This window comes from Ciconia boyciana, chromosome 6 (assembly GCF_034638445.1).
Source record: "Ciconia boyciana chromosome 6, ASM3463844v1, whole genome shotgun sequence".
In the NCBI taxonomy this organism is placed as follows: domain Eukaryota; kingdom Metazoa; phylum Chordata; class Aves; order Ciconiiformes; family Ciconiidae; genus Ciconia; species Ciconia boyciana.
Window position 1 is genome coordinate 40,277,937 of NC_132939.1, and position 144,179 is coordinate 40,422,115.

The 144,179-nt window shown below is 40.1% G+C and overlaps 1 protein-coding gene across 1 annotated transcript; it reads left to right on the forward strand.

The window, feature by feature from the left end:
* The first annotated feature begins 26,031 nt into the window (after positions 1 to 26,031).
* FOXG1 (forkhead box G1) lies at positions 26,032 to 27,414 on the forward strand. The gene has a single exon (XM_072865620.1). It carries the CDS (start codon positions 26,032 to 26,034, stop codon positions 27,412 to 27,414), a length of 1,383 nt encoding a protein of 460 aa, XP_072721721.1.
* The last annotated feature ends 116,765 nt before the right edge of the window (positions 27,415 to 144,179 follow it).

Below are 144,179 nucleotides of genomic sequence, written 5' to 3' on the forward strand. Positions count from 1 at the left end.
TTTCTGGTTTCTTTTTTTTTTTAATTAAAATATTACAGCTTGAATCCTATTTAGAACAACAAAGAGTCCAAGAAAAGCATACTTGAACATTAAGAAATTGTAGGATTTGAGCATCTTTCTTTGTAAGTATTGCTATAGTTCAGTAATATATTTTAATCTAAATCACTTGAAAAACTGCACACAGTACAGTTAATGGATTTAATTACAAATAATACTGTTCTGACCTTTCTCCATCTAGATGTAGACATTTCACCCTCTAGCAACTGTGTTTTTAAAATTCACTGATGACATATTGTTTTTAATCGACAAAAGGCCATTGATGATATCCACAGATCTAAAGCTTTTTATTTAATCATCATGTTCCCTTGATTAAAGAAACCGCTATGCTTTGGTCAGTTATTCCTACTGTTATCTTGGGTTGATTTTCGTGAGCCATTGTAAAAATGTTAGAGAGACTAATTCTAATAAAACTGGTACATTTGTGTGTTATTTGAAAATGTTGATTGACCCTTATTTATGCTGGAAAAACAAACCATTCAATAAGAAACAACCCTCTGAATTGAATAGAGAGGCTTGGGAATCTCTGTTTTGCCATAGATCAGTTTGGCAGAACAGATCTATACAATCCTGTGTTTCAGCAGAGGTTAATGGTACCTCGGGGCTGCTGTAAATGATGCCAGGTAAATACATTTCTGAAAGAACTATACGTTAGCTGAACGTTGTTGTGCACTATTTATACTAACAGCATGACGTCTGTGCTATGACTGATTGGCATGGGTCTGTCAGAAAACAGCTTGAGTTTTGTCTCAGGAAAAGGTCTTTCCACTTGGACTAGGCACTATGCAGGAAGCCCTGGATGTGCCTGTACCTCCCAAAGCTCTTAATGCAGCAGCCTAGTGCACCTGAAAGGAAAAGGTTTTACCCTCTCTGTGTAGCAGCTCAGCTGGGTCCTTCAGGACCAAGAGGCCCTATTTGAGGACGTTTTTAATCCTGTTCTGGCCTGTTAGGGTCACCTGTGCAACATGGAAGGAGGTCTGTGCTTGATCAAGCCTACCAGCTCTCTTTACTGCCTTAAATACCAGAAGCCAAAACACAATGAAAAAAATCTTGTCTGTGGATTTCAGAAAATTTCTAAAAACCACCCATGGACTTTATTCCCTCTAAGACAGTGACAGAAATCCAAATGACATCAATTAAGCCAGTAGCTTTTCTGTAGCTAGTTATGTGACACTATGCCAAGCAACCTACGGGTTGTAATCCCAGCTGAAAGTTATATTTGCATCCTACCTGTTTACATGAGCCTATTTTCGAGTGAAATCTCTGACTGTGCAAATACATTATTTTTGCTTTGAAAAGCTCAGTAAGACTTTACAAGCTTACTCACTTACTCTTACTGAGTTAAACTACATCTGATTCAAAAGTCTTGTTCTTCCTGTTATGAACTGACACTCCATTTCACGTATCTTGAAAACACCTCTGAATCAAGAGAGTTTAGTCACGTGGATTTATTTAATATATTGCATGTTTAGAATCCCACAGCTTTATTTTTGCTGTGTTTGCTCCTACATCCTGAAACTGACCCTATATCCTTCCAAAGAGAAATTATTTACTTTCAGTTGCACTAAAATATGATCTATAATTATAATTCTACCGTAAAGGAGTTATTTATACGTATACAAGGTGTATACAAGGTGGGGGTGGGGGTGGGTGTGTGTGTATGGACTTTGTCCTTGACAAAAGATTCCTGAAGTAGTTGTGTTCTTGCAGATTTCCCTTGGAGATAATCGCACCACTTCAGGACATAATAGTCACCAGCTGGAATACAACCTACTTTAAATAGAGAATTTGAAAGAAATATACAGACTGTTGTCCTAATAGCGAAATACTCAGTGGCCATGAAATGCAAACACTAACCTGACTGCTTATTTGCCATAATATACAACATTATTTTATCTGCTAGCTAGCTCCAGAAGAGGAAAGTGACCTCATCATGAGATTCATGGAATCATAGAAATTAAAACTATGAATGAATAATGAGACCATCTAAGCTCTCTCACTCCAAAGCTAGATTACTTCTCAGTACATATCTTTGGTAATGCAGCCAAACTTGTTCATATTTCCCAGATAATGGAACGTTTACCGATGTTTTTCAAGTGGCTTTGCTGTCTAATAGACAGCCTTTAGAAGGTTGTTTTCTAGGTTGTTTTCTAGCCTTTAGAAGGGTTTTAAACACTCAGTTTAAATTTTTCTGTAATTTATTTCTTCTTTCTTATGAATATGTACCCTAAAAGTGCTGCCTTAAAAGGATTTCCCTTCTACATATGTGAAAACTGTTACCATGTCGCTCTTACTCACTGTTTAATCAAACTAGATGTATTCAGCTTCAAAATTAGTCCCAGATGATTTTTCCCATTGATCAAAGTGGATTATCTCTTCTAGAGCTGGCTTAAAAACTTGAAAGTTTTACACAAATTTTTCTTCAGTAAATTTGCCACTTGTTTCCCTATGAAAAACACTTATCCAGGTTAGTAGTGACTGAAATTCATTATCATATAATGGCAGCTGGTATTATTACAGATTTCTTTCCCCTGTGGCATATGTTTTCAATACTGCTATTTATGATACAGCTTGAATGCGCTAACAGATAGTCAAAAGCACGCAGCAAGCGTGCAAGGTTCTGAGCCAGACGCAAATTTAAAATAAAGAAAGCATTTCAGTGTCAGTGCCATGATTCAAATGTTCTTTTCTCAGCCAAGACGGACTCATAACTAGCATATTTTGTTATCATGCCTTTAAAAGATGTGTTTTTCTCTCACTCCAACTCTATCAAAAATCATTCTTAGTGGAATTTTCAAAGTCCTTATATGAATTAGGAAGACAAGTTCCATTAATTTTCCATTAAAATCTATTTTGTTTCTGAGAGACAATTTATTTTGGATTTTTTTTTTTTTTAATTAGCCCTTATATGTATTGCATTATTGATCCATCTGACTCATTGTTTGTCAGTCCCCCCACTCCTCATAACTTCCAAAACTGTTGGCCAATTTCAGCCAAATATAAGAATTAGGTCAAAGCCTTAAAAAGAAGTCTCACATGTTTCATTGAATTTGGTGGCTGGATAGAGGACACAGAGCCAGATTGATGTCCCACTAAGAATAAAGCATCAGTCACAGCTCAGCAGTTAAATTTTTTTATTGACATCTTGCTGTCCAGTCAACGGGTATTCTGCCAGCATGTCAGTGCAAAAGTAGCTCTGAACTACTGAGAGTGTGTAATGTCTTCTGCACAGCTGATGTCTGCAGACATGAAAGACAGCTGAGGGGACTGGAAAGGGAAGTCTAACGGAGTTGGGCGTAAAGCTCAGCTTAAATGGACAAAGCTGCTGCAATAGGGCAAAGGAAGGGATGTAAGAATATCAAATACAAATCCTCAAAAGATCACTTCATTAGCCCTGCTGTTTTCAGAACAATTTGTTTTATTATTTCTATTAAGACAACAGAAACCAAAACACAACCAAGGAACCATGACAATAAAATGACTCCTTATTACAATGAATTGTGAACACCAACAGAAACAGAAAATAAGCTCAGTATCTAAAAGAAAAAGCACTCTCTTTTTAGATTGTATAGATTGAACACAGCCAGCTAAGTGATCACACTATAAAATTTTGCAGAGGAGCTTGAAGGAGATACACAGCTACATGATATCGCAGTTAGTGTGATAGCATCTGAGGAGTCCCTCAGCAGCCTGCTGCACTCAGCACAATGCATGCACATGGAGAAAACAAATATTTTCTACTTCCCATGTGATTTTGTTTTCACCCATCTTCTTTATGTCTCCTCCATCTGTACATAAGGATAACTCCACGGGCTGAAGAGGAAAACCTCATTGACAGCAAACATCAAAAAAACCCACTACTCTTAAGTCAGTTCCCTGTAACAGCTATTCTGGTGACAAATTTGTTAGTTTTTTAGTGGCATAGGGATAAGATGACTGTGTGATGGACCCCAGAGTAGTCCCAGTAGTATTCTGTCAACTTGCTGTCAATTTTCACTCCTTCTCATGCCACCGGTGTCAAGCTTGTAAAACCGGATGCTATGTTACTGATGCAGTGAGATCAAGTTGCATTGATATTGCAGAGGTAAGTTTGTGAGTAATTAGAGAACATTGGACTGCTGGGCTCCTGACTGGTACTATCTTGGGCAGTAAATTTATCTCAGAGCAAAACTAAAAAAAAATTGGTTTGGCTAGTTGTTTGGTTGGCTGATTTGAAAGAAAAAGAAAATGGGTAAAGGAAAAAGGGGAAAAAAAGGAAAAAAGGAAAAAGGAAAAAAGGAAAAAAGGAAAAAAGAAAATAAGAGGGAAAAAAGGAAAAGGAAGGGAGAGGGAGAGGGAGAGGGAGAGGGGGAGAGAGAGGAAGAGGGAGAGGGAGAGGGAGAGGGAGAGGGAGAGGGAGAGGGAGAGGGAGAGGGAGAGGGAGAGGGAGAGGGAAAGAAGTTTGTTTCAGTCCAGAGAATAAAAAAGGAAAACTTAAAAGTTTTAGAAATAAGACCCCTTAAAAGCCCCCAGGAGTTCATACTGTACACTGTTGGCTTTTTTTAATATAGTAAGACATAATACAATCACTCAGTCAAGAAAATATTTTGAGAGATCCTTTTCAAAACTTTTTTTTTTATTATTTTGGATAAGTATGGAGAAATTTATCCAAAAACCAAAAAATGATAAATCAAGCATCATCCCTCTCCCCCCTAAATGTCATGAGATTGCTTAGAAACAAGTGATTTTCAGAAAACAGCATAATTTGAATCTTCATTTATGTTTTCTGGGAGTTTGGGAAACCTTTTTACTAGTAAACTAGAAACTCCCTTATTTTTTAACATTAGAGTCCCACTTTGTAAAGAGCAGGGAGCTGGTCTTTATGACATTAGGGACCAGAATTGCAGCCAGCACCAAGTATCCCTCAGGCTTGTGGTGAGGCTGTGAGAAATCCATTCTTGGGAATCTTTCACTGCTGCATTGGTTCACAAATATCTCATTAGCTTCCCTTCGTCCTCTGTGTTTCGAGGGTATCAATAATTCAGTAGGAGCCTATACCAGCAAGACGTTATTCCTAATCCAAAAGGTTATAAAAGTCAACTGTAGGGGACCAAGCTCCTCCTAACCTCCTCCAACCGCTGTTACAACGTACACTCTGAGCACTAAACAGTGCCTTTTCCCCAAAACTGGGGGTCTAGGCAGACCCTCCTCCCCTTCAGCCATGGGATAGCAGCATGGGCGGCACAGGTACGGGCTGGTACACAGCCTTGTCCTTACCTGATAAAGAGGAAACATTTTCTCCATTTTGTGTTGCTTCACTGCTATACAGAAATGGAAGAAATGGCAGACTAGTTTCAGAAAGTATTGAAAAATCAGCACTGTACGACCTTATTCAAAGTACCTCCCTTAAAAACTTCCCAGGAATAAGAATGCTCCATACTCAATAGAAAATAGCTACAGCTTGGTCATAACTGAGGAAACGCAGCAGAGAACTGTTTGTGATAAAGCAAAAGATCTCTTTTTTTTGCCTTTCGTGACTCCTTCCTTTTGTGCTCTGGAGGTTCTTAATGAAAAATGTGCACTCAAAAGATACGTATGAGCTTTTTACAGTCTAGCATGAGCAAAGAAGAAGCTATTCATAGAGGCAAATGCCCAGCAGCTTATTGGAAATACTGTTCCTGCTGATAGCAGAGTGGCATTTGGAACAGGGAGTTTGTGTTTCGGACAAAGCATTTTTTACAGTTACTATGTGATATGACAAGAAGAGAATACAAAGAAAAGCAATGAGAGGAAGCAAGGACAGAGCTGATGTGGTTTCATCAGAATTACTGTAATTACAAAAGTTTTCAGCAGTACCGTGTATGTGGGTGCACAGTTCTTTACTGAATACTTGAAATATATCAGCTGCACCCCTGAGAATGCTGACAGCGAATTCAGTATGGGCAGGAAGGTGCGGGGACCTGATGCCACAGCTAGTCAGGCTGTGATGCTCCCTGATCATCACGGTTTCTTCCTCTGCTATAGTGCATCATGTTCCAACTCCCTAAATGGAGTCAAACCACCCAAAGTCACTTTCAAAAATGGGTCCACAGCAAAGCAATTAGATCCCAGCAACAGTTTTGTTGGCTCCAGTAGACTTAAAGCTGGGTAGGTGTTTTACTGCTCTCTGGATCCAGACCCAGTTCTCATATTCAGGCTTAAAGATGCCACAAAACATTTCCAGAGAACACTTCTCTATTTTTTAAAAATGTGTTTAGCCAAAGAAACATAATTAAGAAAGTATGTTTGGACTTCACTTAGTTCTTTACTAGATTTCAAGGAAAAGCAAGCAAAAGAATTTTTCCGAGTCATCCAGAGCAATAGAACCAGGGGAGACCACATTAAGACATTCTCATATTTTGATACTGCCCATAAAACTCCCCAAAAGGGGCAACTCCATTCACTAAAATGTTGTTCTTTCTTGCTTAAAGAAGCATTTGTTTAAGGGTAATGGAAAGCAAGCAATTCACTGGGTGGCTTTATTTGCTTTCTGTTTTTTTTAAATAAGGGACATAGCTTTCGTGTCACAGGTGTGTTGAATTGTCACAGCAGCTAACAGAGGAGTCATCCTTGTCGTCAACTCACTTGATTCTGTCTTTGGTAAGTCCTACAATAAGCTAGTAACATGCCAACTGACTAATGCACCATGGAATAATTTTTTTTAAATAATTATAAATTCTTTTTTTTTTTCTCTGTCCAAGCACTAAGGGTCTTGTATGCTGTTTCCATTAATGTAACTACTTATGCCATGAAATACCACTGAAATCAATGGGACTATTTATGGAGTCATTTGCTATTCAAAGGGCTTGATTCTCTGATTATTTATTCTGGGTTTTCACTAGTGTTACTCTGCTTACTTGAACAGAGTTACTTCTATTTTAGCTGATGCAAAAGAGACTACAGTCAAAGGTGACAGAGTCTGGCACTAAATTGCTTTGTAAATAGTTTCTTCAAAATAAAGAAAAACAATATCTTGGGATAAGTGCACATCATGGTTTAACAAAAAGCCCAGTCTGGATTTTGCATGTTCAGTGGGATATTCCAAACAAAAATGAATGCTCAGAAAAAATAAAAAAAATGTGTAGCTTTTTTTTTGAAGCTCAAACACTCACTATGTGCTTGACAAATAGCATCTGTCTAGAATTAAATGTTGCCTCACTGATGTCATTAGGAGATCTTAAACAGAGATCAGATTTCATCCTAGGGAAACAGGCTTGCAAAGGCTTTTGTTAACAAAGTTCTTCATTTCATAATGCAGAGGTGCCCAACTCATGGACCATTCCAGCATATTTCAATTATTTCACTGAGCCCACAATCTACTTCCAGCTACCTCCTTTCCCAAGCGCCTCAAAGAAGTGGATGGAGACCAAGCCACAGGTGAGATGGATAATCCTGATAGTTGCAACCTCCTATTTCACAGCCATCCTGACAATTTGGTCCTCTGCCCAAAACACAGGCATCCTGATTGCCTGACAGGTACAAAGCTCATCCCCTTGCAGGGTGGGGTTCGCAATATCCCCTTTTTGACATTTCCAAGGCAGGCAGGGAGCAAGAAATTATCTACAACTGCCTGTGTATGAGCTATTGCAGGAAACAAAAAGGCTTCTAAGAAACACCAGACTGATTGCGCCTGCTTTGTACAGGCTCTGTGTAAATGTGTGCATACTTTCAGATTTTATACACATGTGAAGATCAGCTGTCCCGGGCATGCATGGTGGGTGGCATGCTGTGGCAGGAAGAATGGGCTCCACAGTCATAATTGGTAAGCTTCTGATGAGCTGACAGAGCACAGTACACATCATGTAGCACTTTTCACATTGCCAAGTTAACAGCTATCACCAGAGGTAGAATTTAAACTGCTGGAATAAACAAAGTCAAGGGGAAGTATCTTGCTGAAATGTCGCCTCCCACAGAGCTTGTGGAAAGCCATTACTATTGTAAAGATGCATATATGGGATTTCAAAATGCATATTGTGCCTTAAAAGATATACTTCAAGAATGCAAAACATACAGCAAGGGCAAACAATTATCTTTCCCATACTTTAAATAAGATTGCCATTTTTTATCTGTTGGAAACTTCCCGGTAGCTTTCAGATGGTTTATTATTATACAAAGTAATCTGTCTAACTCAACTAAAATAGTTCACTTGAGAAAAAAAAAAAGAAGTAATTTGTGGTTATAAACTTTATAGAGGTTTAGCTTGTCTGCCTTACTTTGTCTGAAAGATAGGACTATAATCCCAGACAGCTACCAGGAGAATTAACTGGCTCACAAATTGGAAGCACTTTATCTAAGTGCCAAGTACACTATTGTCAGAGGTAGAGCTGCTCTAGCAATAACCCTGCACCGAAGTATCCCCAGAACTGTGGGTCTCAAGAACAAGTATCTTCCTCCTTTATTCTGTCCCTTCTTTCAGGACTGTAAACATAAAGATACCTCCAGCTACCACGTTTCTCTTACGGCCTGTCTTTCCTGAGAGAACAGAGGACCCCTCCAGCCAGCCCAGCTGGCTGTGCTGGGCTTTGGAAAGGTGGACTGAAGGGCAGAGCCAGAAAACAAGCAACCCATGCAACATCAGCCATGTAGGTTCCCTGGGGGGTGCCTGATGCTCAAGTCCTGAGCAGGCTGTGCTGCAAAGGGAGGGCTGTGCTGCATGGAAGGATCTGCAGGGCTGGGATGGTGGGCCAGCTGAGTTTCATCTTTGGCCCTTTTCCCTGACCTTCAGGGCCAGGGCACAAGCACACTAACAGCAGGTACCTCTTGGTGCTGGTGGGACCTTGTCGGGGGGGCAGCCCCGACCACAGAACAGGGAGGAAGATGTTGAAGGCTCTGAATCCAGCTAATACTGTCTGATTTATTGTTTATGGGCACTGAACAAAGACTAGGTAGCTAGGCAAAAGGGCAGCACGTTGCTACCCCTGAAAGAAAAAAGAGACTGGAGACTGCATGTTTCACAGAGGATTTATAGGCTGATACAAAAACTGCATTTCCAAAAATAACAGCTGTAGGGATTGACAAGGTGCCCTGTCCTCTCCAGGATTTTTTCACTCTCGCCCTGGCAAATCCAGCAGCGAGGTGCCTTGGTCCATAAGAAGTGTCAGCCTTACCTGTGGAGCAGCTAGAGGGGGTGGGAATGAGTGAAGAAAGGGATGGTTGCAGAAGCGCGGGTTGCTGGTCAGAGGGCTTCCAGCCCCGCTCTCAGCCCGGAGCAGGCCCCCGGCCCCGGCCGCGGCCCGGGGCAGCTCCGGCGCGGCGTCCCCGTGGCGGGGAAGCGCCGGCTGCTCCGTGTGAGCTGGACAAACCGGCCCGTCACGCAACTCGCTGCAGAGCGTTTGCTGGCGACCTCGGCCGTGCCAGAAGCCATTTATTTTCTTGCCCGTTGCTAGCACGGGTCGCCCAACCTGTGGCACTGTTGCACGCAGTCGCTGGCGATAAAATAAATAGCTGGAATATGGGAAATGAAGCAATTCAAAGGAGACCAAGAGCCGGCAATAGGGAAGTGTTAGCTTGGTATCAAGCACTATTCTATTCGAAATCCTTGACACACACGGAAGAATTGTGTCTTTTTTAAATTCTCCTCTCCCCCGCCCTTCCCTGTCCTCCTCGCTGAGGTGACCCTGATGTATGCGATATGTACATGTGAAAGCGCATGTGAAATCCCAGAGCGGCATCTAATTCCCTGGCCCTGGCATCATTCCCCCTTGCACTGGGGGCTGGGGGAGGCAGCCACAGTGCTGCTAACAAATTAGAGAAGCTAACAAGCCTCAAAAGGGACAAAGGCAGGGCAGGAGGGGTTAAAGCAGCCCGCAGCCCTGCGCCGAGGAGAGGAGGCGATACCCAGCAACCCCGGCTGGGAGGGAGGAAAGGGGACCCCGCAGGACCGGGGGGAGAGCAGGGCTACCGGGGCCCTACCCTCGAGACACCCGCCCGGGTTCCTGTCCTCCTGGTTGCTTTGCTTTTTGCTTGCTCTTTATCCCCGATTTGAAGAGGAAAAAAAAGTATTTTTTTATGAAGGGGGCAGACAAGTAAATGATTATTTTGCTTTTTGCTTGACTTGAAGGCTAGCGGCTAATCTATTTTAGCCCTTTCGTTCGTTTGAATTAATGCCAGGAGGAAGAAACGCACCCGGGAAAATTAGACGGGAGAAGGATCGCCTTTTGCTAAAAACGTATTTTCGTTACTTTAATTTATTTGTGCTTATTTTTCCCACGTCAGTTCTCCGATTGTAAGGAAATATACCAAGTGTGAAATAAACGCTTCGACAAAGCAAATAACTGTTATTACTTCTACCCGTCCATGAATATAGTATAAAAATAATAATTGATCACATCGTTACTTTTCATTTCCCTGCTTCCACTTGCTGAAGGACACCGTGCAACGAAAACCGCCAAGGGCGTTGAAGAACCTAGGCGTGCTTTGGGGCGAGGGTGGCCCTGCTCCGAGGCGGTGGTCCCGCTGGGTAGAGGTGATGCAAGACCTCTTCCCCGCAGAAGAGCGCGGGAGAGCTCTCTGAGAAGTGTGCCAACGAAGAAACTGATTAAGAAAAGGAGGGCTGGGGACATGCTCCCTAGGCTGATGGCGAGGTTTGAGCTTCCGCCCAGGGGCGCGGGGCCGTCCGCCGGCCTCCGGGACCCCACTTTTTCCCCAGGGTTCAGGGGCCGCTTGGCAAGGCAGCGGCACACGGGGCGGCGGCGGCTCTTGGAGGAGGTGCCAAGGGGCGCGGGAGGAGGAGGCGACCTGAGGGCCGTGCCGGGGCGGCCGCCCAAGGGCCGGGGTCTCCCTCCCGGCCTGGGCCGGCCGGCGGCGGCCGCTGCCGCCACGTGGAGGGGCGCTGCCCGCAGCGGCGGCGGGGGCGGAGGCGGCTCGCCGAGGCCACCGGGCCGCTGCCGGGCAGGCGGGCTCCCCCGGCGGCTCCGCGGCGCTCCCCGGCTCGGCCCGGCCTGCCAGGGCGGCGGGGCCGGGGGAGGGGGCCGGCAGGGTTTGCCCGTCCTCGCCAGAAGCCGGGCAGCCAAGGCGAGGTACATGGGAATGCGCCAACGTGTTCCCTTAGGGACACCTCCTGTGGTGGCCCCGGTGTGTTTTAGCCTCCTCCTCTCCAAAGGAGTCGAGGGCAAGGATCTGCTTCGTAACAGCCCTGGCAAAATCAAACAATCCTAACAACCCTCCAGAGAGGGAAGCTGACGTGACGGCTTGGATGTGACATCCGGCGGACACCTTTCCCCTTGCAAGAGACGGATGCTCTCGTTTTCCTCCCCGCCGCGGCTGCAGCGCTCGGTTCCCGAAGCGGGTTATCATCTGGGGATCAGGCAGTCAAACCTATCCAGTTCTGCGGGAATCAGGGAAACACAAGGAACGCCAAAAAAAAAAAAAAGAGAGAAAGAAAAGAAAAAAGAGGGAAATTACAGGTCTCAAGTCTCCCTTAGTTTATCTGCAAAGGCTTCCAAGCAGGAGGGAAAAGGAGCCTTTGGCTTTTTGCTAAAGGAATCTCTGTGCGTTCCCGACCGGAACGAGGTCTCTACGCCGCCAAGCACCTCTCTTTCGAGTATGTTCAGGTTAGGTATGATGATCGTAATAGTAACAGCAACCCCGAGAATTATGAGACAAGAGCACGTTTGACAGTGTTTGAGAAATTCAAATACAGCTGCATCGGCTTTGTCTCTGGTTCAGTCACATTTATTTCCCCAAGCTAGGCAGACAGCCTGAGTGAAGCATGACAATGAGTTTTGTAAATAGCAAATGGAAGGGTTTGCTAGGTTGTTGGGTTTGTGGGCTTTTTTTTTCTTCCTCCCCTCCCTGTTTGATTTTACTCGCAATCCAAATAACCTTCCTCAGTGAATGTTTCAAACAAGAGAATGCGAGCGGGAGGGGACGAGGGGTGCTCATAATTGCAGGTTCCCTTTGGAGCTGGAATTAAAACGCTGACGGCGTGTGTTGCAGAGGAAAGGTGCAGAGGCAGCCTCCGCTCTGACTGCAGGACGGCTGTGTTGTTACTGCCATAGCGTTTATTTACAGCCAAGCACTTAAGAGCAAACGCCGCTTCAAAAGCGGGAAAGTTGTGGGCCCTACCCTCTATGCCCGAGGCGCCAGGGACCCCCGGCGGGAGAGGGACCCCCGGCGGGAGAGACAGCCGGGACCGGGGCCCTGCTCCCTCCGCTGGGACGAAACAGCCGGACTCCGCAGCCGCGCAGGGAGCGCCCGGGGCGCGGTGCTGCCCCTGGGCAATTTCACGTTCGCACCTTCCCTATCGAGATCTGCGCGTCCCGAAGCGGGGGCGGGGGGAATGGTCAGCTGGAGATGGCTTAAAAAGATCTTAGTCAGTAGAGGTGAACAGCTCGTTTCCATCGGTTACTCTTGTCAGGTTCAAGTGTCCTGCGCTTGGAACTGCGCACAGACGCGTACCCCAGCGCAGGCCCTGAGGATGGGGTGAAATGAATCATTTATTTTTCGTGCACCAGAATCCTCGCCCTTATTCAGGTCAGGTCGCCACTCCTACGGACCTCTCGTGCTTTCGCTGGGTGAGAAATTATTCCTTTTATCAAGCTCTTACTCTCACCCTCCCCCTTCCATTGTCTCAGGGAAAAGAAGAAAAAAAAAAAAAAAAAAAAGCTTGTTCTGCACAGACGAGTTAAAATACATTTGCAAAAGCGTCTGCAGCTCTTCAAAACTTTCCCTGTTTCCTTATCAAAGCCACCTTCCCGGTGGGAGAGTCGGGGGAGCTTGTTTGTTTGTTTTGGGTTGGCTCGAAACTCTCAGGCTGTCGCTTGTTATTGCCCAGCGTGCTCGTCTCCTCACGGCCGGCGTCCCTGGGCGATGCTGTGGTCCTGTCAGCTGGATCCGAGCCGCTGAGCCCTTCACCTGATGCACAAATAACCCCCGAAGTTTCCCGCTGAGACTATTGTGCTTCGCTAAGTTTGGCTGAACATACCAGTAACTATTTTTCTTGGACTCTTTTTAGCCTCCGCGGCTTGAGTGAAAGCCTTTTCTTGTGGCTGCCATTGCAGCCCCTATTCATGAGGGAGGGCAGGAGACGGACGCCGGAATCCTTAACTTTTCCTGGGAGGGCAGGAGGGAGGAAGGAAGGGAAAGCGTTGTCTCTTCGGGAAGCCCCTCACCGTGCTGGCAAAGCCTGTCCCTGCTCTCCGCAAGGCAAGGAACGAGACTGTAATAATAGAATACAAACATGTGTTTTGTTTTCCATTAAGTCGATAGACCAGACAAGGTCTGCCCGGGGGAAAAGATGTCTTGAGCTGTTAATGAGAGCTGACACTAAGATTTCCATAGGAAGGGCTCGTTTCGCCAGCGGTGTCTCAACAATATGGCTTTTTTCTTCTTCTTCTTCACAGCTCCGGGAAGTGCCCACGCCAGGCTCGGGCACTGCGCGCAGGGAGAGTGTGCCGGCCCACGGGGACACCTCGGAGGGGAAGATGGAAGGGGAGGCCACTCCTGCGTTTCTGCTTTGTTTCCACGGAGGCCTTTTTGGGGGGCCAGACGAAAGCGTTTAGATTTTTTTTTTTTTTTCTCAGTGCCTCGTGTGCGTAAACACGCAAAAACGCCACCTCGAAGAGCACGCGTTTCCTACTGATACCATCGCAGCACCGAAAATTTTGGGGCGGTTGGGCGGGGGGGATGCAACTGTACCTGATCCTCAGAAAATCAACGGGAACCTCGTTCCGGGGGCGGGGGGAGATGTGTGAGGTGCGTTCCCCCGCACTCGCAGACCAGGTAGCGCCGCTCCCGCCCCGCGCCGCCCGTCTCCCGCCGTACCGCGGGGCAGCGGCGCGGCCGGCGCTGGCGGCCCTCGGCCGCTAGATGTCGCCAGCGCCGTTCGCATCGGGCTCCCTCCCCGCGGGAAGGCGCCGAGCGCCGCCGCCGCCGCTCCCCTCCGCGCCCGGCCCGGGGACGGCCGCCGGGCCCGGCTCGGCTCGGGTCTGCTCGGCTCGGCTCGGCTCGGCTCGGCTCGGCCCTGCCCATGCGGGGCCGCGGGGGCCCCTCGCCCCTCCGCTGGGCACCGCGGGCACGGAGTCCCAGGAGGGAGCCTCGGGGGTCCCAGGGGCGGCAAGGCTTTCTGCGGCCGCTGCCGGGGCTCCCTCGGTTGGCGCCACCCGGGCGGGGCGGGGGGCTGGTAGGTGAGGGAGTTTTTGGTGTGAGTTGCACCGAAAAACTGGTCTCTGCGGAAGACACACGGGAGGTGTCGAGCTGGGAACCTCGGTAGCGTGTCCCCGCGGGGGAGTTTGTGCTTCGGCCGGTTTGCGGGGGGGGCGGGGGACCCCGGGGCACTGCGGGGTGCTCGGCTCCGAGGGGACCAGGGTCCCATCGGCAGCGGCTGCTGGGCACCCCGGGCTCCCCCGCCCGGGGCCCCGGGGCCGCCTGCGACAGAGGCGACGCACGGAATCGGCGGCTGGCCCTGGGAAAGGCTCCAGAGATGAGCATTTCTGTTGTGTGAAGTGCCCGCATTAGCAGCCCGAACACGTAGGAAAAGGCTGACATCTGCGGTTTGGTACGAGGTACCCGAGAAATGACAGACCCCCTGGTTCAGGGGGCGCCCCCGCCTCGGCTCCCGGCGGGGAGGGACCCGCCGGTCCCGGCTGCGCCTGCGGGAGCGGCTGGCCCGAGGGAAGGAAACCTCCTCTCCTGAGATTTCCTCAAGTTTAAAAGCAGGGATGCGACACAGTCTCTCGATTTGGGACACTCACCGTCAATGCCCAGAAGCGAGAAGACAGAGGGAGACCTTCGGTATAAACTTTGAGCCTGATTCCAGTGGGAGCACAAATAACAATGGTTCCCAGGCTTTCGTCCCCGGTTTTCAAAATAACACATTAAATCGAGGATGCACCCCGGGTCATTTTTCTCAGCCTTTGTGTCAACGCACCTCTGCTTTTGACTCCTCACTGAATAGTTTAATCCACTCCTGAATTTTTCCAAGCCTGTCCAGATCTCTGGCCTGAGTTAGGAAGAAGCCAGAGCTACTTTATTTGTAAGGAGCCGCACAGGCTGGCGAAACCCGCCTGGGCAGGGGAGACGTTCGGGAGCCGGCTGCGAAGGCGCAGTCGGACTGCGCTGCGCTCCCCCCGCACGGGAGCCAGGATCCGCACGGGTCAGTGTAGGGTCCACCCCCTTCCGAACGCACCCACACACAACAGGGGCAGAAATTTGGAGACTTGTCGAGGGGGGAAGATAAATAAAAAATAAAAATAGTAAAAGAAAAATTCGTTCGGGATTAAAACCGAAAAAAAAAAAGAAGCAGCCCCTCAGAAAGAGGAGTCCTGAAAGTTTCCTCCAGCTCTCGTCCTATTTTCTGTAGTTTGAACTGGGGTGTTGGAGTCGCACCACGGAGGGCATATGCCACCTCCGCGGGTCTGTATTTGTATGATCAAAATATTAAGAGGCAGTCTTGCCACTTCGATGGCTTTCCCAGCAAGGGCTCAGAAAGGAGTAACACGGCTCAATGGCACCTTTAAGTACCAAGCTATGGGGCAAAGGATGTATTGTAAGAAAAGATGAGAGTATGCTTGGCATAGCTGATATTTATTGGCATTATCCAAGAGGAAGTAAGTTAAAGATAAAGAAATGTGAGTTATTCCATGACACAATTGTTGCACAAACTGCCTTCAATCAAGTTGTTTTGTTTTCGGGGCTCTTTTGCAAGCATCTTCCACACGCTTGGTTTGAAGGGAGAGATCTCAGGGGCTGTTCTGCATTTTCAGGGACGATCAAGTCAATCCTGAGAGAAAAGAGTCGCTTTAGAAGGAGAAAAAGTGTTTCGTCGTGGAGTTCAATTTATTTTTTTAAAACGCCGTATCTCAGAGAAAAGGCCTCTGGTAACAGATTCCTAGATCGTGTCAAATTATAACAAACTGAATCGCAAGAAGCAATTACAAAGCAAATATTGTGATCGGTGTTGTGGGTAAAATCGGAGCCGGGTTTATAGAGGAATATTAACTCTGATTTTTTTTTTTTTTTTTTTTTTTTTTTTGAATCAACAGTGATTAGGTTTGTGTTAAGCCTAAAGACCTTTTCCTGTAGATGGCGTCCTTTGGGTACTGAGTAATCAATAATAATACAGACGTACTCAGGAGACTTTATTAAGCCTTAGATAATAAAATAATTAATAATCTTTTTTTTCGGTTATATATTTATTGAAAGTGAGAAAACCTTGATTTATCGTAAGCAAAAGTGTGTTTCTCCTTCACGTGGATGCAAATAAAAACTGTTTGAATAAATAAGTTGTTTCTGAACATTTTGTTGTCAAAGTGTTAAATGTCCCCGTCATTTTTATTCAAACACTAACATGATTACAGCCAATTATATATTCACCAGTGTTCTTTATTTTAGAGTAATTGTACTTGTCACTAATAAAACAGAGACATAATGGATCGCTACTGTTCTGAATTTTAAAGCAATTTTCTGTAATTTGATTGAATTATACATCGTCTCCGCTACTTTTTTATTTCTATATTTTGAAATCCTGTTTTCTTGAAAATTGCAGCTCTATTCCTGTTTTGTTGTTCCTGAAGTAACGAAACCTTCTGTAACATTTATAAATAGAGCCTCGTCCCTTTTGAAATGTGGAAAATCATCATTTCAGCCCCAACATACTGAAAGCCTTAGACTTAAAATCCGAAAGTCCGGAGGAGCGCCGAAACCAGAACCCTTGGCTCAACGCGGTGTCCTGCTTTGAGATGAGAAGCAGAACATAAGCAGAGAACACAAAACTGCGCCGTGCTAGGGAGGTTTGATCACTTTATTGCAATGATTTGGTGCGCTTCTTGCGGCTCAAACATAGAAACACGGCAAGACAAGCAATGTTTACCACGGGAGAATAGGTACAGACACGGAAAAAATATAACGCCAATTACATTCCTCCAGGCAATTAGAGCGATTACCCCTATACTGTCCGTATGTTCTTTTAGGTGGCGATTACAGGTGACAAGCCCAGGAGTGATTTGGCTATCTTTAGGCACAGACAATAGAGACGCAGAATGAGCCAGGAGTGTACGGAGATCGCGTACACGCATGGAAAAAACACTGCGCTGCGTTATTATGCCGCTCCTCGGGTTGTTTTGCTGAGGATGAGCTCTCAGAGGGTTGGTTTTTTGTTGTTGTTTTTCAAAGCCGAAAACATGCCTTTAATTTAGCGATTGTATCAACCATCAGCGCGATGAGATATGATCCGCGTTGTCGCCAAACACAAATCAAAAAATGATACAAAGGCTTTCACAAGTTAATTTCATATGACAAAACACGTGCCCACCACAACAGATAAAGTTAAACTATCATTTGCAAACCGTGCGATTGCGTGAAAAGGTATCTCTTAGGTACATTTAGCACAGCCAAACACGAATGTTTTTTTCCGCAATTCTTTAAGGTAAAAATAAAGACAGGCACGGGAAGGCAGGTGGCTCACTGTGAGAGCCTTCAGTGCAGCCTTCGTGGGACATAGTCGCGACCCTCGGTGAGAACACCCTCCTTGCTTTTGCGGATTCATTATTTAATATAACCACAGAAATTAGCTTGTAGTCGCCTTGGAATAAGAGAAAAAAAGGTGATCTACTCCTAAAAGGATATGGTTTTATTAATTCCAGCGGGGACGAGGACTTGTGAGGCTTTTCTTTACCCTCTTTCATTGATGTTTTGAAATGAGTGTGAAAATAAAGTGCAATGTCATCCTCTGCTAGCATTCTGCTAGTAGGCAAATGGAAATTATGTGTTTGTTGGAGTTTCCGGAGCTACGGCATGATTTCATTATTTAGGTGGAGTTTATAGCTCGATTATAATAAACATAGTTTTCGAAAAACTCCCTAGGAAACATAACCTCTGTGTGTGTGTGTGTGTGTGTGTGTGTGTGTGTGCAAGCCTATGCCAGCGCCCCATCTAAAAGACAGAGAGGAGAAAACACACAAAGGAGATGCATCCCGGGAGAACTGTTTCTTTCAACGTTTTTCCTCTCCGCATTGTCACTGCACGGAAAGTCTGTCTGCAGCCGCTTCTCTTTCTTGGTCAAATTATTGTCGAGGCAAAACTACAAACCCCAGGCTTTAGCGAAGCACCGTCCGTGCTCGGTGGGAGGGACACAAATGGGATTTAACTTGTTGCCAGTCATTTTTGTGTGTTTGTTTGTTTGTGCTGGTGCTTTAAAAGCGAAACAAATTCCAGAAACAAAGCGGGGGGGTGGGGGGGTGGGCTGGGGAGGGAGGGAGGAGGAAAACAAGCTCTGTATAAAAGACATATCATATTAAAATAATACATGAACACACCCACTGATATCAAGGGTACGATATCAGCCCTTCCCCAAGAAACTTATTTATAAGTGGTAGCGGTTATAATCATCCAACAAGCCCCTTACCATCACTCCCCCCTCCCTCCGCTAAAGAAAGAAGGAAGGAAAACATGAGACCACCCTGCCCGATATAAAAAGTGTTCAGAACAACCTACATAAAGAGCCAACTCCTGAGAGCCCTACTCATGCGAGGAGACCGAGGAGCGAGCAAGGTCTGCTTCCCGGGCAGCTCCTTGGAGCTAGAGCGAACCCCGTCATCCCGACACCCGCAAAGTGCGGGACCCACCGCTACCGTGCGGGTCCCACCGCTACTGTGCGGCGGCCGGAACGAGCACCGGCACCTCGCTCCGGCACCTCGTCCTCCCGCCTGAGCCTCAGGCACGGAGAAAGCTAAAATCGGCTTTGCTCCGAGGCTCGCCGAACGCCTCCTCCCAGAGGGGTGTACAGCTGTTTATGGCTTTTGTGCTACCCCGGGCCTTTTGCTATGGTTACAAGGGGGCCCCGGGGCGGGGGGGGGCTGGGGGGGGGCGGATAGGGGAGGTTGTTGCGCTTTTGTAGGCCCTAAAAATTGGATCCGCAGCTGGTCTCGCCGAGCCCGAGATTCCGCTAGCCGAGGGGTGCGGTGGAGGTGCGGTGCGGGGAGAGGGCTGCGGCGGGGCGGAGCGGCGGCGAGCGGGCAGCGGCGGGCGCAGCGCGGCCAGGTAGGATGGACGGGCACCCCCGGCGCCCCCCGCGCCCGGCTGCCTTCTGCGGAGCGCTGGGGGGAAACGGCACCGGGGGAGAGCCCGTGTCTGTCTATCCCGGTGCTGGGGGAGGGGGAGAAGGCCGGGGGGCGCGTCTTTTCTCTCGAGTTGCCGAAAAACTGCAAAACCAGGCGCATGTGTCATTTGCCAAAGGTTACGTTTGTAAGAGGCTAAAGAGCTTTAGAACAACACCGTGAAAATATTCCAGCAACAGTTTCTTAGGAGTCAAAGAGCAGCTAGAAGTCTCTTCAAGCACTATTTGGTGGGGGGTTTTTTTCCCTCCAGGTCTTTCTCTTTCCCTGTATTTTACTTCCCAAGTCTTTAATTCAACCTGATAACTCCGGTAAAAGCACTGTGTTGGCCAAGAATGTTTTAACAGCAAACACAGAAGAAACTAAAACTATGTATTTAAACCTCGAGAACAGTACAAGGTTTTTAACTTGTCCATTTCCCCCCTGCATTTTATTATCGTCGTCTGTATAACTCTGCGGATAACTCTGAAGGGATACTTTAATTTTCGGTTTGATTACTGAAATAGGGAGAGCTTTTGTTACGCAGGGACACGTATTACCTAGGCAGGTGTGACGGATCTCTTATGCACGCTGGCATATAAAATAACAGCGACATTTAGGATCTGAAAAAACGCCCGTCTTAACGTTAAAGTTGGCAGCGAGTGTAAAAATATTCTGTTCTGAAAAATTCTGGCAGTGGCAGCTGAACACACAAAACCCAGTGGATGCTCTCCACTCTCTAAGTAGGCTTTCTGTGGACGGTATTCTACAGCTACAGGAATAAATAAATAAAATCTTCAGCTTTTAATTAAGGCGATTTAATTCAGACCTCTCCACCCAGCGTGGCCGCCGTGGGAAATGTATACTCCAATGTTTACTCGGGTCTCTTTCTGTCCCTGGTCTATCTTGTCTTGCGCTTCCGACATCAGCAAAGCTTTCTGGCCCCTACAGCCCTTGCTTCCCCCTTCCACGCTCTCCGTCCAACCTCTGCCCGTCCAAGAAACTTCCCGGAGTTCAACAGGAGGGGAACTCTGTGCACCTAGTTGCCCAATGTCATTGTTTTAACGCTACCTCTCCCCTAGCTGCGCAGGCTTCTCAAAGGCGTACAGTGCCCCGCTGGCTGTTCTTTATGGTACAGTGCAGCTTCTCAAAAGCTCATCGGATGGGGAAATTTAGCTCTTCTTGAAACATTTAAGCAACTGAGCAATTAGTTCTGAATGGGGGTGGGGGGAGGGAAGACCAGAGAGCTTAAAGGAGGGGGGAGAGGAGATACACGACAACTAGCCCGAAAACAACAGGGGTGGGGATGCATGGGAGGGGGACTTAAAATGTTTGTATTTAAAGGGTGCTTGCAAGGTCTTCGGCACAATATGTGCTGCTCTCCTTAAAGGGGCACTGGGTGCCAATAACCATTAGTCATCCAGCAGGGACTTTTCATTACAGATCTATCTTTAGGGGGAGTTCCCCGAAGTCTCCGAAGGGAGCATAGCTGCGGCTTTCAAACCCGGTCCAGTTCCAGTCACACAGTGCCTGCTGCAATAGAAGGGAGAGATACTTACCAGAGTTTCGGGAGTGCGCGGATAGCCCAAAGGTCTCTGCAGCGCTCCTTTCCTCTGCGGAATACTGTCTTGCATCCGAGGCAGTTCCCAGCCTATATTTGATGTTAACATTTACGCTACCTCAAACACGAGGCTCTCCCATAGACATTTTTTCCAGGGTTTTCAAGCAAATTTCTCGGTGCCACAATGTTATGATGGAAGGATGCTGAAATGACAGGCCTCGTAGACGCTTGTCTTAATCATCGGCTTCTTAATTTAGTTTTAGTGCTGTGGTTTTGTGTGTGTGCGTGTGTGTGTCTGCGCGTGTGTGCGCGCAAGAGAAGCCTCTGACAACCTGCAGCTTCCTAATGACTGACGAGGCAGGGCTGCTGCAGCAAAGTAACACTTCCCTGGTGTGAAGACCTCTTACTGGGAAGTTTAGTTCACTACTGTTCTCGCAATCCTAATCGTATAACCTGTAACCAAAACCCATGGAAGAAGGATACAGCATGCTAAATAGACTAACTTCTAATCACCAAACGTTAGCACCACTACCAGCTGCTGAGGATTAACTGGAAGTTGGCTAGAGACGGACACCTAAACTTAAATCTACAAATGCGGATAGAAGGGTGGACCGTTGAATACTTCCTCCTCTCCCTCTTTGCCTCCATTCATCCATCCACCTTCAGTCCCGCTCACCCCTCTTCAAAATGTTCGACTACCTCTTTCTCTTTGTTAGCGCACCGCTCCGTCCCCATTCGCCATGCCTTAGCAGCAGGGTATCAGTGTCTGCTGAGCAGCCCTTACCTTAATTGCCCAGGTAACCTGGAATAAATAAGGCAAGCTTAGAGTCAAGGGGGAATAGAATTATGTATGCGTACATCCAGGCGTTTACTGTACTGAAGGTGATATTACTGACTGTTAAACCAAAGTGTCCCGACTCGTTTCATGGAAGCATGATGCCATCGAAGCGTGGTTATTAAATACCCTTTCTTCATGGCTGAAAAAACCCTCATTCATTTCTTAAGCTGTCAGTACATTTTAGCAGCTTAACCCCTTGAAAGAGCCTGAGAGTACAGAGCCGCTATACCCGTGTGAAGGGGGATTGAAGGCTGGAGCTGGGGGGTACGCAATATCCATTGAGCTTAGAGTGGAGAGGGTCTGTTTTTCCTTTGGCCTTTAATTTAACATGAATAAATACATAAAATAAAAGACGAGGGAGAAAAGTGTGCCGTTGAAACACTATCCCTGCGAGTTATACCCAAGAACGGCACGGAGATCGCCGTGGAATGGCACTTCGGCCAGGACGTTCCAGCTCAGCTGTTCACCCCCACCCTGACCCCGGAGCTGGACACTCTCAGCCCATCCCCGCCGCTCAGCGAGGCGGGTCCACACCTCAGGCGAGCGCGCAGGTGAGGGAGCATCCGCGCTCTGCAGAGAGCCGGGTCCCCTCTGCACGCCCACCCGGGTTTCGCAGGGTTGGGGCCGTGCGCTTCCCTTCCACGCACAAGCTCCTTCTCCAGACACCCCATAGAAACTTCCTTGTTAGAAAACGCTGCCATGAGGGACCTTCTTACAAGGCTTCCAGCTGAGGCAGAGCTGAGGGGTCAGATCGGCCGCCCATGCGGTGCTACGACGCACAAAGCTACCACTGGAGTGAGTGGGAGCCGTGGCCAGGGCAGAGCTCGGGGAAGAGCTGGCGTTAGAGCAAGACTCCCGCATTTCCCACGTAAATATCTCCAGTACTATAAACGGAGAATTTTCTGCGGAAGAAAAAAAAAAAATAGAGGGACTCGAAAGTTAAAGTCCAGCAGAAATAATAATTGACGTGGCTTCTCTTACACATCCTTTTCTGTCCTGTAAACAGTGAATTAATCTTCATGGGCTTAGAAAGATATGTACTACATATTGGACGCAACATTTCCTTTTTTGGTAGAACTGTATATCCACGGCATTAAAAAAAAAATATAATAGAAATCCTAAGTTTGTGCACAGAGCTTTATTCTGCACCCGTGACAAATGACTGAATGTTAAATCTAGATCACCAAACGTTTCAAAAGCGTGCTTCTTTCGGTGTTAGCCCTTTGCTCAGAAATGCAGAAAGATAAAATGTTTATTTTCTTCCCTGCTACATTTTCATCCCTGATCACAACGCAAAGTAAACTCAGCTTTGACCTAAGAAACACCTCAACGCATTAAAATTTCAACAGGCAATGTCAGTGTTACATTAAACGAGAACTCCTCCAGTTCGCTGCAGAGCTAGGATTTGAATAAAGCGTTCAATGTTAACAAACAATACACACGTTTGGCACTTTGTGTATTAAATGGATCAAAGGGATTTGATAAGGCACAATACACCATTTGTACAGACCTGATTGAGTTAATATAATATCAGCAAATTTTACAGCGAAATGAATCTGTTTCTTTTCTTTGTGTTTAAAACCAGCACAGATTACAAATTTTAATGATCTGAAAATGTTTGGTATACAAAATCATGCTTATTTCAGTATTAGCAAAAACACAAGAAATTTTTCAACACAAACACCCAGCTGTGTCTATTTTAAAAGCAGTTCAATGACAGCTTGCACTTATGAGCATGCAATCAGCTAATTTCGCTTTTTTTTCTTCTGTGTTAATCAACACTTTCCTTCCTGCATATCAGAGTACAAATAGTATAGTTACTCCACATCAGTAAATGTTTACGTAACCTGTCCTTTCTCAAGAATCCGGTTACACCGAATCATTACATGCTAGACCGAGTAGGAAAATGCACTGGGCCCAGCCACCCTAATGGGATCCTAGTGCACCATAATGACACATATTAGTTAATGATCATCATAATCATAATAATATGCAGGAATCTTACCTTTCCTCTTACCCCTTGCCATGGTAGAGTCAAGTCATATCCTCCACATCGCACTCTTCCTCGAGAATTCCCATACATTGACTTCAGTGTTGAGCAATGAAATAATTACAAATTGACATGATTTTTTTTTTAAAACCCCATTTCTAAAAAAAAAAAAAAAAGGTAGTAAAAAATAAGCTTGGTTGATCATTGACTTTTATCTCTTTTTTTGTCAGTAGCAACCTGTTATGAAATTGGATAAATAAATACAATTGTGGTAAGGTCATTCGAGGTTAATCCAATGCACAGAGTTCATGCCATTCCCAATTGCAATTGTTTATTACCGGTCCATTGTAATTGTTCTCGTTATTTACTCGCTTTCTCACACTCGCTCTCCCTCCCTCACACACACACACAAACACATATGTAAAACGCACATCTACACACAACCACGTCTGCTGCACCGAGCTCTAATCTGAATTTCCCCGGGATAAATTGTTTCAGCTGGGATTGAGCTGCACATATTAATTTCTACGGAAAATTTTTTCCTACAGCACAAACGCAAACTTTAGGTAGCTTAACGCGGCGCTATACGTTCCCCTTGCCTACAGCTTCGGTTTGAACGTGATCAGCACGCTCTCTACCCACTACATTTCCCGAGGAAGGAAGCTGCGCGATTTATTTCGCTTTGTTTCAGGGTTGATTTTTTTTTTTTTTTTCCCCCATGCTGACGGTACGAAACGATGCGATGTGGACGATTAACACCCAGGTCCTTGGTCCCTGGAACGGTAGCCGTAAGCCCGAGCCCCAGCCACCGCACGTATCCGAAGGGCGTCAGGCAGCAAGCGGCGGTGCCAGACCGCTTCCCCTGCCCCGGGAGCACCCCAGCCGCTCCCCCCCGCCCTCTCCCCTCCCCCAGCAAGACTAAACCCCGCGGAACCGAAACCCCGGGGCCAGACACGGCGGGCCGGGCCGGGTGGCGGCAAGAAATCGCAATATGTATTTCATGGGTTGTCAATATTATTATTTATTTTTTACACCTGACACGCGGCCTGCGCTTTGCTGGCTAAAATCACCCGGCAGCGCAAAGGAGGACGCAGACGGACCCCGACGCCCCTCGCGTTGCTCCGGCGGCCCCGCGGGGGAAGCGGCGGCGAGCGGGAGCTGCGCGGGGCCGGGGAGGGAGCGGCGGGCAGGGAAGCGCGAAGCCCGGCTCCGCCGCCGGCCTGGCGCCGCGCCCGGCCGCCGGAGACACGGAGAGAGAGCGGAGAGGAGGAGGGAGGAGAGGTTGTGCTCCTTTCCGTGCCTTGCCAACTCACATTCCGCAGCGTGGCAGACACGGACCGAGCGGGCCGGAGGAGACCGTCTTCCCCGGCAGGCCGCGGGCAGCGGCCTCCGTTCCGTCCCGCCCGGCCCCGGGCCGCTGCCGGACCCCGGGCCCGTGGCGGCCGGAGGCCCGCCCCGCCGTCTGCGTCCCCTCCAGCAGTTTCTTTTTTTTTTTTTTTTCCCTCTCTCTTGGTAAAATAATAAATAGAAATGACCGACAGCGGGGCCTAGAAAAAATAAACTCGCCGAGCGACTTCGGCGGGATCTGCAAAGTAGTACCTCCGCCGCCGGTGCGCCACGGCCTCCTCACCCACCCGGCCTCCCACCCCGCCTCCTTCGCCGCCAGAGGAGGGGGCAGAGAGGGACGGGGCAACTTTAGTCCGCCGGAGAAACTACGAAGTAGGAAAACGGGCCGGGCCGGCAGCCGTGGGACGGGCGCCGTTTGTTCGCCGTGAGGGGATTTGTGCTTGGAGCGACGGGCGGGGGGGCGAGGGGGGGGGGCGCAAGCCGCCGCGGTGATGCGCCCCTGCGCCGGTATCCCTGCGCCGCGGGAGCCGCGGCGGCGGCGGGGGGCGGGGCGGCGGGGGGCGGGCGCGGGGAGAGGCGGAGCGGCGAGCCGCCATTGGCCGGCGGGCGGGCAGACGCGCCGGCACGCCGCCGTCCCTGATTGGGCGGCCGGTGGGAAAGGTTAAACCAAAAAATTTTTTACAGCCCCGGTGCGTGTCTGCAGCTCTGAAATTAATTGCGCCAGGGCGGTCTGTATAGCCCGTCTCCGCTCGCTCCTCGCCGACCCGCGGCTGCGGCTGCTCCTTCCTCCCCCCTGCTCTGCCTTGCCGGGGGAACCAGGCACCATGAAGTAGCTTTTTTTTTTTTCCGTGTGTGTTTGTGTGTTGGTTTTTTTTGTTGTTGTTGGGTTTTCGGAGGGTTTTTTTTCCCCTTTTTTCTCCTTTTTTTTTTCCTCCGCTCTGACTCGGTTTGATTTTGTCTGATTGGTGATTATTATTACTATTATTTTTTTCCCTCCCCGGCGGTTCCTGTCCTTGCTACATGACTTGCCAGCGCTTGAGACTGCGGTCCAACTGCGCTGCCGCCGCCGCCGCCGCCGGTGGTGCCGCCGCCGCCGCCTCGGCCACCGCCGCCGCCGCCTCGGCCGCCGCCGCCGCCCCGCGCGCTGCTCCCTCGGCCGCTGCAACTTTCCCCCTCAGACTAGTGTGTGATGTTGGACATGGGAGATAGGAAGGAAGTGAAAATGCTGCCGAAATCCTCCTTTAGCATAAACAGCCTGGTGCCCGAAGCCGTCCAGAGCGACAACAACCACAGCAGCCACAGCCACCACAACAGCCACCACCCCCACCACCACCACCACCACCACCACCACCACCACCACCCGCCGCCGCAGCAGCAGCCCCAGCGAGCCGCCGCGGCCGAGGAGGAGGACGAGGAGAAGGGCCAGCTCCTCCTGCCGCCCCCCGCCGCCGCCGCCTCCGGCGCCCTGGAGGTGGCCAAGGCGGACATGCTGGCGGGCAAAGGCGACGCGGGCGCGGCGGCAGCGGCGGCGGCGGAGCTGGAGGAGAAGGAGAAGGCGGCGGAGGAGAAGAAGGGGGCGGCGGAGGGGGCCAAGGACGGGGAGAGCGGGAAGGAGGGGGAGAAGAAGAACGGCAAGTACGAGAAGCCGCCGTTCAGCTACAACGCGCTCATCATGATGGCCATCCGGCAGAGCCCCGAGAAGCGCCTCACGCTCAACGGCATCTACGAGTTCATCATGAAGAACTTCCCCTACTACCGGGAGAACAAGCAGGGCTGGCAGAACTCCATCCGCCACAACCTCTCCCTCAATAAGTGCTTCGTCAAGGTGCCCCGCCACTACGACGACCCGGGCAAAGGGAACTACTGGATGCTGGACCCCTCCAGCGACGACGTCTTCATCGGGGGCACCACCGGCAAGCTCCGCCGGCGCTCCACCACCTCGCGGGCCAAGCTGGCCTTCAAGCGGGGCGCCCGGCTCACCTCCACCGGACTGACATTCATGGATAGGGCAGGATCCTTGTACTGGCCTATGTCCCCCTTCCTCTCCCTGCACCACCCCCGGGCCAGCAGCACTTTGAGTTACAATGGGACCACGTCCGCCTACCCCAGCCACCCCATGCCCTACAGCTCAGTGTTGACTCAAAACTCCTTGGGAAACAACCACTCCTTTTCCACGTCTAATGGGTTAAGTGTTGATAGACTAGTCAATGGAGAGATACCTTATGCCACTCATCACCTCACAGCAGCAGCTCTGGCCGCCTCAGTGCCGTGTGGCTTGTCAGTTCCCTGCTCCGGCACCTATTCCCTAAACCCCTGCTCTGTAAACCTCCTAGCAGGACAGACGAGTTACTTTTTCCCCCATGTTCCTCACCCTTCAATGACTTCTCAAAGCAGCACTTCAATGACGGCCAGGGCAGCCTCCTCCTCCACGTCGCCACAGGCGCCCTCCACTCTCCCCTGTGAGTCCTTAAGACCTTCTTTGCCAAGTTTTACAACGGGACTTTCCGGAGGACTGTCTGATTATTTCACACATCAAAATCAGGGGTCTTCTTCAAACCCTTTAATACATTAACATCCATGGGATCAGACTGTAAGTGAACATTTTACACACATTTGCATTGTAAATGATAATTAAAAGAAAAAAAAAAGCAAAACAAAAAAGTCCAGGTATTTTTTATTAAGTTCCCCCATTTTCTGTACGTTTGTTCAGTCTTTAGGGTTGTTTATTATTCCACCAAGGTGAGGAGTGTCAGCAAGGTGCAATGTGGGGAGATTACGTTGTAGACTATGAAGTTGGGAAGACAAAATTATAGTAGAATGTGTATCTAAATAGTGACTGCTTTTGCAATTTTTTACTCAAATACGATAAGTCTATCACGAAAAGCCGCCAGATTCTCCATGTTTGCAGTATTATAAGTTATCATGGATATGTCGGTGGGTGCAGACCTTGAAAGAAAAAAAAAAACCCCACCACTAAATTTATGAAAACTATAAAAAACTTAAAACGTAATTTGTATTTAAGCAGAATTAATACTGAAAGATGCCCAAGAACTACATTTTGGCCATTTATTATTTTATCCTTTTCTTTACGGAATTGCTTTTTTTTGGGGTTCCTTTTTTTTTTGTTTGTTTGTTTGTTTGTTTACTTTTAGACCAAAGATTGGGTTTTAGAAAATGCACTCAGTGTACGGAGTAATTTAAAAAACAGCAACATTATTTCAGTTTGCAGCACTGCCCGTTCAAATGAATCAGAAGGGGACAAAATTAATGATTGCCTTCAGTTTGTGTTGTGTATATTTTGATGTATGTGGTCACTAACAGGTCACCTTTATTTTTTTTCTAAATGTAGTGAAATGTTAATACCTATTGTACTTATAGGTAAACCTTGCAAATATGTAACCTGTGTTGCGCAAATGACGCATAAATTTGAGTGATTGTTAATGTCGTCTTAAAATTTCTTGATTGTGATACTGTGGTCATATGCCCGTGTTTGTCACTTACAAAAATGTTTACTATGAACACACAGAAATAAAAAAATAGGCTAAATTCATATATACTTGATAGTTTTTTTGTCTCTTTTATTAACTAAAATTAGTATGCCAGAGGCTTTAAAGTTACAGGGAGGTCAGAGTGCTGCTTATTACAGCAGTCCACCATTTTTCACATGCTCCTTTCTCTCTCTCTCCCCCCCCCCCCCGCCTCCCCTCCGGTCATATTGTCTTTAACAGCAGTATTTTCAAATGTAAAGGATCAGGATATTTAATTAAACACCACAGCCACTATTGTGATGTCCGTTTTGGGACAGAACTCTTATCAAGTCTTCTTAAAAATTGTTAGTAGGAGGTAGGGTGTCTTACTAAAAACTGTCTTCCGTTGGAGATGCTTAAAATTGCGTACGGATGTATATACATATATATACACATATAAATTTAAGTATATATGCACATGTTAGGAAAAAACAAGGTGCATTATTACATAGATGCGTGTTGTTCTTGCAATCTCTGAAATGCATTCAAAGAATTATTCTTCTGCAAGATATTAATTTCGACTCTATGATAACGGGAGATCTATTAAGTACGGATGTGTATGTGTGTGTATATACATATACATATTAGCTTTCATATAATCATTTGATCAACTTTAGCAAGCTATGATACGTATGGGTATAAAAGGCAATACTTATCTTAAAGGAACACTGTTCCGGAAGTACCTATACTATATGTATTTATATACTTCTAATGCTGCAAACACTTGGGCTTCGAATGTTGGAAAAATAGCGATAGTTTTTCAGCTAGAACCTCTCTCCTCTGCCCCTGTCGCCCTCCGGCCGGGGAAGGAGCCGGGCAGGGCTGAGGCGAAGTTGCAGCACATTGCAGCGAGGCAGAGGGCTGGAGGGGTCACGTGACGCCCTGGCTTGCATACCGATGTGGAAACGTTTTAGGGGAAAAAGAAACCCCAAACCTGTGCGGATGCACTTAAATTTGAAGTTTTGAAAGGGACTTCTTCTTCGCTATCTGTCTGCTGATGGTAATGTTCGCTGAAGCGTCCGTGAGCGTGCTCCGTTGCCCGGAGAATCAACGCAGTAGTTTTAAGGGAACAACGCTACGACTAGTTTTAAGAAGCATTTAATCCTAAAAAGAATTGGTTTCTTGATGAGTTTAGGGCAGCCTATAAAAGCCGCAACTCTTGAAAATAATTAGAAAACTTGTGCAAAAGGTTTAGGAACTAATTGGATCCCGCGGTGAGTCCGCAGAGGACAAGTTGTTCATTTGTCACGTTTGTGTAGCCTAAACCGGGCTCCGCAGCAGTGCAATAAGCCGGCGACTGCTCACAATAGGCCCGATGAAAAATAATCTCCAGCTCGGAGATGTTATCGCAAACACTTTAAAGAGCTGATCTCAGAAAGACAGAAAAGAGGAAGAAAAAGACAAAGAGGAAAAAAAAATGCCGGAGGGTGAATAAAGAAGCAATAGCAAATCTGAATTCTTACAAACAGAATATTTGTCATGCTGAAAGAATAAGGAGAGGGAGGGAGGGGAAATCTGCCGAAAATAAGGAATAAATAAACGGATGCAAGCAGATCTGCAGGAAAGGGAGAGGAGTGAAAGGTTGCGGATGAGACATGGGACACCCAGCTCTGCACTATGTGGGGGAGAAGGAGAGAAAGCTCTGATATTCTTGGCTTTCACTCTCACTTCTGCAATTCAAAATTAAACATCACTGTGAGAAAAAGGTTGCTTTGTTTGGGGATGAAGAGATGATACCACCACTGGGAAGCGCCTACCCTCCCCCATATTCTTCACCCTATTGTCATTAAAAGAAGTGATCGCAAAAAAATAAAAACAAAACTCCTTTGCAACAAACCTTTCGGAAATAATCGAATGAAATAGGTGTGATTTAAACTCCTGAAGCCTCGAGACCCCATTCTGTGTACTTGTGCCTAAGCACATTAAAAGAATGGCATCTGCTGCAGTTGACAAAGGAAATGATTTATTATTTACCACTTGCAATTGGTTGTATACTGTAGGAAATCCAATAGCACATACTTAAAGTATTATTTAGTTCGCAATGTAAAAAAATCCGCTGTCAGTGTACTAAAAGGAGGAAAAAGACAAGTCAGGTTGGAGGAAAGCACAATCTCACCATGCCAGAGTTTGGGGTTGGCTAATAAGCATTAATTAGATAAGCATGATGCATAATAATTCCTGAAAAGGGCAGCCCTGATGTATGTCTCTCCGGACTTCGTTTAAGCAACCACTCGCTCTCAACGCTCTCCTCTAGTTTTAGTGTAGCAAAGTGCTGCCTAAGCAGTTCAGGTGCCACAGACTTTTCCCTCTGTCTCTTACACTGGGGGAAGGGGTGCTTGTTGAGGTGGTAATTTATTCACGTTTCCATACACATATTACCAGCAATGAGGCTGTCTTTGTAAAGGGAAAAATAAAATGCTAAAGTTGTCATGGATTGCAGCAGGACGGCCAAGGCCCCAAATATGTCTTTATCTTTGCCTGCTCCCCAGCCAGAGAAACCCTTTTGTTCGCTGAGGATGTCTTTGGGGCTAATCTTTGCGCAGGGTCGTTCGGTATCGAATGTGAGGGGGTGGGTTTGGTTGGGGTTTTTTCGTTCTCCTTTTTTTTTTTTTTAAATCAGGCAATAATTCTGTTATCTGATATTTGTTTCCCTGGTGTTTTATATGTCAAATCCTCAAGCTAAGCTTTTAGGATTTTTTTTTTTAAACATGCACATTTCCAGAATGTTGCGGTGTCTTAGCGTCGTCTCTTCAGCGTTTCCTAATTTAGAGTGTTTATGGGGAACGGGTGGTCTTTATGGAATTAAGGAGCTATTGTTATTTTCCTAGTTGATGTTTGAGGTGATTAACTTTGCTCGCATAGATCGTAGGAGAAGAAATCTGCTCATCAAGAAACCTCCAATTACGATTTTAAGATTGCCTTCGCAAACATGTTTGAGGGATAATAATCTGTAACTTGAATCCACAATGCGATATTTAGCCCACCCATTTTTGACATATTTTAAAATTTTTTCTTTTGTTTCAGTAAAATAGGATCCGTTATGTGGAATGTAATTCTTACAAAAGGGTTTAAAAGAAAGGGAACAATCATATATTTTGCCTTAAAGGGCACAAAACTACTCTTCGGAGGAGTGATCATTTTTTTAATCCCGTGCTTGAAAAAATAGTTTCACCGGGACGTCATTTTGCTCTTTATAACTTCTTCTGATGATTATTAAGATTTATGTCATAAATTATGATTCAGGTACACACCCCCTCAGCACTTGTGTTAATAAGAGGTCTCAGTCACCACGTATTCACTATTCACTCAAGCAAAACTCCCACTGAACTCCGGTGACGTTTTGACTGAACCACATCGGAATTTTGCTTAAGAACGAACATCGAGCAAGACTCACTGTTTTATTAGTGACTATATTCTTTAATTGTGCGTATTTTCCCTTAGGACGGAAAAAAAACCCGCCGAGGCTGCCTGTGGATAGTGACTGCTATGTACTTAATTGTATAATCGCGAATAATACACCCGCCCAAGAAAGAAAGTATATGCACATACGTATTACACAACTACAAATTCAACGAATGGCAATAAATATGTACAGATACATACAGATACACACAACCCTACAGAGAGGTCTGTCCATGAACTAGTGTCCGTAGTAGCTTCTCGGCAGTTTTGTGCATTGAAATATTCTTGTTTTGAATACCCCCCCCCTCCCGCCCCGTGGTGAAGGTGCCTGGGTAAATGGGTCAAAAAGTGGTGGAGAACTGGGTTAGAAAGAGGTGAAGGTGAAGATCATTAGAGGTTTTAGGGCTGGCTGTGGCTGTTTTGCTGGGTTTGTGTGACTGTGCCCAGAGGGCGGAGTTCCTGCACATTCCTACCTCACCGGAGAACCTGCCCTCAACTCCACTGCAGCTACTCCAGAGAGATGGGACCCTCCAGAAGAAACCTGCCCAGCAATCCCAGCAAGCCTTCCCGCCAGAAGGGTAGGTGCACTTCAAGAAAACCTTCCTTACTTCTTCTCCCAACAGGCAGATCCATGTGATACGAATGAATAGAGATGAGAGACTTCTGTCTAAACGTCCTGTTTCCCCCTGCCCCCCGGTAAGCAGACCGCCCGTGCAACCGAAGCACAGTTTCAAAGCACCAGTTACACCAAAACTGCGGGTGCCTAATGTTAGGATTTTTTTTTTTCTCTTTTTTTTTTGCTGTCTTCCTCAAAGTGTTTCCTCCCCCGGCCTCCCTCCTCCCCCTCGGGCTCTTTCGTTTCAATCGGTAAGTTGGAAGTTTCTTCGCCGGTTTAGCAGTTCTCATGGTTTATCTGTCGGGTTTGTTAGCTTGTTTTGTTAACGTGCTCTTTGCTTGTTTGCTACTAACGCCAGAGAAAGTCACCGGGGTGCAATGTTGTGTTTGCCTTTTTTTAAGATGCCAGGAGAAACCGCCTCTACCTGCAAGAAAGGCGCCCGATGGCACTTGGGGATGGGAGTCCTCCGCCGGCACCGGGTGAGTGCAGATTTTACTCCTCTTTTACACTCAGGAGTCAGGTAGCTACACTCGTGATTTGTGTCCGCTGCTATCAGGATGGGAGGGCGCGCGGTTCCCGCAGATCCCTGAGCGTGCCCTGCCTTTTCGCTCACGGTTGAGCGCAGAAATATTGTGGGGGCTAGGCAAAATTCCCCGCCACCACTCATTCCGGGATGAAATTTGCTCCTTGTTCCATCGCTGCTGTAGGACAGACGATTTTAGTATGGCGAGTATAGGCGGATTCCGTAATGAATTATTTCTAAAAAATCTGAGCCTGTCATTTGAGAAAAAGCTACGGGCTTCTGGCACCTTTCGGGAGTTGTGTAAAGAGTGCTGACATTCCTAAATCCTCAGGAAAGCGACTAAAAGCCGAACATTCTGGGAGAGCAAGGAGAGAGACCTTGTAAAAAGGCGTGCATGTAAAACTGAGCTGGGTTTCGCTCTGAGTGCTCCAGCGGAGCAAACGGGCGCTCCAGCGCCCTTACAACCGCCGACCCGATCACGGGCAACGTTCGCGTTCATCGGAGAGCTCCAGGCACTCCCTTTGTCTTCCCACTCCCCAAATTCCGTGACTGCGTTCTGGATATATGGAGATTTACGTGCCGCAAACCGAAATCTCGGGATAGGGGCGGAAGTTTAAACCAGTGCTTTAAACTGGTTTAAACCACTGCTTAGCTTGCTCATGCTTGCGGGCGGGGGCAGGCGTGCGGGTGCGTGGGCAGGACCCCGGGGACGGGGCCCTCTGTGGACCGACTTGTTCTTGTTTTGTTGTCCCGCCGTGGCGGAGGGAAAGAGCAACGGCTCGTGTCCCACCCGGTGGATGACTTTCACCCCCTTGCTCCTGCCATTTCTAATCCCATGAAAATAATTACATTTTTAATATACAGCAAATTAAGTTTTCCACCGTGCTGTGAGCTGAGGCAGCGCAGCGTAGGGGGAAGCGGTACCGAGCGGCTCTCTCCTTCGCAGCGTAGGAAACGGCACCGGTGCACGGTGAGGCGTGCACTCACACACGCAGAGCATACGCCGGCCCTAACTTCTGACAGAACCGCCGGCGTGCTGTCTGCCCGGCTCAAACCTGCCCAGGGATGCCCCGTGGGTCCCGCGGCGCACGGGTGGAGCTCCACACGCCCTGCGCTGCGGAGAGCGGCACCCACCCCCGCGTGTCTCCGGGACAGCGGGGACCCGCGGCTGCCCGACACCCGCGGCCTCCCGCCCCGCGCAAAGCCGCCGTGCCCGGACACGCGTGTCCGCGGGGCGAGGCGGGGGCCGGGCAGGCGGCGCTGCGCGGCGGCGGCGGCGCTGCGCGTCCCGCGGGCTGGGGGCGCTCTTGCCCCGCGGGAGAGCCGCCCGCCCGGCTCCGCGGGGCGCCGGCCGCGCACAGCCCCGCCGCCGCTTTGCAGGCCGGTGCTCACGCGGGGCCTCTTTCACGTCCGGCGCTCACCTGCCAGCTGGTGAAACCGCGATTTGCAGGCGACGGGCGTTTGCATCTGGAGGGCTTGAGTCCGTGGCCTCCCCCCCACCCCCCTCGCTTTCAGAAAGGAGAAAATGTTGAGGTGTCCTTCTTCGTACGGACTTAGGTTTGCGTCTTGGGAGCCACCAAGAGACACATTCTGCCGTGGAGAAATGCGTTTAGAGTTAGAGTCCTCTTCCTGCGACCTGGTCCAGGATGCTCCCATCCGAGACTGGGATCGCAAAACCCACCTCCCACTCCACCGGAGCAAAATAAACCAGAGAAAACTCGAAAAACAAAACCAAAGGAAATAAATCGCCAAAATAAACAAACAACCAAAGCAACTAACAGCAACTTCCCCCCCCCCCAACCCCCCTTCTCAAGACCGTGTAACAGAATACAATATCAGGCTAGCGAATTAGACTTAAAGCGAGCGGATTTACTACTCTCAATGGGGGAAACGAATGCGGACCGTCTGCAAAGTCCGTTTCAAAGCATTATCTCTAGGGAGTCCTCCAAGTGTATTTGGGGTTATCCGTGATTGGAGAGGAAAGACTAAACGAGAGGGAGTCTGAGAAAAGCCTGCCATTGTCACCCTACCCTAAGGTGAGTAAAGCATCCCTGTAAAGTTAGCCGCAAAGAACTGCTTAACCTAAGACCGAGAGGTGAAAGCTCTCCTCGCCCGGGGCCGCCTGCCCAGGGAGCCTGAATTCCGAGCTACAAAGGCGGCACGGAGCCCGCGCTCTCTTGGGTTTATTTATTTTCCGCGGTGGGGAATTCAGAGCGGTTTACAATGGATTTCGCAGGGGCATCTTTTACAGGGAGGTAGGAACACGTGAGGGGAGCCCTTCCCCTCCGGGGCGCTCCCGGTCTGCGGCGGCGGGAGTTGGCGGCGCTCACGGCAGCTCTTCCGGGACGGTGGCCGAGGGATGGGGTCTGCAGCGGCCGGTCTGCGGGGATGACCTCGCCGAGTTCCCCACTGACTCGGAGGTCTTCCAAGTGAAGTCTTCGCCCTGCACCGTTCATTAGTGGAAGGCAAAGAACTCGCAGCCCGCCCCCCCGCCCCCCCTTGCCTGGTTTCCACCCAGAAATGATCTGATCGCTAGTATTTCAGATTAGAGAGTCTGTTAAATTAATCATACCCAAGAGGAGACAGGTATCTGGCTGAAGTCTGGCCGTAGAGTAAAAAAGAGGAATTCTCTCTCAGCCTTGGAAGACAGTTTAAAAAAAGAGAAAGAAAAAAAAATTGCATTCTCACAAAAATAAGCAAAACCTCCTTGGGAAGTACTGCATGTCCCAAAGGGCCGCGGTACTTTTGAGAATTAAGTACGGGTAATATTCACCGGGTACCAGACTGTTCTTTTGAAGCAAAAATCTCGGTGATGCTATACTAGAACTTGCGTTTCACCCTTTTTATGCGCCATGCACACACAAACACACTCGCACCCCCACACCAGTACATCCCCCCAAATGGGGATGGCGGCTCCGACAAGACTTTCCGCTAGACCCCGAACGAAACAAAGCTGGGACAGCTTATTAGAGCGGTCTGTGGAGGGATACGGTTAAGCGCATCACATAGTCACTTATGTATTTATCATGCCATGGCGCACAGGTAACTTTAAAACACGCTAGTGATAAGTAAATCCCCTTTCAGGTTTCTGAACTGCACTTCTGATGGGAGTGCATCCGGAGGAGAGAATCACAGTGGTACAGAACGGCAAGGGTATTTTTATTAGCTACAGTATACACACACTCCTATGGGTCTATGAGAAAACAGATGAGAATCGTGCGAATAAAAATCGCATTGTTGTTTTATCAGTGAACTTTCCCCACTATATCTGTATCTCTGTAGCTATATATATACACACGTATATATACATATGTGTATATATACATGTATATATTTGCCTGATCTTTTCTGAATGTGAAAGTGTCCTCTAGCATTCATCAGAAAAGGCAGCACTGCATGTTCCTTGTCTTGCTTGCTTGTTTATTCTGTTGGAGTAAAGTTGTTTGTTTTTCTGGGAAGCGTAAGTTGCTTTTAGTTATGTCATCACTATCATTTGCATTTAGGCGGAAGGGTAGGATTTATTAGCTCTATTTTTGTTACTAAATCAGCGAAGGTAGAAGTACTAAAAATTAAATACAGATCTCTGATTGCAGGTTGGAACAGCAAAATCGATTGTCTCTTCATCAATAAGACAAGTGTTGAGTAGCTTGCTATTGATTAGTATGTTTATTTATGCAGAACTTTAGGTATTTGCTTACATATTTCGGGTTCTTTGTCTGCTAATTATTATACCAGATTGGTTTGAAAGAAAGAGCTTAGACTGGGAAACACACTTGACAGATCCATTCTTAGCTAACCTGATAGTGGATTATTGCAATCCAATAAGTTTAACAAATTACTTATACGTGCTTGCCTTTTAGGCAATTAGGAAACCGTTCCAGATTAAAATCCCTTGTTGCGTTCGGGGTCGGTTCATTTAAATAAAGGGGCATTCTGTTTAGATATTTTCCAAATGAAAAATAATTTTCTGGATCCGCAGAGGCTGAACAGGAGTCGGTGTGTGCTTCGCCTGCCGGGCCCTTGGCTTCCTTTGTAAGTGCAAAACACCTTCCCAACGACAGAGTGGCCCCTGGGGTTTCCTTATAGATGGAATGTAAGAAATGGAGGTAATCTGAATATAGAAATCAGGAATCGATACGTTAAAAGAAAAAAAAAATAGAAGGACCGGTTTTTAAACTCCGACAGAGTGCTCCAAAGCAGGCGATGCTTTAAGTTGCTTTTTGGCTTAGTGATTTAATCGGTTCGAAAGGAATCGCCCCAGCCTGTCTGCTAAAAGCTCTGGTTTCCGGCCATGCCCTCCCAGGACCGCAGAAGGCTGATATTTTGGTATATTTTTTAACACACGTTTCCCCCCCCGACACCGGCATTCTCTTTTGCGGCCCTTTCGGGGAGGGCTCCGCTTATCCACGTTTTCCCTTCTCCGCTTCGGCCGCGCTGCACAGGCACCTCGGCGGCGGAGGGCGAGCTCGGGACGGGGCGGATGGCGGGGGGCGGTGTGACAGCCAGGTGCGGGGAGGGAAGGCCGCCTCCCCACGGCCCACGCCGGCCCACGCCGACCCACGCCGGCCGCGCTGCCCGCGCCCCGCCGGGGGGCAGCTCCCGCCGCGCTGCCCGCCGGCTGCCCGGGGAGCGGCGCGGCGGGAGCCCGGGCTGCAGGTTGGGGAGCGGGAACGGGACCTGCGTGCGGCGCTGGGCAAGCGCCAAGCCCTTCTCCGCGACGGGGAGCGCGCTCCGTCTCTTCCTTCTCTTCTGCTTTCGGCGAGTTTTGTCGGGGAGGGGGGAGGATTTTTCTTTTCTTCTTTTACCGCCAGCAACTGCTGCTTTACAACCTGTAGCGATAAGACGGCCTCGCATCAGATGATCACGGAGATAAGTAATCTCTCCCCTCGGCCCGTGGTATAGCTGACCGTATACGCTTGAATCCTAGAGCGCTAAGTCTTTCCTGTGAATGAACGAGAAAACACTCGACAGGTCGTGAATAATCGTTTTAATGAGTGTGTAAAAGCGTGCGACGGGGTGCACGGAGCTGTCGGGTTAAACAAACAACTTGTACCCTGACGAAATCCGATTGTTAAAGTGCAAAGTGGTGTCAGTTCAATTTCCATCCCAGTTCTAAAAACCACAGATCTAAGTCGCGGGAGTCCAATTTTCCCCATTAAGAAAAATAACAATATTTTCTGAACCTAAGTGCGACGGTCCCTAATGTTAGCCGTTGACGAAAAAAAGACCAGTTGCATATCCCGAAGGTACTGAAGTTCTTTCTATTATTTTTTATTATTTTTAAAGAAATTAGTTTAAAAGTATGTATTTGACATTTTCCTAGATATTATCAGATCAATGCGGTAAATGTTTTCCTTTTTTGTGTTCCCCCCCCCGCATGTTTTTTTTCACAGATCACTGGAGGCAAACATCGAATTAATTGGATCTCAATGACTGAGGTTGGTAACTTTGTATTGAACTAAGGTTATCTCTGTCATAGTGTCCAGACGTTTACAAGACATTTCAGGCGTTTCTAGAAAAGGTAAACCCAGAGAACACATGACAAATTTAAAAGGGAGTTACAATATTGTGTACTCCAAATCCAAGTTATCTCACTCTTGTGTAGGGAGGTAACACTCTGTGGGTCTGTAACAATCTATCCAGAGACTATAAATTCCGGAGAAAAATCTTGGAGGTTGCCTTTTTTTTTTTTGTTGTTTGTTTGTTTGTTTGTTAAGAAAGCCTGCCATCAGAATAGTCAGGTCCGGTTCCCTTACAACTAGAGGGCCTTGCACTATTTTGAAAATGCACACCTCACTCCTTTAAGTCAACAGATTACTTTTTAAGGTTAGTTGATTATTTAATGACGCATATTACCGATGTTTATTGTTGCTAAAGACTTCCAGACCGACTACAGGTCTGGTTCTCTCTGCGAAAAAGTCGTTTTCAGATGTGTCCTCCCTTTCTTTGAAAATAGCGGTTTGAGCAAAGCGAAGCAAGGCAGCCCCAGCTGGAAACCAATGCTTTTTCAAATTTCTCCATAGCACGGTCCCGTTTAATACTCGGATTTTCAAAAATAACATGACATTGGAAAATCAGCGGCATGCCAAAAATGTGTTGCTAGGCTATAGACACAATGGGGACCCAGAGCAGTTTCCAGTGATACGAAGGGGAAATTTACTTTTGATACTGGTGGAAGTCGAATCTGGCCATTCATGAACTGGATAGGAGTATCCAGATGGCTTTGGTCTCAAGCCGATCTCCAGCGTTCGCAGCATTTGGAGTCAAAACATAGAGTTTTTTTCACCAACGCAATTTTGTGTTGTGCTTTAGGAACGATGTAGGCATTCAGAATGAACACCGTTCGGTTTCGTGTCCCTAAGCGCGGCAGGATCGCCTTCGCGTACCTTCGTCTGAAACCGGTGTTAGAAAGAAAAGAGAGAGGAAAAGAGAGGGAGAGAGGGGGAGAACGGGTAAAAGGTAACTCAGCCCCGCTGGCTTTGGTAGCGGACCTACAACTAATGAGCCATACGATCGTATAACAGTATTTAACAAGCATCTGACAAATGTCCTGGGCATTTTCAAGCATGGCTTTGTTCAGACTATATGACTTGAAACACGTCGTTGCCCGGACCAGTCTGAACGCTGAAGACTGTCAAAACCGAAATGTTGTTCCCACTGTTTTCCTTAACTCCCTGCGGGCGAAAAAAGGGATGTAGGCTCAGCCCCACGGAGGAAAGATAGAGGAGAGTGAAAGACAAAGCGCAAGGCCGTGTGCCTCCCAAGCACAACAGGACAGAAGGCTGCATCCTGAGAGCTAGGAAACATTTCTCATCCCAATGAAAGACTAATGCCCTCCTCCTGCAACTGCAATTTCCTTTGCAACAAAAACGTGCGTAAAATGGGCACGGTGGATAGCAAAGACCTATCCTTTTCCTGCTGTAGTTCTGCTAATAAATAAACTTCTAAATGTTTAAAACACTCTATCTGTCACATTCACAAAATAGGTACTGTAAATTCCTGTTGCAAATATACAAACAGAGATCCAAGAGGTTGCCTCTGTTTTTGTATCTCTCTCACAAGAAATGCACTATCAAAACATTAATTATATTTGAAAGGGAGCAGATTATTTGTTTGAGAAAGAATTACATTCTTGAATTTATATTCCACGCAGATCTCTCCTCCTGTCTGCTGAGAGGGTTGAACTGTAAATCTGTCTCAAATGATGTACCCCTAAAATGTAGGTAGGTGTGTCACATTAGAGTAGTAGAGAGATGGGAGATAATCTGTAGGTGCTTTTAGACACCTCTGTGGGATGGGTCGTTAGGGAATATCGAAATCAACATGAAATTGCAAATCTAACATGTGAAGAACATACACCCTTATTCTTTGACAATGGAAATACAAACACACATAGACACGCAGAATTGAACCTAGTTAGTTATTAAACACTGTGACTCACGGGAGTTTAGGCCTATGGTTCCTGTTGGGTTTTTTTGTTTTGTGTTTTTTTGGTTTGTTTTATTTTTAATGCTACATGCACATCTTGCGGTAGCTGATAGTTGAAAAGCTACCAGCTGTGTGAGTCATGAGCCATCATTTAAAGATTGTACCTCATTTCCAGCTTTTAAAAAGACTAATAAAAGGGTTAAACAGATGCCCTCATATCTCTACCTTTCCTCTGCGAAAAATGGCGATCTACTGGGGCTTTGTTAGGACCCCCTGAAATACTGTCCTTGGCATCTCCTTTCCCGCTCTCCGCTACCAGCTGCTCAGTATTTTCTAGTCTACCTTCAGACACTGCTGACTACCTCAGCAGCTTCGTTCTCCAGCATCGCAAGTATTTTGGCAGCGACTGATGTGAACAGCCCGTTCAGAAAGGTGTCTGGGGCTACCGTGTCATGGTCGGGGAAATTCGTCACTCAGTCGGTACCCTCAGCTTGGGACCCGGGGAAGCTGCCTTAGCACCAGGTCCTGCAGAGGTGGGCCCTTTTTCTCTATTCCTGTGTTTCTTGAGCCCTGGGGCCTGAAGGGCGGTCGCAGGGAGCACGGCGGGGTGGGGGGTGGGGGGGGAGCTTTCTTGCCTGCGGCTGTGCCTGGGATGTGCTCTCTCCCTGATTAGGTATCTGTGGAGGAAGAAGGTGACGTGACGAGAAACGCCTGACAGCCAAAGTGGGGAACTGTCCAGGAGAAGGATCTGTGATGAATGAGGTCTGCGTGGTCGTGATGCAAAAGCAGAACAGGACAGTGTGCTGGCACCAAATGCCCGTTTTTGTTCGCTAGAACCAAAAAGAAAAATGGAAGGGGGGGGGCGGGGGGAGGCAGTGGGGGTTGGGAGGGAGAGATCGGAGAAGTTAGTGGCTGTCTGGAGTGTAAACACGAGTCCATCATCTCCTCGGGAGAAGGGGAGGCTGCGCTTGTCAAACGCGCTAGAGCCCAGACGAGAGGCAGAGGCGCCACCGGACCGTTCCGAGATGCCGCCGTGAAATCTGGATCCAAGACGGCTCGAAGGACAGTACTTTACAAAGTAATCAGTCCCCACATCTCCCAGGCAGATGTCCGAGGTTAAGCCAGGCTCTTCGATAATTGCCGTACAATCGTAGGGAAGAAGATCTGCCCCGGGATAGGGGATGGGATGGGGGGGGGGGAGAAGTGGGAGAGACGGGATGACATAAACCAAAACCCACTAAAATTGCAAACATTATTTAATTCCTTGGGGAACTTCGTGCAGATCTCAGGCTTCTTCCTCGGGCTTGGCGGGGAAGGCTGCGGTGGCCGCGCCTGTAACTCCTTGCATTGTTTTTGGCCGTGCACTGTATTGCCATAATGCCAATAAACGCTTTAAACGCGACTTATTAGCGGCCAGCAGATGCTCCAGCCTCTCAGGCCCGGACTAAACGACGTCTGCCCCGGCTCGGGGCTGCGGGGTCCCTCCCTGCCTTCGGGGGCACTTCGTGCTCTGGGCAAATGTGGGTGGATGGGCGGGGGGCTGTTTGCACCGGCCGCTGGGTTTTCTTTCCTTGGAGGGGCCAGTCTTGGCTTGCAAGGGGTCGCAGAGACAAGGGCTCGCTTCATTTCAGCGGCCTCAGGATTTCAGGACTTTTAAGTTCAGCGGCCGGGGACACCCCTGCCAAAATTCTGTCCGGCTTAGTGGCTGCCTGCGAGGAGAAGCAGCTCTCCCAGGGACGAATTCCCTGGTGTGAAGCATGGCCCATATCGCTCACCCTTCCAGCAAATGCCAGCAGATGGATGCAATTAAACCTCGGCGGCCCTCCGCGGCCGGACACCGATACAGGGTGTGAGAGGGTTGGCCATTATGCAGTGCTACGGTCTAGTATTCACCCCTGGCAGCTGCAACAGGCAGGAGACACGAAACGTGGGCGCTCCCAGCTTCCCCGTCCCACAGCAAAGGGAGCACAGCAGGACCCCGAAAGTTCAGGAGAGAAAAGGCCAGAAAAAGAGAAAAAGGAGGAAAGTTCAACACACGTGTTGGGAGCATTCAGATCTCTATGTAATATTATTAATAATCATAAAATCCCAGTAAAACAACGGCTCTCTTATAAAGGAAATCTGAGGAGCGCAGTGAGCTAAGTGGAAGCTCTGTTTCCAAGGCAAGGCAGGATTAGTTCACTGCACATAATAGCCAGTGTGTAGGAATTGCAAATGAACATCACCAGCAGTGCTGGACTTACCCTTCTTAAATTAATAGCGAGCTGGCTTCTCTGCACAACCTGCGAATAACAGACATCTCTTAGCTTTCGTGGGGAACGAAGATTTAAATTTTTATATATATATATATATTTCCCCCCCCCCTAGTTTAATCCAGGAAACTCCTTCCCCGGTGTAGCCAGTCAGCAGTGCAGGAATTTGGGATAACGCCCCCACGACCTGTTTTGCGGGTTAGAAAACCAACAGCAAACGACAACAAACAACAACAAAACCCCACACCAGACCCGACACCCGCACAGGCACGGGGTAAGCCTGATGCCAGGCCACGGATGCTGGGCAGCCTTGCCGCGGGCCCGCGGCGGGCACGGCTGCCTCGGACGGCCCCGCCGCGGAGGGACCCGCCCCGCTCCGCACCGGCGGCGGGGACGGGAGCCCCAGCGCTCGCCCTCCCCGGGGCTTGTCCCCGGCGAGCAGAGCCTCCTCCGGCTTCACGCAGCGGGGGCTGCTGCCGCACTCTCCCCGTGTGCCATTGCAGACGCTGGCCCGTAAATCTCGGCTGAACCAGTGTTTCTATCCCGCCATCGGGCGCGCAAAGGGGAAAAGTAATACATTTGATCTTCCGCTGCAAAGAGGGGAGAGAGAACGCTGTGAGCTCCAGGGCTCTTTCAAACACTTCGGGAATTAATGGGGGAGGGGAAGGGGCTAGAAAGGATAGATGCATTAAAAACGGTAAAATAAAAACATGATATGAAGATATATTTACTGTCAGCTCAGAGCCAAAACATTTATGCTCCCACGCCTTTTTTTTTTTTTTGAGCAAATCGGAACTTAAGTGATGCATTTTAATTATTTTAGGAAAATAAGCAAGAAGGCTCTTTTTCAGAGTCTAAATAAATAGCAGAGTGTTCTGTGCTGCTGATGTCTCTGGCTCGTGATGGCCTCATCTATGCAGCCACTACTGTGAGCTCTGAAAACCTGGGAAGAATGGGGTGTTACTGGCAATTTCTGAAAGAAACTATCCATTATTTGTGGGGTTTTCTGAAACAGAACATGCAAAGAATTTTCTGACGGTCTGAGAGGTGAAAAGGGGGCCAATATTTTCCTAAAGCTTCAGCTCAGAATGATGGGTGCCTAAATCTCACTATTGTTTTAAGCCTTAGTGAAGAGTGATTTTCCTTATTTTTCAAATAGTTATTTCAGCTCCTTGGAAGTAGTGGGGAAAAGGTACGTGCTTCCCTGACACAGAAGGAGCTGGATGCCTTGCAGTCTCTCAGATCAGTGTGGTGATTTTTTTTCTCCCCGCTCCCCCCCCCTCCCCAGTCTAATCCCTGACAACCTTCTCCCTGCATACAATGTGTCCCTAATCTTCAACAGATTGCAAAGACCTTCCTGAAGGAGAGTGATACTCAGAAGAGCCAGTTTTTATTTTGGGGAGAGGGGAGGAGGGAAATACTCCCTCCACCTAGAAGTAGAACCTATTTGAGTGTAGTCAGAAAAAAAGAAAAAAACAAAAGCAAGTGAGAACACAGCAGAAGAGAGTCCCTCTAAGTTCATATTTAAATAAAATCATGAACCAGTGTATACAATTGTAGGGAACACTAAACCACACATACTGGCAATTCTATAGCAGAAAATATTAGTCATAATCTCCCTGTGTAAAAAAATCAAATCAATGATGGGTTTCAGTTCTCTGTTTGCAGAAATACCTAAAGCATTTAAGGCCAGCAGGGCTTAGTCCACAGTTTTTCCTCCAAACAGGATGTTCCCCCAACATCTTCACTAAAGATTTTCATTATGTTTCTGATGCTCCTCTCCTTTACATCAGCTTCCATTGTGGATAGGGTAAATTCCGTCACCCAAACACTGCAGCCAGTTTCTGTCGGCATAAAATCAGCTCCGTCAAAAGTGCAAAGTACCTATAGGCAAACTCCTTTCTTTCTGTTTGCAGTGTGTTTGTACTGCATCTCCAAGACTCACCAATGAAAGGCCCAGAGTTGCTGCTTTGAAGGCTGTGCCATCAGTCTGAGGGGTGCAGAAACTGCAAAAAAGTGGAGAGCTAGGAAAAGTTAAGACCATATCGAGAAAAAAGAGAGAATGAAGAGGAAAGAAACCCTAACAGCAGTGAAGGCAAGCAAGTAGAAGTGTTTTACAGGGCAGGGTGATACTACTGATTTCCAGCCTGTGTAATTCCTACCCCAAAGATGGAGCAGGCCACAGCTTGTAGTACCCAGACAGGTGACAGCAGAAAATAGTGCTGGTCTATGGGTGTCTGAGCACTGTCTCTGTTTTGCAGCACATGAAGCAACCTCTGTCAATGTCTCTAAGAGTATTCTGACACATCCATGCCCCTACAAGCAAAGCAGAAAAGTGCTTTCTGCTTTGTTTTCATGTAGATACTAAAGATGTCCCAGCTTTCCCTGCACATCTCCACCATGACCTCTATTGAAACTATGAAGTTGTTTTATCATTGGTTTACAGGAAGAAACTTGGGCATCAGGACTTCCATAAAGAGGTGTGTGAGTGGGTGTGTACAAGAAGTGTGCGTGAGAAGAAAGTGGCCTAGCTGCCTTATCCTCTCCAAAGACCTTCCTCACCTTCTCCTCCTGCAATACAACAGAGCTCCTGGCACTTCTGTTGTCTTTCCTGCTCCTCTGGAGTCAATTGAATCTTTGCCTCCTTGCCTGATGGTCCTGGATTATCACTAGGAGAAATAGACTAACACTAAAAAAACTTAAAAAATAGGTTGAATGTTCTTGAAATATTCTTGATTGACGGATTGATGGAATCTGGTGGAAAAGATTCTTCAAGTAAATGCTGGAAGTCCCATGAATCTAACCATTTGACACCAAGTTTGCAAAAAATCTAGAGAATAATGTAATCTGAGGAATGTCTTTTCATTGACAGGGAATAGATGGTCTAACAGCATCTTTCATCTGTACATTTTTAGAATTTATACTTCCACAAAAACATAAGCCCAATTAGCATATTAGCTTGGGATACTAATTGAAAAAATCAGTTATTTCATTTTGGGGGGGCCCCCGTATTTAGCTGAAGCTGAAAAAGAAGCAGCAATGAACAATGTTGACAATGCTGAACAATGTTGACTTATACAGTGTTATCATTACATTTCTGAAGTAACATATTACTGCCAAGAAATGGAGTTTTTCAATCTTCTTTTAGGGCTCTTGATTAGGAATGACTTTGAAGCTTCCTTCTGGCACCTAGAATAGGACCCTGCATTCACTTCTTTTGAAAAGCCTGCTTGATGTTTGGAGGAGATACATATCTCATAATTAATTAGTTAATTAATTAGTAATGGATTGGTAGGGTCTGTATAAACTGCTGAAGTCATGAGACAAATAATATATGCCATTACTTTTTAAGATCTTGATTTACTATTGAAATAGCACAAAAGCACCACTCCCCTTGCCCATATCTAGCTTCATGAAAATAATCCTCAAGTCTGGATGTATGTACTTGGTTTTTGCTTATTAGGGACAGGAGCTCTTTGCCAATTGCATTATTTGCTTTGTTTATTTGTTCATTGATAACGATAAGTCTTTTGGGGCAGTTTCTGCAAGACACTTGAACTCAGCACCTTGTAGGGATTTCAAATGTTCTCTGGATAGATTAGATGACTAGTGGGAACTGGTTTTATGTCCTAAATAAGAAGTACACTTGAATAACTTGGCCAATGATTTAGAGATCGCTTTGTATAACTGTGCATTTTCCTTAAGTAGGACCACCCTCCATGCCATGTAGGGACTTGAGTATCACATGCGCTGTGCGCAATAGGAAGTCTGTCATAAGAAACAACGGACATTCCTGTACACGGACAGAGGAAGAAAAGCTGCTCCTGACGTGTGACGGTCCTTTAAGGTGGTACGTTTTTGAGGGTGAGAAAGATGAGCTTGGTTTACGCCTTTGCACTGAAACAAGGCTAGTGCTATCAGCATGTGGGTTCCATGCAAGGGCTGATCTCAGGCTTGCTGATTTGCTTTTCTGCTCTGTTACTGTCAAGTAAGTTCCTTTGCTCAGTGACCGACTGTGGAGAAGCAGCTGTGTTGAGGCAGATTCTCTTGGTACATGGGCCTGAATTAGCTTTCAGAGGAGACATTTCAGAAGCCACGTGTCAGTCTAGAGCTTCCAATGCTGAGCTTTACTAATTCTTCTCCTCATGAGGACATGAGTAGGAAAGGACTATTGAAATACCGCAAATCCTGAACGATCTTCTGTTGCAATGAATTATTGTAGAAAAGATAGTGTGTTGTAAGGGCAAGGAAACAAGAGGGGAATCCATCATTGCTGGTCTTGAAAATAGAGACCAGAGATCATGATGTGGTAGCTCTCTTTCAGTGAGAAGTCCCCAGATGCACAGGGGGCAGCACTTGCTGTTATTTCAGTTTTTCATGTTTCACATGGTAAGTTCCTTACACAGATGCATGACCATATGTATGCTCAGAAAGACCCTTAATGGTGAACCTCTCTTCTGGATCCCTAAGTACCTAATATATTCGTCTGCCATTCACCTATGAGTGCTCTAACTGGACTAACATTTGGCATATTTCAAAGTCCAGTTGTAGACTGAAGGTTCACACTTAAAAGTGGAGCACCAAAGGCCTGATATCTCATTCTAACAGGTATTTTAAAGTGTACAAAATATTATTGGCCAAATGGACAAAAAAGCATCTCTGTCTAGGACTTATGTAAAGGTGGCTGGGATGGTCTGCTTTAGGCTGCTGCATATTTTAAAGCCTAAACTAAAAGAAGTAACTTCCAATTTAATAAAAAGTGCTTTGAAAGTTGCTAAGCAACTTGTAGAAAGCTTGCTTTTTAAGAAGTTCATTTGTTTGTTTAATTTCAGGAAAAGGTTGCATATTATTATCTAAGTTCCATAAATCAAAAAAGAAATGCATAATGGAAATGCAATAGGACTTTTCAACACTTTCTTTGCTTTCTATGTTTTGCAATTAAAACCCATTTAATTGTCTTGTGAAGTTTCATCAAGTATTCAACAAATGTTATTTATGTATAAAACTTCAACAGATTATTGAGTATGCAAAGAACCAAAGGAAAAAAATTAAACAGGTTTGTCATATGGTATGTGTTTATCTTAACCTTTCTTCTTCAAAAATCTCATCTACTAAGTACTTTTATCAGACACTAATTATACTCCTTCTGAAAAGAATTTCTCCAACACCCTTCAGTGCCTACACCCTTTAATCATATCTCATTACATCTACCTAATCCATCTCTTTTTCGCATTGCCAGGGCTCATTAATAGTTTTAAAAGCCAGTCCTGGACATTATCTTTGCTTTCTATAGAAACATTAGTAATACCAATACTGTTTTATTTCTAGATTTCATAGGCATTTGTAATCAGATAAAAAATTATTTGGCAATATTGAAACTTCCTCTAAAAATAACTTTAAAATGTGTAACAGAATAGCAGTAGAAAGTTATAAGTCTTTTCCCAAATGGTTGTTTTTATAAGCTGTTTTAACAGTGGATCAATAATCACTTTGAAAGGAAGCGGTCCTTGACTAACATTTAGCAGATATTGTGCTTCACAGATGTTTTATAGGCGATACATGTACCACCTTGTAAACAGTGTGGGTAGTCCAAAGAATCTCTACATGACTGTGAGTCAAAAAAAAAAGATGAGGCCAAAAAATGGCCTTCCTTCATTCCTATGCTGTGTGCATGCCTTACATCACTGCAGTATGAAAAGCTTACAGAAAATGTCTCTACTATAGTATCAACTAAAGTGAACTGATCAATGTAGAATGAATAATTGATGTGTTAAATTTTGCTTTTTTTCCTGTTCTCCAATTGTCTGCAAACAGGTTACAAAATTCTCTACTACTTTTATCCTTTAAAATGATTGTAAATCACTTCAGTGGATAATCCTCAGTCTATAGACCCTTCCTGTTTGTTGTGAATTTTGGCAATTTGCAATGTACATTGTATTAGTTAATTAAGTAAGCTATGTGAATTTATTTGTGCTCTTATTTTCAGGATGGATAGGTCTACATTATGCTAGCTTACCTCAGCTGAAAATCTGAGTAATGACACAAAAACATGCCGTATTGGTTCATTTTCAAAAGTCATAACATGTCACGGTCGTGGCTTTGAGTTAAAACTGGTTGCCAAATTTTGACTAAGAAGATTGTTTTTCCCCAGATCTGACTAGAGCGACCACTGAATAGTTTTTTTGTCTCCTTTTGTAATGAGGAATATGATTGTATTCCATGGATTATCTGGGAGTTTTAATTATCATATTAAAATTATTACTACAGGAATTACTACATTTGTTCTCACCCTCTGACACATCTTAATTCTAGCTTTTGACCTTCTACTATAAATCCTAAATTAAGTTAATCCTAAGATTTGGGGAAGTGTTTTTTGACATACTTTGGCAGAGGGCATAGGTGTTCCTTGGACCTTTCGTGTCCTTGACCATTGTGAAGAACCATGGAGACAGTTTGCAGCAAACACTTGTTCACACTGTAGTTCCTTGGGATCAGGAACACCAGTCACAACTGCCTGGATTTCAGGGAACTTGGGCTGACCAAGGCAAATTCATATCACCCTTGCATCTATTTAATGGCTAACTGCCATTATAGGGGCTGCCTTATGGATCCTTTCAGTTCCATTTTCTTATCCGGCAACGGAAAGTTCAAAATTGATTTTTTTACTCCTTAAATCAAGAACATTTGTAGAAGCCAGTATGAATGTGAAATTAAAATATATTTGCATGCAATATAACTGATACCTCATACAAGTACAGTCAATATAACTGACATATTATTTGAAATGTAATTGAGCATAATCCTCAGAGTCATCTGTGTATATCGTACTGGTTTGTTATGTTTGTAAGTACTGCTTCTTTCCTCTAAGGATCTGATTTATATAGGCCAACACAACATATGTAAAAAATTGTAGATATAAAAATTACAGTCAACTGGAATTTGCCTTTGTGACTACTAATGAATTCAAGCGGAAAAATATTTTCCTAAGTATTCCTTATTACAGACCTACTGTATTGTTTGCAGGAAGCAAACACAAAATGTCATACCTAGAGCTAACCTAAGGGCAACATGTTATTTCCCAGTCTGTGAAAATATGTATGGTTTGAGATGTCTTTTTATTCCACACTGGAAATAAAACAAAACTCTTTGGAACATTTTTATGTCATAAAATTGCATATATCTCTTTTGGGGCCAAAAAAAGACAGATTTTTTCTGTGTGCGTATTTCTCTTTCCAACCCTTTCTTTGTTGCACTCTCTCATTAGGAAATGACTAAATAGACAAGCCAGGATATTTAGAACATTCCCATTGAAAACTTCATTAAAACTGACACATTTTTATGAAACATTTTGGCTTCAATGGAAAGACATATTTAGATGAGAAAAAAAAAGTCAAATAAAGTATGACTGGTTACAAATGCAGTCAAACTGATATTCATATCCACATTTGAACTAATATTTACATTACATTTTTTCTAGAGATTCTTCAGACCAAATCATTTGAACAGACCTGAGTAATGCCAACAGCTCTCTACCTAACAATCAAAGGTGTTGGAAGACAAATATTTTCCATTACAGTAAGAAAGGTTTGGGCTCCATAGGAAATGGGAAGGTGTAGAGGTTTCCTGTATACTCTCATACTCATGCAGTCTCTGCCATTGGATTCACTGTATTATGGTTATTTCAGGAACTGTCTTTAAATGTTCTTTATGTTTGCTAAGAAGGGCGTAATTCCTTCACAGGCCCTGTCAATGTTTTCCTTTCTTTAGCTATCAGTTACTGCATGTTTTTTGCATACAGCTAAGCCTAATGTTAGCACTCTGTTTAAAAAAGATGGAAAATGGTGTATTTTTCCTTCTAGTCCTGCTCTGGTTATTGTTTGGTAGGGCTCTTCATCTACCATTGACTAGATTATATTATGGCCAGCAGGATTGTTTAACGGCCACAGGATTGCTATAGGCATAATTATCTTCAGAAATCAGTGCAGAATGTTTTCAGTTAGTTTTCCATTTGCTTAGCTGCAAATGTGGAACACAGAAAATGGCTAATGCAGGAATAACAAATTACTGGGAAATCCTGTCTTTCTAAAATAAGCTATTTTTGGCACTAGAAGTCTGTAAAATAAAGGAAAATACTGGCCCGTAACAAGAAAACCTTATAATTCCAGGAGAGGACATCTTACCCTCTGTGTAATTAGAGACCAAAACCAATCGCTGCCTTCAAGAGAGCATGTTCTAATACTATGAATGGAATCTTTAATGGAACTTCCTTATATTTAAATTTTTTAATTTCAGAATGATCAGATTTCTTTTAGAAACCAAGATTTCTAAGGAATAGCATAAAACACTAGAACTCAAGAAGAAAACTGATCACTAAGTCAAAGATCCAAGCTAAAGTTACAATGTCACTCCACAGATCTGATTCTACAGTTATCCTGTATTTAGGAAAATTAAGAAGTTATTCTGCATTTTGCAGAGCTGGGAAGTCATTCTGCATTTATAAGCCCATTTCCCTGCTTGCTTTTCACACATAGGATGAATCGGCACAAGGACTTGAAGGATGCATTCCTTATATTTGTGAGTGTTGCAGACTATCAAAAGTGATGTCTGTGAACTTTAAGTATCTACATTATCTACATGTATTTTAACAGAGTGAAGTTATTGGATTTTAAAGTACAGGTTACAACAGACATAGAACTTACGTTTCTTGGAAAGCACATTTGCTTAGACATAAACTAACATTTAGCTTCTATTTTGGTTTGTTGTCCCCAAGTTGCTTCAGTTTAAGTAGACGAGCAAGACAAAAGCCATAGAAATGTCAAAAAAGGTAGCCAAAAGCCGAATGTGGGGTCTTTTTCAAACATATTTGCAAGGGATAAGCAATGCAATGAGAGTAATGCTTGTGAAGCTGGCAAGGTACTCCTTGAAAAATGTATCCAAAAAGGAGGCTGGCACCATGGGACAGATACAAAGTTGTAGGCAGAAGCAGCAGTGGAAGGCAGAAGCAGCAGAAGCAGCATGTGGCATAACTGATCCAGCAAGAAGCATGACTGGGGAGAGGCATGGTATGGGATTGCAGTTACAGGTGAGATGTTGCTAGGAAAAACCTCAAAGAAGAGGACAGGTGGCTTTAATTTTATGTGGAAAGTCAGACTGAACGAATGGAAAAAAAGGTAACTTTCCCAATAGATGGTGAAAAAGATGGATAAACATCTGGATGAAGTAGGTAGTAATCAGTGCAATGAAAGACAATGGAGACATTAACATATTTCTAACTGCAGTGGTGGAGTGTAAAAGGCAAGGCAAGAGGATTACTAGGATTAAGCAATTGTATTGATTTGCAGGGAGAAAGAGGGACAAGAATGAAAACCCAAAGTGGGTTTTTTGGTTGAGCGCAGGATGAGGGTAGTCCTTCCAGGTGCAACAGAGAAATGGAAAATATGCTGCTTTCTCTGTGTTGAACTGCTGCTGCTTGTAAGATGCCTAGAATACTACTGAGGAACATGGATGTTGGCCTAGGCACTATAAAATAACAAGAAGATATGGTGACTTTCCTGAAACTCTTACAATTCAAACCGAGAAAGTAAGTTAGAAAAAGACTAAAATTTGCTGGTGATGTCCTAAAAGTCTGAGGAAACTCCAGCTGTGAACATGTGTGTAGTTTGGAAGACCAGCTCAGTATCAGTCATTCTTATTTACTTTTCCAAATTATGGAGCTCAGGGACAGAGGATTGGAGGCCATCCAATTATCCAAGATGTAAGGTGTGTGAAAGGGAGTGGGTGCTACTCAGAGCTTACCTGAGTACAGGGACTCCTCAGGATTAGTCACTTTGACCATCAGGAAGAAGCAGGGACATAGATGGCAGCAAAAAGCAGATTAAACTGCTATTAAACTTCTTTAAAGGTAGAAAGAGCAGCCACAATTCATTGAGTTGCAGGAATGACCAAAGAAAATTCATATTGCCCCATGAAGATCAGTGATTTTCAGTATCATAGTTTAAACAGAAGCGCAGAGGAGGCTTTTGGGGTGATAGGCACAAAAGCCAGTGGCTCACTTCTTTTCTTGTCAACACCACATGTAGGCTGCGGGTCACAGGTGTTAATAGAAGCAGTTTCCTTTCTCAAAAGAGAAGGAGGGAGAGCTGGATTCAGGAACAACTGCAAAATTCAACTGAGGATACACACAGAGAGAGGGAGGGAAGGGCTGAAACAAAGAGGAGGGATGAAGTAAAGGGCTGAAATGATAGTGGTAGAAGTAAAGAAGAGTCATTAGTTAAACATGTAGCTTGAATCAGCAAAGCATTTTACAGATTGAGTGGAAGTACTTTCTAACTAGAAAGATACATTGCAGAGAAATATTAGAAGGTTACCATGAAGAGTCTGGCTGTTAGTTTTGTTGCCTCTTTCACCTCCTGCAAACCAGTTGTTTTAGTTTATCTATTTAGTGCTGACTCTCTGCTCAGCCTTGTACAGAAACACAACAATAAAGACTGCTCTCATTTCTCTTCAACAGGCTTCACAGGATGTATTAGCAAATGTGAATGCTTGCTTTTGATTTCCTTATATCCTTTGCAGGATGATGAATCTTGATGAGATATGTCATGGAAGACTCTAAGGAAATCTCCTATTATCAGGAAAATGAAAAATTCATCTTTGTTAACCCATATACATTTTTCCTCCAAAGTAAATTAACAATTCAAAATCTTGCACTAAACTTCATTAACTTCTTCATGAATAATTACACTGACGTCTGAGCAATTTCTGTGTGAGAGGATGAGAAGACTTGTCCTTTTATATTGCACTTGCTTGTATAAAGGTAAATAAATTAGAGGGAACTAGTCTATGTCCAGAACTGACAAAGGAACATTGCTATACAAAATAGTTACATAATACTTTTGACACTTACTGATGTTTTTAAGTTACTGAAACAATGTTCATGTTCAGCTTAATTGTGACTGGAAATAATCTTAATGAGCATCCTACAAACTGTTGGATATGTTGGATAATGATACAATGAACTAGTAAAATATACTCAAATCCCCAAGGAGTCTCATTAGCTACAGCAGGAATAAAATATGAAGTTTTTTTATAAGAAGAGAAACATTCTAGTCTCAGACAGTGACATTTTTGCACTTCACTATAAGCTTCATCTTAAGTCAGCTGTTAAGAAAAAAATCACATCTTTAATGATCACAATTTGCCTGTGGACATTACTTAGCCTTTGGCTTAATTTCTAGCTAGCACTGGAGTAACCAGCCCAAATAGCAATACAACTTTACCTATAGTTATTTCTCAAAACAATAACTGTTAATTTTTGTTCTTTGGTCATACACCAGCTAAATCAGCAAGTGTTTTCTTTAGCACTTGAAGTCATGTCATGGTGTAACTTTAAAGCTAATTAACATTCATTGGCAAGTCATTTAAGATTGTATGTAGGTTGACTTAAAGACATTTCTTCCAAAACAGTTGTTACATTTTTTCCATGTTGCTGCATTGTGGATTTTGTGCTTAGCATCTGACATGTTTTCTCAACTACTGCTTTTTAACGAAAACATGAAAGTACTCGGGGGAATGTGATAAAAGCAAAAATTCTATGATCTCTGCAAGGTAAATGACAGCATGGAAATTGTCACATCTGGATCAAAAATATTTCATCTGTTTACCTAAATAAACATATCTAAACATGGGTAATTAGGATCATAACTCAATGTATGTTTCCTTTAACAGCTTCTCCTTTTTCATTGATAATATAATTTCATTTGGTCATAAGCATTTAAATTATACATGTTTTGTTTTTCTTTATTTCAAAAAAGCAAAAGAAGACTTAAAAAAATATTTTTTGTGTCTCATCCCTTTTCCTGTTAACACCTTGTAACTTGTTCCTCTTCACAGGAAATCACGGTCATTTAAATTTATTCATGATATATATCTAGGAAATGACAGAAACTGTTTTCAAGACAACAGAATAAAAACGAGCAACAATATTGATATTACTGATACTTTTAAAAGAATATTTGTTATTCAATTTAGGTGAAATTTTGCTCCTTTATTCATGCTGGTGAAAGCACTTATATTAAATGGACTTCTTATGTGAGCAAGCAATGCAAGCTTAAGCATTGGTTCTTTGTCTTGATGGAAAAATAAGGTTATAAAATATAGAGAAGATTTACTATCGTGCATTTGTAGAAGCATAGTATTTTAATTCAAAATACCAGTAAACATGCTAAAATTGTGGTTCAGTTAAAACATTCTTCATCATAGAAATAAATTGCTCTAGGACTTTTGTTTAACTAATTTTAATTTGTTAGCCAGCTTCTGATTTGAAGCAAGAGTTATAATAGGAAAGTATACTTCATAAATTACATTTATTAACTTTTTTTACAATGAAAATATTTTTTAATAATTGTAAAGATAGAGACTTAAATATTTTGTTTCAATTCTAGTCACATGTCTTGCTTTGAAATTAAGATAATCATACCTCCTTGTTGAGCTGAAAATGTTTGCTTTAAATTTGGTCACAGGTCCTACTATTCAATTAATATAATCATACCTTCTTCTTCTGCTGAAAATAAAGCAGTTGTTTAATTAAACATGCCAGTTGTTTATAATATAATGTTTCAGAAATACTTGTTTGAAAGAAAGGCTAAAGATTTATATCAAACATTTCAATCTGACAAGTAAATTACATTTCCTCTACCATAAAGAAAGGTAAGGCAGGAAAATGGTTGAAATATAAGAGTAACTAAGGTTGTTGCACTGAGGAAAAGCACACTTGTTCTCATTACTCGGAGATATGATATGCATCAGTCTACAAAGGTGACCTTTTACACTCTGGAGATTAAAGCTGAATATTTTACCTCCTTAAAGTAGGGAAATAGACATTATTTTGAAATTGTAACTCTATTTTAATAGCAAATCAGTTCAGAGATGATGAAAAAAGTGTGAGATTTTCAATTTAAAAAGAGAACAGAAGGTAGTATCTGTACTAACATCTCTAATAAAAGCAAGAATGATGCTTTCTCTAAGGATCTAAAAAGGTCTTCTTATCCTCACTTCCTTCCCCAACCTCAAATTGTGATACTGTGTATCTGAGACCTAAGGTGCAGGCTGCAGGAATGGTCTCTCCTGTATTGAAGCTGGCATGATTTACTGCTTATCCCCTCCTGTAGGCAGGTTTTCCCATAGGAAGTTCTGGTGCTGGAAATGAAGTACTTCATGGTTTCCTACAAAATCCTGGTTCTGTTTCTGTTAGCTGTGGTCCAGGCTATCTGGCTGGTGGTCTTCAAGAGACTTTACTGAAGGAGTCCGGTGGTTCTTTAGACTGACCATACGTTGATTTAACCTGCTTGAAATTAGAACATATTTTTGAAGGGGAAAGGTCTTTAACTGATCTGTGTTATCAGGATGTGTAGTCAGAGCTTCTTGATGCCTCCCTGTCTCAAATCACAAAACATCTCAGATAATAAAACAGATCATTTGAAGAGAAAGGAGGGAACAGTATCAACCTGTCATATGAATCTTTTTCAAACCCTGAAAGACTACTTCAGTGTGCTTTGATAAGCCAGCCTAGGCAAAATGCACGGACTTGTCGCTGGTAACTGAAGAAATAGAAAACTTAACTGCTTTCATCGTGCAATTAACATAATAAAATAAAAAAAGGTTAGCTGCAATGTTGTTTTATGCCTACCCTTCAGCATGACTTCACACGAGCATGGGGGCTTTTATTTTTCCCTTGCGAGCCGCAAGAATGAAGATGGGTATGATTTTTGCAAGGGTGAAATAGGTTGTCTGTCAGTTGGGTTTAGGCGACAGTCTGTCTGCAGGCCGTAAGATGATCTGCATAGTGCCAGAGGAAAGCAGGCAGAATTCCTGGCTTGCAAGCATAGATATTGATCTACCTTAGCCACCTAAACAATGCCTCACCTGTTTGCCTTGTCCATACCTTATTTTACGCAGTCTAATGCTTGTTTTGTTTGACTTTTCTTTTATTTCTGTGGATCTGAGCTTTGATACACTTTGGGGAGTACATAAACACAGTGTTGTACTTGAACATCACCATCCTGCGGAGTACTCTAGTGGCTCTGGACCACCCCTCCCTGTATGAGAACAGCGCTGTTATAGAAAATTATGAGTGAGCAACTAAGTAAGTAGGCCACAGACACAAGCGTTTGATCCATCAGACTAGTGTCCAATGACATTGAATGTGAGATGCTACTAATTACTGCACTACATACTCCCAGTTAAAATTTCTTAAATCAGAGCTAGTAAAAGGCTCTATTTTTATAAAATCTTCTTTTTTTTTTTTCCAGCTGATGGTTACAAGATAAGTCACCACAGCGTTTAGAATCCTATCCACTTATTTTGAAAAACAACTATGTTATTGTGTACTGTCTCAAGCAGGAATGAAATAGAAAACGGCATTCATTTTCCCAGTAAACTGTAACATAAATATTTTACCACCATTTATTATTAGTTTGCCATTTCCTGCTGACAGCAATTCCAACTTTGCCAGCAGGCACTGCGTCTCACAATCCTATTGTGTTTGGAACAAATTAAGACAAACACAATTTCTTATAAAATAAATGAACAAAATTTGCAACAAAAAAACTCTACTGAAGCTAAATGAGCATTTCTTTTAAGTGCTGACACTTGGTATTATTTAATTTGCATACAGCACATTTCACTTTTACTGGAAAACAATTAAGTTAACGAAGAACTAAGTCATCTGTACTTTCAGGGATAATTGAACATTGCTCGATTTAGAACTGTTTTACGTTAATGCTGTGAAGGAGCAGCCTACATCATGGTAAGTTTTTCAGTGGTTTTGAATGCAAGCATACTTTTGGCCCAGTGACATATGAAGTGGATGGATCAAAATGGAATACAAAATAGATTGTCATGACACTTAAGTGAAAATACTTTAAATACAGGGACTGACACTGAGCCTTTTTCTTCCCATGAGACAGACTCTTTACTTCATAAGATTATTTGATGGTTTAAGGGCTAATAAAGAGGGAAAAATCTTTATTTCTTATTAATTTTCTCTTATCTGGGTACTTTCTCTCAGGCACTGAAGTATTTTCCTGGATGAAGTGAGACAAATAAAGAGTGAGCTTTACTCTGGGGTTGCATTCCAGTCTGTTACAGATGTGTGAAACTGCAGTGAATCCATGACTTTGGGCTTACACCCCAAAGGCTTTGAAGACATGCTCTACCTATAGTACTGAACTTGAGAGTGTGAGGTTTGGTTTTGGGGTTTTTTTTACATTTAGAATTATAGAGTAAAAATAGATAATCCTTTTGGATTCCTGGTGTAGAAAATTACAAATAAAACTCACTTCACAGAAATAGAAAATTTAGATTTAGAACTCCTGTATTCCTTTAGAGGTAGCAGTCGGTCCAACTCATTTATGACTCACTTGAGCTGAGTTTGATTTAGAAGTGAAAACTTTGAGCTGTCCATTCCCTTTCTGATTTTTCCCCCCTCTTTGCTGAGTTCACTCTTACTGAAGGTGCCCATCTGATAGCATAGGTAACAAAAGTCTGCAGCTTTCTATGGAGTACATTCACCATGTCTAAAAAAACTTTCCTGTAAAATTCTGCAGATATGCTCCAACCTTTAAATCAAAGAGCCCACCCTTATGGATGAAAGGCTGGTTTAACCTCTCCCTGCTGATTCATTCTTTGGCCGCTCAGCTGGGAATATCAATTGTGATAGTAATTCTTCTTCTTTAAATAAATTGGAAGGGTGACAAATTATAGCTGCCTCTGAGAAATTTTGTAGTCAGAAAAAAATGCAGTTTTAAAATACATTCCTTTAAAAAATTTAAATAAGCAATACAATTAGCTAAGCACTTACATTTTATTAGCAATAGCAAGTAAAATTAATAAGTAAATTCAATGAAAAATGATTATGTGTCACAGTATATAGTTTTTACATTGACATTTCACATAATCTGACTTTGCTGAGAGGAGAAATCACTCGTCTGTTAAAATTACTTTTAAAAAGCTGTCAAAATTGGAAAACCTGCTGTCAAAAATATGATGAGAAAAGTTTAAAAATGGTAAAGTATGTTGACTTAGACAAAAAATATTACCTTTAGAGTGGAAAACTTGAATATTGTATCATTATCTTCTACACAGATGAAAAATGTTATCTTTTTCCAAGCTGGCCATTTTTTTTTTTACCTTTTAGATTTATGTTTTGCATTTACATTTCAATATGAATGGGACTTCATCCAATTTATACTGCAGCAGAAGCTGAAAGTAGCAGGTATTTGGACATTTATATTTTAATTGTATGTTTGAGTTTTACTACTCTTAAAAATGACAAGATTAACATTCCTCTAAAGGTGAAGTCCATTGTTCATCTACGCTCTGGTCCTGCAAACTGTTGTGTGCGAGGACCCTTGGAGTGGATTTTGGCTGATGGCTGGTGGACTGCTAGCAGGAAGAGGTCCGTGCACAGTAGCATCCCCAGCCTGCCTCCAGGGAGCAGGTTTGGCACCACCAGTGACCACAAACTCTGCTTCTCTGCCATGTCTCTGCCCTACTTAAGAAGGACAATTTCGAAGAAGGTGACAATTCATTCTCCATGCACATTCAGTCTTTGGCCTCTTTGTTGAGACTGCCAGCAAGGATGCCAATTAGTGCCATTCAGAAAAGCCCAGATATACTGTGGTAATAATGAAGTACAGATTTAGAGGGATACAATCCAAAATCATAATTAAATGGAAATGAGACAAAACAGAATCTGAAATAAGATTTGACTAAGGACTACAGAAGTACATCTCTCAAAGTACATCTCATTTTTGCCAGTTACTTTTTCAGCCATTGCTGCCTTTAATACTATACAGGCTTTAATCCTGCACTGCCTTTTATAGTACATTTTCTCCAAATCACAGTCCCTGTGTGCATATAGGTAAGACTGGCTATGAGTGAGGTAGTGAGAGTCACTATGAGGGAGAAGTGCACGTGGCAGTGGAAGTTGTGGAGTTGATTGTGATGCCTTGGCCCCAGTTCTAAAGGATTCAACTCAGAAGTCATTGGACTGGACGTGGGGGATGGAAGGTAAGCAAAAAAATATTTTTTTGCCTTACTAGTACTTAATGTATTCTGGCATTATGTTTGTGATGGTCTTTTACTTTCTCAGCAGTGTGAGTTGAAGGGAATGAAGTACTTTTGCTCTCAAACATCATTCCTTGAAGTGCAGCCTGATTTAATCTTGCTGTTCAGCCTGGACTTAGTACGTCTTGAAATATATTCATTTTTTTCAGTTTGAAGAATGGCTACTGAAAATGCTAATGGCAACCTGACAAAACATATAGGGAAGCCATTCATGTAAATGATATTTCCACTCAGTTCATGAACCAGAGCGCCCCATGTTTTTCTTTTGCGTTCCCTCCAGATCTGAGTAGCTCTTTACCTTTCCCCATCCAAGTGCCCCCAAAATATTCTTCCTCCCAGGTTTTCTATGCAAACAATCCTTTGCAGCTTTCCTCATAGAGTCTTTCTGGCTCTCTGGTCTGCTTCTGCTGCTTAGACACATTGATTCATGTCCTTCTTTTAAAATTAATTCCCACTGCGATGGCTCAAAAAAATCTTTTCCTACTGAATCCAGTAAGCAGTATTGTCTAAAGGCTTGAGCATGCTTTGCTATGGCTCACACTGACCACAGAAGTGCTTAACAATCTTTAAACTAGATTGAGCAAACAAAGAATTTTTTTTTAGCAGAACAAATGGGAATTTAGAGTCAGATGTGGGAGGCTGCATCCCTTGCATTTTATAATCAGCCTGACTCACTTCAGGCTGTGTGGGGGCTGCTCTTTTAGTTCATGAATACCACCACATCAACACAAGATTCTTTGAGGTCCATCTATCTCTCTGTCTATCTGAACTCCCACATTGTTGCTTGAGTATCTGAGTGCCTCTGATGCATGTTGTCCAAGCCTCTTGGCACTTATTTACCCCTTCACATTGCTCTGTAGAGGCAGGAGGAATAATTTCACAGTAGCCTAACACATCTAACAAGGAAACACATTTTCAGTTGGTGTTATCTGAACCTGTCTTTAAAATAACTCTAGTTATCACCATTATTGTTGCCATTGAATCTAATGATGATTAAAACAGAGGTAGCTGGCCTCCACTAGTTACCTGTCAGATGCTGTCTGACTTATGTCAAGTCTTATTTTGGTATTTGCAGAGAAATAAATTTATCATAATGACAATCCATGTCGGATCAAAAGAGATTATACCCTCATATGAAACTAAGGCCTGAAATTCTGGCAATGGGAGCACTGCTAACAGAGAAACTCCCTGGAAACTGTGAAGACAACAATATACACAAGGATCCTGGATTAGTATTCAGAGAAAAAGTAAAATACCATAAATGAAGGTTAGTTCCCCCAGCAACAGCACCAGTTTGCTACACACAGGACACTTTGTAACATTTTCTGGCTATTTTTGTAGTATTCTATAGCACAGAAGAAACTAAGCCTGACTTACTGTGGTGCAATACAGAATGGTATGTCATTGCTCCAGAGAAGACAAGGAGATACATTTTTTGATAAAAATTGTCTGAGTCTATTCTGAAGAGAAATCACCAGGGAAGGCTCTATCTGGACCTGGGGCATTATGAGCTGCTAATAAAACTATTACAAAGTCTGCTCATCCATGACAAGACAAAACATTAGAACCTGAAGCTGAGACAGGATAATAAGGAAGTGAATCAAATTCAAGAGAGAAGTTAGAAAGAACTGTTTGCAAACTGAGAATAATTGGAGTTCTTGGTTGGGAGGAGCTTGACCAGTATTTAAACAGCATGCATATAGAATTCATATAATAAAAGCCTAGTGGAACCTTCCCTTATATAGGAGCTGATCAAATATCAGAACAATCTCAAGTACTCTTTTGTAAATTACCAATCTTGCTGGTGATCCTTTGGAAAGGTTGGGCCATGCTGAATATTATTCTTGTGAGCCAGGGAAGAAGGTATATACAGGTACATGAAGAAGCTAGAAAATATGACTGGGAGGCTCTCATGTATCTGTAGATTGGAATAATTTGTTGAGGAGGTAAACAGATGAAAATAGGGGATAAAAGGAAACTTTCACTCGGGCTGCTGAAACTCACAAGCTTTCTGGAGAATCAATCCTTTTTAGCTGGCCTTTATGTGGTAATGATCCAAATTTTATCACAAGTTCACCATAAAAGTATTTTAGTAGAAATATTTCATGATTAATATATATAATCTCCTTTATTAATTTAAACAGCTGATTGCAACCATCTTGTATTCCTTACAGGTAAGATTTTAATTAAGATTACTTTAGTTGGGGAGCTGTTAGAGGAAAAAAAATACCATTAATGTCCCTTAATCTAATAATTTGGAGAAAAAAAGAGTTTCTTCTAAAATATCTAAATTCTATTTATTATTATTATTATTATTATTATTATTATTATTATTATTATTATTATTATTATTATTATTATTGTTACTCCCACTTTGCAGGACCTAGTATTTGAGCAAATTTCATTTGGATGAGTGCTATATGTAGTTTCATCAGCAGACTTTATTTTGATCATCCTGATCGTCTCAGTCACTATATACAGGCAGAAAGAGGAATCCATGCTTATAAAACCAGTCTGTACTGTCAGCAGACCATCAGGTTAGCCAGAATGCACTTTTAAAGAGCAGAGGAGCTAATTAAGATACAAGCAAGATCTATAGTACCTCCATGGAAACTCAGGCTCATTTATGAACTGCTGCTGTTTTTATCCTTGTTATATGTTTTAGGTTAAACAGTGTTTTTAATGGCAGGTTTGTTCATCACTGAGGAAATTGCACAGGCTCATCAACATTAATGCACCAAGGAAGGAAATACAGACAGAAATGTAGTATGGTTGCATTGCTAAAATACGAAAGAAGCATTTGTAGAGACAGAAATCAAACACATTTGTTTGGCTAAAAAAGACAATTTCATATTGCTTAGAGAGAGGTTGGTCTGTGGCCTGGTCATTCTGTGTCATACCAGGGCCTTTACAGTCAAAGACATCCTTGTCAGCCCTGGATTATGTGGCACCAAGATTGTTGCTGAAGGGCATTCAGCAAATCAGTTTCCTGTCTAACCCAAATGGTGCTAAACAGTATTTGCAATGTACACATAACTTTCTTTACTCTGTCTAACTTAAAAAGCTTAAGCAGAAATAATTTTGCAATAAAATTAGCATAATTATTGATTTGCCATGCATCAGCTGCTCCAGGTTAAGTGTTTGAGCCTTTATGCTTACTGTGAAGCTAATTCAAAGTAGCTCACTATCGTTGTCATGTGTGCTATGGGATTTCTCAGACACACGTTTATCACAGATCAGAGCACATCTGATAACTGATTACTCTGTAATAATTTATTTGTGTTTCAAAGTCCTTCGGATTCCAGAATATTATGCACATACTTGAAATTTTCAAGAGCTACGTAGTGGGTGCATAAATCATGAGATTGTCCTTAAAAATGTGACACAGCTGAAGAGAGAGAGAAAGAGAACTGGAGATGCAACTAGAGAGAAAGGTAGAGATAGAGGCAGAGACAGACATAGGAATAGAGGTAGAGATATTTATGGTTCTTTTGGCTCACGTTGATTCAGATAATATTTTCAAGACCTTTTGCCCAACTATTTTTATAGTACATGGAAATGAACTTTAAAAAAATCCATAAGATTTAAGATTCACAACTTTCATAACTTTCATTCTTGTTTTTAATAAACCACCAAATTATCATGACAGTTTGCAACAAAATCACAACATTCAGCAATGCTGTGTTATATGTTTTAGGCAACCGGCCTTCAGATTACTCTTCTGAAACTGACTTCATATTTACTGTGTTCTTAAAATGAAGGCTGTTTTGCACAGATTCTTAGAGAATGAAATCTTCCTTTAAGCAGCATTGCAACAAACCTACCTTTGATGGAAAGAATTATTTTCATGTCACCAAAGGATTCAATAAGCCATTCCTAAAGGACAGTTCTCTATGTTCAGATACTGAAAAAATAGAACGGTTGAGAAAAGAGAATGGGGCTTGCAGTGGGAATGGTTAGAATGCGTATAAAAATGGTTTTTCTTGTAAGAGATATTAAAAAAGGAGGTTGCATTGATCTGAAAGATTTTAAGATAGAAGAGTTTGATTAGTAACCTACTGAAGCAAATTGATATCAGTAGTTTAAAATCAAGCTATAAATGAACTGCAACTACTAAAGAATGCATTGCCTATTCATTTCTTAAAAATAGCATCCTCAGCTCCTGATCCCTGTTTCATTCCAGTCACTAAAGAGACTCTCTCTTCTGGGTAAGCATATGACTGGAATTCAGGGAATTCAATACATTTGTAGATTCATATATTTTTCTGGGTGTTTTCCTTTTGCTCTGTCTTTAATTGTAATCAATAATGAGAGCAGGCTGTGGAGCTGAAACCAGTGAGGAAGGGATCTTGGAGTCTGCTGCTTTGTGGAATCAAGAGAAAAATGGTAAACTACCAAAAATAGAGTTATACTCTTTTGCCAGTTTCTCCCGACCAGGTTCTGATGATAACTCCTGTAAACCTCCACACTAACTTGAAATGCTCAGTTTAAAATCTCCAAATTTTCTAAGCCCATAGATTCCCTAAATCTTCCAGGAATGAGCTGTACTTACATTTAGATAAAATTCTTACAGTATAATTTCCCTCAGCTTTATAGTGACAGTAGCAGTGACATACTAAAGTTATAATCAGTTCATAGCACGATGTATAACCCACTCTTTCAACTTTGCTATCATGAACTTTTGTGTAGGAGGATCAATTGTTGGTTATTAATGGTTTCTGGAAGAGGCAAATAAAAGAAGAAATAGGACAATCCTCTCTGGTATCTCTCTTAAGAGGAAATAAGCAAAAGGAGAGCCTTTTGGTCAAAATGAATACTCTGGCATTTTAAAAAGTCATGTGCAATAAAGCATTTCTGAAATGTCCTCATAGCGAAAGGATTTTAACAAATGAAACAAGAAATTATAATTCCCTGTCAAAAATCTGAAGAGGGAGGGAATATTTTTGCTGTGTGCAAGCTGAATCAAGTTAATGAGGCATCTAACACTGCGAAAAGAGCGTTCTCTATAAATAAATCCCGTCTGATTGGGATATATTAGTCTTCTGATAACATTCTATAGCCTACAGATGCTTTGAATAGAATGTGTATGTGTGCAAATACTCAGATCTATTGGAGTTACTGTTCTCCAAGTCCTTGTCCATCACGCTTATTACAGTCATTTTCATATTTAAGCACTGAATAAAACCTCAGTCTCACTCCACTGCCCGGTTTGAATAGGTAGGCTCAGCAGCTAGGCTCTGTGAAAGCTCTGGAGATTGTATTTCACACACAAAGATGTGGCTAAAGAGCAGCTGTGTAGCCTGTCAGTGGAGGACTCTTCATCTGCTTGCCAGAAGTAACACTTGCGCTCCCAAGAGCTTTAAAGGATCAAGGAGTAGAGCTTCATGTCACGGAGTACTTTTCCCCATCACTGTCCTGGCTGTATGCTTCTATGTGTCACTGAGACTCTGTGGTGACTGTGAAGGCAGCATGGGCAAACAGTCAGCAGACAAATTATATGATATGAAGTTACAGGGTCTGGTAGCTTTCTCAGAAGTAAAAGTGTGTTTAACTGCAAAATCTCTTAATTAGAATGTCAATTTATTTTTTTGGAGAGGGAAAGGATTTGGAAAGTTCTTTTGAAAAATTATTTTTAATTTTTTTTTTTTTGGCGTTATCCTCCAGGGAATTGAAAGGTCTTTCTTTGTGAAGTATCATACACTTATCTTTCCTTGAAATTGTGTTGTAGTTACCTATGCATTATGTTTTCACGTTTTCCTAAAGGATTTGCTTCTTTGGAAATCTTGTTTATCGTCTCCCCAGTTTTGAGAACAAAGTGAGGTGGATCTTTGGAGAAGGTGTTCATGTTGTTTTGTTGTGGTCACCCAGTCCTTTCTAATGAAAAAAAAAAAAAGAATTGGCTTCAGGAAAGATAACATAGAGTTTTAGGAGCATTTACATTGCGTAGCAATTCAGAAGCTTTAGGAGTATTTACTCTAACAGCTCAGAATAAAAGAAATAAATACCCAACATTTTGATGCCAGGAAAGACTCCAAATCAATAGAGCATAATTAGTAATGCAATCCTAAGAACAAATTTATAGAATTTCTGTTTTCATATACATTTTCTTCAAATACGATAATGTGGTGTTAAATAGCACCTTTTTTTTTTTTTTTTTTGTCCCCAAGGCTGGACAGCAGAGGGTTTAATTTTCTTTTCAACAACGTAAGAGTACTTGGTGGTCAAATTAACTTTTGAATCAAAATGCAAAAGTTCTCATGAACTTTTAATTAGACATTAAGACACTGCTACTTTGAGATCACAAGAATTTAGGGCACAGTCTTTTTTGGAATTAAGTGCCACCATGCCTTTTGAGGGTCTGGACTGTTGGATTTAGAGTGATAAGACTAAGAGTGAATAGTGATATCTCTAAACTGTACCAACATGTCTAGTTAGCAAAACACACTTGTCCTGTAGTCCAGGATAATTTGGGGTTATTTTGTAAGAATGTTGCATAAAATTAGTGCTTTGAAATACAGTTTGTCTTTGCTAGTTTCATTTACACTCCATTTTTATAGTACACAAACTCAAATCAGTATGCTGTTTAATAAATCAAATCTTAAAACTCTATGATCACTGCCATTATGCTTTTTGAAGAAGAAGACCTCCCTGAAAAGCTGATATCAATCATTCTTGTCTAGGGTCTGAAGCAAATGTAACCTGCAAAGGCTGGTAGCTGGGCTATTTGCCATCATTGCTGGCAGCATAAAGACTCCGGATACAGTCTTCTAATAGGAGGAATATGGAGACAAATCTGTCTGGTTTTAATGTGTGTTAAGTTTCTGAGATTAATTCATGTCATTGTGTATGAAAACAGTGATCTAGACTTCAGGGTCTATGCATGTCTTTCCACTACGTGCCCTCTGGAGAGTTTGTTGCTCTGTGAACTCTTGTTTTCCACTTCGTGTACCATCCCCATCCCCATTTTTGAAGAATGGCCTGGGAAAAAGATATTGGTCCATTATTAAGAGGGGCAGCAGTCTAGGACAGAGATGTTGGTTTTGTTATATGAATGTACAGTGCTAGTACAATAGAACCCCAATGAAGGCAGGGGTCAAATTATAGGTAGACAGGGTTAAAATAGCTTTATTATGGCACAAATGGACACTTCACAGTCATGCAGAATAGGCAGTGCTGAATAATTAATACTCAGTATTTAGCTACACAGCTTATGATTTCCATAATCTTCCAGGATTTTTTTACATTTCCTTTTTGTAGATGAAGAGATTGTACAAATTGTTAATGGTTGCATAACAAATATTTAAAGGGAATACCAGTTTAGTATCTGTTATGAGGCAAATGTGAACCCTCATTTTAAGTGATCACTGGAAGAAAGAAGTAAGAGCATGTGAACAAGAATAATTATTTTAACTCAACATGTATCGTTCCACATAAAAATGATGACATTATGGAACCATTCAAAACATCTTATCATAGAAAAGATATAAATGTTCGTATTTCTTTTTATGCTAACAGGTACTGTTGTCCAAAAAACAAACCCCAAACCTGTCAGGGAAAGTATACAAAATTGCTTTTCCTTTGAATGCATATTTAAAATGAAGGCATGATGACAGCTTTCATTTGAGCACTGGACAATTTTTTTTTCAGAGTTTGCTGCTGTTCATGCAAAATAAGTTGCTGTGATTGCAACATATGTATTATATGGCACATATGCTACCTCTTAGATAAAAGTGTAACTCTTGTGGTTCCTAGCATTTTTCTAAGGACATACAGTGTTTAACAGTAACAGATCTTTTTATAATATTTTTGCCATGTTTTTGGCAACTAAATATTTTTTCTTTAACCTTTCTCATTCATAAGTTAAATTTGTTGTTAGAGAAAAATGGAGTGTGGAGGTAGAAAGCAACAGTGTGAATAAGAGAGCAAGAGTGTTTTGACTGGCAGTTTTCTCTTTGGCTACCATTTTGGGTTTCATTGTTGTAATGCAGGAGGGCAATAAATTGCCAGCTGCAAACAAGGATCTGTTTAGCTATGTATTGTACAGACAATCATATACAATCAATTATGGGTTAAAATGCTGGTGTGGCACTTAAGGAATTAGGAATAAGAACTATTGTTAAGAATAATGTGGGTTTATCGTCTAATTTCTGACTTATGCAGTAAAATGTGTATCTTTTATGTCTCTTTCTTTGATTATGTTCGGTCCTCAAATTCTTCTCTGTATAAGGGTGTGGACTTTGAATTATGGTATATTGAGACATATTTTCACACACACGATAATGAATCACAGCAAAAAGACAAATAACCAAAGCTCCACCCCCAGTACCAATGATTAAGTGTTTTTTTCGTGTGAATATTGCCATGAAACCAGTGGAACTAATCATATGAATGCCTTTTACTACATGTGAGCAAGGAAAAAAGTGAGCCCCACTTTAGGCTTGAACAGGAAGCAAGCTTTCTTTAAAGGACAGTGTTATTTGTTCCCTACATAAATCCTAAGTAAATGGAAGTGGACCTTCAGTCTTCTCCCTCCTACTCCCAGAAATTATCCCATTATACTGGTAGTTCATAAATATGCAGTGAAGCCCATCTGTTCTAGCTTGTGATTTAAAATAGTATCTTGTAATTCTTTGTAATGTCTCTGGATCTGATCACAAAGGTATCAGAGGCAACGATAAAGCTACCGTTATCCTCAGATGTGTTGGCTCAGGGTTCCCAAGAATCTTTGACACAAATATTAATCTCTGTCGGAAGGGATCCAGTGTCCCTTTCTGCTGCCCATCATTCAGGAGAGTGCACCGTTCACAGAGCACTTTCTAGAAACAGGGCTACTTGTGCTCCTGGCAGAGGGGGCTCTTGTGAATCTCTTGAGCACTTGCATAGGGATGTTTTCCCCAGATCAGGCCGGAGCACGCAATTACTCTGTCAGGCTCTGTCTTCAGATGGAGATGACTTTTTAGGCAATCTGTAGATCTGAGTTTACTGTCAGAATTATGAAAAGCCTTGGAAGGAATTCCATAAATGTTCAAAAATAGCTATTCATAAGCAACAACAGAATAGAAGTAACAGTTTGAGAGATTTTTAAACTCCATTACTTGTACATATTTATACAATATAGTGCCTGTCACGGATAATGTACAGCAGATTTATCATGCTTTATCATTTTAAAGAAGAGTCGGTTCTCTGAGTGACGTATGAAATAAATTGCAAATAAACAAGATGCTGCTTAATAAAACAATTAGTTCTCCGAAGGCTCTGGCAGCGCTTTCTGAATTCTTATCAGCCCTGGTTTACAGCTGTAACTTCAGGATATAATAGGAGATTGAATCTTATACAGGCAACGAAACAGATGATCAAATTCACAAGGGATCGTATCAGGCTTTTTCCAGTATCAAAGAAACATATTAATCCTTGTCACTGTTTTTTGAAACGCTGTGACAGAAATAAACCTGTACTGTAACTTGGCCCTTTTAATGAGCTTCTGGAGTGTGGGCTTTCCACTCAGCACCTGAAAAACACAACAAAACACCTTTTACATTAAAGATGTGAGGTTTGCTGCTGGCTAAATTTGTACACAGAAGTCTATAAACCAGTGCTCAGCCAGCTGGGAAGCAAGAAAGCAAATTCAGATTCTGCCATGAACTTCACAGACCAATTATCTACTTGGAATCATGGGAGTTTAACAAACAAATACCAGCCCCTGCTGAGCCTTTTCAGTCCAGCAGCTTATGGGTGATTCAGTTGCATCAGAGGCTTTTAGACTGATCAATTCTTAATCACAAAGCACAAAAATTATTCTCAGACTCATGTCAGTTTCTTTGGACACCTTTGTTAACAATCTGCTTCAAATCATTTTTTTAAAGAACTGCAGACACTGTTTTTATTGACTCCCCACTTGTAAAATGTTTATAGCTTGTTAATTTATATTTACCCCTTTACTTTTGCCTGCAAATCAACATCACTTAGCACAGTTTGGTTACACTTTGTCCAAAGGAAATTACAGAAGCCTGCTATGGGGCTAAAATGAAGGAAAGCTGAGGAAAATCAATACACTGATGATTAAACAGATCGTAGCAAATTCACGGCTGTAAGCTACAGCATGGAGACATCAGTGTGATGCCTATCTAGCAGTTAATGTGCTTTCAGCCAGTTGAAGAAAATTTTACAATAAGGCAAAATGTAACAGAAAAAATATAAGCTACTGCAGAGCAATGCTTTTTTTTACTCGATAGGAATGGTTCTGTTATTCAAGTTTTATTTTGCTAGTTGACTTCACAGAAACTGTAGAAAACATTTAGATTTAAGAAAAGGAAAATCTATTTTATGAGGAAATTTGCAGTGGGAGTTTTAAAGAACTATTTGACTTGCAGTATCATTCACATCTATTGTAAAAGCTCTGTATTTACTGTTATTTTAAACCACTCTTTTCTGTCAGTGAATTTCAAGTGTGATAATTTCTATTTTAATCTTCCTTTTGCTTTAATTAGAAGACAAAAAGGTATGAGCATGTTTCTAAATAAGTATCCTAACAAGAAGGATAATATTTAGTGTAAATCGTATATTGTCTAACAAAGCGATAATCTGTCACTACTCATTTTAAGTAACAGAGAAGATTTGGAATAAAAATAGGCAAACGGAATTTTTTGCACATTAAATTCTCGTGTACATTTAATAGCACTGAATAAGTATCCATGAAATAGATGTGGAAGGAGGAAAACAGTCTCGGGAATAATAGGCAAAGACCAGTACCAGAATACAGCAAGGATCCTGAGTGGGTCCGGACATTTCACATTTGTAGACACTTCTCGTTTATGGACAGGAAAGGTCTCCTCTCTGCCACCCATCGCAGTGCCTCCAAAGCATAATGTGACCCCTTTCAATGCGTGTTTACTCTACTAACCAGTAGCCACGTAAAAATAGAATATGTAAAATGAACTTGCAGCGTTAGGGCCAATTTGTCGCTATTGATAGAAATAGGGATGCCAAAGAAGAATTAATTACAACCAGAGGGAACTTAACAACTCTGACTTGAGCTTTTGCAAATCAGCATATGCCCATTTCAGAGGACTTCAGAGGCTCGTATGAGGAGATGGCCCACGGAGCCTGACTCATTCCCTCCTCAGAAAGGATATTCAGGGAGCAAAGGAGATTATTTCTCTTTCTCACTCAGCTTGGGTATCTGCAGAAAATGTTCACTCTGGTGAAGGAACATTGCTGAGCTACTCCTTGATTTTCCTGACTGGCAGCCTGGAGCCTTTCAGTCATATTCCCCTCAATGTGTCGATGTGCTGCCATCCTGCAATATCATGGGCAGAAACTCCCAAAGTTGCGTGGGGCATCGGTGTTAACGTGCTACCAACTGCACCCACCTTTTTCTTGTACAATCCACCTCCTTCCAGCACTCCTCATAGGCTCCACAGTGAGAGTCACCATCAGAGCAAAGTAAAGCTGTGCTGCATTCAGGCTTTCTCTCGCTGTGCTCTCCTCCATTTATCCAGAATTATGCATGTTTGTGTACTCATTCACCCCAAAATCAGTAGAAGAAAATACTTGGGCCTTACTTCTGAACTCTAATGTGAAAACACTGCTCCTCACAGATGCATACTGCCTTTCATCTGAGGATTTCCAAAAGAACTGTGTTTTTATACTTGCAACATAATCCTGCAATTCTTTATTTTAATTAGGAGAAACATCATAAAAACAAGGGAAAGCGAAGTGCCAAAAAGTTTACTTGTGCGCTAAACTACATCCTGCTGCTGATTTATTTATATGATGGACTATATCCTTTATTTATCTGATAATTTTATCATTTAGCCAGTCTTAAAAAAATCTGCTGTTTTTCTAAAAGGTTCTGCACCAAAAATGGAGATTTTTGTTTTGGTTTGCAGCAGGTAAATGCATAACTGCTTTGATAAACAGTATTTAATTAGTCAAAAAACTAATAAGCTACAACTAGTTTTTCTGAATGATAGCATCTTGTAGTCTGTGCTGTCAGCTGGGGAGATGTAGATTCAGCACACTGCTGAGATGCTTAAAAAAACACAGTAATACATATAGAGAAATATTCTCAATATTAAACCCCCCCAAATTATACATACACACAGATAGGGATTTCAAAGAACACTGTTCTCTGAACTCAGCCTGTGTCAAAATTCAGTCAAATTTCATATTTACTACTACAGTTAAGTGGCGAACTTAGTACAAGGATGAAGAAAACTCACAGAAAATACAAGTATGATAGACATTAAATACAAGGTGCAATAAAAATTACAATAAAATGTATTATTAATGAAAGATTTTTTGTTTCCGCAATTCACATGGCAACTTAGAGAAAAATTTCAACCTAAGTGTTTTTAAAAGTTTTAGTGATGTTTTCTGTCACTGAGTTCATAAAGACACATTAGAAAATTACCTTGGAAAGGATTTATTTCTTGTGAGCAGTTTAATAGACTGCTAATTTTACCAAAAGATGTAACTTGTCTCGTGTTTTCTCTAATTATGTATCTAGACCTGTAATGAATAGGATAAAATAACTGATAGTGAGAGCTGTAGTAAAACATGTGTACATGATATTAATAGACTACAAAGTGAAACAATACTATTGGAAAATGTGGGAAAAGATCCATGCCGGAATCCTCTTGGGTTTGCCAGTTTAATTGTACTCCTGGGTATGTAGTTTTCAAGATTTTCTTCAGTTGTGGCATTGAAGGAAAAGTAAAATGAAGTGACAGAACAGATTAGAAGGCGATAATGGAAGGGAAAGTGAATAAGCCAAGTGTAAACTTTTGATAGGAAACACTTGTGTAGAGCTCACTAGTTATGTGCTATTTTTAAAAAATTTTTTGTAACTCCAACACTTTGATGAAGATGACTAATGAACTTTTTGATTATGTAGTGATCCATATTCAAGAGTAAATATGAATGTGCTACCAAAATATGCTTTTTAAAGGAGCAGGTTCTTGGACATTACCAATAATAATAACTTTTTCTATTAAAATCGCACAATAGGTTTATTCTGAAAAAAATATTTTGCTTCTATTCAGTTACTTACACTAATTCCTATTTGACTATAATATGTTAATTATGAATGGAATTATCTTTAATTGGTAGCACATGTAATTTATTTAATTATAGAAAGCATACAATTAAAAAGAAAGCATACCCTTAATAAATGTCAAGATTTTTCTGATGACAAAAAATCCAAATGCAAGGCAGTATATTACGATGTTTGATGAAACTAGCTATCAGCAACAAAATTATTTGAGAACCTCTGAACAATGCATATATATTTTTTTAAAATTTGTAGAACTGATTAGCTTGTTAAAGATCTGATCATTAAAAGTTTGGATTGTTTCTCTGTTAAATCAGATGTGCCTCCTACAATTTTTACAATACTTCCTTTATAAATTAATTGTTCTGTGGTTATTTGTTAAAGAATCTACCCCACGTGAAAAGCAAAATCTCAGTAGATGCGGATTTTACACTGCACTAGATCAATCCCAATACCAGTAAATGGATATTATTAAACAGCATGGGGTAGTGCAAACTGGGAAAGAAAACTTGTAGTGTGCTGCCTTTGAGCAGACCTGGCTTGCATGCTGTGACAGGGCAATTGTCGACATGCTTTTTCATGCCAATCTGCAGCTTTTTCAACTCTAGATGCTATGGCAACCAGGGTTTAACAGACTAAGCAGCTAACAAGCTTCCCTGATGGAATTGTCTGGTTGTATGATTGCCTTGTCTTAGTGAAAATATAAAATAGACTGAAGACGCTTGTGGACATTTGTCAAACTGATTATAATTTGGACACTCAGCTCATAATTATCCCTTATATATTGCATAGTATTGACCAGCAGTGTTTTCCATGCTGTCTGTAGAGAACACGAGTGCCTTTCTGTACAGCCTGTTTCCTGTGGAAAGAGTGGGTTTTGGTTAGGCTGAGTTGGTCAACATGGCAGGTGAGATTACGTGGATATAGAAAATAAATGCTACTAGCAGAGGGGTTTTTTCCTTCTTTTTCTCTGGGTTTTTGGTAGTTTATTTTTAAAATAAAATAAAAAACCCAAAAATCAGTTATAAAGTAACACAAGATTCTTTACAAACATATCAAAACACAAAGTACTACATTTTCAGGACACATTTTTTAAAGTCTTTATGTTTCTTGATGTTCATTATCAGGCAGTTGTGTTCTTTTTGTTGGCCCCAATGAATGGTTTGTGTTTCTTGCTTGCTTGTTTGTTGTTTTTTAATTTGTTCTCAGAAGAAAAGGGCATTCACCATAAAACATGGGCCTAAGACTACATGTTTCCCAGCACTTTTTACAAGCTGAAATCTGTGTGATTCATTACTTTGCAAAGACTGCTTGGCCACTTGTAGAACATTGCTTTATTGTTTTGAATCTGTTTCGGTTATAATAAAAACTAAGCAGAATGTTTCCTTTTTTTTTTTTTTTCCCCCCCTGAGGAGAGAAACTCAGAAACATACTTTTCTATGAGGATTTCTTTAGTGGTATTACCACTCATACCACACTTTGGGGTGAATTGGTTTAACTCTTTCACAGTAGGCTGCAAGAAGACTGTAGGATGCAAATAGGTTCAAGTTCACAAGTGGACTTTTGTCTTTGGCAGTTTGACTCTTCAAACTCTATCACCGCTGATGCTCCTGACTAAAGTATCCTCTCAATGATCCTATTTTAGGGGTGCTGTCTACTATTGTACCTCTATAAGCACAGCAAATATCCAGCTGGTTCATTCTTTCATGTAGGTAGCCGAGTTCCTTACCCAGTTGTGCAGATCCGTGAGGAGTACCATCCTCAAGACCTCATGAGTTAATGTTACAAACGTGCAGTGTTTCATAAAGGAGAAAGTGAATGTCATGGACAGGATACTTGCAATCAAATATTCTTCTTGCAAATATGGGAAGGGAGTTCATTCAGTTCCAAAGTGAAAGAACAATGTATTTTCTTTAAGTGCTTAAGAAAAAAAAAATTAAAACATTTATTTACTGAATGTGTAGATTTGTTAGGATTTCCAATATTTGAGATGCTGAATTCACGCATGGTTCATTACTGTTAGTTTCTCCAGTTTGTATTGATGAGGAGTCATAAGTTCATCTTTGATGGTAAGATGTTTGTAAAGGGTTTAGTCTTTATCCAACTTGGGAAATCTTCAAGAAACAGCTTTCCAGATAACTTTAGAGACATTCAGCAAAGGCCAATAACTTCTTTTAAGCCACTCATCTAGATTTCCACTCTGTTGGCAAGCAAGGTAAGACCATAGTCTTTACTTCTTTGTATAAAACCCAGATCAATCTTTGTAATCTCCTCCTCCAAAGAATGACTATGTTCATCATAAGGAGACTATTTTTTTTTTTTTAAATCTAAATATTTTAGCTTGAAAAAATATTTTTGGTGTGAAATAAAATTTTATTTATATTTTTCATCTCTTGTTGCACTTTTGTTTCTGTGAATGAGTAAAGAAAATAATACCGCTTTTGGAAAACTGAGTTTTAAAATGTTTTAAAAAGGTTTTTTTTGTTGTTGTTGACTGAATAGGAAAAATCCCATGGTGGTAATATTCCAGTGTCCAAATAATTAGCTTTGGCTCTGAAAAACAGTATCTGTGATCTGTGGCACTGGTGTTAAGGATGATCTCTAATGGTAGGGACTTTATGCCTCCTTGCAACTTCCAGTTTGTCTCTGTCAGGCTTGGGACCCTTATTTCTATGCTGCTAGAACTTATCCTTTTCTTTTTTGTCCCTTTTGATAACTGCCTCATGTATAGGGTCTTCCAGGTCTCAGACACCATCTAGCTATAGTACAAGCCATTAGCCTCTTTTTGACCATCTGACATAGTACAGCACCATTCATACTATGTTTGAAGTTCACTGTGCCTTCAAGCAGAAAAGGCAAGTTTACCAGTTACAGGTAATCTTGTTCCCTGAGTTTAAATCAAGGGTTGCAACTAAAAAGAGATATGCAGAAAATGAAAAAAAAAAACCCCAAACAACAAATCACTGTAGATGTGATTTATACCCTTCTGCCTTGTCTATGCTATGATGTATCGTGTGGATGAATCATGTGGTTGCCCCCTCCCTGGAAATGTTCAAGGCCAGGTTGGATGGGACTTTGAGCAACCTGATCTAGTGGAAGGTGTCCCTGCCCATGGCAGATCGGTTGGAACTAGATGGTCCCTTCCAACCCAAACCATTCTATGATTCTGTATTTATTACATTTGTCCTTCTTTTATAAATGTGCACATTCAGATTGCACATGGTTGGCACTTATCTTTGGCAACCAGATCATCAGGAGACAACAAAAACCAAATACCTTGATTTTCTCTCTTTTTTTCTGGACATCCCAATTTAAAAGAATATTAAACAGAAAATAATAATTTTTGGTCCTGTCAGGGTAAGCAGAGGTCTGGCAGAATAGATTTTGAACTGTGCTAAGTGCAGCTTCAACTTTTTGTGAATTTCTACCTATTTAGTCTTAGGAGAATGTGATGTGGAAATTTCTATCTATTTTTACTTATAGAATTTACCTGTTGAAAGCTTCACAATGACATTGGCCTTGAAGGAAAAGCTGAAAGGACATCAAAGAAACAGAAGGTCCTGTAAGGTACTCCTAAAAAACAGCATCAAAAAGCATTTATACCACTGGAAAAATGAGAAACACATCAGCAAGTCATGAGCACGATACAAAAAAACTTCCCCAATATCTTGCGACACAACAGTAACATGGCTTTTTTTTTTTTTTTTTTTTTGACATTGAACACTGCAGCTTTCACTCTTGTTAAAGTGAGATCACTTTAAAATTATTCTGGAAGCATAAAGGAGTAGGGTAAGAGTAAAGTAAAATAAAGGACAGTAAAACATATTTAGAATAAGTGAATATTGTGTCTGCTATAAGTTCCCTTTACATAACCATAATAATAGGAAAAAACTGACTAAAACCTAAACAAAGAAATGTAACATCATAACATAATTTCCAAGCACCGGAATAAAGTTGTTGAACATGCAAACTGCCTTCACTTCTGCAAATAATACAGTGTGACTGGCTAAGATTTATTTACTTGAATCCAACTCTGCTCCAGGAGCTATTCAATTTATATGGTATACAACTAGTACATCAGTGAAAAGAATTGCCAGTAAATGTCGTTCAGTAAAAAGCAACCAGGCACATTCTTATTTATAGAAAAAGAGGTACTATCTTTTATGAGAAAATTTGAGTCAGGAAGAAAATTACATTTTCGACATATAACTTTTCCTTATAATAGCCTTAATTGTTAAGACTAAACGGAAAGCATTTTAAAGAAGTTAAAATTTTCAAATTATCAATTACACTTTTTTTGAATTTTTTTTCTTCTATCCCAACTACTTTGAATCTCAAGTTATCTACCTTATTCAAAACAACTATTAGAATATATATAGATGACTATAAAATATTTCATTAAAAAAAGTTACTTTATACATAAATGTGTAAAATCTAAAAATCCCTACAATCTGAACATTTAAAGCACATTAAATATTAGAATATATTTGTCATTTCAAATGTACGCATGTACGCATTGATTATGAATGCATATTAATTCTCCTGTTTTTTCATAGCGTATAAATAGCTTTTTGCTTGAAGATCAGATTTCTGACCTTTGTAACTATGTAAATGTGGAAGCTATGTAACAGTAGGGTCAAAGGGGCTAACATATGCATTTCAACTGCTCTTCTCATTTAGAATTTCGAACTGAAAATGTTGCTTCACCCAAGTTACTCTATTTCCCCTGTGACACCCACATAATTCTGATTTCCATGTTTTGCTTTTACCTGCCTGCCTCATGACTTCAAGAATGGTGATTTCTCATGCTAGCATTCAAACAGTTGTTAATTTTTACAGGGAAGAGATAAGGTAAGACCCTCTTTTGCTTGAAATGCTGGCAATACAATAAACTAGTAGCAATGTAATAAGTACTATTGTGTATCTTGCAAGAGGGAATCATTCTTTCTCATTATGAGAGAATACTAAAAGACATTCCTACAAAGGTTCAGCTTCTATAAAACAGTCATTTTCAGGAGCTTGAAATGGTTGGCTGGAGCACGCACGAATTTGTTTGCTATTTCTAGAATATATTTTATCAACACCTTTTCTCTACAATTTACATTTTTCAAAATGTCACTGTTTCTGTGTGAGATACTAAGTATGGACCAATTAACTGTTGATGCTTTCTGCCAAGAATAAATGTTGCGATATAGCATATATACAGGACAGAGTAAATATTCTATGATGGAAATGCAGAAATTTCCAGGCTACTGGTGAGTAATACATCTTGAATATTACCTGAAGACATGAGTCAGATGCTAATTATTAATGTAGAATCTGTTATAGAAATAGTTGAAACTGGGGAGAAAAAAAAGGCAAGATAAAGAAGTCTAACTTTTTAGTTGTTATCTTTTCTAGGGAAAAATACATCTTACCTAACGTCTTTTGAAAATATATTCAGCTAGGAAAATTTTAAAATATGGTTTCTACAGTCAGAATGGATTCAGCACAATCAGACTAAAACCCTCTTAGAAACTCACTGCACAGAATGAAGTAGGTGTCTGAAGGAATTAGATCTCCTCTGAAGCAACACTGAAACTGCTCCAATCCAGGTGAAGCTGTGATAGAGAATAGAAGGGGGCTTTTGTCAAGTATCTTATCCTCAAAAGGATTTATTGTTCTTTTTAAGTGATCTAGAGAGGATGAACAGTTTGAAGTCTTGTGGACTCTTTCAGTTCTTTTCTGGTGACTCTTAAGGTAGGGATTGAGGGATGTCAGAGCAGCTGGGGCTGAAGGCAGTTCACAGGTACTTGCTGATGGTTCCTATGTCCCCTGTTCTTTGATAACTGGTTATGAGTCCAGAAATGACAGGCTTTGGCAGTAACTGAAAATACTAGTAGCTACACATTGGTAGAGAATGATTGGGCAGAAAGTGATTCTTTCTAAAAATTTCTATCAGTTAACTTTTAGTTATCGTCATTGCAGTGTAGAGATAGGTTGGTTTTTTTTTTTTTTTTTAAGTTTAGCCAATATAGAGTTCATCTTCCTCTCATACAAACCAGAATATGAAGCAACCTGGTTTTTATTTACCACTGTGTGATACCACTGGATGATGAGACAGTCCACAGTAATTTGGAAAAGAGTAAATTGTTATGGCAGCTGTCTCTGCACCTTATTTTCTTTCATAATGAGGTAATCTCTCTCTATGTATACACACCCATCTAAAAATGTTGGTTTTAGAAATTTTACATAATATTAAAGTAGCAGCTGTGTCTCAAGAACCTCTGCATGAAACAGGAAAAGAAGGTGGTAGATTGCAGTTACATACTCTTTTTGCAGAGCTGCAGTTTCTGAGGTCTTAGTCTCCTGACAATCACAAAGATGAGTTGTGACCGTAAGTGCAATCTTGTGTTGCCAGAATTCATGACGTGAGTTGGCTTCTTCAAAGGAAGAGATTCTTTTAAAGGAATTAAGGACTATTAATTTAAGGACTACTAAGGAATTCAGGTGATGACGTGGTACATGTAATCTTTCACAAAGATGCTTATTGAAAAACTGTCCCTTATATAGGCACAACCTTTTCTGGAGATCCTTGTCTTCAGCCCACTTCAGTACAAGTCAGTACTTCTGCATGTGCTCAGTTGCATAGGTGGCCCTGCAGACCTATTTGTGGGAGTAAACCAGCATGGGTAGGCTTGCTCACATAAGTAAGCATGACTTCTGAAAGAAGAAGGAACCTTGTCTAATTGGGGTATGGCAGATGCACATACTTGAATTCTCTGAAAAGAGAACTCCACACTCTCCCATGACATTTAGACATACTTCTATAGGCTTTACCCCTATGTAAGAAGTTTTAAATAATGTTCCATTAAGTAAAACATCTGGGGATAAATGAGTAGTAACATGTCAGGAATTACCTATTTGCCTCTTGATTGGGGTCACCACTTCAACCATTTGCTTTGGTGAGCCCTAAGATCTGTTCTATACTTCACTTTGCAGAATTCTCAAATTTCTAACATTCATGATGTTTGGGTAAAGCAGAACTGCAATATTCATTGAAATTTTCACTTTGGATAACTATTTAAACTATTCTTCAAGATACTATGTGTTTTGAAAGTTAAATTGACAGAATTTTGAAAATAGCTGTACTGCAATCAGAACTCCTTTCTCCAGTACAAGGACCTTCTAATACTATTGGGTAATGATGTATATAGCACAATACATTAATGTTGCTTTAATGTGTTCAATAGTACAGAAGAATGTAGTAATTAGGCACTAAGGGATTCTTTTTGCTATGGTTTGATGAGGTGGTCAATTACCTGTGCTGTATGACAGCAAGTGGTACAATTGGTTTAACTTAATAAGTACATTGACGAAAAAGGCCACTGTGATGTGCATTAGTTGCACTGAAAAGGTTCTTTTGAGTTATTACCAAAGTCAAACCTCAAATATCAATTAATTTAATTTGTTTAGAACAGTTTACACTTTACACATCATCAAATCTTTTGCTATCACAGATTGTACTGTACATTAGGTAAATTATAAATGCCTAACCAAAAAATGAACATTTGGCTGCAATGGCTACTTAAACATGATTAAAGGTAACAATTTAACTAGAATTTGCCTTTAACTGAAGCTCTTAAACTAAGATTGATAGAAAACAGTTTTTGAGAGGAAATAATGCATACTGATTTATATAAAATGCTGTTCACTGTATTTTCCTTTTTGTATTAGATTTAATGAATAGATATGCCTTTTTTATTTTGTGGTACCCTACCATTAAATGATACCATCATTTTTTTTTCTGCCTAAATAAATTCTAATTCTTGTCACCTACTATCTGTACAGGAAGATTTGAGACATTATTCCTAATTGAGATTTTTACTGAATATCTTTTAAAGATAAATTTGTTTTATTCTTTCACCCACTATTTAAAAGGATTTTTCACATTTTTATCTTCTAAAGGAATTGTCAATGAGAAACTAAAACTGCGTAGACTATACATTAAAATCACTTTAGTTTTTAAGCTGTCATGAACTGTTTCAAAAAATGCTAAGTTGCTATTGTTTAATGTCTGTCATTTTATAATGCTTTAGAAGTTATCTATCCTGTAAAATTATTAACTGATGCTAAAATTGCCTTGTAAGTATTAGGACAATAGCAATTTTGTAACAGCTGGGACACTGCCAATGTAAGATAAGTACATTTTGCTCTGTAGATTCATAAAGTGCTTTGAAATGGTTTGTAACTGATGGATGGATGCATTTTCTAAGTGTAGAAAGCAATATTTTGTAGAGGGAAATGGCTTGAAAGCTGACACACATGCATGCAAATGCCATTCTCTTCAGTAAGTAATTTGCTTTTTCTTTCAAAAGCATAAATGGCATAGTTAGACACATTATTTTGTATATTGCACATAACAATACAAGATGCACAAAAACAGCAAGTACAAAACATTTCATATTGATAGAGGAACCCATGGCTGTAGTATATGATTAGCATAAATGTATACACACTGAAGAAATGCCTTCAGGATTAAAAAGTAAGGCTGAAAACAGGAAAAGTTCTTCTAACTTCAAGAAATGAAAATATTTAGAATGTACTTTTTGCTTCTCAGCCTTGTACCTTTTAAAATTAATTAAGCCATGTAGAGCCTGAGTCAGATCTTACTTATGCTCAGTACTCCATCTGACTCCAATAGCCTCATATCAGGCTTCTACTGTGAAGACAAATCAGTTAAAAAAATCCTTAAAGTGTTTGTATGTCAATGAAAAAACCCAGGAGGATAATACTCTGAAGTACATATTGGCACAGATAGTATAGATCAAATTTGTTTTCTTACAATCTATTAAATGCTAAAACTGATTTCTGATTTATATCATTGTATATTTGTGTTTTCTATCATTGTATCTTTTAGACCATCTGCATTGTAAAACCAACACTAGTGATGAAAACTTTTGGCCAGCTTCTGTAATGATCTTTCATGTTAAGCTGGTGTTTTAGTTCTTTGCCCTATATTTCCACGCCTGCTCAGCTATCCAACCTTGAGGACTCCCAGCCTCACTGAGCAACCGAGAATAATACAGCGAAGCCTATACTAAGTGAAGGAATCTCAGTCTTAGTCTGGAAAATGGTCCCCAATGAAATCTTTGGAATATCAGCTTCAGCAGGTCTACTCAATATGATTAGTGTCAACATGTGGCCTTTTTGTTTAAAGAAAGGAACATTTCCATCATAGAATCTTGTTAAATTTCTCATTCAACAATTATTGTAATCATGACCTCTATTGTTCATCATTTCCACTAGAATTTCTGCTTCTACATCAGCTTCTTTCTTAAGATATATATTCCCATTAGATACAAACCAGCCATTAATCTTAATGGAAGCTATGCTCAGAAATGGAGTGAGAAAGATACCCAGGAGGTTTTGTCATATCTTTAAATTCAGTAACAAAAAAATTGATTTGAGCTAAATTCTGATAATGAATGCACATTGTTGAAGAATTAAAATTTAAAATATATTTACATACTTCCTGAATTTATATTAAGAAGAATTGAAACAACATTTCTACTGGATTGTGTGGCAGATTTCATGCTGTATCCTAAGAAATGCTGCTCATTTTGTGATACTGTAGGAAACTGTGTAGGGTGAATAGCTCATAAAAACTCCTTATCTGACAATTTGGGTCTTATATTTTTTGTTCCTTGTATGTGAACAGATGATATTTTTTTCTGAAGTATATACTTTTTTACAATATAAAACCATTTTATTATTTTTGTTTGTCCTGTAACTTTATATTTAAAATTCAAAATTTCAACTGCAAAGTTTACTTCTATAGTAACTTCTAAAGTTTACTTCTATAGTAAAACCACATGGTTTTACCTCTGTTTCTGGACTTGATGCCTGTAAAATGCATAAAACAAAACCTTGAAAATTAGCTTTTTCATGGACATAATGTGTTTAAAAATTTTCTGAAGTTTGTTTGTTAATGTTTTTGAAGTATTTGAACATCTCTTTTTAGAATTAGTTGTCAGATTTTGTGGCTGTGAAATTGTGGCAACATTACAATACAGCTAAACGTGACTGATAAGAAAAATAAACCCACAATCAAAAAATTCAGTCATGGTAATTGTCCTTCAGAAGACACAGTTATGCCTTTGTGTATTAAAAATGGAATGAACCTATTAATAATAGGAATATTTTGTTTTTAACTGAAAATCCTGATTGCAGTTCTTTAAAAGCTTATCTCATAATACCTCTTTATTTTGAAGGATCAGTTTGTAGAAAAGAATGTGAGAAAAACATTTAATCAGAAACTGGCAGTCAGTAGAGTGGCAAGAATTTGACGGTAAACAATACTTCTCCGTAAAATTGCCAGATTGAAAGGATCTGATGACTCCCACTTCTAGGAGCTACTTGGACAATTTGCAACTATTTTTAAATGCTTGTGTTTTTAGAAACAGGTTGTAATACAGAACCACAAAAATCATTTTACAAAGAGTAGGTTAGGTGTTTATCTGTATTGTACCTTCTCTAAGGAGAAAATTCAGAGCACAGAGTATGTTTGTCACCAGAGATTATGGCTATAACACATCAAAACCTTCTGTGATTTTGATAGCTGGTGTGACTGGAGCCCATAAGTAGAAACTGTGCCTTGGAAGCCAAAACATTTTTTTATCTATAATATATGCAACTTTTGAAACACCACCAGAGATGAGCTGAAAATACAATCTATTCAATCAAAAATAACCTGAAGAAAAGATTTACATTTACACCGTATTACAACTTGGGTAACATTATAGTTTGCTTGAGAGCAGTATTCAAATAAAATTGATCTATGGTTTTGCATTACAAAAAATAAATAATTTTGATTGTTTTTGAAAAAAATCAAGATGCTGTGCTCTTGGTGAAAAATATGTGAAAGAATTAAAATACAAAGGAATTTAAAATATTACTTTAATTTTAGAAGCTGCACTTTTCAGTTTTCTTTCTGTTAAGTGAGAAAAAGTATAATTAATTGGGAAGAAAATGAGAAAAATATATTCATTAATATTTTGTCTTCCATTATATTTCCCCTATGTTTTCCCTAATTGGTGTCATATTTTTTCCCTGCACATTTACTTCATCTTTTGTAAGAAAACAAATGGACACAAAAAACCTTCCCAAACTAGGTAAGAAATTAAGGTCTGATTTCCCTGCTTTATCATTCTTCTAGAAACTTTTTATAGTTGTGTGTGTGCACATAAGAAGATAAGATATTACACACAACATTGTATCAGTCTTATTGTTAAGTAATGAACATAAAGTTCTTCAGGCACAAACTGTTCTTCATGTTCTTGAAAAGTGATGCTAAAGCATTTGTGAATAACATGGAATAAGATCAGGTTTTATTTGAACAAATAAATAATATGAACAAATATTTTTAGTATTCTGCTTTCCCAGCGTGTGCATATTGACAGTGTGTAGTTATCATATGTAGTATGGTGGAGGAAAAGTCCATACTTGGTTTTAAGATGATGAAACTTCACTAAGTAATGCTAACTAGAGGCAGAAATTAGACATCACACTAGAAACATAAGCAATTCTGTTGTCCCAGCTTTCCATTCAAAACCACTGGAAATTCTTTTGCTTAATCTCATAATCAGCTTGAAATATCTGTATACTGCAAAAATCTTCAGACTCCTAAATGTTGGGTTTTTTTACAGCAGCCATGATGTTTGGATTAAAACTCCCTTTGTATCTTTCGAAAAAGAAAAGCAGTGGCTTAACGGAAATAGTATAAATAACTGAGACTTGCTGCTCCTTAGAAAAAAACATTGTTTATGAAGAAAATTCTTAGTGAGCATTTGGCCATGATTTAGGGGCCAGTTTGAATTCTTCAGTTTGGCATATTGTGAAGTAGAAGGGATCATTTTCTTCTATACAATTTCTGCAATTCCACCTCTCTCTTATTTTAGCTCATAATTAGGAGTCAAGCATTCTGAGGGAGCAGGTTATACAGAAGCATATTTACAATAGTGATTTGAATAGGTTTTATGTACTCTAGCTATCAAGACACAGTAACTTTTAATCATAACAAGGACTGAAGTGAGAAGAAAAACTTGGTGATACTCTGTAGAAAGCCCTTGCTTGCCACATTCATAAGTCCGTCATTCCCCATTTGCTACTTTCAGGCTGTGACTCAATAGCTAGTATTATGAGACTGAGATGAAACAGTAAGATAGTAGTAAATAAATCATTACACCCAAAATGTTTTATTTTCAAAATGCAATGGTCCTGGCAACAAAAAGCTTTACTTCCAGTGAATCATTGGCAGGTACTTTCACATTTTTAAATTATAAAACGTGTGAGGTTCTGGCAGGTTTCACTTACCTCCTCAAATGGTATTTTATAAAATTTTGCACATCTGTCATACTTTTTATCAACTTTTTTTTTAAAGCATTTTGCATGTCTTAAGGAATTGAGTCTGAACGTTCTCCAAATAGGTCAATGCCTAATGTCATCGTCTTTTTGCAAGACAGAGAAGCAGACAGAGGTTCAGCGCTGATTATTTATGCACCATCTGTAACACGGTGAACCCCTTTAGCTTCTATCAATTTATACATGCATTGACATAAATTAAGACTGAGATGCTCTGCGTAATACAACTAACATTCAGTCTTCAGAAAACTGGGTCTTATTCAGGCTGAAATAAGGTATCAGCGATATAGTTTTGATATAGTCTACAGTGGTATAGTCTAGATACTTGAGGCAGAAGGAACGATTTACCCTTCACAGTAAGGCAGAAAAATTCAGAGGCTGCTTTGAGGTGCCTCTAACTTAAAATTATGTGCAGCCTGTGCCCTTGCATTGCCATAGACATAGTCAGAGGCAGTAGGTCACCTGGGATTGTTCTTCAGGTGACTATTTAGTTTATTAGATATAAAGACACAAAGTAGAACAAGTTACTGATTTCAAGCATCTTCTGAACTTGCCAGGAAAATGTGGTACTTTAGGTGCAAAAATATCCCTCCCTCCCTCCCTTCTTTTCTTTCTTTCCTTCCTTCTTCCTTCCTTCCTTCCTTCCTTCCTTCCTTCCACTAATATACCTGATGTCTCTGATTTTCCCTTGCTCCTTTTAAACATGTTCATTTACTATTTGACTCCTTCTTCAGTTGTTTTCCTTCTGGCCTGCTAAAATAAGTGTGTTTTTCTTGTTGTCCAAAGGATATGTGGTTTAGATGTATCCAATAGAAGGTTTCTTGATAATTTCTTGTAGCTTTACTTTCAGGCCGCAGTATTTCCCTGTGACTTACAGGTAGCATAATTTAAGAAATTATTGAAACAGAGAGGAGATAAAAACATTTTTAGGGTAAGATAAATGATAAATATCCTGGTTTCAGCTGGGATAGAGTTAATATTCTTCCTAGGAGCTGGTATAGTGCTGTGTTTTGGATTTAGTATGAGAATAATGTTGATAATACACTGATGTTTTAGTTGTTGCTTAGTAGTGCTTACACTAGTCAAGGACTTTTCAGCTTCTCATGCATTGCCAGCGAGAATCTGGGAGAGGACACAGCCAGGAGAGCTGGCCCAAACTGGCCAAAGGGATATTCCATACCATAAGACATCATGCTCAGTATATAAACTGGGGGGGTTGGCCAGGGGGCAGCAACTGCTGCTCGGGAACTGGCTGGGCATTGGTTGGCTGGTGGTGAGCAATTGCGTTGTGCATCACTTATTTTGTATATTCTATTATTATTATTATTATTATTATTATTATTATTATTATTATTATTATTATTATTTTCCCTTCCTTTTCTGTCCTATTAAACTGTCTTTATCTCAACCCATGAATTTTACTTTTTTTTTTCTGATTCTCTGCCCCATCCCACTGTGGGGGGAGTGAGCGAATGGCTGTGTCGTGTTTAGCTGCCTGCTGGGTTAAACCACAACAGTTTTTTTGTGCCCAACATGGGACATGAAGGGTTGAGATAATGACAGATCTGACCAGAGAGTGTTAAAATAAATTTGTTATAAGCATTCATTATATTAGTTTAGTAGCCGCTGGTCACAATATTGATTTATTTGCTCTCAACATTGTCATATTTGTTCTCAGACTTGTGTTATGCCACACCTTACTTGCTGTATATACTGTTTATCAGTATTTATGTGCTGTTTATCACCTCTGGGAGTTGGATGAAGGTTATTACTTTGCTGTACTGTGTAACACTGGCTTATGGTATGATAAAATTAGTGGTCGTGACACCAATCTGGTATTTGTACTCAGCATTGCCATCACCTCTGTACTTCGGGAGCCATCTATTGGAAACTATTAATAATTACTTTTTTTACTTTTTCTCCTTGGAGAGCCAACCTATGGGGGAGACATCTTCCTCCATCTTCCCCTTCTCCTTCAGGCTAGTTACAACAGCTCTTGAGAATTTTGAATATCCTTGGAATGTTCAAACCAGCATGTTCCTATTGCTATGTCTCCTGAATATGGTTCAGGTCTTGTTCAGGGTTAAAAAACTATTTAAGGATACCATCCAGAGGTCTACCCCTGTGACAAGCACTGCAGCTACTCAAACCCTGGTGACAGGCACTGCAGCTGAACCAGAAAACCAATCCGTGCTGGTATCAGTCACCCCTATACACAAGAAGTACACAAGAAAATCAGCACATTTAGTAAGGGATGAAGATGAACCAGGGCCATCACAAGAACAGGAGGAGGAAGAAGCAGAACCCTTAAATGACACGGTAACCACCCGATCCCTATCACTGAGTGAGCTGCGAGATATGCGAAAAGATTTCAGCCACTGTCCAGGTGAGCACACTGTCACCTTGCTGCTCTGGTGCTGGGATAACAGGGCCAGCAGCCTGGAATTAGAGGGTAGGGAAGCCAAGCAGCTGGGATCTCTTTCTAGGGAAGGGGGCATTGACAAAGCAATTGGGAAGGGGGCACAAGTCCCCAGCCTCTGGAGGTGACTCCTGTCAGGCATGAAGGAAAGGTAGCCCTTCAAGGAAGATGTTATATGTCACTGAGGCAAGGGGACCACCATGGAGAGAGGTATCCAGAACCTGAGGGAATTAGCCACGCTGGAGGTGAGTTATGATGAGCTGGACAACAAGCAGTTATCCAAAGATCCAGATGAAGTCAAGTGCACACAACCCATGTGGAGGAAGTTGGTACAGAGCGCACCATCGTCGCATGCAAACTCGCTGGCAGTAATGACCTGGAAAGACGGAGCAGAACAAACGGTGGATGCATTGGCTGGCCAACTCCAGCAATATGAAGAAAGTCTCTATTCCTCCCTGTGGGCAGGTGTCTCGGCTGTGGAAAAACTGTCCAAAAAACTGTCCCAGGAGTTCCGGAAACTCGAAGAGGATCTGTCCTGCTCCCCACTTGTATGGACCAGTATCTCAGCCATTAGGAGTAAGCGGCCCTCTGCTCAAGAGAGAGGATATAGAGGGTACACACCATGGGCTGCCCTGTAGTTTTACCTGTGTAACCATGGAGGGGACATGAGGAAGTGGGATGGAAAATCTACCTCGACCCTAGAGGCACGGGTACGTGAGTTGCAAGGAAAAACAATCACACAAAGGGGTTCTTCCAGGAAAATTGCTGCTCCAGTTTCCAGTGAGCAGTGCCCCAGACAGAGTAGAAGGGCTGATTTTATTTCCAATCTTAATAAAGTGACTTTAGATTCACATTTACAGGAAGTGAGTAACAAATGCTATGACCATGACTAGAGGGGCCCTGCCTCCAGCCAGGTGGAGGAAAGGGACAACCGGGTTTACTGGACTGTGTTGATTCCATGGCCTGGCACACCAGACCCACAGGAGTGTAAGGCTCTAGTAGACACTGGTGCACACTGTACCCTAATGCCATCAAGCTATAAAGGGGCAGAACCCCTCTGTATTTCTGGAGTGGCAGGGGGATCCCAACAGCTAACTGTACTGGAGGCTGAAGTGAGCCTAACTTGGAATGAATGGCAAAAACCCCCCATTGTGACTGGCCCAGAGGCTCTGTGCATCCTTGGCATAGACTACCTCAGGAGAGGGTATTTCAAGGACCCCCAAGGGTACTGGTGGGCTTTTGGCATAGCTTGCCTTGGAGACAGAGGAAATGAAACAGCTGTCTACCTTGCTTGGTCTCTTGGAGGACCCTTCTGTTGCGGGGTTGCTGAGCATCGAAGAACAACAGGTGCCAATCGCTACCACAACAGTGCACAGGTGGCAATATTGCACCAACCAAGACTCCCTGATTCCCATCTATAAGCTGATTCATCAACTGAAGAGCCAAGTAGTGATCAGCAAGACTCACTCACCCTTTAACAGTCTCATATGGCCAGTGCAAAAGTCTAATGGAGAGTGGAAACTAACAGTAGACTATCGTGGCCTGAACGAAGTCACGCCACCGCTGAGTGCTGCTGTGCCGGACGTGATAGAACTTCAATACGAACTGGAGTCAAAGGCCGCCAAATGGTACGCCACAACTGATATAGCTAATGGATTTTTCTCCATCCCTTTGGCAGCAGAGTGCAGGCCACAGTTTGCTTTCACTTGGAGGGGCATCCAGTACACCTGGAACTGACTGCCCCAGGGGGTGGAATCACAGCCCTACCATTTGCCATGGACTGATCCAGACTGCACTGGAGCAGGGTGAAGCTCTGGAACACCTGCAATACATTGATGACATCATTGTGTGGGGCAATACAGCAGGAGAAGTTTTTGAGAAAGGGAAGAAAATAGTCCAAATCCTTCTGAGGGCTGGTTTTACCATGAAACAAAGCAAGGTCAAGGGACCTGCACAGGAGATCCAGTTTTTAGGAATAAAATGGCAAGATGGACATTGTTAGATCCCAATGGATGTGATCAACAGAATAACAGCCATGTTTCCACCAACTAGCTAAAAGGAAACACAAGCTTTCTTAGGCGTTGTGGGTTTTTGGAGAATGCATATTCCAAACTACAGTCTGATTGTAAACACTCTCTATCAAGGGACCTGGAAGAAGAACGATTTCAAATGGGGCCCTGAGTCACGACAAGCCTTTGAACAAATTAAATGGGAGATAGTTCATGCAGTAGCCCTTGGACCAGTCTGGGCAGGACAAGATGTAAAAAATGTGCTCTACACCACAGCCAGGGAGAATGGCTGTCCCTGGAGCCTCTGGCAGAAAGCACCAGGGGACACTCGAGGTAGACCGCTAGGGTTTTGGAGTTGGGGATACAGAGGATCTGAGGCCTGCTATAGTCCAACTGAGAGAGAGATATTGGCAGCATATGAAGGGATTTGAGCTGCTTTGGAAGTGGTTGGTACTGCAGCGCAGCTCCTCCTGGCACCCTGACTGCTGGTGCTGGGTTGGATGTTCAAAGGGACCATCCCCTGTACATATCATGCAACTGATGCTACATGGAGCATCAGCATAAGTGGGTCGCACTGATCACACATCGGGCTTGAGTAGGAAACCCCAGTCACCCAGGAATCTTGCAAGTGATCATGGAGTGGCCAGAAGGCAAAGATTTCAGAATATCTCCAGAGGAGGAGGTGATGCATGCTGAAGAGGCCCCACTGTATAATAAACTACCAGAAAATGAGAAGCAATATGCCCTGTTCACTGATGGGTCTTGTCTTGTGGGCAAGCATCGGAGGTGGAAGGCTGCTATACGGAGTCCTATATGACAAGTCACAGAAGCTGCTGAAGTAGAAGGTGAATCGAGTCAGTTTGCAGAGGTGAAAGCCATCCAGCTGGCTTTAGATATTGATGAATGAGAAAAGTAGCCAGTGCTTTATCTCTATACAGACTCAAGGATGGTGGCAAATGCCCTGTGGGGGTGGTTGCAGCAATGGAAGCAGAGCAACTGGCAGCGCAGAGGCAAACCCATCTGGGCTGCCGCACTGTGGCAAGATAATGCTGCCTGGGTAAAGAACCTGGTTGTAAAAGTACGTCACGTAGATGCTCACGTACCCAAGAGTTGGGCCACTGAAGAACATCAAAACAACCAGCAGGTGGATCAGGCTGCTAAGATGGAAGTGGCTTAGGTGGATCTGGACTGGCAACATAAGGGTGAATTGTTTATAGCTCGGTGGGCCCATGACACCTCAGGCCACCAAGGAAGAGATGCAACGTATAGATGGGCTCGTGATCGAGGAGTGGACTTGACCATGGACACTATTGCACAGGTTATCCATGAATGTGAAACATGTGTTGCAATCAAGCAAGCCAAGTGGTCAAAGCCTCTGTGGTATGGAGGACAATGGCTGAAATATAAATAGGGGGAGGCCTGGCAGATCGATTATATCACACTCCCACAAACCCACCAAGGCAAGTGCTATGTGCTCACCATGGTGGAAGCAACCACTGGATGGCTGGAAACATATCCCATGCCCCATGCCCCAGAACACTATCCTGGGCCTTGAAAAGCAAGTCTTACGGCAACATGGCACCCCAGAGAGAACTGAGTCAGACAATGGGACTCATTTCTGAAACAACCTCATAAAAACCTGGGCCAAAGAGCATGGCATGGAGTGGGTATATCACATCCCCTATCACGCACCAGCCTCTGGGGAAATTGAACGATACAATGGACTGTTAAAGACTACACTGAGAGCAATGAGTGCTGGGATGTTCAAACATTGGGATGCACATTTAGCAAAAGCCGCCTGGTCAGTCAACACTAGAGGATCTGCCAACAGAGCTGGCCCTGCCCAGTCAAAACTTTTATGTACTGTAGAAGGGGATAAAGTCCCTGTAGTGCACATAAAAAATATGCTGGGGAAGACAGTCTGGGTTATTTCTGCCTTGGGCAAAGGCAAACCCATCTGTGGGACTGCTTTTGCTCAAGGACCTGGGTGCACTTGGTGGGTGATGCAGGAGGATGGGGAAGCCTGATGTGTACCTCAAATGGATTTGATTTTGGGTGAGAATAGCCAATGAATTAAATTGTATGATATTAATTGCTATATAATACTGTATATCATCACTTCTATGGTGACTATATGCCATATCAACAGTATTACAGTAAAAATCACCCAGATTAATGAAGAATGAACTTTGATGAAACCAAGCCAAGTGCAGCAATGATAGAACTGGACAAGTGCAGAGACAGTGGAACCAGAACTGGCTTCAGCATGCAACAATCCAACGCTACACACCATCTCTCCTTTCCTGAAGGTCTGTTGTGACAGATTGAGCCCAAAGTCATGGACTAAATGAACTCAACGAACATTTTATAGGGATGGCCCACAGACTAAAGGAATTTTATTTGTCTGTATATATCAAAAGACAGGAAAAGTGGTGGTGATTAATTGGAATGTATTGGAAAGTGTGGGACCTGGGCATGATGTAGATGGTATAGAATAAGGGGTGGATACTGGTTTCAGCTAGGACAGAGTTAATTTTCTTCCTAGTAGTTGGTATAGTGCTGTGCTGTGGATTTAGCATGAGAATAATATTGATAATACACTGATGTTTTAGTTGTTGCTTAGTAGCGCTTACACTAGTCAAGGACTTTTCAGCTTCTCATGCATTGCTAGTGAGAAGTTGGGAGAGGACACAGCCAGGAGAGCTGGCCCAAACTGGCCAAAGGGATATTCCATACCATAAGACATCATGCTCAGTATATAAACTGGGGGGGTTGACCAGGGGGCAGCGACCGCTGCTCGGGAACTGGCTGGGCATTGGTTGGCTGGTGGTGAGCAATTGCGTTGTGCATCACTTATTTTGTATATTCTATTATTATTATTATTATTATTTTCCCCTTCCTTTTCTGTCCTATTAAACTGTCTTTATCTCAACCCATGAATTTTACTTTTTTTTTTCTGATTCTCTGCCCCATCCCACTGTGGGGGGAGTGAGCAAATGGCTGTGTGGTGTTTAGCTGCCTGCTGGGTTAAACCACAACAATAAAATAATCTATATTTGCATGAGAATAAGGGTAATATAAGTATCTGTATAGTGTATTCTTCTACATTACTGAGTTGAATTTTCAAATAAATAGAGAATATTTATTCTTGTAAATAAAGAAATAATCTTGATTCTGATACTTTTGTACCAGTGAAAGCCATCAGATATTTCACTGTACTGTATAGCTGATAGAGCTACACTGAACAGTAAAGCAACTTTATAGAGCTATGTTTGAGGATATGTCATGATCTCAGATGTTTTTATGATGAAAGGGACTGAATAAAAGAAAGGGATTCCATATACCTCATTTCACCGCTGAAATGTACAATTTATGTCAGCAGAGCACATGGGTCTTCCTGGCCTGAGGGTTGTCAGCTGACAGATAGAAGAGTGATCTAGGGATATAATGGTGAGGATGTGTAACTATTGTGTTAGGTGACATCAACCACAAAATGAGAAAAAGGTGTCAAGTAGAGTTCTTCCTGATTGACTGCCAGGCAGATGAAGCTGAATTTCAATACAGATAAGAGGGAAATGAAGAGTACGTATATTCTGGGCAGTTAAGAAAATCACTCTTAGAAGGCAGAATTCAGGATGCATGGCTGTGTATTTTAATCATAGTTTTCAAAACTATAATCATCAAATGCCTTCCTTTCACTTCCTGCAAATTAGAGGTCTGAGTTGCTAAACCTGCCATCATGAAAAAGCAAAAAATTTCACTAGGAATATTTTTTGTTTATCTGACAACTGAATTTGTTCAGATTTTTTTTTTTTCTGGTTAGCTTTTAATTTTTGTCCTGAGATTCAGTGATGTTTTACATACCTATAACCATAAATAGGCTTGCAGTTGGAATGCTACTGCTGAAGGCAACATGAAGGCTCCTGTGTGACTGCTAAATTCTCATCCTCTTTTCAGTAGCATCATGGCCATCTGTAGACAGGTTAAGTGGAAAAAAACACGTACAAGCCCAAAGTTTTCAGTTTTCTTGAATGGTGGTTACAGTAACTACAGCATCCTCCTATCCTTCTCATTAAGCCATTAGCATTGTATAAGCCATGAACACATTAAAAGTTTTTGCTTTTTCATGCATCTCAGGCAGCATCTCACTTGAGAGTCTCATGGTTACAGATTCTATCAGTTATATAGCTTGAGCTATATAGTTAATATTTGCTGAATCCTTTCCTAATTATGCTACTGGAACAAGTTGTTCCCCCACCACCCATGTATCTCCCTCCCACACACTACTTTCATTCAATTCCCTGGACAGAGTCTATCAGATTGCATGTACCCCTGTGTCTGATAATTTTTCTTAAGGTTTCTGCATCTGAAACATGTCCTGCTTTTCAAGGACAGAAAGAAGATGAACTCTGAATCCCTGCAGTGACAGAAACAGGACAGCAGCTCCTGTAAGGAACAGAAAGTGGTGCTTAGAAACATATAGGGAGGGCGGAAGAGCTTCACGTCCCTCTATATGTAAATACATATTTTATTATAGATATGTATAATATATGATATTATATAATAGTTATAGCTAAATATACATATATTATGTATACATATAAAATGTATCACACACATATATATAATGCTTTTAAGCTCATTTAAATGCTGAGAAACTTAAATCCTTTGTGATTCCTTTAGAGTCAAGCTTCGATTTCTCAAGTGTGCAGAGAAGTTAAGCTAAACTCATATTGGCTAGTTCAGAATCAAGGACAATATCATGCCCTTCAGAACTGCCCAGTTTGTGCAACATTTATAAGCTAGATAGCTTTTCTACTATTCAGTCCATAGTGCACAATATCTTTATGATATGTGTTAAGTTCATGTTTGTCTTGAGAACAGAATTCTTTTTTTGAATATAATTTTCAGTTTTGCTTCCACAAAGGCACAATGAGCAAGGTCCACTCAGTGGAATGATAATTGCCTGGCTAAAGGGATTTGGGTGTGATCAGAGCCATAGCTGCATCTTTATTTTGTGCAGAAAAACATTGATATAATATGTTGATCTTGGGAAAAGTTGTGTTGAGGGAGAGCAAGCTGGGAGATGTGTTCTCAGATTTTGAATAGGAAACCACATGGGGATACCAAGCTGTAAGGCAATCCAGTATAGCACGTGAATTTTAGAGCAGTTAAAAAGTCAACCTTGTAAAAAGAACTAAGTTTTCAACATTACCTATAATAGAGATAGTGTTCTGCTATCACAATACAGGCCAGACCAGGCCACCTAAGTTGGTATAAGAATCCAAAGAAGGAATAAAGTACCAGACATAGTGCAGCAGCAGGTGAGAGACTCTTATAAAGCAATTTTCATTATACTTATTATAGACCTCTAAACTAAAAAATGAGCAAAGGATAGAAAGCAGCATTACAACAGATTCTATATTGTAGGTTATTGTGTTTTCAGCAGCAATGAACCTGATAATAAAGTCAGCTGAGCAAGAGCATAAAGGTCCCACACTGACAAGAAAAAGACATCCCCAAGGATAAGCAACAGAGATGTTTTAACAATCACTACAAGTACAGTAATATAGACTAGATTGTTACTAGTGACACTGAAGAAAATAATCAAGTAACCAAAAATAATGTTTAAGCTCCAAATATAGGTTCCTGGTGTCTCTGAATGGGAAAATAAATAGAGAATCTAAGTTTAGGATTCTGAGAGAGTAATAGGGATTATCAGAAAGCACATGTTTTACCAAATTACAGCATGCTGACACAAACAACAGAGACAAAGACTATTTTATCTGGTTCTAAACTGTATTAGTAATGAAGGGGAGGAGGGGAAACAGCCTGGTAGCTACCACAGGGAGAGTAGACTAGAATAGTTTTGTTGTAGTTTGTGTTGTACCATCATTAAAGGTATCGTTTTCACACAGATAAAGTCAACATTTCATAAAGGTAAAATTATACAAGCCTGGGGCATGTGCCTGTGAATTCTTACTTAGGAGACTTAGGTGAGTAACCTTTTGAATCAGTGTCTTGAATGAGACTGGAGGACTAGGGCCCCTGTGTCCATCTGGGAATCTGAACCGCCTAGAATTTAAGGCAGAACTTCAGCAGTGGTTCTGGAAAAAATTTTACTAAGGGCTGTGAAGCCATGAAACTTAAACTTAAACTTTTTTTTTTTTTTTTAAATTGGAAGTACTCATTACCTCTTTGCTTTCTGTCTCTAAAAGAACTATGCAGCCATTTGAAAAAAATATAGTAAACTTCAAACACTCCTAGGACTTGTGATAACCCCAAAATTAATCTTTATAAGAAACTGTTGAATATATGACATGCCATCCTATGCCTAAAAGGATCTAATTTAGTTAAAAAATTTCATCTTCTTTCTCCTGAACTCCAGTTATGGATTCAGCACACTGTGTGTTGCATATACACATATTATTGGATATAATGGTCCGGTCATTACCTGCTTCCTTGTTAGGTAGGTAATATCTGTTTGTCAGGGACATAATACGTTCTCATGGTCCACTGACCCTTAGAAGGTTCTGCTGGGAGTTAATTTACCTGTGTAACAGCTGAGAAATCATTTGCTGCTTTCAGTTATCAACAATCCTCAAGCTCTTCTTTGCCGCATGTATCTAACGTAGCTGTAGGGCTTCTTGATTACCAGCAGAAGCACTTTTACCTGCCTTTTTCATAGCTATGTAGCTATTCTTAGAAGAGTGAGATGCATGAGACTCTCGTGATAGGTACAATACACACTAGTCCACAACTGCCACAGGTAATAGGCATACTCTGAATTCACCTCATATTAAAAGAAGGGTTTAGGCATCCTATAAAATGCCATTGTAGCTGTTCTCAGACACAGTGGCTGGCAGTGCTAAGGGTTTTATGTAATAGTTTCATGGTTAAAGCTCTCATTCAGAACCCATCTGATAGAAGCAACCTGTTCCACCTCCCAGCCATGTATAAAATGGTGGCAGGGAGATTATCCCCTTATACGCTTCTTGATGAACCTAGGCCACTGGGTAGAGATAAACTGTGCCACTATAAGGAAATGGAAAATTCATGATGCTAGAAAGACGAGCAAGGAGGAAAGAGTGTGATTGCATGGTCTCTGAGTGGGCGTATTGTGTTTCAATTCCTGAAGCCAGCTTCTTATTTTTTATTGAATGATATAATTAAAATGTGGAAGGTAGGTAATGGTTACCAGTCTTTAAGATTTCCCTTTCTAGGAAAATACCTGCTGACTGGGTTACAAAATTATGTACTCTATGGCTTCATTCCTTTTTACACAGGTGGACATCTAGTACCAAGAGTTTGACTCACACCAGAAAAAGAAGTGTAATTGTGCAAAGTCTCCTATGTTTTACATGGGTACTGCTCTAGTCATTAGGCATTTATATAAACAGAGGTTGGGATCCCTTTTTATCTGCCTATTTTAAATGGCAAAGAGTTGCATTGCACTCTTCTATCCAAGTTCTATGTAGGTCAAGATTATATGTATATGAGTGAAAAGCCTCCTCCTGATGTATTGAATTAGGTAACGAAGCCTGGGAGAGGGTCAGAAGTTCAAAGACTTTAATGTTGAAAGTTTCATATTTGCTAGTTCTTTGGAATTCTCTATGAAGTGTGCAGATTTTGGGCTCACTCTTCTGAAGCATCTATTTTGTAGTTAAAAGAGAATTTAGAGATTAGACATGTATAAATCGAATGCTGCAGTGCGCATATTTTTTTACAAAAATTAGTCCTTGTCTGTCTCAATATTTTTAACAGTTTGATCCCTTAGTTTGTGTCATGTTAAAAATAACTACTTTCCTCAGTTTTATTTTAATTATCCTAACAGCTCTTTGAAACAGGATATAGCAGGCTATGTCTGAATTCTACCCTGGGAATGAATGCAGAGTTTAGGCAGGAAGACCACTTTTATTACAATAGAAAGACACTGAGGCAAGATAATACTTCAAGTCACACATGCAAAACAAAGATCTATGTCATTTCAATTTTCAAGCCACTAAAATTTGTCTCCAAGAAGCCTGAATAAATAAAAGCAAGGTATGCAATCAGGTAACTAGGTCCCCATCTAAACATGATCATTAGAAACTTCTTTTGATATGATGCAAGTCCCTTAATCTGCTTACTTTTATCCCACTCCTGTGTTGGACATGGGTCACAGTTTTGCACCTCTTCAAAAGCTCTTTCATACCCTTCAAGAAAATTAGATTCCTAAGGAATGATAGGTAATTAATAAATTCTACCTGTATTGGATTGTTCTACCAAGAAATACAATCACTTCTTTAATTTTTGTTAACCTTTCATGTTTTAAATTCCCTCCACACCTAAGGGGAAAACATTCTTATTCTGTTAATATTAGAAGTTTCATAGATATTTTTGATTTATAAAAATTTCTCAAGGGATTTGATTTCAGTGCTGGGAAAATGCAGCAAACTACTTCATAATTGGATATCTTTGAGTAGGAGTTTGAAAGAGTCACTTTTTTAAATTTTCATTTCACAAAATTTTTGCTTCTCAGGCTAAACAAAAATCATATCTGAGTCCCACACACTACTTTCACCAACCAAAGGATGGATTCTGACTGTTTAACAGGCCATGGTGCCATATCCAAAAACATGGGAGCAATTTAAGCCTATGTAAGCTTGAAAGCCTGCAAAGAAAAGGTATATAATAATCTTTTAAGTAGACTTTTTTAGCAAGACAGTCCACAGCTTAGTCTTTCTTAGTCATTCATTATTATTCATTAGAGAGGCATCTTGTCCTGAGGCAAAAGCCTGACTCAGTTGAAGTCAGTAGCGAAACTCCCACTTACTTCAATGAGATGGAGATAACATCTCTAGAGCTGTGTTCATTAAATTATTTTTTTCAAGAATAATCATTATTTTTTCTGTGAAATTCACCCCCAGAAGGCAGTTAATTGCTTTACTGAGTAGTGGAATTTTAAATTTCAATGCTGTGTATCATACAAAAACTTGAAACTTCTATGTGAAATAAGTGATTACATAGTTTGGCATAATTGCAATATGTCACAAAAAGACAAGCTGTTAAAAACTGCATTAGAGCTGGCAAAGTGAACACCTCTGAAGTACAACCAAAATGGTGTCATGCTTGCAACAGCAACACATATGTTCCAGAACATAGATTGTATCAGAAAAAATAAATGAAGTTTCTTTGTCAAAGAAAGAAATCATCTGATATTCTACCTAAACACAGCAAAACCTGTCTTTATTTATTATTGGTTATGGTATTTGTATTGAGTACATTCAGGACAGGAGAGTTTGTCGTGACATAGAGCTCACAAGGAAAAAGAAGAAAACAATAGGAAGCAGTAATATTTGATCTAAAACTGATTTCAGACAGCAACTGCTGTTACCACTGCTTAATGGTTAGTGTAGCTGGTAGCTACTCTGTACCTCCCCCATATAAAAACATTTTTTCATCAGTACATCAGCCTGTAAGCAACCTGGTCCTGAGCGCCACAGCACAACTGCTGCTTCCACTGGTGTCTCGAACGCCTTTTTCACTATTACCTTTAATTATATAAAATTCCTGACCTTCACTAAACAAATTAACCTTAAGATTAATTGGTCTTTCCTGGAGCTATGGTTTCACCAGCAAGTCTCTCTCTATGTGTGTTCTCTCAAATTCTCTCATGATCAGTTCTTAATCAAGGACCACACTTGAGCCTGTGCTCTCTGTATATTGGTGCTCATCAGCTGACTCTCTCCGTGGTCATGTTCAACCTCTGCTTTTTCAGGCAGCACGTGTGTGGCAATTTCATGTCCTGTCTAGTTTATGGGCTTCCAAAAGTATCACAGGTGACCTTGTAGCCTTTCACAGTTGTCTGCAGATAATATCTAGACACGTCTACAGAAAGTCACATCTAGAAGGATGCAAAATAGACCTCTCATTTCCTTGTTAACATTTTCTATCTATACTCTCCTGAGTATTCAGAAGCAACCTACAGTGCACACTGAAGAAATCTGGTTATTAGCCAGCACTTTCAGACATGCATGTGCCAATTCTGGTTACTGTAAATAACACATAATTACTATAGCATTTCAGATAGCACACCATATTGGCTGACTTCTAAAACTGACTGGGAAACAGCATGACAGGAAGCAGTTGCAACATGCCTCATATACCACAGCTCGTCTGAAATGGACTCTGACAATTTGCAGGGCTGGGCATTCGAAGGAGCTTAAGGCTTTTCATTCATCTGACCAGACTGTAAAGCAGAGCACTGTCTTCTTAGGACTCTTCCCCAAATAAGCAGTTCCCTTGAGACTAAGCCTGCAAAATTCAGACACCCAATATAAAATCACACATTCTTTCAAGCTTATTACCTTGCTTTTTGTGTCCGCAGACACTTGAGGAGAAACACCAATCAGCTGTAAAGGTGCTACCGAGGCTGTGAAATTTTACCTACAGGATCTGTCTCATTTTCCTTTGTGGCTTTCTTAGTCTGTTTTGTTCCGGTTGTCTGTGCATTTATCCTAGCCATATTCTGGTGGTTTTGCTTTTGCAAATTTGTGTTTCCTGGCCTTAACAATATCCTTCTTTTTCTCCCCCGAGATATTCGATAGTAGATCTTAGAACAGTTTGCTCTTCCATTACCCAGGCCATTACTGCAGCTGCCACCATAAAGAGCATCATAGGCTGTCCTCTTGAACAGATATACACACAAACCCATAGACCCTAAAAGATGGGGGCAGGTTCCCTTTACTATCAAGAATGTAGGCAGGTTAGTCTACATTGAATAAAATTACATTCATATAAATAAAATTCTGTAGAGTGGTGGTTCACAGTCTGCGGTCTTCGGGTGACACCAGTCGTCAATAAAGTAAATGCTCTGAGCCAATCATCTCATATATTCAGAATATCCTCAGTCACAAACCTGACAATAAGTTTTGTACTGGGCCACAAGAAATATAAACTATGGACCGTTGCTCCAATTAGTGACTGTTGCTCACTAATTTCTGCTCTACAGAATGTCTACCACTCCTAAAATAAAATAGATCTGTAAATTTTTACACTGTATATTCAACTTTTTCCCTAATGAAGTCACATTCAAGTCTTAAACTGATTAATGTTAATTTAGTAATTAAGTGGGATGAATTAATTCAATTGAACAGTGTTTTATGCAAAAACTATTCACGTCAGGACTCTTTTGAAGCTAAGACAAGAAACTTTTAGAAACAAGACACCGATCTTCACAAGAGTTTTACTTGGGATGAGAAAAGAAACTTTGAATAACAGTTATAGCTTCCAGATTCATTAAATCATCTGTCATTTCCACTATACATTTGAGAATTGCTCTTCCCCAGCTTTATGATACTAAAGAAAGGCTTTATGAATAAAATAATATGAAAGTTAAGTCAGGTTGCAACTGTCCCATATTTCTGACAACACACTTCTCCATTCAACAGCTAACCCCTCTCTATTTTCCTCAGAGTACATTATCTGTACATAAATAAATGGCTGTTCATTTAGTAACTGCTTCATAGAGCAGTTCTGTGACTTCATAGCAATGTTCCCACTGTTTACAGGATGAAGCCAGTACATATTCTACTAGCAGTTTCCCAGTTGGCAAAGGGCTAGGAAGGTAATATTGAGTATGGTGACGAAATGAGCAGAGAAAAATAAATGGAATACTGTCATGTATGATACACTGGCTGAAAAGTACATTATTAGACTTTCATATCACAGCATATACCCCAAACAATGAGTTAAGGAAGGTAACCAGAAACCTCATAGTGTCATAGGCAACAAACAGGAAACATGCTGGGAGACCACAGAGAGGGCAATGAAGTTAAGGCTCTATGTATGCCAGTCCAACAGAGTGGTCAGGCACTAAAATTCCTATGATATCAGTAAGTTAAGAAGGAGCCTGAAAAGAGTTTGGCTCTTATGCATTTTATTGGATCTACACAGTGAAAGAATGGTAGTTCTTCAGTGGCAGTTAGAAGACCATTTTTGCCTTACAAATAACATAAAGAGAACAAATATTTTCTTGCCAAAAGAAAATGGTTTACAATACATATTTTACTGCATTTGGCTCCTTAGAAAAGGGAGGAGACATTTAAGGCATGTACAGTAAGTTCCTTCTATTTGCTCTGTTGGAATGCTCTTTCCCTACTTTGATTTATATTATTTTTTTTCTTTCAGCAGAAGTTACTACAGCACAGGCCTATAAAACTCAAAAAACCCCTGTGTAATTCCGTATTTTTCAAATAGACTTTTTTTCCCTATTCATAAATGGAAAATACTTTCCTTATGCTGGATACTTTTCTCTGGTTGATTAAGATGAGCAGAATGCCTTTCCACGGGACTATATAAAGGAAAGGCCCAGTCCTTCAAACAGATCTTTGCAGTTCACCTACTGAATGATTCAAGTTTACCTGTGCTGTAACATGATAGTCTTCTTTGTCACCAGATAATGAGTAAAAGTTGGCAATTTATCAGTCTAAATATCAATTAAATGATCAGTTTTGTTATCCATAAAATCACATTCTTTTAGCAGGTTTGTACAATGTTTTAGTAGGAGTGAGTTTAGCCTGAGATAGGGCGCCTCTGGAATGATCTAACGTGAACACATTAGGCCTTCATTTTTCTAGACAGAGCTACTCTGTTTGAAAGCATCTTCTGACATAGACTGTGAGTTCAAACTGGAGTCCTTAGCACCTGGTGTTTGCTAGCATGAAGTTTGCTGAAGGAATCATTCCTTCTTGTCATCACACTGGGAAGAGATAAGAAAAATCTACATGTATTCTAACATCTTGTTTCTATCCACACAGTTACTGTAATAAGGAAGCACAATAACCATAGAATAGTGATGGCAGATTATTCGAGAAAACATTTATGGAGTAATTTAGAGTGTGCGACTTCATATAGTATGAATGTGTGCTTATGTGTATATAAGCAGTTCACAAAATCAAGACATCCTATAAGTTCAGTGGTAGCTCTTCTCTGCGAGAACCTCACCAGCACTACACTTCCCGTAAGATCATACAAGGATCTTGGGAGCAGAAGTTGGTGGGCGTGTCAGTGGTTCTCAGCAGTGTGCCTCAATGGTTCAAAAGATCTGGTTTATTATAAGGTTTCTACATTGTTCAATGTAGAAATTGTTCAATGTAGAAACCATGGAAGTGACGTCTTCCTTTGGTATAGGAAAATAAATCTTTTCAGCGATGATACTTTGGGGAATATGTGTTTAATACTTTTACATCTTCCCCAATAAGATGCATTGGTCTGACTTTTATTATAGAATTTAGATGATATGTGCAATCAAAAGAGAGACTGAATGAAACCTACATAGGATAAAACAGTTTATGGCTATATATAACACAGGCCTAACGGCAATATTCAGGAAAGTACACCTCCTGCCAATTCACCTAGACCTTTTGTCATCTTTTAAACTTCCAGTTTTATGTATACAACCATTTTGATGAAAAATGTTTACAATATAGAATCTATAAATAAAAATACTCAGAGTAGGCATAAATAAAAATACTCAGTGTGTGCTCAGAGTAGGCATTTCCAACTTACTTTAAAATATTAGTCAGATATACAGTTGCTAAATATTGATGTTCTATCACATTCAATACCCTAAAAAATTGCAAAGTATGTTACCATATTCATTTCCCTATCAATTAACAACACAGAATCTTGGCCCCATACTTTAGATAGTTGAAATTATAAATTGCTAATACAGGTAACAGAGTATAATTGGAACATTCCTTGGTGTGAAATGGTGATGTCTTCTTTTTTAGTCCCTTGTACCTGTAAATCATTCCAGATAACACATCTTAAAACTGAAGTGACAGGACTGACGAAAGAATTCACACAGAGTTAGTGTAACTCTTCACACTATATTCCATTGAGTGTTGCAATATATGTCAATTAATATTGCTTCTTTACCTTACAATAGTTTGAACACATTTTGTTCCTTCCAAATTATTTTGAGAATTCTGTCATTTAATAGCAATAAAAATCTGAGAATATCAATTGTCTTTTATGTCTTTAGCATCAGGTAACAACTTATCCAGGTGTCAATTCTGAGATTTTCCAAAATGGTATTTCTAAAATAAGTATGATTAAAAGGACAGGTTGGTTCATGTTAATTTTTCAAGAAGACTATTGTAGCACTTAAAAGAACTTGTTTAACTTCTTTTCTCTTGGTATATATTTAAGTATTTTATACAAACCTTTCCTTTTTTTTTTACTTCAAACTGATATTAACTAACTGCTGTAAATAATTGGTAATTCATGCTTTGCTGATCTGAACACTCCATAATTGGCACAAAAAAATTCTCAGCAAAGCCTTAATAGAAGACAGTTGCAATGAGGTGTCCTCTTACTCAGAATCCCTTTCCTTAAAAGATCATAGAATCATAGAATTGTTAAGGTTGGAAAAGACCTCTAAGATGATCTAGTCCAACCATCAACCCAACACCAACTGTCAACCCAACACCAGATAAACCACAAGGATAGCTAATATAAAAAGCAGTATTCTGAAAGTGTAATTCAAGTTACTAAATAATAGTTACTCATCAAAATGAAATGGCATTTTATAATGCATTATAATTATTTATTTACTTACTAACTTGCAAGTTTTGTAAATTTTTTCCTCAAAAGAAATGCAGCCTAAAAGAATGGGCCAACAGAAGACAGGCAGAATATTTAAATTCTATGTAAGATCTTAAAATAGCACTGAAGTAGAACACTGTCTTTACTCTCTGCAAGAGTTATTAGAACTAGTAACAGTTTACTTCATTAGAAATACAGATGAGTTAGTAACATTTCATGCCATAGAGTTCCCTGTTCCTAAGTTCATCTCAGGGGTTGTTCTTTGTGAAAACTGGTTTTACAATCCCATAAATTTTTGCTAGGCAAGATCACATCATGCAATGCTTAATTATTGTAAATGATTTCTAAGGACAGATAGTTGAATGATGAAAAATTTGAGAAGTGAATTGAATCACAACAGCTACAGCAATATTTAACTGAGGATATATAGATTTTTTTCAGGCTACAATAACAAAAAAAGAATATCAGGAGCAAAGGTGTGCAGTGAGCACATTCTTCAAAAGAAACCAGCAGAGCTCTAACTCAAACTCTTGGCAGAATCTATAAACCATAACATGCAGTATCACTCCTTGGGGCATATAGTCTGCAGGTTAAGTCTCACCATCTTCTCTGTCCATACCATCACAGTGTACTTTGAGATGCCTAGGAGTTCCATGTGGCTTATGGATAAACCATGATGATCTAATATCTAGGATAACATACAGGAAATTGAGTGCATTAATAATACAATTTAATAAATGAATGTCATAACAGGGCACTGACAAGATTTCCACATTAGGTCATTTGAAAATATTTTTAACATGTAATGCATAAGCAAAGTATCAGTTATTTCACTATTTCTACATATTTTAATATTTAAAGCACTAAATATTTTAAAATTAGGACAAACACTTTAATCTTTTTTTTAATGACTGATTGACTTCATAAATCCTATCACTAAATGGCCTTTTTCTACTTATAAACTTGGTTAATAGTGCTTATATGTTTACATAAAAATAACATTTCTTTGCACAAAAATAGTTCTATTAATTCTATTGACTTACCATTTTTGCAGCTGTCGCTCACACTGACTTGCACTACAACTTTGATTTTTCAGGCTCTCACAGTTCTAATGATAACCAGAGGGACGAATTTGAGTAACACTTTTGAATCAGAGGAAACATACAATGTTAAGGAAGCAATTAAAAGAGATACTCTCTTCATATAATACAAAGAAATAATATAGTATTAGCTTTTCTAAAACTACTCAACATGTATAAATAACAAATGTTATGGTATTTAGATAGTTGTAGCAAGTATTTTAAAATGTATTTTTCTGCAATTGTGGCACAAATAGTAATGGTTTGAATAAACATTAAGACAGTAAAATAATTCATGTGGTAATATTGAATATACATGTAATGTTAAATGTTGCTACAGTATTTTCAAACATTAACACATGTTGCATAAACCAAAATTTCATACTCATCTCAGTCCCTCATATATTACAACTTTAACATTACTTTATATGTAATTTTTTAAACACAAACTCTGAAAAGTAAGGAAATGAAATGCTAAATACTTAATATCAATTTTTTTACTTCACCGGGAAGTACACACACTCTGTACACATTATTTCCTCCCTGCTCAGGAGCAGATGACTGTTAATATCTTATAATAGGTATCTGTGCACAGAAGGATTGCTGAAGGGTCAGTGGAAAGCTGGAATCCCTTGAGCAACAGAATTAAGGGTGCAGAAAGTTCTATAATACCTTTAATTTTGATGACAGATGACTCCTTATCCTATCAAGTCCATACAACACTGACAATATGGGCTAATATCTATTTCCAGTATCCAATTAACCACAGAACTCTTGGTGAGACAGAACATTATATTTACAATGATAGCTCTTTAACTCCTTCTTAGAACAGCTCAATATTTGGTCTTGAGAGTGCTGCCAATCAAATATAAAAAAGGCTGCCTTCAAGACAGCTGGGTACCATTTCTAAAGAGACTAAAAGAAAACACTGTAAATACTGTTATCAAAATAGATGAGTATGCTCTACACTCTGAGAAAAAAATATGAAGGAATAATCTTCGCCACAACTCTTGGCTGAGATTGGAGGAAGAATGACTTGGTGTCGCTATCTTTGGGTCCACGAAATTTAGTGCTTAGCAGGAAGCAGAGATGAACTTTTGTCAAAATTACAGAGCTTTGCCCATGGCTCCTCCAGTCTGCGAAGAAGGTCTAGCTGCTCCTCAGCAGCACCTCACAGAGACCTTTCTCTCTGAATTGCCAGTGTTTTAATTCCTTTGTACAGCGAGTCCACTGTGTTTTCCCAAACTTCTCTGTTTAGGGTAGGAGGGCACAAAGGAGGTGAAGATGACTTCTTAATCGCATTCAATGTACTAATCAACTTGAATGTATAGTACAAAAATCCCCAGTTTCTCATCACAAACACAGAATACATCCTGTTATTAATCTGAATATAAGCAAATGTTTCTGAGATGATTGTTATTAGAGACATATATGGTGTAAGGGAGATGATTGTGCATGTTTCCTGATGTGCTGGAGCCAGACAAAAATTCTGTATGAATACTTAAGAACTCTCACATTTATCTTGATTGTATAAAATGAAGAGATGTCTTGTTAATTGGCATTACCTTCTGTTTAAGTATTTGAAATGGGAGCATACCACTCCTTAATTATTACAAATGAAGTTTCTGTTCATTAAGCATAATATTAATATTTTCCTTTTCTTTTCACTCATTACTTCCCCCCAAATATTTTCCACCTTGAAATTTTGTTCAAGTTATACACTTTAAAATTACAAGCAATTTTTTGTGTACTTAATGTTCCATATTAAACAAGTGGAATTTAAATTCTCGTTTCCTTGATGTTCTGTTTTATGTTAAACAAATTGAGGATTATGCATTGATGGTATAAATATACATATAATCACTTCTTTAATTATGCATATGATTGCTGCCTAACTTCGTAGTACGTTCCTACAGTTACTGCAGAACTAAAAGATTTTAATTTTCAAACTGTTTTTCACAATGTTAATTCTCTTTCATTTCAGGGCTTTCTATTAAGCATATATAACAAAAGATCTATAATGGCCTTGACATTTACTTATCTGCATATGTATTGATTTTTTTCTGTTTTCTTTAATGTTCTTTTAATTACATTTTTTAGCTGTTTGAAGGATGGAAATATAATCTAGAAATAGTATTTAATATGTCTTCTGTTCTGTAAATACTGGAAGAGGGGACTTGCCATGTCATAATGATTGTTTCTCTGCACCACAATGAAAAGATTTAATACTTAATACAAAAAATACTTGATACAAAAGCATAATCAGATTTTCAAACCTGATAAAGGTGACCACCTAAGAGCGCTTGTTTCCTGTCCCCCTCGCCTGCCAGTTCTGAACTGAACTAGGTGGTTTGCAATCTGGAAAGCTCTAATCATCCAATAAACCATGACAACATGTGTTTCAAGTTTCTGCGCGTTAAGTATAAGGACTCGCCTTGGCAAAGCAGCACCACGGTCCCTCTCCAGAGGGACCCGGCACCTGCTGCTGGGTGCAGCTCTGGGTGGAGGGCGGGAGGGGGCAGGGTTGTGGAGCAGGAGGTGTTAAAGGGAGGGAAGGCCACCCTGGAAGGGGATGGATGGGGGCAGTGCAGGTTCCTGTGTCCCTCAATGAGGGAGGGCTTCTGGGCACACTGCTGCAAGGGGCTGAGGGCTACAGAGAGGAAGCAGGTCTTGAAGCAGAAGGTTTGGTGATGGAGCTGAGTTGTGACATTTCAGCAGATGCAGTGAATCTTAACTGACTACATCTCAGTTAAGGTGTGCTGGACAATAAATTTTAGCCTCCTATGACTAGCAGGTGCTAAGTGGTGCTGCGGGTTGCTGTTCGTCCCAAAAGGAAGAGCTGCCAGTTGGGTAGGTAGAACCACATCCTTCTTGGCTTGTTTTCCCTCGGAAAGCCAGAGCTGGCCAGCCGCCAGCTGGGTGGCTGGGAGTGCAGTGGGATGAGATGGCTGAGCTGACCTGCCTGCTGGCTGTTGCTGAAGGGGCAGCACTGTGTCCTCCCCTTCTCCTGGCTGTGCATTTCCCCTGCTTCTGCTTTGTTGGCTGGTGCTTCTCTGACCTCTCTCTGGGCCAATTCAGTTCATTAAACCACTGGTAAACTAACCCAACCAAAAAAGCAAATAGCTTTCCGCTGGATTAATGAGTCGATTTACTGAGGGGTCACATATGTGCCAGAGCTGGAATGCGAGGGAGAGGAGAATGGGACTGCTCCTTTTGGCATCAGAAAGCTGTTAAGTCCGCACAGTTGCTCCTGAAGCACACCCCTCCAACCGCAGTGTGACAATGCAGATAAGGCCAATCAAAAGGCTAACCCCTGCTGAAAGGGATGTTCCTACTTCCTTCCTCTTCAGCCTGGCTTTGTGCTTCTCCTGGCACTAATGCTTATTTAATCCTACCACCAGCTAGTCTGGGGGAGATTACTGCATTCTTTTGTTTGTTGGGGTGGCTTTCTAACCTACTTGCTGAGGGGTCAGATGGTGGTAGGGAAGTAGTGGGAATGTGTGGCTGGACTTCCTCTTAGCCTGTCAGTTAACCTTTGATTTGCCTTAACTGCTTTGTTAGGCTGCACTCTGTGGTTCTCTTGGCTAATTATTGGGAGCAGCTGAACCCCAGAGAAAGATGAAAGCAAAGCGCATAGGCCCTGCAGGCTCAAAGGAACTGTTAGTGTGTAGATGCTGACAACTGATGAAGACTTGGATGGTTCTCCAGCCAGGCTGAGGAGTTTCAAGTGAGAAAAACTCTCATCTGCTTGACTGAAAGCTAGTAGAAGGAGGTCATGCAGCAGAAATGACAGCTGCTGTAATGGATAAGACTGGCTTCATTTACCAGCCAGCAGTTGTGTGGTAGCAATAGCTCACTTAAGTGAAGTATGATTTGTAAAGCTGAGCATATTACAAGTATGTGTGTGGATACACATTCATACGGGCTTACAAGAAACCCAATGACCAGAGTCCCAAACCACTGTGAGTTTCAGCATTTGAAAGCTGCAAATATGCATGATCAGTGAAACCATAATATGTCTCACCAATGTTGAAGTGGATGTGGAAAAACAGCACAATAGCTAGGAACTATCTTTTTAACTTAGAGTTGATTCCATACTGCTCTTCAGTCAAAGCATCTATGTTTAAATTATTTGACTATAAATGAAGAAAAGACTTATGCTTTTTGAACTTCTTGCATTCAAGATCCAAGCAGGGCCATGAACTGTGCAGAGCTTGTGTTCACTCAAGTTCTGGTTGGGGGTTATGCTGAAGGCAGTATGTGTGGCTTTGTTTTTTTTTTAACTGGGGAAAATCACCTTGTTACTGTTTGAAGGATGGAAATGTAATCTAGAAATAGTATTTAATATAGGTTCACACCTTGTCTTACAAAGCCAGGGATAAATTCACAAAACTTTATGTACTAGTCTTTCCCAGATACACATTCTGCTTCTAGGAGCACCTAACTTCTTTTCCTTGAGGACTTTTTTTGTCCTCTGACCTTCTACTGCATAACCCTGGAAGTTTTGTGTCTTAAACTGGGCAGACCTACATTCAGCCACTCATCCTGATCATGCAATAATAGGCAAACTTAAAGAATCAGGTGTATCTAGCACATACAGTAAATGTGGTTTTGAGTTTCTTTTTATCTCTGCCAATCGTTTACAAAACACTTGTTATGAGTGATTCTATTGGTGGATAAGACTTCAGATAAATTGTAGTAAGGCTATAGATTACAATATGCAGATTCTTCACTAGGCAAGTTACTATGGGACAAAGTAGTTCTTCATACTGTCTGTGAACACTGGCTCTTAAAAAGAGAAGCTCAGCCTGGTGAGCAGCAGCTCTGCAAAGGAGCTCCTGACAGCACAGGGCCCACTTTTGCTCTTGCAGGCTTGCAGTTCACTGTAGAATGGATGAGCGAGATTGAACTGTTGACCTGAAGCAACTGGCAAGTGTTTTTTCAGATCGGTAAGCACGCCAAGCCTAAAAAATAGAAGTATTGCATGTTAACTTTGGATTAATTATTTTCTTAGGATCCTGGAAAGGTAAAACTTAATGACTATGCTGTAGGACACACCACTCTGACTAAAGAAGACAGACTTGGTAACAAGCACTGGAGTAAGTAAGCAGGCCAAGCACACCGCAAGAGGGTGTTAGAAGATTCTTGTGGCAGTATTCTTGTTAATTTTTAAGACAGATGTATTGGGGGTGGATGTTCTGGGGATAGGTTAATTTACATAGACTTCAGGTAAGACCCATAATGAGGATAGATATGGAGAAAATAAAAGTAGAGCTAAAGTGTTTCACTTTGTTGCCACTCTGGCATGCACAATCTGTACAGATATAAATTATCAACACATTTAATGTGCCTGTATCCAGTGCATGTACAGAGCCTTACACATTGATTATTTTTGCAGTGAATTGATTTGATTTGAATTGGTTCTTTTACAATGCAGTTTGGTTTAGGTTTAGGTTGATGTTGTGGTTCTGAGCCATAAGTGCCTCTCAGGTAGTGCTACATGGTGAAAAGCAAATGTATTTATGGCATACACAGCAATACATGGCAAACGTTTTTCAGATTTCCCGAGACTGAGCATGATGATAAAATATAAATTTTAAAAAACAAAGATCTGTGCTTTGGCTAGCTATCATTATAACACAAGTAATTATATACTTGGAAACTAGGAAAACAGTTTTAGCCTCTACAGAATTAGACTTGGTTTGGAAGCTACTTTTTGCATGCTTCTTGTTCCATGTATGATTTATCATCTTTTATCTTGAAATTTAATTGATGTGATGTTGGAAAGATTTGACTGTCAAGACAGGACAATAATTACAAAAGGAGTTGCACTACAGCTATCAAAATGGAGTTTGAAAATGTGAGTGACTAGTGAAAAGATTTCAAATCTCTCCCCAAAAAGGCACATTTGTAACTTTCAAAAGTACCTAAATGAATTGAAGCTTCAGTCCTGCTACTTTCTAGTGGTCTTATGCTTCTGGAAATGTTACCAGTCTCCATAACAGAAGAATGAGAAATGCTCTTGCTCCAATTGCAGTAAAAGATGTGATTATTTTATGGTATAAATTGTAGTTTCTGAAACCTGCAAAGGTGATGTGTGCTTTTCATCAGTGGGGAGAGGAGACAGTGGATGAACCCTTACCACTGCAGCTCACAACAGAACTAGAAAGATTCCAGAAATACAAGATGTAGAACCTTCAAGTCTTCCCCAAACTTCTGTGACATGCAGACTGTGAAATAAGTTGCTGGAGAGCATAGTGCTTTCCCATGTTTCAGCAAAGACTTGGCAATTAAAATGTATCAAATGATTTAAAATATGCACCTAGCACATGTATCTGACTGTCAGAAGTGTCCTTTATTCAGACATGAAATATATTAATATTTCTTGGGTAGGTATGATGTTTGGTCATTTATTTCAGCATCCTTTGGTTTACCTTTTATACTGTTCCCATGAGAGCAATATACTTGCCACATAATAAGAAATCAGCTTTATTAAAAAAAAAAGAAAAAAGTGACATTGTTATTTTCATGGTAGTAAAGTGTTTGCATATATTATCTGTGAATCATCAGGGAAATCCTAGGTGAAATAATTCACATGCTGGAATTTAGAAAGGAATAAAGCTACTGTGGAGAGGAAAGCAAAAAACAGGGCCATAAGAATGTGGCAAATAAAAATATTGGAGGAAAAATAAATGCATCTTGATAGATGCATACGTGTTTTTCGGAGTTCCTATTCAAACTTTGCGAATAATTGATTTTCAGGTTATCATTCAAAATTCAAATTCAACTACATCTTATTCAATGGCCAATGTGATTAAAATTTCCTTTCACAAAAAAGAAAAAAGAAATATAAGTGTTTTGGAAAAGAGTTAGCTGTGTTTATTAAGACTTCCAGAATGTATATTTCAGCGCACTTGCAGTATTACCAAAATGAAAGACTTGACTCTACTACAGGAAGAGATGCTTTCCCTTTTGCTTCGTAGCCCAGTAATGATATAACTTCTGAAGTGACAAATGTCTGATAAAATTCCTCTAAGCAGGTACTGACTGTAGCTCTTGAGACTGATGGAGACTTTGAATTTTTATTTCAGGGCCAGCAAATACCTGCCTACGTGACTTCCCAAAGAAAAGATTGACAGGTATTCAGGACACCTCTGTGGTCTGATGACTTCGGTAGCCTGCCTCATGAGGCCTGTTTTGTTTCAGACTTTCTGCTCTGAATAGACTGTACTATTTAATTGCATGTTCCCCACTTTCAAAGGGAGAACTTTGTTGTGAAGGGGAAAAGTTTGGAGGGAAGGCTATGAATATGAGGAATCTCTTCTGTCTTTTCTGATGAAGCTGTACCCTTTTGCTAAAGCACACATTGAAGTTGGACCTAGAACCTAGATTATACCTGTTTCAAATAACTGATTCATGACCTCAAGCATCCTACAACCTTCTTCTTAACAAATTATATGAGAGTCGGGAAGAAAGCCCCTTTCCATGTCTGTTGATTTTCAGTCTAGGCCCTAATTTGCTTAGTTTAAGTACCTGAGGCAAAATAGTGAATCAGACCATGTCAATGCCTTTTCTCACTTTTATTCTGGTTGAAGCTGCCAACGAGTCACTTGGAGCTTTGTCTCACTGCAGTGAAACAATGTACTGCCGTGGTGTAGCTGATGCTCTGATTTCAGCATAAGCACAGTAGTGCACAGCATTAAAGAAAAAAATAATGTTCCCTATACAGTCTATCCAGCTGGATTTTAGTGGGTGCTAGGTCTGGGCTGTGGACATAATGGGTGCCCTACAGAGATGGAAGTCTAGTGAGTTTTGGCTGTTCCCTTGGGGAGAGCTGCTGGCTTCTTTCTGGGGCCTGAAAGCTCGGAGAGCAAGCACACTGCAGAGAGCCTCCTAGCAGTTTAATTGCAAGTTGCTGGGGAGTATCTTTGAGTTGTCTTTTTGAATAGGTGGTCATACTAAATGGGTTGTTATTTTTATGCCTTTTTTTTTTTAGAAAACAAATCTACCTATGAGTGAATGCTTTCTTCGGTCTGACAACTTGAAAATTTAAAAAAGACTTCTGGTTTGAAACAGAATAAACTTTTACACTTTGGCCTATCATTTTCCAAATACCTTGCCTGGAGTTGTTCTTAAAAATGGCTATTTTTAAAAAATCATATTCAAAGAAACAAACTGTTCAAAAGGCATTTTGATGTTTGGAGGAGGGAAGTGACAGTGGCAAGCAAATATTTTTCAATATCCGTAGCTGAATGATTAATATGAACATTCCTGGAAAACATCTACTTCAATGATTTTTTTTTTCAGAAAATAAATTTTTGGAAAAAAACCCAACAGATTATTTCCTGGCATCATTATATACAAAAAGTCAGATCACATGTGTTCATTATGCTCTTATATAGATCTTCTATTTTTTCTAGGTTCTATTTTTATTCTGATGTGTCATATCTGGGAAAAATATTTGGCTAATTAAGAGTACCTTGCAAGGTAATTTTATTTCAGGTGGATACTTTATGTATTAGAGTTTTAATTTATTGTGTAGGATGTGTTTGTTGTTCTAAAGCCAGGTAGGTCCCAGCATATGTATTACTTACACATGTTTCTGTTTAAAAGAGGACATGATTGTAATTTTTTGTAGGCATCATAACTGTTTTGTATGCAGTAACACTTGTAAATACTTCCACTCTCTTAGAATGTTTTCTCCTGTCCTAGAAATTGCAGCAACTTGTCAATTGCTTGTAAAAATCATGCTGAAGTTCACTTGTAATTAAATTTTCTACTATAATTCTGTAAAATAGTGAGGTGTCAACTTATATTTGCATTCTCAACTGAGTTTTTGTTTGCTTGTTTGAAGGACAAATGACTCTTGTCTATGAAAAAATTTACTTCAAGTAGCCACTTTTGTGTGTAAACTTAATTGTTTTGTACATAGAAAACAGTGAAGAATGCCAGCCTTCATACTTGAATGGCAGTACTAAAATTGTTTGACATTGAAGTGGTCACTTAACCCAAGCATAAAAAGCTGGTATGGAGGTGTCAATTCAGTCAAACAATCAACCACTTGCTTAGCTTCCAGCAAGTGTTAGTAATTTTTTCTGTTCAGCAAATATGAGCTTACTGGATGAATTCAATAGGATTTAAGATTAGTTATGCTCTAAATAGTCTACAAGGAGAAACAGGTCAGAAATTTAGTTACTTGCATGATGAGTTGGTCTGTGTGAAGATTCTCTTATCAGTGGATGATAGTTTTGTAAATATTATGGAAACACAAGTATTGCATGAAATTATAAATGAATATCATGTCGAAACAAGCTTGAATAATGGAATGATGACATGGGGTGCGAATGTAAAATTGACAGTCTTGTAAGAGATCCCAATGAATATTCTTAAAAGAGCTTCTTTTCCTACAGGCCAGAAATACTTCTATGCCATGTCATATGCATCCCTAAAACTTCCAAACCACAAGTCAGGTCTTTGGTTTACAAATGAAGGCAGACTACTGTGGTGGTTTCCCAAGCCAATGGGCAATCTCTGTCCTGCCCATCTGTCCCCATTCCCCTTAGCTGCATAAGCCTGCTGCTTTCCTGAGGTCAGATTGAGCAATGGAGGGAGAGGAGGGAGGGAGGATACAGTGTGGGCCTTTTTCAGTGAGCAGAAAGAACTAAAACCAAAACCACCAACATAAACCAGCTGACATACATAAACCAGAAGATGGCTAAACCACGGCTTTTAGGATTTGGGGAAACAATGTCCAGTTGACTACCTCAGGTTTAAAGGCTTTGTGCTTTCTGCCATGGAGCTCAGTCCGCAAATGGCACGGTGTTTTGTTTTGTGGCTGTATGAGGCTCAGTGCTTCAGACCCTGGAAGCCTGAAGATGCATTCTAAGTAAGAAATACCTGCTTTTCCAGAGGAGTCTGGAAATATTAAGGCTGACATTTTAAAATGAGGCAATGAGGATTTTTAGGCTGTCCCTGCAGAGTTAAGGAGCTGAGAAAGCAAACTTCTCCTCTTTTACAAAAAAACTAATCACAGACATTTTCATTTCTCTTAAATGGAAAGTTTTAAGGATTTTCATTCTACAGGAAATTCCAAAATGTTTGTTTTCTGATTTGTAATGAAAAAAAGTTTAGAATTTCTCAGCAACAGTGATCCTAGGTCTGGGTGTTTTCTATAGCTGTATCTCAACTCCAAATCTGGACAAGAACCAGGCTTGGATCTATGTTTCTGCATTCTACCATCCCTTTTTTCTCCAGAGGCTGGTTTGCAAGTAGGGGAACATCTCGGCTTGTGAGCCAGCTTTGAGATCAGTCTCTCTTACTATTTACTGATGAGGAAAGAAGAAACTTGACAGGACAAATCTGAAGGCAGCATAGTATCAGAATTTTCTAATGTTTCAACTAAATGTTTCTTAGCCTCTTGGTTAAGAAAGTTTTCATAGCATGGCTGTGAGACACTAGAAGAAGTTAAACATATTTGAGGTTCAAAAGTCTGAGAACTGCTATTCCATGTCAAGTAGTAGAAACATCTGTTAAAGGAAGCTTCTGCTCTTATAAAACACTTAGGAAGAATGCGACACTCGCTATGTCTAAAAACTAACATTTGACTAAGTTCCACTTTGTTTATGCCATTTTTACTGTTTTAATACTTTATCAGAAAAAACAGTTTATATTACTGCTGCAGCTTTAGTTGTATTTTAAGTGAAGATTCTAAATTTTAAATGAACAATCAGTTCCTTGAATTTCTGTTTTAAAAAATTACAAATGGTCCATTATAATGTCTCCCCCCTCCAAACTGATCTTTCTCATAAAAAGAGAATTTCACATAAAAATCTAGGGGGCTGGATTATTACTAAAACAAATCCCCTCATGGTTCATTCTAGTGGAGGTTTTTAGCTGATGAAGCCAAGAGTGCAATGGTTTGCATAAGACTTTGTTGTTGTTGCAGCACAGTAGGTTTGATTATGTGTTACAGGTGTAAGCTGTCTGTGCCAAGAAATTGTACAAGGGAATCTGTCAGTTCTGTCTGTTGCCTCAGAGCTATTTAGAACATTCAGTTGGATACACCTTTGAGTGCCATTTCTGTAAAGAGGAAAATACTTCATGTCAGTAGATGGTGCTCGAGAGTACACAGTTTATTTCCTAGGTTTTTGTCAGCTGGCTTAACTTCTGCTGTGCCCAGAAAATGGCTTCCTTTGTGCGGTGCTCTCAGAAAGGTCCACAGATTTGATTTACTTACTTGAAAATGTCTTTCTATGGAGATTTCTGCTTTTGAGGACGTTTGCTAAATGCTTCTATTACAATTGGATTGTAAGTCTGTTTTGTTCATTGCATGCTGTGTCTGAAATGGAACCCCATATCTGTAGGTGTGGCCATAATGCTAAAGTCAAGCTTGACTGAATCTGATGAGGTGCTTTGGGTTGATTGAAATGAAATTTCCCTTTGTAAAATCAGTACTTAGATGTCTTAAGTGCAGATCATTTATTTTCTTAACTTGCCTTGAGGTTTTCTTATCAGTTGTGGTTGGAGGTACCTAATTTAACAATGTACTACACTTCGGAAACATATTTCCGCAATGATAGAAATGAATATAATATGAGAAAATCCATAGAGGAATATTCCTAAAGTGTCTATTAATGGGCTAAAAATGAGGATTAGGGGCGCGATGAACTCACTGGCAAATAAGAGGTAGTAATATTTGATAGATAGTCTTCTCCAGAGTACATTTTAAAAAATTTGCATTAAACTTAAAAAAAAATATTAATAGAGAGTATTTTGTTGAAAATAACATTTTTAAAACTGAAAACTGATTTAACTAGAGTGGTTTAAATGTTAGCTAGTATTAACTTAGTCTTTCCATATGTTCTTCCTGATAGAATTAATACATGAACACAGTATTTGACATTCCAGTCAGACTGTAGTAACAGGAGTGTACAGACTGACTGTAGCCATGTAATTCCCCCTAACTTCAATGGCAGTATTTGCTATCTAGCATTATTAAGGGATCAGGTGTTTAACTAGACATATAGGCTGAGGTGATCTATGCTATGAATGAGATGAAAATTAAAATGAACCAAGTTCATTTAACAGCCACAATTTAAGGCTCTAACTGTATGCTTATGTATGTCTGATTGTCATGTTGCAGCATAGTAAAGGCCCTAATCTGTCCATAACTGCATGTGAAGTACTGTGTGATAACTGTTATCCTAGAACAGGTACTGTTCCTGTAGTCCACTGAGGGTTTTAAGAATGGATATCCTAAAAGAATTTGTGTTTTTCAGAGGCATTGATTACTCTCCTGGGTATGCAAAACCAAAATTCTAAAAGCAAGCCAAGTGTTTTACATTCTCAAATTTCTACTAGGGGGAGAGAGGGAGCAATTACTTTCTAAATTCTATATTGTTCTCCATAATTAGTGTTCAGCTTTTAGAACCTTTTGAGAGTATCACAAGACTTTTTTCTTTCCAATTTGTTTTTTCATGATCATTTAGAAAATGTATAGACGTGAAATCTCATGAGATCATGTTTCTTTTTGGTGGAAACAAAGAGTGCAAAATTTGTAAGTAGTTTTCTTTTGAGGCTTGTGAAGAAAGACCAAAAAAAAAGGAATTTGGCTTTAGTATTTACTAGAATACCGTAACTGAGATTTTTACTAGAGACTCCCACAATAAAATGTAAACAATGCAGACAAGTGCTAATGACGTCGCTCAAGGAAGTTTTGTCATGCTCTTTGTCCACCTAATGAAGTGAAGACATCGCAGGGTAGATGATTAAATATTTATGTTTGTTAACAAAGCAGATATTCTGGATCACATATTAAGTTTGTGAAAATTACTAAAATTTTTGACTGCGGTGAAGCTATCTCAGTGGCATCAGCTGAAGATCCAGTCCTCTAAGTTTATATTACATTGCTTACTACTTATTTTAAAATTCTGGAGAGTGTTTTGGGAAATGGCAGTGGTGCTTCTCAGTCTAGATTCATATTACTGTGTTGTAGCTATTTATTTAGAACAATAACACAAAACTAGGAATGCTTCATGCTGCAACATGGCAGTTAGTGTACACAAACATTTTTTTTGGTTTAGAGAGAACATTTAACAGTCTACATTTCTTAATGTTTAACACCCTGTAATTTTAAGGGGTTCCTTTTTCCCAACTTTTGCCAATGATAATTTTCATTCAGAGGCATGAAGGTTAGGGTTTTTTTTATTTGAAATAATGTTAACAGTTTACACCCTTCTGCCACAGTAGAGAGACAAAGAAGGATCTGTCCTTCCGTCTGTTCATGGTATAGTTAAAAAAACCAAAAGTATAAACACTGAATTCCTGAGCTTGCTGTGAGATGGAAGGTCATTAACAGGGCACTTGAGCAGATTGGTATTACAGTCAATTGAGACGCTGAAACATCCTAAATGGCCTAATGCAGCAACTAAGTGCTTCTTAAATTCCAGAACTTTTACTTGAGCAGAGCATTCATGACCAAAGTGAATTTCCATTTCCTTTAGTAAATGCTGTTTTTATATAGTCATAGTTGAAGAGGCAACACAGTGTAAACACAGCAGTTTGATTCTATCTCCACAGCAGCACTAAACTAATTTGTCAAGTTATAAACATGAAATTTGAGTCTCCGCTAAACATATATTATTACACATTGAATTAATAGAAATGGCAGGAATTTGTGTGTTAATAATAATACACTGCCAGTGTAGCCCCATCAGACTAATCAGCATGCAAATTAAAATGATTTCATCCTTTGGGAAGCTGAAGTTCTACCAATGTCCAGTCAATTCAGCATTATAGAAAGGATAAATTAGATTTCACTTAACTTCTTTATTTTCTAGAAGTAATTTTTTCAGGAAAGAAGGAAAGGGAGGGAGATACATGGCATTTGATTTTGTTTATAGCTGTTCTACTAATAAAATGCCTTTAGATCTAGCAGTACTGTGTAGGAGACTGCCAAATTGTTTAGGTAAACACTAAGGTTTTGTTTGTGGTTCTGTCTGTCTTATTCAAAGGTTGCGAGAACTTTGTTTGAGGAACAATACAGAAAACATCTACCTATGTGTAAATTCCTAGATGAAAGGCAATATCTGCATAGTTCTTCATACTAAATATAAGGGCTTCCTGCAGTTTTAATTGTGGAGACTACAGATGGAAGAAAAGGGGATCTAATATAGAATAAAAAAATCAACAGAAGCCAGTTTAGCAAGATTTTGTGGACAGATCAGACCAAATGCAGCAGCTGAGTGATAACAATAGTGAAGTCTGAAGGTTTCAGAATGCTAGCACCCTATTTGGCAATACTGTATGTAGTTGCACTCTTGCATAGGAGTCATATTTCCATCAATTAAAAATATGTTATTCTAAAAGTTTAAAGAGTTTGTGAACCACTTTGAAAAAAATATCCTAAAGTAGGTATAAGGTATCTAGCAGATGATATTTGCTGAGCCCTCCTGTAGCTTTTTGCTGTTACTATCTCGTCCCTCTATCCAAGGTTATCATCTTTGTGAGAGAAGACAAAAGAGAGTACGTGGCTATGCCCCAGCAGCTCCAGTTTGCTATCCAGCACCTTAATTTAAACACCTTCTGAGACTGGGCTTGCACTGAGAGGCCAGGCTGTGATTTGGAGTTGCTGAGTGAGCAGCATATGTTCCCTTTTGCTGACTGTGTGATTGACAGTCATCTCGGCAGAGGGGTAGCTATCAAACATCTGAGAAAGAGGAGGAGGGCAGGTGTATCTTAGTGTCAGTTTGCCTACTTATACAAGTCAGAGATCTTATTCAATGTCTCATTAATTATCTCTTACATGTCTAAGATTCCCATGTTGTATTTTGTGGGATAATGTGTGACTTAGGAAATGAGTGCAACTATGATCTGTTCTTCCCTTCCAAGGGAATCTTTGACAATTTTTTCCTAATTTCAACAAGCAGGTTCTACATTAAGTGAATTTGTGCATCTGCCCCCCCAAAGTCTGTTGCTGCTATAGTCTTGACAAGCACGGCTTAAAGAATTTGAAAGATGAAAGGCGTTCATGCTTTAAGGACCAAAGCACAAATCCAATGATGCACTCAGGTGTGTCAAGGCCACTCACTGGTATACCTAGAGGTAGTGTGTTAGTGTGCCCTCCTCAATAAGACCCTGCTCAAATGTATTGCTCTTATCTGAGGCCATATGTTGCACTAATCTCTGTGAAGGCCAAGACTAGGGCAAAGTCAGCTACTATTAATAGCTTTCCCTTTTTGTCTTTCTTTCCAGTAGCCCTTCCTCACTCGGGGAAGGCAGAGAAGGAAGCAAGGAGGAATATCTGTCTATACAGTTAAGTAAAGCAATGGAAAGTAAATAAACAATAACATGTTGAAACAAAGAGATTTTGGAAAGAAGAATAAATGGAAATCTAGATATACACAAAACTGTTTTACAACTTTTAAATACTTAAAGCCCCTTCATATTCTGAAATGGAAAAATAAATTCAATTGCATTACTGCACATTTTAAAGATGAAATCAATTTTTTTAACAGAAAGGGCTTACTTTTGTTTCTAAATTGTTCTGTCTGGATGGGAATTTTTGACTACTTAGCTGAATAATCTGACTGTGAGCACATTTTCAAATTAGTAAAACCAAAACCCAGTTCCAGTTACCTTTTGCCTTTTCTTTAATAGCTTGATATTCTGAGGTATTGACTTCCAAAGATTCTTTTCTAGCTTTTAGTTTTGCACCCTTATCTATATGTTTGTGTACTACAAATTATGATCTCAGTTTCTCAGACTGATACACTAGCTGTCATTTGACCTTTCAAAAGCAGTGTTTCTCTTTTCTGGGAAGTCAGAGACATAATGTGTTTGTACGCACAGTGAGTCCGATGTGCACTGGAAACACTGGATTTATGGCACAAAAATGGATCAGCCATGCGTCCAGTGAATCTACATCAGAGGTGCATCAGACCTGCCACGTCTTTAAAACAGAATGAAGTGATGCATGCCCAGTGATCCCTTGCTCTGATTTTTGAACACCTGAAAATTTGACCAGAGCAGCTTGGACACTTGGCAGGAAGTGGAATGCTGGAAATACTAAAAAAAGGTACAAAAAGCAAGTGTGTGGTAAATGACATTCGAAAAGCATAAGTTCAGACTCTATAGTTTTTTTTTCTTCGTCATTCAGCCTCTTGTATGGGATTGATTTCATAGATAAAATTAGAATCCTGCATAAAGTGTTTGTGATTGTACCTGTGTAAAACTGGTGGGCGCTTCTAGAAAAAGATATGATTTTTGAAATTTATTTATTTTTGGCTGTTCATTAAAAGCTGAGGGAGGAAAGATAGATATCCAGAGTAGGCAATATTCTATGCCACAAAAGGAAATAGTCCTTATTATATGTATTTTGTCTTCCTCTAACAGTGGGAGGAAGTCTGTGAAGAAGAGGAGTTTTTTTGCAAGATATCTCTCAAATCAAGAGCCAAATCTCAGGATGGTACCCTTATTTGCTGTTTACCAACATTTTGCAGATTTTATATCTTGAGCCTAACCTATATTAAAGTTGGTCTCAAATCACATAGGGCTACTTGCTTATTATGGCACAAGATTCATTTCTCAGAGGATCTCATTTCAACTATCGTGTAACATGGTGCTTACCTATTGATCTTTTGAACTTTCAGGTCTCTGCGTTTGTTCCTCTACCGTGGCTTTGTAGCCACCTATTAAAGCTGTAATAGCATAGTTTACTGCTGATAATAGTTTGGTATCTTCAGTAATAGATGATATCCCTTAAAGAAACATTACGTTCACCTAGTAGTTTCTCTTACATCTTTTACTTTATGTATTTTACTTTACGTCATTTTTAAACCAGGAGATACTGCACATGGCTTTGCTTAAAATTCTGTTTGAATAAGCACTTCAGGAGCTGAAAAAATACTTAATAAAAATTATAAATATTAATACTTAATAAAATCTTGAGTATGACTTCATGTCAATGGAAGTATTCCCACTAGCTTTAAAATGTGGTTCCCGAACCACTAATAAGCTGCCATACAACAAGAAAATACATGGAAAAAAAAAAGCTAGTGGAAAAACTAGTGAATAAACTTTTGAGATAGATTATATGAAAACATTTTAAAAGATTATTAAATGCCTTGGCTATAGCCTCTTACAGTTATTTTTAAAAGACAAATAATTTCTGGATTGCTAGTTCCAAACAGGGGAGGGGCAGACTTTAGTTCATCTGACAACAGCAGCATTTTCAAACCCTAACAGTAAAATAAAAAAATCTTCATAAATTACTTTAAATCCTAAAGCAAAAATCCCTTGGGTATCCTTTTTACTAAACATGGTTGTACAAAGTACAAAATCTAGTATTCAATACAAAGACCAGCCTGCTTTTTCGCCAGTTGTATAAGCAATTAAAAATGTTAATTTTGAAAGTGCATGTATTATACTTACTAGCAATTTAAAAAACTAAAAGCAACTTCCCAGTATTTTTTCAGAGCAATGTATTTTCTTCAAACCTAACTAGTTCATTTTCAGTAACTTGTTCATTATTGCCTGTATGAAGCACAGATGACTCAAAAGGCTGCTTAATCTGTATCTGATTAACATTTTACTACAGTGTCTATAAGGAGAGATGAGAAACAGCTGTGGAAGAGTCTGTTCCCTCTTGATAGACCTAGAGATGGTATTATCAGGAGGTAAAGTTGTTGTCAAGTTTTTAGGGGAACTCTGTGGTTTATTCTTTGAAGAAAACTGCTTTTGTTTTGTACTGTGAAAGAGACAAAACATTTGGGGAGGCTCCTTTGACTACATCATTACTACAAAGTAAGTGGACTTTTTTTCTGATGGATGATAAACTCATGTTGCGAGTAGTTATAGCCAGTTCCAGCAAGAAAACTAATGAAATCATTGCTATAAATTGACTCTCATCTCATCTATTTCTCTGCATAGTGAAATTAGAACCTTGCCTGTACATAATTTTCGTCATGGTGTAGGTAACTTGTATTAGGTTGAGGTTGCAAAAGAAATTACATGTTCATTTTTCATCTCTAATTGACTTTCTAATTACATAGTCCTTAAACACAGCAGAACAAATATGTGACTGCCAGCGCACTGGACAAGGTTAATGGAGTAGTAAGTATGTCCTCTTATACAGCACACAGTACTGGATGTAGTGATTACACCTCCAGTTTTATAATAGATCAAAACATAACTATAATGTTACTTCTCATGTATGATATTAGATAATGCAACCGCTTTAAAAAAAAAAAACAAACCCACAACTTAGTGGCTTAGTTGAAGCAAAAGTCCTGTGAAAACACCAGTAAGGTAAAACACATGAGCAATTGTTTAAAATTAAGCACCAATTTAAATTCTGTAAAAGGCAAATAAGTGCTATTTTGTTTGGAACCAGACCATAACTTGGTTTTATTGGTATAGGAATGAGTATATTTAAAATTAACTATTCCTGCTTCATTTTTGTATTATAAAATTTTACACTAGTCTGAATTAAATACTACTAATGTTCCTATTTAATTAAATCTAGGATGAAAAATCTGCCTTTGGGGTTGTCTAGTAGATCTAAGTCTTTAATTGTTTAATATGGTTACCAAAATCCAAACGTAGGTTTCAGGATTTGAAAAAAAACCACCAGAAAAGTAACCTTAGTAGGTTTTTTGGGGGATATGGTGGGGAATTCAGTGCTATTAAGTTTATCTCTTTAGAACATAAAAAAAAATAAGAACCGGAAAAGTCTATTTTATTTTTGTGTGGATGGAAACATTATTCATCAAAAGTTATGGGACACCCAATTTCTATGGAAATTGCGTGACTTGAGACAGGACTGAACAATTTAAAACAAATCAGTTGGAATAAGTAGCTTTTACAGAATCACAGAATGGTGTAAGGTTGGAAGGGACCTCTGGAGGTTGTCTTGTCCAACCACCCTGCTCAAGCAGGGTCACCTAGAGCAGGTTGCCCAGGACCATGTCCAGATGAGTTTTGAATATCTCCAAGGAGGAAGACTCCACAACTTCCCTGGGCAACCTGTGCCAGTGCTCAGTCATCCTCACAGTAAAAAAGTGTTTCCTGATGTTCAGATAGAACTTTCTGTGTTTCAATTTGTGCTCATTGCCTCTTGTCCTGTCACAAGGCACCATTGAAAAGAGCCTGGCTATGTCTTCTTTGCACCTTCCCATCAGATATTTATACACATTGGTAAGATCCCCCAAAAGAAATTAGATCAATTAAATGGGAAAATTAATCTAGTAATTAAAAAGATAAACTTATGTCAATTTCTTGCTGTATTGAGATAAATTTATGAACAGATTTAATGCATTATTTCTGTTCTGAAAACTTCCTAGAATATAGCCCTATTGTTTCTAACGCTCTTAAATATCCTTCTCCCATATTTATAAAATGTGGATTATAGTAATAAATCTAGTGTCAACAAAGGAGTATTTGTGCTGTATTTCCCAACAGCAGATCAAGAATAAACACCATGCAATTGATGTGGAATGCTGATGTATCATAAAACCAGTTGGTCTGTATTCCTTCTTACCTTAACATCCCTGAAATCAGGCTGAAGTCATTAGACTCAGGCTTTTGTACACTGGTGAGTACATAGCCCTCCTGAATCAAGGGCGTCATTTCTGTATTCATTTAGCCTTTTTGTTGGACCTTTAGAAAGTGACTTCAATGGCTGGCTGAAGGTTAAAAAAGAATAGAATTGGTAAAAATATGTACATTTGAAAACATTTAAATAGGATATACACTGAGCAAACTGTTCCTAAGTGAATTATTAATTTAGCAAGTTTTCCTTTCTCCCAAGCCCACGTAGATCCTGCCAGGAATATCCATGAGTAGACTTTAAGTAGTTCATTATTTTTAATTTAATTTCAATACTTGCAAGGGTGTCATGTACATATATCAGCCTGCTGCAAATTTACAGGCTGCTTGGAATGTGGAAGCCTCTGCCATCTCTGAGAGATTAAGACTCCATCTTTGGAGTCCATCTTTCTATCTACTCCATCTTTGTGTTCTTCCAAACCTAGTCTGCCTTGGAAGCTGGAAAATCATCATTTTAGTGGTCCAGGTGGAAAGCTCATCTTAAAGGTAAAAGCCTTACTTTGTCTATTTTGACTATTTACAGCCTGTCTTAAATATCTATGGGGTATCCTGGTGCACCCAAGAAGATTGAAATTGCTAAATCTTGGGCTTCTGCTGGAGAAGCCTTCTTGATTAGGCTCTCTCCCTCTTTTTTTGTTCCCCTCTATCCATATCTTTTCTTCAGTCCAAGGCTGTGAAGAATTAATTGGGATTTCTTGTCTTCGTGACACAGATCTGCCTGTGGCCAAAATCAGTTTTTCATCCTCCTTTAAGGGCTCCTGGCTTCTAACAAAACAGATATAAGGTCCTAAGGTTAACCCTATTTGCAATTCTCTTATGAGTAGTAGTTACTTGTTTCATCTCTAGGGTATTGTTCTTCCTGTTGGCACTATTAAAACATGAATGAAAGAAGAATGAAGGGTAAAGAGCTTTCAGGATGGCTGGAAAAGGCAAGCTCTCACCCACATATAAGTATGCATCAGATTATTAAAGACCTTGCTCTCCTTTGGTATTTGTAGTTAGAAACAAAACCCTTCCTGAATGTTTGCTGAGCAATTACTCAGAGTAACAAATGCCATCAATGTAAAACTGTGGCTCCAAACTGCAGAACTCATCTAAGTCTGCTGGTGACCAAGGTAAGGCGGTGAGATTGAAATAGGGCCTATAGTTTTACAGGGACTCCCAAGAAAAAAATTCCTTCCATGTTATTATTTCTCATAATGGTTGTGTATTCTCACAAAGTAACAGCTTCTTGAAAGGTAATGTTCTCCCCTTTAACACCTTTCTTTAAAAACAAAAGAAAGAAATGATGGGGGGAAAAAATGCCAGCGAGAAGTTGTGAAATCTTTTTTGTAGCGAAGTACATTGTTGGATAAACCCCTGTGATTGTGGTATTGTTATAGTGCTTATTATTTATTCTATAGAAACTAGCAGCTCTGTATTTACTGAATATATAGTTATGGACTTTAGAACATTTATTTACTTGGATGTCCATAATGGATCTGAATAAACTGCTGTGTAAGCATGCATTCAAGCGTTTTTAAAAAAAATGCATATTGTTTACTTGATTGACCATATACAAAACCATGATAGAAGCACTATTGTTTAGCCAATACTGTTTTGAGGCCATGCCAGACTAATAAGTGAATAGGTATTCAGAAGTGTTTCTAAAACATATATCATTTACCTGGTATTAGGAGTGTAGCTTTTCAGAAGTGCTTTAAAGTGTACATTACTAATGTATTTTCCCAATAGTGATTATGGTTAAACACTTGGGATTTTTTTTATCTGTAAGAAAAAGTACCCCTGAAAGTGCCTTGAAAATTTTTAAAGCTTTACTGTGAATACAAAAATAGGAACTGCTATATCCAATAAGATGAATGTTGTTGTTATTACTATTAAGAGCAATAGTACAGTAGTGTTTAGAGGCTGCAGGTGATATTAGGGCCCACTCTGGTATGCACTGTGCAAATATACAGTTGCAGTACTTGCAGTTTCTGAGCTGATCTTTACAAACCCTGTTTAGTTAACTGACTTTCCTAGAATAAAAAGGTTCAGCCTATCTGCTTACATTCACAACTGAAAATAAAATTTTACATTAAATAATTCTTAAATATTTTTAAGATCTGTTTCACACGTGCTAGCTTAATCTGATGTAGGTTTTCATTATTAATTTTGCTGTAATATATGTAAAGATGAGCATAATTTCTCCTCAAGAAATTAGTCTTCCCCTGAAGAAGAAAAATAATTACAGTATATTCATATTTTGACATACTAAAATAGCTTCATATTTACTGAAATTAATTAAGTGTTGATCAGACGGTGGCATTTTCTCATGTTTTCTTATCACCAAATCCTTCAATCTAAATGTTTTTCTCCTCTGGCCCAATGTGAGCATACTGGAATATTGATGTTTGGACTTACAAGTGTGTTCAATAAGTTGTTCTAGGAATCCTATCACATATCTTTTCTTCCTTTTTTCTAATCGCAATTCTTCCTGTTGAACCTCACCCTCTGCTTTTATTAGTCACCTCAGGGAATCTTTTTATTTGGCGTTGCAGTTCAGAATATAAGAAAAGTGATCTGTACTCTTGCAGCAACATACATAAATGACATAATTTATACTTTCCTTTCAAAATCTCCAACTGGCTGTTTCATTTGGAGAATACTTCATAATATTCATCCAACATGTTCAAGTGGAAGTCTTTCACCTTTACTATTGCTCTATTTCTCGTATTCTGTAGTTGCATTTTACATTTTTTACACATTTTTGTCTAAAGACAATTGCAAGTATGCCAAGCTCAAATACATTACCCTTTGTAAGGGTATGTCTGTGGCTTGTATCGCTTCTACTAGAGATATGCAGCCAGTGATTACCTATTTTAAGATGATGCCAGTTTTCTTTTGTGCTCGTTGTCTCATTTTCTTTAAGAATACATACATTTCAGTTTTTGACCCTTATGTTACACATCACAACAGCAAAGCAGGTACAAAAATAATGTCAATGGATTCATAGCTTATTAAACAGAAAACTTATTTTTGCTTAGTTCTGTTTGCATAGGTCAAAGGTAGAGCCATAGATGCAGATAGGACTTTTCTATAAAGCTTCAATTTGGTGCGTTCTGTTTCTGCAGGCTTTTGAATCTCGATAGGGACAGTTTTGCACTAATGTTCTGTACTTAAGCAGAGGTGATGATGCATAAAAGCTGTCATTTGTTGCCGGTACTTTGCTGTGTATATAGTCACTGCCTTTATTTTGGACTAGTGTTCCTTCAACGTTTAAGCCATTACACAGTCAGCTTAAAGGCATGATCACCTTCATGCAGCCTGTAATGAGTGCTGCACACTATTAATTTTTCCTTCTGTTCTTATATCTTATCCTGGAGATTCAGAAGACTAGGATCCTTGAAAGTAATTATCTCCTGACTACTGTCTGTGTTTCTTATGACTTGCAATTTTTTGTTTCCTAATACTTTAGCAGAGGAATGCATTGCTATAGTTTAAAATTAATGGAAGACAGTAAAGTACACATAGAAGGGTGGCAAATATGGTACTGTTGTCAGCATGACTTAAACATTTGTGGATGTCTATTTGAAATTTTTGTTTAATAGTCATCACCACAGATTGTTACACAAACCAGGCTTGTGAACAAGAGGGAACAGGTACATCAATCATTCCTTCTTATCCTCACTGTTAAATAACTGCTTATTCATGCCAAATTTTTTTGTTATTTTCTGGAATTCCAGAATAAAATGTCAAGGGAAAATTCATGTCAGTTCCATCACATTAATTTAATCTGGATTTCTGCATCGATTAGAAAAGCATTTAGTCTGCAAATACAGAAACATATATAGCTTTGTTTTATACTGACAGCTAGTTTTTGTATAAGACAGTTGCTGATTTATGTCTTTGCTTGTTCAACAATAAGAACTTCTAAAGGTGCAAAATTGAAAACATAAACCTACTTGATTGGGCAAATGTTTTTTCTCAAAGGTTGTTGGTCTAGAAAGAAATTTGTTAATTATCTTTGGGGATGGTGAACTTGCCTTATGGGAGGCTTGAGTGATGGCAGAGAGCTTATTGGGGGTGTCTCGAGAGCCACTTCCTTGACTTCTCCTGTCTCTCTCTGAAGACATCTTGGCAGTGATGAAATACTGGCAGTTTGTGATGATAGTCTTATGAAATGAAGTTATAGTACACACAGTATGGTTCCCTAGTGTTTTGTTGCTAAGTAGTGCTTGTGCATGTTTAATCCCTTCCTTGAAATTTCCAAAATAGAAAATAGACACCTGGAGGGAAGGAAAACTATTCATCTCCGACCTGAAATATGTTTTCTTACATTGCTAAATAAAGGACTACACAAATTCCCTTATTTACACACCCACATTATGCCAACGTACATGTTAACCTTTACAGTTGGCAGAAATTGGGAGACTGGCTGCCAGTTTCTGTTTTGTATAGATGTAATCAAGCATGGCACTACAGTATGAAATGTGTAACAAATGATGTTAGAGTATATCTCACAAGCCTGCAGTGCAGCATGAAAGGAGTGTTTCAAAAAGAATGAGAAAGCAAAGGGCTTATCTTGCACCTTGCTTAGTCTTGTGCATTGGGGATGAATTTGGACCAGCTATTTCATTTCTGTAGTGGCACAAGTGTCTGCAAGTTAGGTCTGCAACTAATAATTTAAAAAGAGCAAAAGCATAGAGGAAGAATCCTTAAAAGGGGGAGAATGACTTCTTTTCATGTCACATACGTAGATGTGTATTATACTGGTAGAACTAAAGCTTGGATGAAGTTCTGCCCCTGCTGGAACCAGTGGGACAAAATACCACTCAGATATCTTTAATGTGATGCGGTCCTAAAGACAATTTTCCTGAAGACACTTTATATCCATTCTAGTATTCTCACTGCCAGCAAAACAGCTTTACTCCACAGTGCAGATAACTTTTCAGATCTGTCTTTAACACAAGATATTTGAGACAGCCTCTGTTACTAACCTGCTGTAGTGGTGCTAAATTCCAGAGGAAAAGACTCAGCAATCAGTTTAACAAGGTGCTGGCATAAGCACAGTTTCCCAGAGCAGAGTAGAAGGAAAGGGAATAGATACTCCTTGAAAGAAGAAGGCTATAGAAAATGGCTTTAAAAGATTGCTTTATACTACTCAATTTCCTTTTGCCATTGGAAATTATTTTCACAATATGGGAGAAAATATAAGGTAAAAATTGAGGTGAGGAGGAGAGGTATGTATTTGTACCCAACTGAAAGGACAGAAGAAGCCAAGTAATTTTGATGCTAAAAAAAAAAAAGGTGATTCTGTTTACACTGACATAATGGCTGTATGAGGAGTTTTTGAGGCTGTAAAAATGTGACTTGGAGCTGCTCGACTCTGGTAGTCTAAAGTTGTATATCCAAAATGTTTTATCAGGAATCAGATTCTCAAATCTGATACCTATTTATGAAAATGAGCAAGCTGAGGTTTTAAGACCATTTGGATTTAAAGATGGTCTTATTTGAAAAATTAGTCTACTACTTTGTCATATTTTACTGTTTTCTACAGTGCAAGAGGGACTTCAAGTGCGTGTTTCACACAGTGTAGTTTTGTTTCCAGAAAATGTTCTTCCTTTCATGAAGATTTTGTTCAGTTATAAGGACATAAAAGTGAACTTTAGACTTTAAAGGTCAGTTTTCCTCTCACTATGGTGTAACATGGCCATTGTGTAAATAGTAAGACTCTTTAATTTTAGTTAACTGTTATTTCCAGTTCAGCTTGTGGCCCCATTGCCCTCAGAGCTTTAGGTTTTTCATTTTTTGGTGTTCTTAAAATAGTCATGTTCTGTGACTTCAGCTGTTTCTGGAAAAGGCTGATGCCGTTCTCCCCCTAAGCTGTCTAGTGCAGCATGAGTCTGGAGAAGCAAGCAGAAGACAACAAGCTTTTGCAATCCATTTTAGAGAGTAGTTGAAAAATCTTCCCTGAAATTGGCAGCTATGTGCCGGCCCCTTCCATCTGCAGGCACTGGTACAGTTGGCAGTTTCCACCCTGCAAAATCAATCATGCCCCTTCCAGATTAAAGACCTAAATAATGTTCATGCATTTTAAGAGCATTTTTTAATTTCCTGATATTTATAACAACACTTGGGGAAACTTGACACCAAAATCTGTTTCCCAACTGCATTTGTTTTTCTCTCATGTGTGCACACTGATTCGTTATTGCAAGATTGCTCATCAGTGCTGGGCTTTTTTTTGTTTTGGGGTTTTGTTTAGTTTTAAGACAGAGGATTAAAGCACTCATTATCAAAACAAATATATATAAAAAAAGATTAGTTTTAAGAAGCACTGAATCAGTGCTAATGATTTCTTTAAGCTTTCCAATACCATGTTTTCAAAAGTCCCTTAAAATGCTAACTCTAGCTCTTCTTTTGTTACACGCGGTGAGTGAAAAATGAAACTGAAGAAGATTTTGTGCTGACCTTAGCCCAGACATCTGCCAGAGCAGTCACCTCGTATAAGCTACAACACCATGCTCATAGCTGAAAATGCTTTGGAAAGAAAAGTGATAAATTGTTTCAGGGCCACAGGATGATTTTCCTCATTGTTATGATCTGTTATGTATACCTTGCATCAGCAGTATAGCACAGGTTGTTGGGATCTAGTCAGCCTGTCCAAGAGAGGAAAATACCTATATTCCTGAGAAGTGCTTGAGCTATGTAACCAAACTGAACTATTGGAGAAATTTTAGGATTTAGATCTTCATTGTAGGTTCTTCTTGATGCATTGAACTTCAGCAAACATGCAATAAATGTTTGATTTAATAATTTGATTTATGCAATTTCCACAGAAATTAATGTGAAATATCGGTTGCAAGATCAATTAGTCCCCTGCTATCTTATTGCTCTAAAATAATGTTTATACCCATCTTGGTCAGATTCTTTCCTTTCTGGAAAGAACCTGTGGTCACTTCCAGACTGAGTATCAGTTGTGTGTGGAATAAAGGGCATTTCTTGCTATAATAACTGGCTCTGTGTTGATCCTTGCACGTTTTCACCCCAAGTTTAATCTCTAGGCTACTTTTGGTACTTGGTAACAGTGACTTAACACCTATCCACTGCATATCTGGTCCCATTCTGTGTGGAATAAATTCTCATGTTTCCTTCAATGCCAATTTCTGTCAAGTGATTTGGTTTCTCAAAATAAGCAACTGTTTCCTAGTTGAATGTGGGGTTCAGGTATTAGAGTGGAAAAGTAGAAGTGAGGCCAGATGATTTTACAGCTGTATAGCCAACTCTGTTAATCTTAATTTTAAAGGAAATACTTTAACTTCCTTTTTGTAAGTATGCCTTTTATCTTGGTGAAACAATGCTAAATGTTGAGGAGTTCAGGATTAGATTTCTATTTACTTATGCATCTTGAATAGCCCCCATCCTGGGACTGTTGCAGGGTAAGTTGTAATAATGTTTCTGAAGTCCTCATTGCTCAGGAATAACTGAGGTTCTAATTTGCCTAGTCAAAAATAAGTGTATCCAAATACAGGGAGAGTTAGATGTGTTCCAGATGCATTATACCAACTGTGCATGCACTATTCTAGGTACTTGCCAAATCGAATAATTTCGCTGCACAGTCAAGACCACTTCTACAACACAATTCATGCATTTCAGAAGCCTAAGGGTCTGCAGCTCATGTTTGGACCTGCTTGTTGAGCAGTAATTCTGCATAATAATGCTGAACATAATTCTTAGATGGCTTGAATCATGTATTCAGAAAACCTGCATATGTGATAGCTCTGTTATATGATTGCTTAAGAAACAGTAGATGATGCACTCCAAGATTGGCTAGGTGACATTATATTGTCAGGTTATTAAACTGTACAAAGGAACTTTGTTTCCATGTATGCTTAGGTAAAACCTGAATAAGTGAGAGCACAGGTGGTTTTGGTCTGAATTTTGTCATTTTTTCTGTTCATTTTTAGATTGTTAGGCTTTATTTGCTGCTCTAGGGCTCTGAGTGCATGACTGATATGGCTGAAATATCTATTTTGATCAAGAGAGCACCGTTTGAAAGATCACACAACAAAGAATAGGAGAAAATTATGAAGGATAATTGACAATAATTGATAATTAGATTCTCTTTGCTCCATACATGTTTACATTTTCGCCCTTATGACCATAAAGGGATTCCTGGACTGTCTAGTCCCTGTGTGTACAGACATCTTAAAATCTTTCATAAACTTAAATTCCGCTGAAGTTGGTGGTCTGGGAAAAGGTGAGATTGTGTTCCACTCATCACAGCTTCATAAGCAGTTGGTATTAGAGGCATGAGCTATCACATCTAGCAAATTATTTCTAATTACCACAAATTTAGTTAAAACATGGCTCAGAGTCTGAAGTGAGAATAGACCTGAGTCTTTATCTACTGATTTTCATCTCCCTGGAGGGCAACATAATTTCTACTGGAGCAATGATGGTAACAGTAAAATTGGTTTCTCAAGACAAGCATCATGATTTAAATATTTAAATTTGGGGTGTAATCGTAAATATAGAGACAATCACAATGTTAGTGAAACCAAACAGAAGTGCTGCAGAAATTGTTATGTCTCTCATTTTATTTTTTTTTTTAAATTGTAACTATACTTGGGAGTATGTGCCAGGCTTAATCCATCCTTAGGATTTTTGGTAGTGTCTTCAAAGATTTATTTACCTGGTCCTCCTGCTGATCATGTGGTATCTGGTCAGACCAAAGGTTTCCTGTACCAGTGAGACTGTCTTCAGTACTGATGGTTAGGGAACATGGTGTTGGAACATGGCAAGTAATTGAATGATACTTCTACCGAATAGCATCCTGTAATCTGTGAGATAGGGATTTACTAAGCCATACGTTGTTTTTTATGTTTTTATAGTCCTTAGTAAGGTTTTCTTTCACCTATTTGTCCAGTCATTATTTAACTGCACATACATTTCTAGGAAACTTTATAATTATTTTCTTACCTTTTTTCAGAAGAGTTTTACATGTTTCATTCTATTTGCACTTCAAGGTTCCCCTTCTATTTATCTGTACCTCAAAGACTGTTTTGTGGTGTTGCTGATAAAGATCCTTTTGACCTTTTAAAAAGCATCCATATAATATTCCCAGTTATTCCACCTATCTGTTTTTCTCTATTTGTTCTTGGGCCTTTAACTCCTTAAGAAAAGTATCTTCTTGAATATGTTGTCACTTATGGATGACAAAATAAGCAATAAAATAACATGATTTTTAATTTTTTAAATTTTTTATTATTTTATTTTTTAAGATATTTTCAGACTTTGCTTAAAGCTCTCTAGTGGACTGGAAGTTTCTATCTAGTACTTATTTCTTGGGCTTTAACACAAGACAATGAAATACAGGAAGCAAATGGGGCAGGGGTGAGAGAGAATTGAGGTACCAATTTGTAAATGGTCTTATTTCTGACAGAAATGTTGATAGGTCTTTTGCCAGGCTTGAGAGCCAGTTGTTGTGGTGGCTGCAGTTGTCTTGCCTGTGCACTTACGAGTGTCTGTCAGTCACTAAGATGATACATTTCTTTATCATGTGTGTGATTATAAACCATTATTTTGTAAGAGAGGCCCTATGCTTTTCCTAGTGTCTCAGCTGCTCTTTATAAAAGTTCTTCTGTCAAGGAATTCTTTAGACTTCTACAATAATGTATCAAGGTGGCAAACTCTGACAGCTTCAAAAGCTAGGTTTCATTTCATAAGGGCTTTTAAGCTGTCTTGGATATGTACCTGGCAGACGTTTCAGTCGCTGTCTCTATACTGTTTTCCTCTTGTTTCTTTCCCACATGCCATGAAAATATTTTCCTTTAAGTATTTACATAGTAACAGTCTTCCATGTGTTTTTTTTGTTGTTGTGTGTGCTTTTTTTTTTTAGGAACAGCATTTTAATGGGTAATTGAGAAGGAACACTTACTTTCTCATTAGACACTGAATAATTTGATCTCTGGCTAATGTATTTGAAAAATAATGTTTCAGTGTGTTATGATAATAATAAAGTAGAATTTTTTTTTCTTCCACAGGGTTACATCTGTTTACACTATTTTACTATCTCTTGAGTGGTATGATATGAAGTCTTTTTATTGCAGTTTTGTTTAAGAAGAGCCGAGCATGTGATGGAACTGTCAATCAGCATTTAGTCATACAGTATCTATTTCTGTCCCTGTTCCTCTTAACACAGAGGGCTATTATAGTCTACATTACGGGATAGGTACTTTGGATATAGATATCCTTGAGGGGCAGGATTTATTATGAAAGAGGAGATTCAACATAACATGAGACATAGTTTAAATAGCTGAATTTACTTACAAATTCTAAAAGTTAAATTAAGTAGAGGTTGCTTTTATACATTGAATTTTTCTGTCTACTAACACCTTTCTTCTGTTTTATACTTGAATTTGCAACCAAGACACTTCAAATAAGGCTATAATTTTTTTTATGATTGAAATTATTTAAGATAATTTTGACGTTATGTTCTTTGTCTCAAAGGCTGAGACTTTGCCTTTCAGCTTTGTTTACATACTCCAGTTGGCACAAAGCACTTTAAAGTCAGTGGTCACTGAAGTACCTTGTGTACTCCAATGATATCTATAGTGACTGGGAACCTACTACTGAGACAACTACCCCCACCTTTCATCCTCTTAATTACAAATCTTAGATAAAGTAAGCACCTAATGCATCCTTCCGGAAAAAAATTAAACTGAATAATACTTATAGCTGTGTTGTTTTAGTTGTCTTATAGCCAGCAATAAAAGGAATTAAATTTCTAAAAATGGAATAGGTTAGTATGACATTTGCAGTCTCATATGCACATAACTTCCTACATGTGGAGGCTTGTGTTGGCTAGATAAAGTGGAAGGGTTCTCTTAATGTGAACTCAGTGCCTGAGAGTTTTGGACTCTTAACAAAATACTCAAAAATATAATTTATATTGCCTTGTCAGGGAATCTAATTTCTGAAAGGGAAAGTCTTTTTTTTTTTAAATCCATGTCCCTTGCCTGTCTCCCACACTGCCCCGAAGCAGAGTGCTATGAAAGACCTCAGTCGGGTGCATGGATTTACTATTCCAAAAAGCAGTCTGGGCCTACTCTAAGACCTCTGCAGAAATTATAATTTCCCCTGCTTCTCAGAAGATACTGTATAGGGAGACAGCTTTTTATAGCACAGGATTTTTCATGCACTCCTCTGCCAAGCTACCGGTAGCAATGATCCCTTCTCCAAAGATTCGAGGCAAAGGCAGTTCACATGCCATAGAGTTCTTGAGTTGTGCAGACTAATAGTTTTGCTCCAGCTATGCCATCCATTTGCTTCTGTAGTCAGTGTGGGACTGAAACAAGTACTTCTTTTCATGAAAGCCTGTATTTTGCTGCCATTATTGTAGACAAATTAATGGGTCCAGACCCACAGTTACCACCAAATATTTGTCTGTTCAGACTGTAAGCACTATGAGGACTTGACTGCCTCATGGTTTGCTAGAGTCTAGTTAATGGCTTCTGATCTTGGTGGTGCTCCTTAAGTTCTTCTCTAATGCATTCTCTAATGCAACTATTTTTAAAGTTACACTTTTCTCCACAGTCCTTGTTCCAGCAGAACACCATTGCATTGCAGTGTGTTGAGGAATGGAGAGAGGGACAAAACCTTGTTTTCATCTTGCATTGTGCACTGGTGAAACAGCTATATAATTTCCAATGGCTTTTGGTGCATGGAACAGATGGAGGTTCTCCTCCACTTCTCTTAAACATCTAAGGCAATGGCTGATTGTGTATATTATATATAGTTAAACTAATAATCAGATATTGGGAAACATAAAAATTGCTGCTAACGCATTATAGAAAAAATTCACATGACAATTTGCTAGCTGTGTTTCAGCATTTTGACAAGGCCTTGCCTTCTGCACATATTATTATGTATATACATAAAATTCTAAAAAAATAATCACAGAATGTACTATGCAAACTTAGTCTATAGACTCTAGGTTCAAATTGAAAATGTTAAAGGTGTAAATCTCATTAAAAGTCTTGCTCATTTCTGTATATTTTACAAAGAGGAATTATGGTGTATTCATGTCAGCTAATTCTCAGTTACCATAGCAGCTTATGGAAGAAGAATAGGGGACAGTAATACTATATTTCTATAGTGAACATGGAAAATAGCAGAAAAGTTTATTTGAGAGTTTAGTTTTCTGCTATATGGGTCTTAGATTTAAATTAAGAAATCGATGATTTAATCAACATACTGGTAATAAAAAGGAGTTTCTGTTGTGAGTATTCCCACTAAAAAATATCTTACTCTTCAGCTTTCTGTATTCATTTCACATAGGACAAGATATTCCTCAGGATAAACAAAGTTTGTAGAATATGCTTCAAAGTGTTATAACTTGTTCTCAGCAATAAGAGATATATTATTCTTAAAGGATATTTCAATGCTGTAGTCTGAGGAAAATAAAAGTTATAGATATTTTCATTTTTTGGCTGGGAGTAAATGAATAGTGCACAAACCTCAGCTAATACATCAGCTGGAGTCAATTTTCAAAAGAGAATGGCTTTGAGTTGGAAATACAGGCTTTCATCAAATTCTGTTATTACTTACAACATTTCTTTTCTATCACCCACTCTTTTTTTTTCTCCCAGCAAAGGAACACACAACAAAACTAATGAAACTTCAACACTTCTTCAAACTGAGAAATGCTTATTTCTCAGGTCAGTGTAGTCCTCTGGTCAGCTCAGAGACAACCTTAGTGTTTAAATGATTGAGATGAGTTTGAAGAAATGGCCTGGCTTTTCAGAGTAAGTTGCAGAGGTGTATGCAAGTAATTCCAGAAGTCTCTATTTGGGTTTCTAAAGTTGACCAGGAAGGTAGCCATTGTTTCCATAAATGATTGTGATATCTGAATATCTGTCATTTATTTGACATTTGTTATTGTTCGTGATGCTAGTGACCTAAAGATGGTGAAAATCAATTTCATGCTGGATTTGCATCAGTTTGGAAAGGTCTGGGCTGGGTCATCTCACTTCTGAGTTTACATTTTTTTCCTCTAAGAATACATTCAAGTATCCTTTCTGTATTGGCACCGAAAAATTGCCTTTGTTTTCCAGATGTGACTCTATGTCCAAAATAAAAATTCTCTTGTCACTTTCTCAGTTCCTCTAACTAACAATGCCTCAAGCCTAGAGAAACTAGCACAGAGCCCTTAATTACTCCTGTCTCACATTTCTTTTTGATAACTGGGAAATATTTGCTGTCCTGCCTGTCACTGAAGCCTGTAAGCACATTCAATTTGATTCTCTCTTAAAAAAAAAAAAAAAAATTGTTTTATGTGACAATAGCAGTTGATGCAGTCCTTGATTCTAATCTCTTTTGTTAACCTAACTTTTTGAACATGCATGTTTTTTCTGCTGTTTTTTCCACTACGTTTACAAAAAACTCCCTCCTTCTTTGAAACTTCCTTCTTCATCCCCTATTTATTTGTTCTACTGCATAGGAAAACCTTGAAAATACTTAGTGATGACCAGCATTGTTTAGTTACTACTCTCTGAACCCATCTGTCTATGGACACTTTATTTCTCATTTTCATAAACTTTTGGGATATTGGCAGCTCCACATGCCACCAGGGCAGCCACTAGTTATGTTACAATGTATGACTGGTGCTCAGAAGGTCTGTTTTCTGCTGCAGGTTGATGCTGGTGCCTTGCAGTTTGTATTCATGCCTTGGGGTGACTCCTGCTGTAGTTCCTGAATCTTTTCTTACAGTGTCCCCCTTATTTCAATTCTGCCTAGCTGCTGCTTCTGTCTGCCTGGACCATTGTACCTATTTGGGCTGGCCTTTGATCTTAATTCTTGGGACTCACAATCACCTAATAACCGTGCATCATCCTAACAAGCAAGGACTTTGGGGCTAGTGTTTTTCCTACTAGAGAAGGGTATCCTTCCAGGGCTTGACTCCTGGATGTTACTGTAATTTATATTATTTATTTTAATACCCCCCCCCCAGTAGAATAACATTTTGTAAGTTATTATTGGTCATCTTGTTGTCCCTCCTGAACAGAAAGATCCACCTAGAGATTTCGCTTATAAATAAACAACGTAGCCTATATTGAAGCCATGCACTAACAAGTAAGAGGTCATCAGGCATGAGCATTTTTCTTTCTTTTCCTGTTCCCCAGTTTGGCCTAGGCTTAGGAAGAGAGCCATGAGAGATTTATGTGTCATTTTCACATGCACTTAATTTAAGTGGAATAACTTTTCAGAAACTCTACTTAAACAACTGAGAACATTGTTGCAAACTGGTTCTTCATGCCTCCTCTTGTGAGTGGGGAGAAGAGGGACTGCAAAATAAATTAACAAAATGGTTTCCCCATGGCCTCTGATTGGTATGCTGTTGAGTGGATTATATAAAACTGGTGTCAAATTTATTGCTGCTGAAGATTTCACCTTTAAGGATATTTTCTTCACTGTTGGAAAAGAGATTGGATTTGATAATGTGGCTGCACCTTGAATGACTAGAGATGTCTTACTGTTTGTCCAAACAGCTAAAATGCATAAGAAAGACAACTGAAAATGAAGTTCTTCTTATTGATTTGCTGCATATTTGATTGACTTTCTGGAGAATTGTTTGATAGAAGAGCATATAATATATCATCACTCTTACAAGTAGTTCTGAAATTTTACAAGAATGACAGGTGCTGGCAAAATGGCTTTGCTAATCAGACCCGCACAATAAGAGCAACTAAAATGCACCATGCTTTTCAGTTTCAGTAAAACAGACTTTTTCTGAACAAATGTTTGTGTCAATGAATTCATGTCTGGAATTTTGTGAGAGATGGAGACCTTGCTGGAAACTCTGAAAAAGCAGCACACTAACAAGATGTGAATGTAATGTTTCCCAGGAAAAGTCTGTATGGGACATAATGATTCTCGATGGAAACAATACTTGTGTGGTTTATAGTTATGTGGGTTTAAATGAGCTATGCGCAAGAATAGTATGACTCCATGAACCAGATTGCCAGAAGGCAAAACTGAGAGTAAATTGAGATCCATAGAACTACAGCTATGCATTTCCTTAGTTTGGGTGTTTTGATCTTTCTTTCTCATTTGACTGCTCTCTCACTCCCACAAATGAAGAAAAAAAGAAAAAACCCCATGATTAAAAAAAAAGTATTTCACTCAATTCTTGAAAATTTTTTTAATAAGAAATGGCACATTCTCCCCCCCCCCCTCCCCCCCCCCCGAAAAAATTAACTCCATAGGAACAAATATTTGAAAATAACCTTTCAATTATTTTATCTGTCCATCTTCTCTTCTGATTGTACTATTAAAAGGAAGAAAAGGGGAATAGGAGCCTCCAGAGGTCCTTTGCAACTGCAAAGGAACATTTTTCTTTTTCAAAACAGAAAATTTGATTTTTTTCATAATTATTTTAGGAAAAATATTAATATTTTAATTTTGACAGATTAAGCTTCTCATAACTTCTTTAGGAAGCCCTTTTACTTTGACTAGATATGCACACAATGCCTAGATAAACTATGGATTTGTTGGGAAGAGTTAAATCCTAAAGATGGTAACATATTCCTTGTTTAAGAAGTCAGCACATCCCTACTTGAAAGTCAATACTCCTAACTTTTAGATTTTAAAAATGTAAATGTTTATGTGCACCATCCTAACCCCTCTTTGACTGAGGTCTGTGCATTGACCTTAAGTTTTTCTCATGCCTTTCAGTATCGGCACCATGCCCCCCATTTATTTCCGGCCTTAAGACAAAACACACGTTAGACACTTTTTCTTTCTGGGCACAGCACCGAGCTGCTGCAAGTCTTGCCTGGTTACCATAATGACACGTAATTGCAGTCCTTCACTTTCGAAGTTTACCCTGTCTCAAGAGTAATGGCACTGACAGGAGGGGGGATGTTATACTCTAAAAAAGCCAAACCATGAACCTGTTGTGAACTATTTTAAGAAAATTCCTTTAGTCACTGGTACCTTAGAAGAGGGCATAATATTCCAACTCCATCATGTTTTCAGATGATTCCAGAAGGACATAGCTTTCCCCTGCAGGAATTGACCTTGTGTCAGTGACATCAATGGAAACATTGTCATCGACATTATTGGGAATTGGATCAGATGCACAGTTTGCACTAGTCATGTGATAGCTGTAGGTAATGTCATTTTTCTTATCATATTAGTAGTTTCTAAAGTACATGTTAAGAGTTCAGTTTGCTTCTTGCAATGGATATGGTGAACCATTATTGAAATATGATGATTGATAATTTTGTTCCTTTGAGAAAGTCTAGTCAGTGATTTTTTTGAACTTAATTGGAGTAGTAGAAGGCAATCTAGCAGAGCTGATAGCAATCAATGCAGTTAAAAATGAAACCATGCATAAAAATGGCTGAACACATTAATGTAAATAGCTGTTTTTTCCTGGTCACAATGTTCAAATGGCACGAAGCTAGACTTAATACCTGTGTGCTTTGACAAAAGAATTCAAGCAGTAAAGTAAGAAGTGCCTTTTTTGGGTATTTGAGCTTTGAAGAAATCAATGAAGTGATTTCTGAACTAAAGCAAAACCTATTTCTGGCATTGAGTTTTGGGCCAACATCTGGACTGCAAACTGCAATTCAACATGAAGTGCCTAATGTCTGTATGTCTTGAGCAAAAGCTATGCTGGACTCCAGTACTGGAACCCAAGTGCTCTCACCTAAATTTGAAGAATATTTTAGGCAGAGGTAGTGATGTTGTTAATTTGTCATTTCACTGAGGATCTTGACTGTTTTCTCAGCCAAGTACTTTTATTGTCAATACCCAGGTACCAAATGCTTTCATTTTTACACAAAGACCACGTGTACCAACACACACATTTGCACTCTTGCCTCTCGATTGTTATGTGGCAATTCTCACTTTTCCATAAGGCTATACTGGAATAGAAATCTGAACTATTCTGTGTTACTGGCCAATACAAGTGTTCAAATTCAAATTATTTTCTGTCCTATTTTTTACCTTGTTGCATTTACATTGATAAGGCTAACCCAATGAGTGATCAAACTGCTCATGCTACTTGGCCACTTATTTGAATTGTACCACTAGAAATTTCTACAATGAGAATTTTTCAGGTGGGTATAGTTTGTTGCTTCCCAGGGAAAATAAAAAAATAAAGTTAGTAAAAAAATTATGCTGACATAACTTTTTAAAGAAATAGTTTTTATCACGTTTCAAACATGAAAAAAAAGAGGGAAAATATTTTGAAAGGCTAATTGCTCCTTTCATCTTAAAATCCCTTATCCCTGCACTAGGAAGGTTCTGTAGTTTGGATAAGAGTGACAAAGAATTATTTGGAAAATAAAAAGTTTTCAACATTTTTCTACTTTCAAAAATTTCATTTTGAAAGTAGAAAAATGTATTTCCCCCCCCCTCCCCCCAATATATGTGCCTGCTTTCTTCCACTCTGTTTTCCATCCTTTTGCACTTGGAAATGATAAAGTTTGAGAGAAGGGGAAAGCCAGTCACATTTTCAGACCTTCCCTGAGAACACTTTAGTAGACCGCTATTCTCCTTCTGCTATCAGAAAAGATTTTAGATCAAAAAAATATTTAACTTTCACTGTCCAGCAAGAATTCTTTGGTGTTTTTCAGTCACTCTTCTAGTTTTGGTGCTTACAGGTACAGGTATACTCAGGCATTTGTGTTCATTTTAGGAATGGTTTCACAGTGGTGAAGAGTAGCTACATTAGCACTATTTCTGTTGGGAAGACTGAGAATATTGTAGAGAACACATAGACTAAATTCCAGTCTTAAAAGTGAATGAACAGGTTCTCCCACTGGTGGGTGAAAAATAAGTGAGTTTTGGTATTGTTTTAATGGACAATATATATTTCTTACTATTTTGCTAAAGTAAATTCTTCATAATTCATTACTTACTAGTCTGTATAGTTCCATACACTAGAAATATTTCCACATTTCAGATGAAGATGCTGTAACTGTATTTTAATGAAATCTTGCATTACTTAAACTACATTACTTTTGCCAAATGCACTGTTGAACATGTACAAGTATACTATGAAGTACTATCATAACAAAATTATACTGGTCAAACAAATGAATAAAGTGCATTTTAAGACATATTACTCTGCTTTTAATTGTATTTGTTCACTTACTTACTACATTAAATCATAAACCGCAGTAATCTGTGATGGAACTTCCAGCCAGTGTGAATTATGAGATTTTTACTGTACACATTTTATGAGATTTTTTTTGGTTTTTGTTTGTTTTTTGAAACTTACTTAGCCACTAAAGGCTTTGGTAATATCAGGACAAACACATTAATGTCTAAGTTTCTGTTATAGACTACAATTTAGTTTGATTTCTGATCAAAGACAAAAAGTCAGTTTCCATATTTTGTCATATCTGATAACTCATCTTGATCAATTTAATATTATGGATTTCTAACATCTCTTAAAACAGCACAATAATGAGTGTATGTGGTCATGAGTAATGAAGGAAGAGTCTGTGATACTAACAGTGTTAGTTGGAAGGAAAGATGGTTTGCAAGATTATTCCTTTATGATCTTAATTTTATTGTCATGAACCCTTGTGATTATAAAATAAGATGCTAGAAACTATTCAGCAGAAAGCCTGACTCAGATTCTCTCTGATTCCCACAAGCAATTTGGTTGATTTTAAGTATGATTCCTGTGAGCATATATGAAAATGAAATTAATTTCTTAGAGAACTGGGAGCAAACATGCCAACAAAAATTTAACAAGCAGCTGAATATTCCTGTTCAAAGAATATGTTTTTTTTACTTAATTTAAAAATGGAGGGAAGATATTTGGTTACTTTGTATACATATGATCAAAGAATGTTTGCCAGATTTTGAAAGTCCCTCTTCCACTTGATAGCGATTACTCCATCAGAACAGTGTGTAGATGGAATATAACTAATTCAATAAAAATATAAGATTTGAAATTCTAAGCTAGTGATTGAAATTCACAGAATTAAATTATCACCAGTGCAAAATGATTTAATTGGAATTGCACAGTCCCAGTATAAAAATCTACAAGTATCCTGAATGGGACACTAACTAACAAAAGGAAAATAATGCCTTGGCTGGAAGTTCAGCTTCAGAGCTCTTAACCAGCTTTTGGCCCGTGGTCCTTTCACTCCCTAAATAGCATTTTTGTTTAAAAACTCTGAATTTTCATGTTAGGAACTCAGTGCAGCCCATTTGCCATGTGTACGCAAAAGTTCCCTTGTATAGGGCAGAACATAAAATAGGTAGTTTTGTATCTATGAAATGGCACGTTGCTCTGTGCGA

Bases quoted from the DNA above. Each gene is read 5' to 3' on its own strand.
- FOXG1 (XM_072865620.1), top strand. From the start codon at position 26,032: ATGTTGGACATGGGAGATAGGAAGGAAGTGAAAATGCTGCCGAAATCC.